General features: G+C 51.7%; 7 protein-coding genes and 1 long non-coding RNA gene across 19 annotated transcripts in view; 4 read left to right on the top strand and 4 right to left on the bottom strand.

The window, feature by feature from the left end:
- RABAC1 (Rab acceptor 1) overlaps positions 1 to 1,975 on the top strand; it is a 2,727-nt gene extending 752 nt beyond the window's left edge. Inside the window, exons 3-5 of the mRNA XM_037820702.1 lie at positions 235 to 332; positions 1,542 to 1,643; positions 1,728 to 1,975. Coding sequence (XP_037676630.1) covers positions 235 to 332; positions 1,542 to 1,643; positions 1,728 to 1,816 — 289 coding nt within the window. The 3' untranslated portion in view covers positions 1,817 to 1,975. The remainder of the gene's footprint in view (positions 1 to 234; positions 333 to 1,541; positions 1,644 to 1,727) is intronic.
- A 40,371-nt stretch (positions 1,976 to 42,346) lies between these two features.
- Positions 42,347 to 60,146, top strand: ERFL (ETS repressor factor like). The gene is made up of 6 exons (XM_037820660.1): positions 42,347 to 42,458; positions 54,949 to 55,028; positions 57,833 to 58,067; positions 58,395 to 58,587; positions 58,707 to 58,824; positions 59,238 to 60,146. Exons 2-6 carry the CDS (start codon positions 54,962 to 54,964, stop codon positions 59,687 to 59,689), a joined length of 1,065 nt encoding a protein of 354 aa, XP_037676588.1. The 5' UTR covers positions 42,347 to 42,458; positions 54,949 to 54,961; the 3' UTR covers positions 59,690 to 60,146.
- A 332-nt stretch (positions 60,147 to 60,478) lies between these two features.
- On the bottom strand, positions 60,479 to 79,204 carry ARHGEF1 (Rho guanine nucleotide exchange factor 1). Of its 10 annotated transcripts, none has more exons than XM_037820597.1 (32): positions 78,799 to 79,204; positions 78,535 to 78,766; positions 74,194 to 74,363; positions 74,027 to 74,110; positions 73,502 to 73,615; positions 71,283 to 71,381; positions 71,084 to 71,126; positions 70,600 to 70,846; positions 70,224 to 70,253; positions 69,806 to 69,905; positions 69,563 to 69,659; positions 69,448 to 69,483; positions 69,044 to 69,181; positions 68,245 to 68,350; positions 67,583 to 67,594; positions 66,718 to 66,885; positions 66,237 to 66,382; positions 64,748 to 64,894; positions 64,431 to 64,513; positions 64,164 to 64,289; positions 63,939 to 64,053; positions 63,721 to 63,821; positions 63,532 to 63,609; positions 63,226 to 63,301; positions 62,982 to 63,149; positions 62,632 to 62,719; positions 62,417 to 62,503; positions 62,099 to 62,211; positions 61,902 to 61,988; positions 61,296 to 61,459; positions 61,109 to 61,206; positions 60,479 to 60,841 (listed from the first exon to the last, which is right to left on the bottom strand). In XM_037820597.1, exons 3-31 carry the CDS (start codon positions 74,221 to 74,223, stop codon positions 61,126 to 61,128), a joined length of 2,964 nt encoding a protein of 987 aa, XP_037676525.1. In that variant the 5' UTR covers positions 74,224 to 74,363; positions 78,535 to 78,766; positions 78,799 to 79,204; the 3' UTR covers positions 60,479 to 60,841; positions 61,109 to 61,125. The 10 variants fall into 10 exon arrangements, with proteins under 10 accessions (XP_037676525.1, XP_037676530.1, XP_037676527.1 ...); XM_037820602.1 differs by having other exon boundaries at positions 74,194 to 74,236; positions 78,799 to 79,130; XM_037820599.1 differs by having other exon boundaries at positions 74,194 to 74,236; positions 78,535 to 79,173.
- Positions 79,205 to 79,825: 621 nt separating this feature from the next.
- CD79A (CD79a molecule) lies at positions 79,826 to 83,423 on the bottom strand. Its single transcript, XM_037820690.1, has 5 exons — positions 83,284 to 83,423; positions 81,454 to 81,750; positions 81,197 to 81,315; positions 80,443 to 80,511; positions 79,826 to 80,333 (listed from the first exon to the last, which is right to left on the bottom strand). The coding sequence occupies exons 1-5, from the start codon at positions 83,351 to 83,353 to the stop codon at positions 80,220 to 80,222; spliced, it is 669 nt and encodes a 222-aa protein (XP_037676618.1). The 5' UTR covers positions 83,354 to 83,423; the 3' UTR covers positions 79,826 to 80,219.
- A 3,000-nt stretch (positions 83,424 to 86,423) lies between these two features.
- LOC119521973 lies at positions 86,424 to 87,927 on the top strand. Its single transcript, XR_005214441.1, has 3 exons — positions 86,424 to 87,347; positions 87,435 to 87,537; positions 87,620 to 87,927. It is a non-coding gene; the product is annotated as an uncharacterized LOC119521973 (long non-coding RNA).
- Positions 86,712 to 94,087, bottom strand: RPS19 (ribosomal protein S19). Its single transcript, XM_037820705.1, has 6 exons — positions 93,999 to 94,087; positions 93,428 to 93,498; positions 93,116 to 93,216; positions 88,151 to 88,334; positions 87,701 to 87,755; positions 86,712 to 86,782 (listed from the first exon to the last, which is right to left on the bottom strand). Exons 2-6 carry the CDS (start codon positions 93,496 to 93,498, stop codon positions 86,756 to 86,758), a joined length of 438 nt encoding a protein of 145 aa, XP_037676633.1. The 5' UTR covers positions 93,999 to 94,087; the 3' UTR covers positions 86,712 to 86,755.
- A 39-nt stretch (positions 94,088 to 94,126) lies between these two features.
- On the top strand, positions 94,127 to 112,666 carry LYPD4 (LY6/PLAUR domain containing 4). Of its 3 annotated transcripts, XM_037820679.1 has the most exons (5): positions 94,127 to 94,508; positions 102,376 to 102,401; positions 111,205 to 111,348; positions 111,804 to 112,130; positions 112,403 to 112,666. In XM_037820679.1, exons 3-5 carry the CDS (start codon positions 111,285 to 111,287, stop codon positions 112,603 to 112,605), a joined length of 594 nt encoding a protein of 197 aa, XP_037676607.1. In that variant the 5' UTR covers positions 94,127 to 94,508; positions 102,376 to 102,401; positions 111,205 to 111,284; the 3' UTR covers positions 112,606 to 112,666. The 3 variants fall into 3 exon arrangements, with proteins under 3 accessions (XP_037676607.1, XP_037676608.1, XP_037676606.1); XM_037820680.1 differs by lacking the exon at positions 102,376 to 102,401; XM_037820678.1 differs by lacking the exons at positions 94,127 to 94,508; positions 102,376 to 102,401 and adding an exon at positions 110,197 to 111,010.
- DMRTC2 (DMRT like family C2) lies at positions 102,454 to 106,360 on the bottom strand. Its single transcript, XM_037820661.1, has 8 exons — positions 106,137 to 106,360; positions 105,900 to 106,057; positions 105,541 to 105,617; positions 105,100 to 105,280; positions 104,814 to 104,940; positions 103,990 to 104,050; positions 103,649 to 103,823; positions 102,454 to 102,857 (listed from the first exon to the last, which is right to left on the bottom strand). The coding sequence occupies exons 1-8, from the start codon at positions 106,358 to 106,360 to the stop codon at positions 102,745 to 102,747; spliced, it is 1,116 nt and encodes a 371-aa protein (XP_037676589.1). The 3' UTR covers positions 102,454 to 102,744.
- Positions 112,667 to 137,498: the final 24,832 nt, after the last annotated feature.

The following is a 137,498-nucleotide window of genomic DNA, read 5'->3' as shown; positions in this document are numbered from 1 at the left end:
CCAGCAGATAGCCCCGCCCCTCGCTGGCCAGGTCCCGCCCCCGTGGGGATAGCCCTTGTCCCCGGAAGGCCGGGTCCCCACTCCCCCACCAGCCGGGGCAGGACGCAGTGTGACCAGCATCACCTGGAGTCAGGGAAATAGTCTGCCGTCTGCGGTGTGGAAGGATGGGGGTGCCCTGGCCGTCCCAGTCCCAGCCGCCTGACCCCTGCCTCTCTGCACTCCCTCCCCCACCAGCTTGACCTCCCCCATGCTGCTGGTGGCTCTGGCCGTCTTCTTTGGCGCCTGTTACATCCTCTATCTGCGCACGTTACAGTCCAAGATTGTGCTCTTTGGTAAGATATCCCCTGGCCAGACCGAGCCCTGCCTCCTCAAATTCTGTTCTCTTCTAATGCAAACCTCAGGCCCCCAAACCCAAGTCTCTTTGAACTTAAGTCTGCCCAAACCTAGATCTACACTAGATCTTCTAAAGCTGATCTCTGAAAATCTCAAACATACCAGATGCTCCCACCCCATCTCAGCTCTCCAAATTGCTATTCCTGGAATCCAGAATAAGAAACCCTAAACCCATCCTTCACTCGGCTCCTCCCCACTCCCTCCTCCTGCGGAAAGCATCGGCAGGTACCCCCATTGGACACCAGGTGGCGCCCTTACACTGGCCTAGACCTGAGTCTCCACCCTTTCCTGCTTCCTGGGGTAGAAGCTGGAAAGTGGGAAAAAAAAGATCTTGGGACTTAGGGAAGCTGAGATCTATGGCTTTTCTAGATACCCTGTGTGGTTCCAGCCTTGTTCCAGGTGCCATTGGGAAGACAAGGGGGCTCTTGGTCCCCACCCAGGGGAAGTTCAAGGTTTGGAATGGAGACAGGGAGGAGCTGGCATCAGACAATCAGGGCACCTAAGACAAAGTGCCTCAGGGGCTCAAACTGAAATTCAGGAACTTGCAAATCACATAAATTACAAAGGTGTGTAGGGTGGGGGACATGTTGAGCCACTCCAGAACATGGAGAGACATCTGAAGCATAGCTATGACTTGTCTTCAGCCTACTGCTGCCACCAGAGAATGCAGGTGGTGTCACCCAATCTTCTAGTCTTCCACAAGAAGCCAGAAATCTGTATTTTTATGTGAAATCACTTAGTTTATTTGTCACTCACAAACCACATTTCTGGAAAACTGCAGGTTCAAAAACCACACCCACAGGTTGTGCTTGGCCCCAGGGCCACCAGTTTGAGATCCCTGGCCTACGTGAGTTCACGTTGGAGCAGGAGAGTCCCAGTTTGGGGCGGGGGGGGGGGGGCTGGGGGCTGGAAGCTTTCTAGAGGAAGTGGGGTTGAAGGGCAGGTGACAGGGGCTGAGGAAAGTGTGATATTCTAGAGGGACATGGGGGTGTTGGAGAGAGGTTGTGGCTACGTTCTTGGCGTGAGGGGTTTGTATTATATCCCAAGGCTCCAGAGCTCCTGACACCACATTGTTGGGGGGTGGCAGGGGTACTCTGGGAGAAGGCATGGAGTGTTGGAACAGAGCCCCAATGCCATCCACCCCCCAGGTCGAGAGGTGAGCCCAGCCCATCAGTACGCTCTGGCCGGAGGCGTCGCCTTCCCCTTCTTCTGGCTGGCCGGTGCGGGCTCAGCTGTCTTCTGGGTCCTGGGTAAGTAAAGGAGCTGGGCAGTGGGGGCAGGTGGGATGGGGGCAGGTGAGGGAGCCTGGTCCTGAGCTGCCCAACTTCCTGCAGGTGCCACCTTGGTGGTCATTGGCTCCCATGCCGCCTTCCACCAGGTGGAGGCTGTGGATGGGGAGGAACTGCAGATGGAGCCCGTGTGAGGTGTCTCCAAGGACCCAACAGCCTCCCCGGCCAGCTGCCTTGGCCCTCTTCACCCCCATCCTGCATGGCTCTGCTGCCGGGGCCCAAGTCCCCCTTCCCATCACAAGCCCACGGAGGGACTCCGGCTTTGGAAATAAAGCTGTTACAGTTGTCGTTCAGCTGATGCCCGTGTCTTCTGTGGGTCTGTGTGGGGTGATGCTAGAAGACTGTGGCACCCAAGACAGACGGGCCCTGGGTGTGGAAGAGGACCATGTGCAGATATATAAGGGAAGTGGTTTAGGATGTCAGGAAAGAGTGGGGAGGGATCGTCTATCAGGGTCCCCATGACCACCCCCAGATTCCATGCTTTGCTAGGACAACGCACAGGACTCGCATGGAGTCAGATCACGGCTGAGATTTGTCATGGTGAAGGGACGCCAAGCACAACCAGCAAAGGGAAAGGGCTCAGGGGTAGAGGCCAGAGGAAACGAGGCACCAGCTTCCCGGAGTCCTCTCCCGGTGGAGTCCCACTAGACACGCTTAATTCCTCCAGCAGCTAATTGTGACAGCAGGCGTGAAGCGTTGTCCACCAGGGAAGCTCATTAGATACTCAGCACCCAGGTTTTACTGGGGTCTGGTCACGTAGGCACTTTCTGCCAAGCAGGCACCAAACTTCCAAGTCCTAGAAGGAAAGCAGGAGTCCAGCATAAACCACATTGTTTGCACACGCAGTTTGAACATAGTAAAGCCGTTCTTATCAGAGAACGCCGGGAATCCTCCCAAAATCCAAGTTCCCAGATGCAACCAGGCCTTCCCAAGGAGAGCAGTGTCGGGCTCGCTCTGTTCATGCTTCTGCATGGAGGAAGTTCTAGAGGTGGGTTGCAGATGGGAGGGTGGCCAGAGAAGGCCTCTCTGGGGTGACATGGGCCTGAATGGAGTGAGGGGGCAGCTGGGGGGGTCCTTTGGAGAAGAAGCATTTGGGGCAGAGGAAGCAGCAAGGCCCAGACCGAGCAGCCGGCCAGGAGGCTTGAGGGAGAGCCAGGAGGCCTGCGTGGCTGCAGCGGATGCACGAGGGGAGAGTCGGGGCGTGAGGGAATGGGGCCTGACCACATCATCCCCATAGGCTACCGGGAGGACTTGGGCTTTTACCCCAAGTGAGAGGACAGTGATACAATTAGATTTTTATTTTAAAGTGAAGACTGCCTGGGGTGTGGTAACAGTGACAAAGAGAAATGTGTCTGTTGGGGATGTTGATGACCGAGCGATGGAGAGAGCCTGAGACGCTACCTTAGGTGGGGCTGCTCTGGGGGCTCTCCGAGGAGCTGTCATCTGCTGAGGCCCCGGGAGGAGCTGCCCCAAGGCCAGGAGCGGCAGGTGCAAAGCCACTCCAACCTCGTGTCTCATCTCCAAACACACCCAGTCCCCCTTCATTCATCAAGTAGTGACCGAGCACCACTGAGTACCTAGCGTTGTTCTGGAATTCTGCTGTCGAACACGCTGGCCGCCAGCCACGCACAGCTCCTGAGCATATCAGCCTTGGCTGGTCCAAATTCAATGTGCTGTGAGTGTAAAATACACACCAGACTTCAAAGACTTGGTATGAAAAGGGTGGAAAACAACTCATTAATAATTTTTACACTGATTATATGTTGAAAGGATAATATTTGGATATATTAGTTTAAATTACTAACATTATTATTAAAATTAATTTCATTTTCTTTTCTTTTTACTTATTAAAAATGTGGTTAGTAGAAAATTTAAAGTCGCACTCATGACTCATCCTCTGTTTCTTTTGGACACGCTAGCCTGGATGCTGGGGAGCAGCAGTGCCTCAGACAGACAAGGCTCTGCCCCTCTGGGGCTCACATACGCAAGCAGAACAGTCGCTAAGCAGACAACTAGCCCAGAGAGTGGTGGAGGGGAGGGGAGGGCTGGTCCAGAGAGAGTGGTCAGGGGAACCAGGAGCCCAAGGCTGAGGCGGGAACTGTGGGTGTAGCGGGTAGGGACAGGGAAGACAGATGGGGCTTGGTGACTGACCTGCCATGGGGCCAAGAGGGAGGGAGAAGGCAAAGATGACCCCAGACTTCCGTGTCTGGGTCTACACTGGTCCCAGACGGAGTCTCCAGGGATGAGCTTCCAGCGACTGCCACCAGAGGGCGGACGAGTGCTTCCTCCGGAGCTTCTCCAGGGAGGGAGGGGGCAGTGGGGGGAGTGGGGGAGTGGGGGGGTGGGGGGTGGGGAATGGGGTTATCCCAGGAGACCAGGTGGGGCTGGACCTGGGACCTGAGGCCCCAAGCCCTCTTTAGGGGACCAGAGGGGCTTGTTTGTTGACCCTGATGCCCTATGGATGGAGCGCTCACTGAATCCAGTTTACAGCCAGGCCTGGAGTGGATTTGGTCAAGCTGCTTGTTTGGAGGTGACCGAAGCAAGAGCCCAAGCACCCGGGGCTGAGATCACTGAGACAGGTGGGCAGCAGCCTGGGGGATGGGGTGAGGCCTGTGGGTGACCAGCTACAGGCTCCAAATTCTGGTGTCGTTATTGGGATGCTGAGACCAGACGCTTCCATTTGAAGAAAGGTGGTCAAGACAGGGGCCCATTTCCCTTGTCCCCTCCTGAATGACCCTGGGAGTGAGAGGTTTGTCTAGAGACCCCCTCAAATACACTGGGGGTCCCAGTGTCTCGTTGTGGGAGGTGGGGGGTGGACAGAGACTAAAGATCTGGTTGTCTATTTTGGTGACAGTGCCTGGAGGCTCAGTTGCCTGGCTGGGAGTAACACATTGGGAATCTAGTTGTCTAGTTTGTGATTAAAGAGCCTTTGGTCTCTAGTTTGTGATGAAAGGGACAAGGAATCCAGTTGTCCAGTATGGGGTGACAGAGCTAGGGAGTCCTTGGACTTCCTCTGGGGTGTCAGACTGGGCATCTTGTGGTCCTGTTTGGGGTGACAGTCTGGGTTTCAGTTTCTAGAATTGGGGTAATAGAAATTGGGGATCTGTTGTCAACTTTGAGGTAAGAGACTAGTTGTCAACTTTGAGGTAAGAGACTAGTGGTCTGGTAATCTAGCTTTGGGTGACAGAGACTGGATTCCTATGCCTCAGTGTCTAGGTGGAAAATTGGGGTGATGACAGTGGGAGTCCAGGGCACTAATTAGGAATGACAGGTAGGGTCACTGGCTGGGGCCATCTGCTTGGGGTCTGGTTGTGTATCTTGAGGCAGCAGAGACGGGAAATGCTGTTTAGTCTGCGGTAACAGCTGAAGGTCTGGAGATGTAGTTGGTTGTGACAGAGCCTGGGGGTTCTGTTGCCCAGTTTGGGACAACAGGGATTGGAGGGTCTCACAGCCTAGTGTGAAGTGACAGCAACTAGTTGTCTAGTTTGGGAATGTCTGTTTATTTAGTTTGGGGTTAAAACATAATAGTGGGTCTAGTTGTCAAGTTTGAAGTCACCTATTAAGTATTCTTTTGTCTGGTTAGGAATGATGGAAACTGAGGTTGTTCCAGGAGTCAAGAGACTACGGTTCTTGTGTAGATTGGGGTGACCGAGGCTGGGATCCTAAGGTCTAGTTTGGGGAGATGGACTGGGTCCTGACTGTATAGTCTGGAGAGAGAGATGGGGAGTCCTGGAGCCTCCTTATGGGTGTCAGAATTGGGGTATAGTCTTTCTGGGAGTAGCAGAATGACAGTCAAGTTCCTAGGTCAAGACACCAAAAGTTCAGGGTTTGGGGTGCCAGAGTGAAGGTTCAATTACTAATTTGGAGCAAAAATAAATTGGGGGTCTAGTGGACTCCTTTGGGGTTTCAGACTTGTGGTCTGGTTATCTTGCTTGGGGGCCAGAGACTACAAGGCCAGTTGTCCAGCTTAGGGTGATGAAAACCAGGGGACTTGCCGTCTTGTTTGGGGTAATAACCTTGGGGTTCAGGGCTTTGGTTTGAAGTGTGAGATACTGGGAGACCAGTTGGCTAGTTTGAGGCCTCAGACACTGCAGGTGAGGTTGCCTAGTTGGGATGACAGAACGGAGTTCTGGTAGACTAGACAGGGTGACAGACTGACTTGGGTCTGGCTGAATAATTTGGGATGTCAGAGACTGGGGGTCCCATTGCCTGGCTTGGGGGGCAGAGATTAGGGTATAGTCACCCAAATTGAGATTTTAAGGACTACAGTGTTTGTCTAGTGGGAAGTATCAGATTGGGGGTTCAGATGTCTAGTTTATGACATCAGAAGTGGAGGTTCACTTGTTTAGTTTAGGGGGCAAAAACAGGGGTATTTGGCTCCTAATTTTGTGTGACAGAGATTGGGGTCCCAGGACCTGGCTTGGGATGACAGTGACTAGCAAGTTGAGTTTTAGGTGATGGAAACTAGGAGATTAGTTGCCTAGTTTGTGATGACATAGATTAGAGAGAAGTTATCCAGTTTTGGATGAAATGAGGGGTTCCAGGGTCTAGATTAGGGTGACATTTAAGGGGGGGTTTCCTTGTCTGGTTTGGGATTACTGGGTATGCTGGTTTGGTTGTATTATGTCCCCCAAAACACCATCATCTTTGATGCAGTCTTGTGGGAGCAGGAAACGTATTGGCATTGAATGGGTTGGAGACTTTTGATTGGATGTTTCCTTGGAGATGTGATTATTCAACTGTGGGTGAGATCTTTCATTGGATAATTTCCATGGATCTGTTGCCCCACCCATTCAGCATGGGCCTTGATTAGTTTACTGGAGCACTATATAAGCTCAGACAGAAGGAGTGAGCTTGCTACAGCCAAGTGGGAGACTTTGAAGAGCACACAGGAGCTGAGAGAGAAGCTGCAGCTTACAGAGACATTTTGGAGATGGCCTTTGAAAGCAGACTTTTGCTTTGGAGACGCTAAGAGAGGACAAACACCCCAAGAGCAACTAAGAGTGATATTTTTGAGGAACTATAGTTTAGAGAGGAATGTCCTGGGAGAAAGCCATTTTGATACCAGAACTCCGGAGCAGACACCAGCCATGTACCTTCCCAGCTAACAGGTTTTCTGGATGCCATTGGCCATCCTCCAGTGAAGGTACCTGATTGTTGATACCTTACCTTGGACACTTCATGGCCTTAAGACTGTAACTGTGTAACCAAATAAACCCCCTTTTATAAAAGCCAATCCATTTCTGGTGTTTTGCATCCCAGCAGCATTAACAAACCAGAATAGTGGGACTGGGGGTCCAGGATGACAGACAGGGGTCTGGACAACCAGATGAAGACTAAAGGAACCGCAGGTCCAGGTCTCTAGTCTGAGATGACACTTTATGCATCTAGTTGCTCAGTGTGGAGAGATAGAACTTGGAGGTATAGTTGTCTTGTTTGGGCTGGGAGTTGGTGGTCTAGTGCTTTTGGGCAGAGAATGGGTCCAGGATGTATTTGGCGTAACAGAGAATGGGGTTTGACTGTCTTGTTTTATGTGACAGAAACTGGTATACCAGGGAACATTTGGGTTGACAGACTCTGAAGATCTGGTTGTCTAGTTTTATGGGACGGATTAAGGTCCCTGGATGTATTTCGGGTAAAAGAGACTGTGGGTCTGACTGTCCAGTCTTGTGAGACAGAGACTGGGGACCCAGGACGTATGTGAGTGACAAAGACTGGCGTCGGTTCTAGTATTGTAGACAGAGGAGTATTTGGGGTGACAGAGACTGGCGTCTGGTTGTCTAGTTTGCTAGGATAGTGACTGGGGCCTCAAGAGTGTATTTAAGGTGCAAAGATGACAGAGTAGGAAGGTCAAGGAATCAATCCCTCCACCAAAACAACTATTGAACTATCAGGAACTGTCCAAATCAACTATTTTGAAATAGTGGAACACTGTGCAGCACCTAGGGAAGAGCTGGAGGAAGAGGCTGGTAAGTTGCAGTGAATATTGAGGAATCTCACCCTTTGTGCCATAGCTACCATCTCCCATCCCCCAATTGTGACAGGCAGCAGTGGGGATGGCAGCCCAGGCTATTGGGGCAGTTTGCTGGTACCAGGGTGGCTATAAAGACCTAGACCTCCAAAATCTGGAGTGGGTGGTCTGATCACTGATCACTACTTTTGATCAGCTACTTCAGATTGCTGGTGACTGGCTCTGAGAGAGGCCATAATTCCAAACCCCTTTAGGCAAAGTGGCAAAGGAATCTTAAAGAGGTATTAACTAGTTTTCTCTCTCTCTATCTTTTCTCTTTCCATTCCCTGTGGGAGCAAAAATAGTTTGGAAAACTCACAAATCTATTCCTCAACAACAACAGCAACAACAAGTGGTCCCAGATGAGTAGGAGAACTAGATTTCCAGAGTAATAACAGCATAATACTCAGAATGAATAGTTGTCGACAGAAAATTAGAAAATACACAAAGAAACAGGAAAGTATGGACCATTCACACGAAAAAATAATTTTCTGGAAACCATCTCTGAGGAACATCATACTTTGGAATGATTCATCAAAGACTTTAAATCAACTGTCTTAAATATGTTCAATGAGCTAAAGGAATTCATAAGCAAAGAACTAAAGGAAATAAGGAAAGCATTGTCTGAACAAAATAAACAACAAATAAAAAACATTGTCTGAACAAATACCAAAATTGTAATGAAATTGAAACTCATTAGTTGGATACAACATAGATTTGAACAGGCAGAAGAAAGGATCAGTGAACTCAAAGACAAGACAATTGAAATTATACAGTGTGAGGAGCAGAAAGAAAACAGATGAAGAAAAATGAATGGAGCCTGAGGGACCTGTGGGACATCAGCAAGTACACACATACAACATACACAGTATCAGAGTCCCAGAAGGACAAGGGAGAGAGGAAGGGGCAGAAAAAGTATGAGAAGAAATAATGGCAGAAAACTTCCCAAACCTGATGAAAGACATGAATATACACATCCAGGAATCTCAATGAACTCCAAGCAGGATAAATGCTATGATATCTACACCAGCATATATTATAGCAAAATTGTCAAAATCCAAACACAAAGAGAGGATTTTGAAAGCATCAAGAGAGAAGTAACTTGTTACTTACAAGCGGTCACCAATAAAATTAACAGCGGACCTCTGATCAGGAACCTAGGGAGCCAGAAGACAGTGGGATGGTGTATTTAAAGTCCTTAAAGAAAAAAATGTCAACCAAGAACTCTATGTCTGGCAAAATTATCTCTCAAACTGAAGGAGAAATTAAGACATTTATAGATAAAACAAAAGCTAAACAAATTCATTACCAGAAGACTTGCCCTACAAGAAATGCTAAAAGAAGTCCTTTGGGCTGAAATAAAAGGACACTAGAAGTAATTCAAAGCCAAAAGAAGAAATGAACATTTGGTAAAGGTAACTACACAAGTAAATCAAAATCTTGAATTATTATACTATTGGTTTGTAACTTCTTCTCCCTGCCTATGACTTAACAGGCAAAGGTATAAGATAACATTTTAAATCTATGTTAATGGGCAGACAATGCATAAAGATGTAATCTGAGACTATAACAATATAAATGGGGAGGGACGGAAATACATAGGAGTAGTTTGTATTCTTCTGAAACGAGGTTGGTACTGGTCAAACTAAGTTGCTATTAGTTTAAGATGTTAGTGGTAATTACAAAGGTAACCACTAAGAAAATAACTAAAAAATGCACAGAAAAGGAAAGAAGGGAATCAAAATGGTACACTACAAAAAAGCAACTAAATATTGAAAAAAGGCAGTAATGGAGTAACTGAGAACAAAAAGATATACAAGACGTATAGAAACAAATAGCTGAATGTCAGAAATAAATTCTTTCTTCTCAGTGATTACCTTAAATGTCATTGGATTAGACTCTCCTATTAAAAGACAGGGGTTGGCAGATTTGATGAAAAACCATAATCCATCTTTATATTGTCTACAAAAACTCACTTTATGTACCAACACAAAAAGAGGTTGAAAGTAAAAGGGTGGAGAAAAAAATTCAAACACTAATCAAAAGAGAGCTGGAGTGGCTACATTATTGTCAGACAAAATAGAGTTTAAGTCAAAAAAGATTATAAGAGACAGAGCAGGATATTATATATTGATTAAAAGTTCATTCCAGCAAGAAGACATAATGATTTTAAACACATATACACCTCACAACAGAGTCCCAAATACATGAAGCAAAAATTGACAAAATTGAAGGGAGAAATAGATAATTCTACAATAATAGTTGAAAACATCAATGCACCACTTTCAATAATTGATAGAACATCTAAACAGAAGATCAATAAAGAAATAGAGGTCTTGAACAACACTATCAACTAATTAGATCTAATGGGCAAATATAGAACACACCACCCAACAACAGCAGAATACACATTCTTCTCAAGTGCACATGGAACATTTTCTAGAATAGACCATATGTTAGACCACAAAGCAAATCTTAATGAATTTACTTATCTTCTTTATTTCCTAATAGAATAAAGGTAAAAATCAATAGCAGAAGGAAAACTGGAAAGTTTACAAATATGTGGAAATTAAACAACACAACTATTAAGCATCCAATGGGTCAAAGAAGAAATCACAAGGGAAATTAGGAAATATCTTGAGAAAAATGATAAAAACACAACATACCAAAACTTATGGGATGCAACAAAGGCAGTGTTCAGAGGGAAATTTTTAGCTCTAAAAGCCTTCATTAGAAAAGCAGAAAGATCACAAATCAATAACCTAACTTCACACCTAAATAACTAGAACAAAAAGAACAAACTAAACCCAAAGTTAGTAGAAGGAAGGAAATAGTAAAGATTACAGCAGACATAAATGAAGTAGAGAATAGGAAAACAACAGAGAGAATCATTAAAACCCAATGTTGGTTTTATTGGTTTCAATAAAATTGACAAACTTTTAGCCAGAATGACCAAGAGAAGGAAAAAATAAATAATTAAAATCAAGAATGAACATGGGGACATTACTACAAGCATTACAGAAATAAAAAGGATTATAAGAGGGTGCTATGAACAACTATGTGCCAACAAATTAGGAAATCTGGATGAAATGCACAAATTCTTTGAAATATACAAGTTACCTAATCTGATGGAAGAAGAAATGAAAATCTCAACAGAGCTATAACAAGTAAAGAGATTGAATCAGTGATTAAAAACCCCCCAACAAAGAAAAGTCCAGGACCAGATGGTTTCACTGCTGCATTCTACTACACATTTAAAGATTTAACACCAGTCTTTCTAAAACTCTTCCAAAAGATAGAAGAGTTGGAATTACCTCCTAACTCATTCTATGAGAGCAGAGTTGCCTTGATACCAAAGCCAGGTAAAGACAGTACAAGAAAAGAAAATAACAGACCAATATCCCTTATGCATATAGATGCAAAACTCCTCCATCAAATACTGGCAAACCAAATCCACAGCTTACTAAAAGGATTATACACCATGACCAAGTGGAATTTGTTTTAGGAATGCAAGGATGGTTCAACATGAGAAGATCAATCAATGTAATACACCACATTAATAGAATGAAGGAAAAAAAACACATTATCATTTCAATTGATGCAGAAGAATCATATGACAAAATACAACATCCTTTCATGATAAAAACACTCAGAAAACTAGGACTAGAAAGAAACTATTGAGAAATTAACATGATAAAGAGAATTTATTAAAAACAAAAAACAACACAGCAAATATCATGCCAAATGGTAAAAGACTGAAAGCTTTCCCCCTAATATCAGGAACAAGACAAGGATGTCCACTGTCCTTGGATGTCAACATTGTACTGGAAGTTGTAGCCAGAGCAGTCAGGCAAGAAAAAGAAATAGAAGGTGTTCCAGTTTGCTAATGCTGCCTTTTCACAAAACACCAGAAATGGATTGGCTTTTATAAAGGGGGTTTATTTAGTTACACAGTTACAGTCTTAAGGTCATAAAGTGTCCAAGATAAGTCATCAGCAATCGGGTACCTTCACTGGAGGATGGCCAATGGTGTCCAGAAAACCTCTGTTAGCTGGGAAGGCATGTGGCTGGTGTCTGCTCCAGAGTTCTGGTTTCAAAATGGCTTTCTCCCAGGACGTTCCTCTCTAGGCTCCAGTTCCTCAAAAATGTCACTCTTAGTTGCTCTTCAGGCATTTTTCCTCTTGTAGCTTCTCCGGAGCAAAAGTCTGCTTTCAATGGCTGTCTTCAAGCTGTCTCTCATCTGCAGCTCCATTTTCACATCCTGTGCATTCTTCAGTGTTCCTTTTGTCTGTAGCAAGCTTGCTTCTTCTGTCTGAGCTTATATAGTGCTCCAATAAACTAATCAAGGCCCACACTGAATGGGCGAGGCCACGCCTCCATGGAAATTATCTAATCAGAGTTATCACCCAACAGTTGGGTGGGCTGCATCTCCATGGAAACACTCAATCAAAGAACTACAATCTACTCAACACTAACATGTCTGCCCACATGAGATTGCATCAAAGATAATGGCGTTTGGGGGTACATAATACATTCAAACTGGCATAGAAGGCATCCAGATTGGAAAGGAAGAAGTCAAATTATCCTTATCCTCAGATGACATAATCCTATATATAGAAAATCCCAAAGAATCCACAGGAACACTACCAGAACTAATAAACAAATTCAGCAAAGGTGCAGGATACAAGCTAAATGCACAGAAGTCAGTTGAGTTTTTATAAACCAGTAAAGAACAATCTGAAAATAAAATCAAGAAAACATTCCATTTACGATAGTATCTAAGAGAATAAAATACCTAGGAATAAATTTAACCGCAGAGATGAAAGACTTGTACACTGAAAACCACAAAACATTGCTGAAAGAAATTAAAGACCAAAAGAAATGGAAAGACATCCAATATTAAGTCTTCCACCCAAGTCATGGATTGGAAGACATAATATTGGATGTCAAATCTGTCTAAAGCAATCTACAAATTCAATGCAACTGATATCAAAATTCCAGCAGTCTTTTTTGCAGAAATGGAAAAGCTGATCCTCAAATTCATATGGAATTGCAAGAGGCCCTGAATAGCCAAAATAACCTTGAAGAAGAAAACCAGAGTTGGAGAACTCACATTCCTGATTTCAAAACTCACTGCAAAGTCACAGTAATTAAAACAATGTGTTTCTGGCATAAGGGTAGACAAATAGACCAATGGAATAGAGTTGAGTGTCCAGAGATAAATCCACACATCTATAGCCAGCTGATTTTCGATGCAGGTGCAAAGTCCATTCAATGGGGAAAGAATAGTCTCTTCAACAAACGGTGCAGTAACTACTGGCAATCCACATGCAAAAGAATGACTGTGGACCCCTACCTCTCACTTTATTCAAAAATTAATTTAAAATAGGTCAACACTCCCAGGGGTGTAAATCTCCCTGGCAACATGGGACATGATTCCCAGGGATGAGCCTTGACCCACCGTGGGATTGAGAAAGCCTCTTGACCAAAAGGGGGGAGAAAAATTAAACAAAATAAAGTTTCAGTGGTTGAGAAATTTCAAACGGATTCAAGAGGGGTCATTCTGGAGGGTATTTTTATGCATTATATAAGATATCCCTTTTTAGTTTTTAGTGTATTGGAATAGCTAGAAGGAAACACCTGAAACTGTCAAACTGTGACCCAGTAGCCTTGATTCTTGAAGGCGATTGTATAACTATGTAGTTTGCATGGTGTGACTGTGTGATTGTAAAAATCTTGTGGCTCATACTCCCTGTATCCAGTGTATGGATAGATGAATAGAAAAATGAGAACAAAAATTAAATGAATAATGAGGGATGAGGGATGGGATATTTTGGGTGTTCTTTACTTGTATTTTTATTCTTATTTTATTTTGAAGTAATGAAAAATGTTCAAAAATTGATTGTGGTTATGAATGCACAACTATATGATGGTTCTGTAAACAATTGATTTTACACTGTGGATGATTGTAGGGTATGTGAATATATCTCAATTAAAACCAGATTTAAAAAAATAGGTCAAAAATTAAATATAAGAGCTAATTCTATAAAACACTGTGCCAGTTTGTATATATTATGTCCCCCAGAAAAAGCCATATTCTTTAATGCATTCTTCTGGGGGCAGATGTATTGGTGTTGATCAGGTTGGAATGTTTGGATTGGGTTGTTTCCATGGAGATGCGCCCCACCCAACTGTGGGTGATAACTCTGGTTGGATGGTTTCCATGAAGTGTAGCCCCACCCATTCAGCGTGGGCCTCACTTAGTTTACTAGAGCACTATATAAGCTCAGACAGAAGGCATGAGCTTGCTACAGCCAAGAGGGACACTTTGAAGAACGCACAGGAGCTGAGAGAGGAGCTGCAACTTACAGAGACATTTTGAAGACGGCCATTGGAAGCTGATGCAGACATTTTGGAGAACACCTTTTTGAAACGCAAACTGGGAGCAAGCAGGCACCAGCCATGTCCTTGCCAGCTAACAGAGGTTTTCTGGATGCCAATGGCATTTCTCCAGTGAAGATACCCTTTGTTGATGGACACTTTATGGACTTGAGACTGTAACTATGTAACCAAAAAAACCCCCTTTTATAAAAGCCAATCCATTTCTGGTGTTTTGCATTCTGGCAGCATTAGCAAACCAGAACAAACACTTACAAGGAAACAGGAAAATGTCATCAGTACCTTGTAGCAGGCAACGAAGTTTTAGATTTTACACAAAAAGCACAAGCAACAATAGAAAAAATAGATAAAATGGACCTCATCAAAATACAAAAACTTTTGTGCATCAAAGGACATTATCAATAAAGTGAAAAGACAACCTACAGAATGGGAGAAAATATTTGGAAACCTTAAACCTGATAAAGGTTTAATATCCAGGATATATAAAGAACTTCTACAACTCAACAACAAAAAGACTAATAACCCAATCTTTAAAATGGGCCGAGGATTTGAAGACATTTCTCCAAAGAAGATATTCAAATGACCAATAAGTATATGAAAAGATGCTCAACACCATTATCCATTAGAGAAATGCAAATTAAAACTTCAATGAGATACCACTTCATACCCATTAGGATGTCTAATATTTAAAAAACTGAAAAATAACAAGTGTTAGCAAAGATTCAGGGAAATAGGAACCCTCGTACATTGTTGATGGGCGTGTAAAAAGGTGAAGCCACAGTGGAGAGCAGTTTGGCAGTTCCTCAGAAAGTTAAACATAGAATTACCATATGTCCTGGCAAGTTCACTCCTAGGTATATACCCCAAAGGAACTGAAAGCAGGGACGCAGACAGATACTGTACAGCAAGATCCATCACAGCTTTATTCACAATAGCCAAAAGCTGGAAGCAACAGATGAATGGAGAAACAAAACGTGGTGTAGCCACACAACAGAATATTATTCAGCCATAAAAAAGAAGTGAAGTGCTAGTATGTGCTACAACATGGATGAACCTTGAAAACATCATGCTGAGTGAAATAAGGCAGATATGAAAGGACAAATATTGTATGACTTCTCTTATATTAAATACCTAGAATAAGCAAATACATAGAAACAGAAAGTAGAATTGTGGTTACTAGGGGGAAGGAAAGGGGAATGGGGAGTTATTGCTAAATGAGTATGACTTGGTTTGGGATGATGAAAATAATCTGGAAATAGTAAAAGTTACACAGTACTTTCAATGTACATAATGTGTGTATTTGGGGTAACAGAGATGGGAGTCTAGTTGTTTAGTTTGTTGGACAGAGATTGGGGCCCTGGGATATTTTGGGGTGACAGACTGGTGAAAACTGGAAGTTTGGTTCTATAGGGTGGGTGGGGGACTGGTTGCTCAGCTACTGTTCTAGTTTGCTAATGCTGCCGGAATGCAAAACACCAGAAATGGATTGGCTTTTATAAAGGGGGTTTATTTGGTTACAAAGTTACAGTCTTAAGGCCATAAAGTGTCTAAGGTAAGTCATCAACAATCGGGTACCTTCATTGGAGGATGGCCATTGGCATCCAGAAAACCTCTGTTAGCTGCAAAGGCACGTGGCTGGCATCTGCTCCAAGTTCTGGTTTCAAAATGGCTTTCTCCCAGGATGTTCCTCTCTAAGCTGCAGCTCCTCTTCGAAATGTCACTCTCAGTTGCTCTTGGGGCATTTGTCCTCTTTTAGCTTCTCCGGAGCAAGAGTCTGCTTTCAATGACCATCTTCAACTGTCTCTCATCTGCAGCTCCTCTCTCAGCTCATGTGTGTTCTTCAAAGTGTCCCTCTTGGCTGTAGCAAGCTCGTGCCTTCTGTCTGAGCTTACATAGTGCTCTAGTAAACTAATCAAGGCCATGCTGAATGGGTGGGGCCACGCCTCCATGGAAACTATCCAATCGGAGTTATCACCCACAGTTGGGTGGGTCGCATTTCCATGGGAACAACCTAATCCAAACGTTCCAACTTAATCCCCACTAATATATCTGCCCCACAAGATTGCATGAAAGAATATGGCTTTTTCTGGGGGACATAATACATTCAAACCAGCACAGCTACCTAACTTGGGGTGACAGAGTTCTGTTGTCCAGTTTGATGTGGCAGACATTATTCATCCATTGTCATGTTTGGGGTGACAGAGACTGAAGGCCTAGTTGTCTAGTTGGGGTGACAGGAAAATTGGTCTTGTTTTCTAGTTTGGGGAGACAATGACTAGAATCTTTTGTCCTCTATGGGTTGACAGGGATTGGGTTCAGTCCCCCATTCCCATTTGGGGAAGACAGAGACTTGGGTTGGTTGTCTAGTTTGGGGTGAGACCAGATGTCAAGGGCCCTGATTTGGAGTGACGTGGATGGGGAACACAGAGGATGGAGACTGCCTTCCCTGGGCCCTGGGGCCAGTTTGTGTGAATAGTGGTTCAATTTGGGGTGAGACCAGCCAACTGGCTTGGGATGATGGAGTAGGGGTTCTCATCTATTTGGGTAACAGGATGGGGGATTGGAGATTGAGGATCCTGGTAAAATCATTAATTTGGGGTCTACCTGTCTCCTATGCATGATGGAGACTAGGGGTGTCTGATTTGGGGGCATAAAGACTGGGATTCTGGTAGTCTACTTTGGGGTGGCAGGCTGGGAGTCCAGTTGTCTAGTTGGGGGAGACATAAACTGGGAATCTGATGGCCCAATTTGGGTGACACACACAGCATTATGGGGCCTTGTTTATGATTTCATACTGAGAGCCTGGTTGTCTGCTTTGGGATAACTGTGACTGAGGGTGTGGGGGTCTAGTTTCATACAATAGAGACTAGGGTCCCAGAGCCTAGTTTGGGGGCTTAGACCAGGAGCCTGGCCGTGTCATGTGTGGCAGGAAAGGGGCAGCAATGGTCCACCTTGGAGGACAGAGACTGGGGATGGTTATGATTCTCCCTTTTTTTTTTTTTTTAGTCTTCATTTTATTGAGATATATTCACATACCACGCAGTCATACAAAACAAATCGTACATTCGATTGTTCACAGTACCATTACATAGTTGTACATTCATCACCTAAATCAATCCCTGACACCTTCATTAGCACACACACAAAAATAACAAGAATAATAATTAAAGTGAAAACGAGCAATTGAAGTAAACGAGAACACTGGGTACCTTTGTCTGTTTGTTTGTTTGTTTCCTTCCCCTATTTTTCTACTCATCCATCCATAAACTAGACAAAGGGGAGTTTGGTCCTTATGGCTTTCCCAATCCCATTGTCACCCCTCATAAGCTACATTTTTATACAATTGTCTTCGAGATTCATGGGTTCTGGGTTGTAGTTTGACAGTTTCAGGTATCCACCACCAGCTACCCCAATTCTTTAGAACCTAAAAAGGGTTGTCTAAAGTGTGCATAAGAGTGCCCACCAGAGTGATCTCTCGGCTCCTTTTGGGATCTCTCTGCCACTGAAGCTTATTTCATTTCCTTTCACATCCCCCTTTTGGTCAAGAAGATGTTCTCCGTCCCACGATGCCAGGTCTACATTCCTCCCTGGGAGTCATATTCCACGTTGCCAGGGAGATTCACTCCCCTGGGTGTCTGATCCCATGTAGGGGGGAGGGCAGTGATTTCACCTTTCAAGTTGGCTTAGCCAGAGAGACAGGGACACATCTGAGCAACAAAGAGGCATTTGGGAGGAGGCTCTTAGGCACAATTATAGGGAGGCCTAGCCTCTCCTTTGCAGCAACCGTCTTCCCAAGGGTAAATCCTGTGGTAGAGGGCTCAACCCATCAAACCACCAGTCCCCTATGTCTGTGGTCATGTTAGCAACCATCGAGGTGGGGTAGGCCAATACCCCTGCATTCTCCACAGGCTCCTCAAGGGGGCACTACATATTTTTTTCCTTGTTTTTCTTTTTTTTTTTAACTTTCCTTTCTTTTTTAAATCAACTGTATGAAAAAAAATTAAAAAAAAAAAAAACATACAATAAAAGAACATTTCAAAGAGACCATAACAAGGGAGTAAGAAAAAGACAACTAACCTAAGATAACTGCTTTACTTCCAACCTGTTCCTACTTTACCCCAAGAAAGTTACCTAATATAGCAACATTTCTGTGAACTTGTTCCTACTATATCCATCAGAAATTAACAGACCATACTCATTCCTGGGCATCCCCACAACGTTAAATAGCTTATCTGTTCTTCTTGGATTATTGTTCCCCCTTCCTTAATTGCTCTCTCTTGCTAGTTCCCCTACATTCTACACTATAAACCATTTGTTTTACATTTTTCAAAGTTCACATTAGTGGTAGCATATAATATTTCTCTTTTTGTGCCTGGCTTATTTCGCTCAGCATTATGTCTTCAAGGTTCATCCATGTTGTCATATGTTTCACGAGATCGTTCCTTCTTACTGCCGTGTAGTATTCCATCGTGTGTATATACCACATTTTATTTATCCACTCATCTGTTGAAGGACATTTGGGTTGTTTCCGTCTCTTGGCAATTGTGAATAATGCTGCTATGAACATTGGCGTGCAGATATCTGTTCGTGTCACTGCTTTCCGATCTTCTGGGTACATACCGAGAAGTGCAATTGCTGGATCGAACGGTAACTCTATATCTAGTTTTCTAAGGAACTGCCAGACTGACTTCCAGAGTGGCTGAACCATTATACAGTCCCACCAACAATGAATAAGAGTTCCAATTTCTCCACATCCCCTCCAGCATTTGTAGTTTCCTGTTTGTTTAATGGCAGCCATTCTAATCGGTGTTAGATGGTATCTCATTGTGGTCTTAATTTGCATCTCTCTAATAGCTAGTGAAGCTGAACATTTTTTCATGTGTTTCTTGGCCATTTGTATTTCCTCTTCAGAGAATTGTCTTTTGATATCTTTTGCCCTTTTTGTAATTGGGCTGTCTGTACTATTGTCATTGAGTTGTAGGATTTCCTTATATATGCAAGATATCAGTCTTTTGTCAGATACATGGTTTCCAAAATTTTTTTCCCATTGAGTTGGCTGCCTCTTTACCTTTTTGAGAAATTCCTTTGAGGTGCAGAAACTTCTAAGCTTGAGGAGTTCCCATTTATCTATTTTTTCTTTTGTTGTTTGTGCTTTGGGTGTAAAGTCTAGGAAGTGGCTGCCTAATACAAGGTCTTGAAGATGTTTTCCTACATTATCTTCTAGGAGTTTAATGGTACCTTCTTTTATATTGAGATCTTTCGTCCATTTTGAGTTAATTTTTGTGTAGGGTGTGAGGTAGGGGTCCTCTTTCATTCTTTTGGATATGGATATCCAACTCTCCCAGCCCCATTTGTTGAAAAGACCATTATGACTCAGTTCAGTGACTTTGGGGGCCTTATCAAAGATCAGTCAGCCATAGATCTGAGGGTCTATCTCTGAATTCTCAATTCGATTCCATTGATCTATATGTCTATCTTTGTGCCAGCACCATGCTGTTTTGACAACTGTGGCTTTATAATAAGCTTCAAAGTCAGGAAGTGTAAGTCCTCCCACCTCATTTTTCTTTTTTAGAGTGTCTTTAGCAATTCGAGGCATCTTCCCTTTCCAAATAAATTTGATAACTAGCTTTTCCAAGTCTGCAAAGTAGGTTGTTGGAATTTTGATTGGGATTGCATTGAATCTGTAGATGAGTTTGGGTAGAATTGACATCTTAATGACATTTAGCCTTCCTATCCATGAACATGGAATATTTTTCCATCTTTTAAGGTCCCCTTCTATTTCTTTTAGTAGAGTTATGTAGTTTTCTTTGTATAGGTCTTTTACATCTTTGGTTAAGTTTATTCCTAGGTACTTGATTTTTTTAGTTGCTATTGAAAATGGTATCTTTTTCTTGAGTGTCTCTTCAGTTTGTTCATTTCTAGCATATAGAAACATTACTGACTTATGTGCATTAATCTTGTATCCCGCTACTTTGCTAAATTTGTTTATTAGCTCTAGTAGCTGTATCGTCGATTTCTCAGGGTTTTCTAGATATAAGATCATATCATCTGCAAACAATGACAGTTTTACTTGTTCTTTTCCAGTTTGGATGCCTTTTATTTCTTTGTCTTGCCGGATTGCCCTGGCTAGCACTTCCAGCACAATGTTGAATAACAGTGGTGACAGCGGGCATCCTTGTCTTGTTCCTGATCTTAGGGGGAAGGCTTTCAGTCTCTCACCATTGACTACTCATCTGCAAACAATGACAGTTTTACTTCTTCTTTTCCAATATGGATGCCTTTTATTTCTTTGTCTTGCCGGATTGCCCTGGCTAGCACTTCCAGCACAATGTTGAATAACAGTGGTGACAGCGGGCATCCTTGTCTTCTTCCTGATCTTAGGGGGAAGGCTTTCAGTCTCTCACCATTGAGTACTATGCTGGCTGTGTATGTGGCTGGCTGTGTACTATGTGTACTATGTGGCTCTTTATCATATTGAGGAAGTTTCCTTCAATTCCTACCTTTTCAACTGTTTTTATCAAAAACGGATGTTGGATTTTGTCAAATGCTTTTTCAGCATCTATTGAGATGATCATTTGATTTTTCCCTTTCAAATTTTTAATGTGTTGTAATACATTGATTGATTTTCTTATGTTGAACCATCCTTGCATGCCTGGAATGAACCCCACTTGGTCATGGTGTATGATTTTTTTAATGTGTCTTTGGATTCGATTTGCAAGTATTTTGTTGAGGATTTTTGCATCTATATTCATTAGGGAGATTGGCCGGTAGTTTTCCTTTTTTGTAGCATCTTTGCCTGGTTTTGGTATTAGATTGATGTTAGCTTCATAAAATGAGTTAGGTAGTGTTCCATTTTCTTCAATGTTTTGAAAGAGTTTGAGTAAGATTGGTGTCAGTTCTTTCTGGAAAGTTTGGTAGAATTCCCCTGTGAAGCCATCTGGCCCTGGGCATTTATTTGTGGGAAGATTTTTGATGACTGATTGGATCTCTTTGCTTGTGATGGGTTGGTTGAGGTCTTCTATTTCTTCTCTGGTCAGTCTAGGTTGTTCATATGTTTCCAGGAAATTCTCCATTTCCTCTACATTATCCAGTTTGTTGCCATACAGTTGTTCATAATATCCTCTTATAATTTTTTTAATTTCTTCAGGATCTGCAGTTATGTCACCTTTTTCATTCATTATTTTGTTTATATGGGTCTTCTCTTTTTGATTTTGTCGGTGTAGCTAGGGGCTTGTCAATCTTGTTGATCTTCTCAAAGAACCAACTTTTGGTGATATTTATCCTCTCTATTGTTTTTTTGTTCTCTATGTCATTTATTTCTGCTTTAATCCTTGTTATTTCTTTTCTTCTACTTGGTTTAGGATTGGTTTGCTGTTCATTTTCTAGCTTCTTCAGCTGATCCATTAGTTCTTTGATTTTGGCTCTTTCTTCCTTTTTAATATATGCATTTAGTGCTATAAATTTCCCCCTTAGCACTGCTTTTGCTGCATCCCATAGGTTTTGGTATGTTGTGTTCTCATTTTCATTCGTCTCTATATATTTAGCAATTTCTCTTGCTATTTCTCCTTTAACCCACTGATTGTTTAGGAGTGCGTTGTTTAACCTCCAGGTATTTGTGAATTTTCTAAGTCTCTGATGGTTATTGACTTGTAATTGTATTCCATTGTGGTCAGAGAATGTGCTTTGAATAATTTCAATCTTTTTAAATTTATTGAGGCTTGTTTTATGTCCCAGTATATGATCTATTCTGGAGAAAGTTCCGTGAGCACTAGAAAAGTATGTGTATCCTGGTGATTTGGGATGTAATGTCCTGTATATGTCTGTTAAATCTAATTCATTTATCAGATTGTTTAGGTTTTCAATTTCCTTATTGGTCTTCTGTCTGGTTGATCTATCTATAGGAGAGAGTGATGTGTTGAAGTCTCCCACAATTATTGTGGAAACATCCATTGCTTCCTTTAGTTTTGCCAGTGTTTCTCTCATGTATTTTGTGGCACCTTGATTGGGTGCATAGACATTTACGATTGTTATTTCTTCTTGTTGAATTGCCCCTTTTATTAGTATGTAGTGGCCTTCTTTGTCTCTCAAAACATCCCTGCATTTGAAGTCTATTTTATCTGAGATTAATATTGCTACACCTGCTTTCTTTTGGCTGTAGCTTGCATGAAATATTTTTTTCCATCCTTTCACTTTCAATTTCTTTGTGTCCCTGTGTCTAAGATGAGTCTCTTGTATGCAACATATTGATGGTTCATTTTTTTTGATCCATTCTGCGAATCTGTATCTTTTAATTGGGGAGTTTAATCCATTTACATTCAACATTATAACCGAGAAGGCATTTCTTGAATCAGCCATCTTATCCTTTGGTTTATGTTTGTCATATTTTTCCCCTCTCTCTATTAATATCCTTTATTGTACCCATACCGAATCTCTTTAGTACTGAACCTTTCTCCAAGTCTCTCTGTCCTTTCTTTGTTTCTCTGTCTGTAGGGCTCCCTTTAGTATCTCCAGTAGGGCAGGTCTCTAGTTAGCAAATTCTCTCAGCATTTGTTTGTCTGTGAAAAATTTAAGCTCTCCCTCAAATTTGAAGGAGAGCTTTGCTGGATAAAGTATTCTTGGTTGGAAATTTTTCTCACTCAGAATTTTAAATATATCGTGCCACTGCCTTCTCGCCTCCATTGTGGCTGCTGAGTAGTCACTACTTAGTCTTATGCTGTTTCCTTTGTATGTGGTGAATTGCTTTTCTCTTGCTGCTTTCAGAACTTGCTCCTTCTTTTCCGTGTTTGTCAGTGTGATCAGAATATGTCTCGGAGTGGGTTTATTTGGATTTATTCTATTTGGAATTCGCTGAGCATTTATGGTTTGTGTATTTATGTTGTTTAGAAGATTTAGGAAGTTTTCCCCAACAATTTCTTTGAATACTCTTCCTAGACCTTTACCCTTTTCTTCTCCTTCTGGAACACCAATGAGTCTTATATTCGGACGTTTTATATTATCTATCATATCCCTGAGGTCCGTTTCAATTTTTTCAATTTTTTTCCCCATTCTTTCTTTTATGCTTTCATTCTCCATTCTGTCATCTTCCAGGTCACTGATTTGTTGTTCAACTTCCTCTAGTCTTGTACTATGAGTGTCCAGAATCTTTTTAATTTGGTCAACAGTTTCTTTAATTTCCATAAGGTCATCTATTTTTTTATTTAGTCTTGCAATGTCTTCTTTATGCTCTTCTAGGGTCTTCTTGATATCCTTTGTATCCCATACTGTGGTCTCATTGTTCATCTTTAGTTCTTTGAGTAGCTGCTCTAGGTGCTGTGTCTCTTCTGATCTTTTGATTTGGGTTCTTGGGCTTGGGTTATCCATATCGTCTGGTTTTTTCATATGCTTTATAATTTTCTGTTGTTTTTGGCCTCTTGGCATTTGCTGAACTGGATAGGGTTCTTTTAGGATTTGTAGACCAATTGAAGTCCTTATCTCTAATTTATCAGATCTACAGCTTCGTGGAGTACACTTTCTCTAACTAACCAGCAGGTGGCGTCCACGAGCCACCTGTTCTCCACAAGCCAGTTCTCCCCTGCTTAGCCTTTGTGGTGAGTGGGGGAGTGAGTCTTGTGGGGTCCAATTGGTGTACCAAGCTTGCGTGTGTAGTTGGTGTTGCCCGCCCTGTATATGGGGCGTGTTTCTGGGCAGTCAGGGAGGGGGGTGGCTCTAACAATCAAATCTCCCTGGTGATTGTGGAGTTTTAAGGCTGCTGCAATAGTCTAATCCTTCAGTTCAGTCCTGCCACAGTTTGTCTCTGCCACTGACCCACAAGTCCTTGGTATTGGCGTATGGCTCCTGAGACTTGCGAGTGGGTCCCTCTTCCAGGCCATGCACCCCCTGGTCCTCTGTTGAGGGATGACTGTGCTATGTCACAGGTGAGTGCCATCCCCCCAGGGGAGTTCTGGGCTGCCGGGCTGTGTAGGGAGGCTCCCAGTCTGCTGAAATGATGGCTGAATGGGGCTTTGTTAATTCACACTGCTCCACTTTCCCAACTCTGGGACAATCAGCTGAGGTTGCAGGGAAGGCTAATGTCCACACCCAGTTTTGTGGTGTGTGCCTGTTATTTGAAGCACTTCCGTCACACTGGGTTGTCTGGGGCAGTTCTGGGCTATGGGGCTGGCGATGGGCAGGAGTGTTTCCTGTCCACCAGGATGATGGCTGTGAGCGGACACCCCCCTTTTCTTGGGAAGTTGTGGTGTTTAGTGAATTTTCTCAGCCACTGGATTATTGCCTTTTGTCTCAGAGCTCTCTTAGTTCTGCTCTTGTCTTGACCTGCCCAAATTGCAAGTCTTTGAAGCTTTCTGTATTGGGCTTCTTAGAGTAATTGTTTTAGAAAAAGAAAAAAGGATTAAAAAAAAGGGGCGGGGGCGCTCCTCAGAGATCTAATGGGTTATTGAAATGCTAAGAGACAAAGCAATTAGGGCCATTAAGGAAAGGTCCACAGGGCAGAGAGATCAGCTTTTCTTTGGGATTTGCATATGAGCCTCAGGGCCTGAGCTCTGCCCTTCCCCTTTCTATGTTCACCAGAACTCCAAAAATCCTCCACTTTTATTTTGGAGTTTTTTGTGTTGTTTTTTTCTATGCCTGTTTCCTCTCCGCTGGGCTGGCTGCTCTCATATTCTCTGGTGTCTGGTCTCAGTCTATCTATGGTTGGAGTTTGGATCAGTAGAATGAGTTTCCGATAAGGGCTGCCACTGCAGTTCTCCCTTCTCCTTCCCGGAGCTGACAGCCCCTCCTCCCACGGGACTGAGCCTGGCAGGGAGGGGCGCGGGTCCCCTGGCCACAAAAACTTACAGATTTCGCTAATCTCAGCAGTTTGACGTTTTCGTGAGTGTTGTATGAAGTATGCCCAAAGTCAGATTGCTCTGTGGTGTCCAGTCCACACAGTTCCTGGCTTTCTACCTGTAAGAAAGGAATAAGTTTCGTTTTCATACAGAGACAGCATGGGATAAGGGAAATGGAGGCAAAACCAGTTTAAACAAACCCCAGACAAAGAGAAGAGAGAATCTGCCTGCTCCTTATATGGAAAAGTAACCATAGTTACTGGAATGTAAAGCGATATGAGGTAATATCAGAGGTGGGAACTCACAGCAAAAAAAATAAAAATTTGGGGGGGATAGGCTGATCAGTTCAAAATCTCAATAATGAGCTAGCTGGCTCTCTAGGATTGGCTGTACAAATTAAAATCTCAAAAGATGAATTAGTTAGTGTTCTCGGATAGGCTGTAACCTCTGTAGTACCCAGTCAATGGGGAAACAGGGGAGGGACTTGCGAATTAGGAGTAGGAGATTAAAAGATCGCCATTTTCTTCCTCTGGCGTGCCAGCCTTCCTTCCATGTGTTTGGCTGGACGCCCTATCTTGCAAGATCGTAAATAAATTCTTTTCTCCTCCAGAACCGAGAGAGCGTTTATTCCCTTACAGGTACCGCTTTATTTCCGACACTACCTACTTTCCTGGAGGAGTAACTAAAACATACAGCTCACCAGTCCGCCATCTTGCCCTGCCTCTGATTCTCCCTTTTAAATTTGAGATGGCAGGAACTGTCATTCCAATCTCTTAGCTTGGGGTGCAAAGCCTGGAATCCCAGTGCCTTCTGAACATGGCTGAATCTGAGGGTGCTGAGGCCTAAATGTTCCTGGGGTGCCTGAGTCAGGAGTTTCCTGCACTCAGGTATGGGGAACCTGAATAAATATGGACTTCTCAGTAAGAGTGGCCAGTGAGGTGGAAGCCTTACTTTGGGGATTACCGAAGGGGATCTGGGCATTTGGAACCAGCCAAGTCAGGAGGTCAAGACCCCAGGGCCCAAGACCCACTTGAGGGGTGCTTGACTGGGTTTGGGGATGTCTGTGAAAAGGAAGGGGCATGCTTCCAAGGCTGGGGGCAGCTCAACATCTGCGTGTGGGGCGATAGAGGTTGGGAGTAGAGATTCCCACCTTGGGAGAGATTGAGGATGGAGCCCTAATGCCTAGCTTGGGGGCCTCTGGGCTGGGGCACAATTAACTGTGGGGGTTTTCTGGCCCTGGAGCTGCCTTTATTGGACAAACAATGTCCTGTGGATCCAAGCCTAGCTTGGGGATTGTATTAGCCCCCAGCTTCTGGGGGGGCCTTGGCTTGTTACTGCATCACTCCAATCCCTGCCTCTGCCTTCGCGTCTTCTTGTCCTCTCTGTGTCTGTCTTCCTGTCTGTCTCTTATAAGGACACTTGTCATTGGATTTAGGGCCCACTCAGATAATCCAGGATGTTATGAGTTGAACCCAAAAAAAACACGTGACAGTCCTAACCCTCAGTACCTCATTGGGAAATAGGTACTCTTATTGGGAAATAGGGTCATTGCAGATGGAATTAGTTCAGATGGGGTTGTACTGGAGTAGGGGGGCCCCTAATCCAATGTGACTGGGGTCCTTAGAAGAAGAGGAGAGATACCGAGGAGACGGCTTGTGAAGACGGAGACACATTAGAGTGATGCAGCCCCAAGCCAAGGACACCAGGAGACAGCAGAAGCTGGAAGAGGCAAGGCTGGATTCTTCTCCAGAACCTGCAGAGAGCTCACGGCCCTGCCCACACCTTGATTTGGGGCTGCTAGCCTCCACAGCTGTGAGAGAATACATTTCTGTTGCTTTGTACCACCCAGTTTGTGGTACTAGGTGTTTGTGAGCCCCTGTTCCCAATTTGGGGTAAGTAAAGCTGTGGGTGTCAACAACAGTGAGGACTGGCTGTAGGAGGTGGGAGGTACGTGTGGTTTCTGATGCCCTCGTTAATAGTGACCGAGTTTGGGCATGTGGGGACCTTCTGCAGAGTTTGACCTGCCAAGTAGGGTGAGTGAGTCTGGAGACTTAGATGTCAAGTTTAGAGCAACTGGTTTGGCAGTTCCTGATGCTTAGTTTAGGGGTGACTGAGTTTGGCAGCCCACATGCTTAATTTTGGGGTCCTGTTGATTACTTTAGAGCTGACTGAGGTTTGGGCCCCTGTGCCTAGTTTGGGGATCACTGAGTTGAGTGTCCCAGACCTGATCTGGGGGGGTTTGTGAGGCTGTGAGTCCTGATACAAAGTTTGTGGGTAACTAGCTGTGGGGCTCAGGTGCATATTTTGGGAGTGATGTGCAATGGTTTTACTGACTGTGGAGCCCTGAAGTTTAATTTTGGAGTGAGTGGGACTGTGGGCCTGTCTTGTAATCTGGCAGCTGACAGAGGCTGTGGCCCTAAACACCAAGCAGAGGTGACTTACTATGGTGTCTAGATGAGTTTCTGAGGCTGGGAACCCAGAGCCCTAGTTTGGGGTGACTGTATTTGGGGCTCAGACTCCAAGAAGCTCTAGTTTGTGGGTGGTGAAAGCAAATCACTCAGATATCTAGTTTGATACAGACTACACAGATGTTGAGGTTGGGTCTCCAAAAGCCAGGCTTTGGGGTGATAGCCGGAGCCCATATGGCAAGTTTGGCAGTTGACTGTGTCTTTAGATGCCTTCCCTGGGGATGTCATTCTTGTATATCAGAAGCCTAAGTTTTGGGGGGGCATTTGAGAAGGGGTGTCTAGATGCTTAGTTTCGGAGTTACTGATTACGAGGTCCTGATACTCATCTATATCATTTGGGGCCCACTGAGCCTCAAGGTTTACTTGCCAAAGTTTGAGGTGACTTATCACCAGGGTTCCTTGTAACCTAGTTTAGGGGTGATAGATGGGAGTGGCTGGGGCTAATCACCTATATACCTATCTTGGGGTGACTGACACGGTGCCTCAGATCTTGGGGATCCTGGAAGACTGGATTAAGGGTGGCTTAATTTGGGGGTCTTATACCTCATCCAGATTAAATTAAATTGCTGAGTTAACAGTTTATTAGAGGGTCCTAATGCTGATTTCATTTAGCTGTGCTGAGACTGGAGGCCCCGAGGCCTCCTTTTGAGGTGTCAATTTTCAGGTGTTGGGTGCCTAGTTTGGAGACTTGTTTGAGGCTGTGGAGATGACGAGATTGGAGGTTACTGCGCGGGGGTGGTGGGATGGGGAGCGGTGGGGGTGCTGCTGGCTGTGAATCCACACACATGCTTTGGGGCTGAATGAGCCTTGGGACCTAGTTAACAAGTTTGGGGGTAACTTGGGTCCCCGATGAAGGATCACTCAGCTAAAACCCAGAAGCCTAGTCCAGGGAAATTAGAGCTAGTTTGGGGCAACTAACTGTGGGAGTTCACATTCCTAGTTTTGCGGCTCACTGAGTCTAGGGGCACAGATGTTCGGCTGGGGGTTGTGCTCAAGGCAGGTACCCTAGATTCTGAGTTGGGTCTCTTTGACTATGGGGTTCCTCGCGTTTCGTTTAAGATGCTTGACCTTGAAGATCCAGATACCTGATTTGGGGGTTCAAATGCCTTCTTTTGGGGGTGACAGCCTATAGGGATCCTAAGGCTTAGTGTAGGGATACTGAGGTTTGGGGCCCAGAGCGTAGTTTGTGGATTGGTGGGTGTGCCAGTTTGAATGTATTGCGTCCCCCAAACGCCGTTATCTTTGATGTGGTCTTGTGGGGCGGATGTTTTGGTGCTGATTAGATTTGCTTGGAATGTGCCCCACCCAGCTGTGGGTGATGACTCTGATGAGATATTCCCATGGAGGCATGGCCCCACCCATTCAGGGTGGGCCTTGATCAGTGGAGCCATATAAATGAGCTGACTCAAAGAGAAGAGACTCAGTGCAGCTGTGAGTGACGTTTTGAAGAGGAGCAAGCTTGCTAGAGAGGAACGTCCTGGGAGAAAGCCATTTTGAAACCAGAACTTTGGAGCAGATGCTAGCCACGTGCCTTCCCAGCTAACAGAGGTTTTCCGGATGCCATTGGCCATCCTCCAGTGAAGGTACCCGATTAGTGATGTGTTACCTTGGACACTTTATGGCCTTAAGACTGTAACTGTGTAGCCAAATAACCCCCCTTTATAAAAGCCAATCCATCTCTGGTGCTTTGCATTCAGCAGCATTAGCAAACTAGAACAGTGGGCCTCAGTGTCACAGAGCCTAACTTTGGGGGTATCTGAAGTTGGGAGGCTAAATACTTAAAACTAGATACTAGTTTGTGGGGTAACTTACTGAGGGGTTTCTAATGCTTTGATAGGGGGTGACTGAGGGTGGAAGCTCAGATGTGTATTTTTTTTTAATTCAGTTTTGTTGATACATTCAAATACCAAACAATCATCCATGGTGTACAATCAACTGTTCACAGTACCATCATATAGTTGTGCATTCATCACCCCAATCTATTTTTGAACATTTTCTTTATACCAGAAAGGATCAGAATAAGAATAAAAAATAAAAATAAAAAAGAACACCCAAATCATCCCCCCCATCCCACCCTATTTTTCATTTAGTTTTTGTCCCATTTTTCTACTCATCCATCCATACACTGGATAAAGGGAGTGTGATCCACAAGGTTTTCACAATCACACTGTCAACCCTTGTAAGCTACATTGTTATACAATCGTCTTCACGAGTCAAGGCTACTGGGTCGGAGTCTGGTAGTTTTAGGTATTTACTTCTAGCTACTCCAATGCATTAAAACCTAAAAAGTGTTATCTATATAGTGTGTAAGAACGTCCACCAAAGTGACCTCTCAACTCTATTTGAAATCTCTCAGCCACTGAAACTTGATTTCTTTCATTTCGCTTCCCCCTTTTGGTCAAGAAGATGTTCTCAATCCCACAACGCTGGGTCCAGATTCATCCCCAGGAGTCATATCCTGCGTTGCCAGGGAGATTTACACCCCTGGGAATCAGGTCCCAAGTAGTGGGGAGTCAGATGTATATTTTAAGGGGAGCTGATGGTGGTGTAAAGTTGAGGGGCTGCTATTAAATGCCATTGTCCCATGGCCTAGGTTGGAGTTCAGATGCAAGGTTTGGGGATGATGGTAGAGATCCAGTTTCAGGGTGATTTTCTGGAGGCTTCTGATCTTGGTTTAGTGGAAACTGAGTTTGGGGGCCCAGATGTATAGTTTGGGGGAGTCTTAAGCTGGGTGGGGCTCATATCCCAGTTTGGGGCTGAGTCTGGTGATCCAGTTGTCAAGTATGGGGTAACAGGGTCCTAAATGCTCAGTTTAGGGGTGACTGAGTTTCAGCCCTATTTCCAGTTTGAGTGTGACTGAGAGTGGGGGGTCAATATGTGAGTGGGGTGACAGTAGCTGGGGCCCATTTGTCTAGATTGGAGGTGACTTACCTTAGGATCTGATTTTTTTTGGGGGGGGGGCTTGAAGAGGAAAGCCAAGTGTACCAACTTTGGAGGGCTTGATGCCTAATTTTGGGGTAAATGAGTTGAGGGGAATAAATGCTTAGTTTGGGGTGACTTGTGGGGGTGTCTAATGCTTATTTTGGGATGAATGAGCCAAGGCTCATTTCCTTTGGTCTATGAGTGTCTTGGGTTGGGGGTCTTGTTTTGAGGGTGAAGAGGGCTGGGGCCCAGAATCCTCATTTTGGGTTGTTTGGAGCTGGGCTGGGGTCCAACCCTTGGCATTTCCGAGTCTGGGTAGTCAGTAAGGTGGCTTGGGATGGACGGGCCTCAGTGTCACAGAGCCTAACTTTGGGGGTATCTGAAGTTGGGAGACTAGATACTTAAACTAGCCTTAAGTTCTGGGTCTGATTCTGGGGTCTCCCCTATGTTTGGAGGTTTCTGAGGAAGGCTGGGGTTCACATGCCTGGTTTGAGGGTATCTAGACGCCTCCTTTGGAGGAATCTGACAGAATCCTGGAGCCCTGGTCCCCGGGTCTGGGCTGCCCTGAGGGTCTTCAGGAGGCTGGCCTGTTTTTTGGGGGGCGACTGACACGGGGGCGTCACCCGCTGGAATAGTGGTCCCAGGTAGGACCTGAGGGGGTGGGAGGGGGCGCTGCAGCGCGGAGCCCGGCTGCGGCCCCCGGGGCTGGCTGCGGCGGGAGGTTCCCGCGGGAAGCGGAGCGCGGCGGGGCGGCCGGCGGCGGGAGGGCGAGCGCCGAAGTGACAGGAGAGGAAGAAAAATGGGCCAAGAAATCAGAGTGGACGCGCGGGGGGCGCGAGTCCGGGAGCCGGTGGCTGCGGCGACGGGCTGGGGCCGCGCTCGGGCCTCAGGGGACACCGCCCGCGCGCCTTCGCGGGCCCCCGCCCTGGAAGCCCGGGGCCGAGAGCCGACCCTCTCCCCTAATTCCAATTCCCAGCCTTCCCCTTTTTTCTAGCCCCCCACCCTCTCGCGTCCCAGGCCCCCCCTCCCGCGTTCTATGTGTCCCCCCACCGCAGCCCGCCGCCTTCGGTTCCCCTCCAGGGCGTTCCACTCACTTTCTCCACGTTCTAAGCCCTCCCCGCGGCGTTCTTCTCCCCCTCCGCCTGCGTTCTACCTGGGTCGCCCACGTTCTAAACTCCGTCTCCGCCACCTGACCCCTTCACCTCCACGTGCTAGAGCCCCCCCCCCCGTCTCGTCTAACCCTCCCCGCATTCCCCCTCCCTTCCTGCAGCGCCACCCCCGTCCCTTCCAAAGGCCTGGGGCGGAAACGCGGCGGCGGCGGCGGCGGGGACCCGGCGGGCGGGGCGGGGGCGGCGGCCAGTGGAGCGGGAAGCAGGACAAATGAGGCCCGGCCCGCGCGGCCGACAGGCCCCTCCATCTTCCCATTAGCGCCTAATGGCCCCCCCGCCGCCGCCTGATGAAGATTTATCGGCCCCGGAACCCCCGCCCCCGCCGCCCCCGGGCTCCCCCCGCCCGGCCACCTGATGAAGCCGTCACCCCGGCGGGCCCCGCGGCAGAGACCGGCGAGACGGCGGCCAGAGACGCTGAGAGACGAGAGACGCCGGGAGGTTCCCGCGAGGGAGTGGAGGGAGGGTCTGACCAGGAGCCTGGGGACCCCCGCCCCCCACGGTGAATCCGTCCTTAGTTCTGCGCCCCCAGATCCCGAGATGGGGGTGGAAGGGGAGGGGCTGCAGCCGGGTCGGACAAGGTTAAGGTCCTCGGGGGCCTGAGGGGGGAGACGGAGCTGGGGCCCCGAGACCCGGGTCTGAGGCGGACTCAGGAGCTGAACTTCTGGGTCTCGGGGGAGGGGACGTCGGGGGGCAGGTCTCCCGAGCCCGGGGGCGGGGTTGGGAGGCCCCTGATTGATTTCTGTTTACCGGCTGTCCCCGCGGGCGGAAGAGCGAATCGCGCCCCATCCATCAACAGGCTCGCAGCCTCCCTAATAAAAACATTTTACTCCTAAATGATCTCGAACTAATTAACTCAAAGTGTTAATTAAAGTTTGCGCAGACAGCATTGTCATCAGGGAGGGCGGTGGATCCATCTTCCTGAGAGAGAGACAGCGCTGGGGGGGCTCTGGAGAAGAGGGGAGCCCTCCCCTCCCCCACCCGTCCCCCGCGGCCCCTCCCCCACCGCCCCGCTGCTCTGCCCCGGCTCTCCTGGCCGCCCCCCCCCCCCCCCGCGTCTCCCTCGGCCCGTCTCTGCTCTGATCTTTGCTCTCTTTTACCTGGTCTTTCCGGTCTCTGTCACTGACAGTCTCTGTCTCTGAGTTCCTGTGTCTCTCTGTCTCTGAGTTCCTGTGTCTCTCTGTCTCTGAGTTCTGTGTCTCTCTGCCTCTGTCTCCTGTTACCTCTTGGCAGAGCGCTGTCTCCTGTCTCCAGTTAATGAGGAGCCTTTGTTCATGTGCCTAGGTTGCATCAGGGTTATGTGTGTGACACGTGCCTGTGTCAGGGTTTGCATGCCAGGGTACACTATGTGTTCGAGGGTATCGTGTGGGTGTGTCTCAGGGATGTCAGGGATTCACACGTGGATACATGTGTGTTAGAGGGTGTTGTGTGGACACGTGTATCAGGGTTTGTGTGTGGATGGGTGTGTCAGAGCTTGCAGGGGCACACATTTTTATGAGTCCACGAGGTGTGTGTGAGCACATGTCTGTGTCAGGGGATATGTGTGTGGACCATGTGTGCCAGGGTTTGTGTGTGGGCACGTGCAGTGTCAGGGTTTGTGTGAGCCCCGGGGGTATGTGTGTGCACACGTGTGTGTGTGTGTGTGTGTGTGTGTGTGTGTCAGTGTATGGGACCGGGGCCGCCAGGCAGGCTGTGGGGCCTGACCTGGGTGTCTGTGTCCCTGAGGCTGTTTGAGGGGCCAGGACCTGGGCTCCTGCCTCCTTCCCACATCAGCCGCCCTGGGCAGGCGGGAGCGGGCTGTGGGCGCACTAGCCTGGCGAGTGACCAGCCGTGAACTCAACTGTAAACTCAGGTGAACCCGTGCACACAGGCATGGGAGCCCCCTGCTCTGCCCCGGCCGGGGTCTCCTTCTGCACCCAGCCCGGCTCGGCCCCTCTTCCCTGCCCCCTCCATGGCAGCCGGGGCGGCAGGGCAAGGGAGCCGGGGCCGGGACAGGCCACCAGGCCACGGGCATCAGTGGGGTGGCTGGCTGGGCGGCCCCAGCGTGAGCTCATACATCAGGGCTGACAGGCTCCAAAAGCCCCGGAATTAAAACCTAAATCGAATATTGATCACCCGCTCTGGCCGTGGCGCCCACTACGGCCCCCCCAGCTCCCGCGCGCTGGCTGCCCGCTCGCTTGCTCTCAGGCGTCACCGCTGTCCTTCTCTGTCTCCGTCTTGCTCTCTCCCCAGCTTCTTCTGGTGACTGGTGCCTCAGCCAGGGGCAGAGAGAGCAAGACCCGGAGACAGAGGGACACACACACAGACACAGAGACAGGCAGACACCAAGCGGACCCAGGCCCGGAATTAGTGAAACACAGACTCACAGAGACAGAGCACGCGACGTGAAAACACAAACCCAGGCACACAGACACCAGATGCCCACACAGGAAGTCACACACAGTCACACACTGAAAGTCACAAAGACACAGGCACCTGCACACAAATACTACACAGAGGATGCACATAGAGAAAGTCACCCTCAGAAACAGACAGACAGTCACAGGCCCACGCGGTTACGGTCACACACAGAGAGCCACACAGGTGCGAAAGACAGACATGGTCACAAGGCAAGTCATTTCAGTGTGGGCAGAGTGAGACAGACAGACAGGAAGTTACAGTTATCCATGCAGGCAGACAGACTGACATACAGCACTTCATACACTGAACTCCAGAGTGGCAGAGAACACACACACACACACACACACACACACACACAGTCCCCGTCACTCTATTTCTACTATCCTGACATAACAGCCACATCGGTCTCACTACCCCCCAACCTCCCTACACCCCCTAACTTTACCACCATTCCTGGATCCAGACCCCAGCGAGGCCTCCTGCACTCCCATCTCCCACCTCCAGCACTGAGCAGCGCCCTCCATGCCCCGAAGGGCCTGGGCTGGACCAAGAACAGAGCTTGGGAAGTGGATCCTAGAAGGGGCAAAAAGGGCTCCACCCCCAGAGAGGGGCAGGGACAGGGTCAAGGTCACACCTTCCAGGCTGGCCCAGGGATCTGGGGCGGTAGTCTCTGAGAACACCTGTGGAATGGAGGCTAGACAGCAGGAAGGACTTCCCTGGGCCCTGAGGGCTGAGCCTGGTGGAAGGGGCACAGGTGCTGCCCCAGCCCCCACCCCCACCCCGCAGCTTCCTGGGCTGGGGCGGGCGGCGGAGGCGGGTGGTGGTGGCTGCCGGGGAGAAGATGAATCTTTCATGAGTGATTTGCGGCCGCCTCTTCTCGTCCCGTGTTGTTTAATGTTTCAATTTGGGCGAAAGCAAAACATTCAATCAGGCGGATTAAGTGCGTAATGCGTCTCATCGCTCAATCTGTCGCCTCCGCCGGGCAGCCCGCCGGGTGGGGGGGTGGGGGGGTGGGCTCAGAGTGGGTGGCGGGCAGAGACCCCGGCCGGATAAGTCCTGGCCTTAGCTTGGCTCCTGAGCTGCACCTGGGGATGCCCCCCAGTCTGGGACCGGCTGCCAGACCCCCAACTCCCCCAGTCCCAGGCCCACCTTGCCCCCACATATGGCTCTCTGTTCCACCCCTCAGTGTCCCTCTGGCTTTTTCAGCCCTGGATTTCTGTGTCCCTCTGTCCACCTGCCTGTGTCCGCCTGTCTTTTTCTCTGTGTCCACCTCTTCCCTGTCTTTTCTGTGTGGCCACCAGTTCCTCTGTGACTTTCTGTCTCTCCATGAGGGTCTGCCCAGCACTTTCTCTGTGCACCTGTATCCCTCTGTCCACCTGTCTTTGTGCACCTGTCTTCTCTGTCAGTCTGTCTGTTCCCTGGGTTTTCTAGCTCTCCTTTTTTCTGTAGGTCTCTCCCCCATCCCCCTGTCACACTAACTGTCCCTCTGGCATTCCTGCTGCCGTCACTCATATGCTCGGTGCCATGTTTTGCCTACCCATGTCCATCTGTCCGGCAGCCACCTCTCTGTCCATCACCCTTTCTCTGCCCACTCTCGGTGTGCAGGTTCCTCTTGGCCCTCATCTTTCCTCACTCTCTCCTGTTCTATCGCTGTTCTGAAACCCCTGTCTCATTCTCACTGTGCTTGCAGCCCCTGTAGGCCTGCTCCCTGCCCCTCTGCCTGCTCACTTCTCTGTTCCCTGTTCATCTCTGGTCCTCTCTGTGTCTGCCTGTCTCTCTGCCCACCTCCCTCCATACCTCTCTCTCTCTCTCTCTCTCTCTCTCTCTGTTTCCCTGTCTCTGCTTCTATTTGGGTCTGTCCCCCTGGCTTTCCTCCCCAGGTTCCTTGACTGGTCAGCCCCGTCCCTGTGCTGCCCAGTGCCTCCATGTCCACTAGGGGGCAGCAGGTCCAGGCTTTTCTGACAGGGAGGCGGACGGAGAGGATGGCCAGGGGCTTCCAGCCAGCCCCATGGCCCGTCTGCAGACCACCTCGTTCGTGGAGTGTCCATGCCACCCAGCCCCCTCCTCCCCCCTCAGACCCAGGTGTCCAGGATCCTGGCCCTCTCCTCCCTCAGACCCAGGGATCTGGGACCCAGCCCCTTCCTCCCTCAGACCCAGTAGTTCTGCCCCCTAACTCCTTTCTCTCTCAGAACCCAGGGGTCCTATCCTCCAGCCCCTTCCTCCCTCTGTCCCTCCCAGGCAGCCTGTGACCGCCCTGGGGATGAATGGAGATTTGAGCTGCGGGCTGATGGGCACCAACCAGAACTGTCGTCCCCACAGCCTGCTGCTGAGACCTGTGGGGCTGCAAGGCCAGGGAACTACAGGCAGAGACACCCTCGGACCACTCCAGAAACACACCCGTGGGGCACACACATGGATACCAGTAAACAATGCATGTGTGCACACACTGGGATGTGCACGTGCACACACATGGACCCAGGAAACACTGCAGAATCTTCAGCTCAGCCTCACACAGACACCTGCCCTAAACCACAACTCCAATCACCCTCCAGACACTTCACCCCACGCAGAAGCTCACAGGTACGCAACACACACACTCATGCTCTGTCTCCAGCCTCAACCCTGCAGTCTGGACCCCGTCACACACACACACACATATACATACACACATACACACACCCTGAGCTTCTACCCATTCAGACGGCTTTGAGGGCAGCATGGGAAGGGCGGGAGTCTCCCCAGATCCCCAGCTCTGCCTCTGCCCTCCCCCACCCCCTGCACTCTCGTCTCCTCAGTCCCCGGTCCCCTCTGCCTCCGACCTTCCGGTTGCCCTTGCCCGCCCTGGCTCCCCCATTCCTTCTCTCCTTCACTTCCTCACCCCTCTCCTGCTCACATTCCCCCAGCGTCCCAGATCTCCCCAACTCCCTAAATTTCTCTTTCTCAGTCTCTCACTCTCATGTCTCCTGTCTCTTTCTCCATCATTCTGTTTCTCTGAATTTGTCTATGTCCATTGCTTTGCGCCTCGGTGGAGAGTCTAACATCTGGGTTTTTCTCTCTGAGGCCCTCACCATTTATCTCTATGTCGTCCTTTCTTGGTCTCTGGATGTCTCTCAGTCTCTGTAACTCAAGGCTTCTCAGTCTCTCTGAGGTTCCCTTATCTCTCTGTCTCTCTCTCTCTGCATTTCTGGGCCATTCACTCTCTCACTGTCCGTCTCTCTGTCTCTCTGTCCATCCAGCTCTCTCTCCCTCCCGGACCCTCCCTCCCTCCCCCTCTCTCCCTCTCTGTCTCACTCTTCGCCTCTCTCTTTTCTCTCTCAAGTGTTTTCAATTTTATTCTGAGTGGAATTAACTACCCCTGATGTCAAATTGCCGCCGAAATCGATAATAATATCTTTACAAAAGAGGATATTCTTCTCTCGGAGAACGGCCTCTGAAAAATGGAAAATTTAGTCGAAATTGATTCATTACTTGACACTTTATAGAACGGCTGCGTATTGATCGCACCTGTCATGTCCCATCTCCCCTAATCGAAGCTGAAGGCCGGCTCCGATGCCTGCTATTTTTCATAATTCCACCGCAGCCGACAGCTCCACAAACACCACCCGCTCGCTCGGCCTCCGCCTCCCCATGCCGGCCGCCGCCGCGCGCCCTCAGCCTGGCCCCGGCCTCGCAGGCCGCGCCTGCACGTCCGTCCGTCCGTCCATCTGCCCACCAATTCCCGGGATGCCCTCTGTCTGTCCTCCCCTCTTACGTAGCCGCTCCCTCCTGCTGTCCTCCCTGCCCCAGCCCCAAGCCCTAAGTCTGTCTGTCTGTCCCGTTTCTGGCCCCATCAGTTTTCCACCTTTGGCCCATCCTTTCCCTGGAAACTGCTGTCCCCCCCACCCTTGTCCGTCTGTCTGACTTCCCACCCCATGCCCACGCATGGGCCTGCCCGGCTGGCTGCCTTTCCCTGCTCCCCTGGGCCGCCCACCTGCCCCCCGTGTCTGTCTGTCTGTCCTCCCTGTACTTCATCCCCTGCCTGCATCTTTCTACCACGGGGGTGGGGGAGGGGGGCTCTCTCGGTCTGTCCGTCCTCTCTCGGGAGGGGTGGGGGTGCTGTTAGTCTGTGACCTCTGCCCCAGCAGACTGGGATCCCCTAGATTCCCTCTGCTCTCCCCCATTTCCAGCCCCAATTCCAGCCCAGCTCCCCTGCCATCCCGCGGCCACCTCCCAACGAACCCCAGGCTCCCCGCCCTTTTCTCTGAACCCTTCTCCCCTCCTCCCTCCGGCTCTCTTCAACACCCTCTCCCTCGCTCCCTCCTCTCTCTCCCTCCCTCCCTCCATTCTTCTTTCCCTCTCCCCCTCCCATCTTTCTCCCCCACCCCCACCACAGGCCCCCTGTTCCAGGCCTCTGTGCGCCTCGGTGGGGACCCAGAGATGAATCAGACACAGGCCCTGCCCTCAGGGAGGCTTTAGTCATCCTGGGGTGGCCTGATCGTGCCAGAGGATGTGCAGGGGCTGCGGGCGGGGGTGATTCGGAGCTGGGGACGCGGAGCTGCGTCGGGCCCCGTCTTGAGCACCACAAGCTGTTGGTCTAGTGCGGGGTGGGGGGAGCGCACAGTGGCGGGGTGCTCCAGTGGGGCGGTGGAGAAGGCTGGTGGTTAGGACACAGAGCCCATGCCCAGCTGCCTGGGCGTGCCCCACTGCCCACCAACCAGCTGCAGAATTTGATCCTGGGCCAACGACTCCACCTCTCCGTGCCTCAGTTTCCTCATCGGTGAAATGGGGCTGAAGCTAATGCTAGCGCCGACCTCATAGGGTGTGTGGTGGTTGTGAGAAGGGGATGAGTTTATCTATGGAGAGAGCTCAGACCCGTGCCTGGCCCGGGCACATGCCCTTTCGATGTGGAGGGTCCTGGCTATGGTCATTGAGCGTGGACCCCGCTGGGCACAGCAGTCAGCCCCCTGGGCCTTGCCTGGGGCGGGGAGGGGGAGGTGAGGCGGCTGGGACTTGGGAGCCCCGGGGTGTAGGGGGAAGATGGGTTCTTGGGGTCAGGGGGGTGGACTGACATCCGTGTCCTTTGACCCTCTCTGTCCCTTTAGTGGTGTCAGCCTCCCCGGGGGGCGGGCTCCTTGCCAGGGTCTTAGGAGCAATCTGAAGTTTATTACGGACCCCCGAGGGCGTCAGCCCTCACAGAGGGGGCCCTCTCACTCCTTGGGGGTTTGAAAGAGTGTAATGGACGTTACAGACCCCAGAGGTGTTTTCTCTCTCCTTCATGGGTAATAAATTCAGCCTTTTGGTGCTTCAGGCTGGCGAGGGTGTTCTCTCTCCCTCTCTTCCTGGGGACAGTAAATGCCCCGAGGGTATTTGCTCTCGGTGGTTGTTAACTACAGTCTCGGGTTGTGGCAGCCGCCCTGGGGAAGTTAACTACAGCTTAATGAGCCCCTCCCGAGAGGCTTTCTTCAGTCAAGTCCGTGGTGGCAACCCGCTAAGGAGGGAGGGTGTCACAGGAACTCGTCCCCTTTCCGGGCGTCTGCCCTGTGCTTCAGGCGGTGCTGCACACTCAGATGTCTGCCTTCTTGTGAATCCCGACCACCCGGGGCTCAGAGAGGGCATGTGGTTGCCCCGAAGCGCACAGCCCAAGAGGTGTTCTGGACACCGGGAAGGCGGCAGTCTTTGGGGAATTCACAACAGGCAGATGGGTGGGGTGCGCAGCCTAAGGGGTTCCGCCCCCCCCCGCCCCGAGGGCATCAAGGCCCTCCTGGGTGGTCCTCCATCCCTCTGATGGTCATTGCAAGCCCCCAAAAGCGTCTGCGACCCCTGGGGAGGCTTTCATCCCTCCTAGCGGCCGCAGCTGAAATAAGAAGCGTTAAAGTTGTCTTGGCTGGCGCCCAGGTGGCCCTATGGATGTGACTAAGCTCAGGAGGTTCTGTTTGCCTGATGGGTGTGGTATGCAGCAGGTGTTCTGCTCTGCGGAAGGGCATGTATACAGTCGGTGGCTCTTTCTGCCCGGAGGCTCTCTTCCCCCCTTTGCAGGAGTCCTCTCACGTGTCAATAGCCACAAAACGCATTCTAGTCGATTCTGCATCTAGAGGGTGCAGCCTCTCTCCCAAAGGGTGGCATGTGCAGGCGAAAGAGTCCTACCCCTGCAGAGGCTGTTCCAGAACCTTCTGGGCAGGCAGAGCCAGCCCCAGGGAAGGCATGGGGGAGGGGGTTTCTCTACAGGCTGGGGGGTGTTACGGATACCCAAGGCGATGAGTCTCAAAGACTTGTCAGCTGGGACTAGAAATCTGGCGAGGAGGCCGCGGACTCTCCAGGCTCCAGGGGTTGGCATAGACGCCAGAGGCCCCCGGCCGTCCCGCGGGGTCTTAAATCCGGTCTAGTGCGGCCGTGTGGATGCCTGAGGCAGGGGCTCCCCGCTGGCTCCCTGGAAGAGGACTCCACGGGGTCTAAGCAGGGACGGTAGAGACAAGTGAAGGAATCTGAGCTTTCTAGAGGAGCATTTGGCATTTTAATATGATTAGCGTTAAGTGATGATGCGCATCACAAACGTGCCTGGCAGAGTGCCAGACGAGCTGCCTGCCTCCTGCCCTTTAACCCTCCCGACGGCCCCAGGAGGTGGTTGTCATTCTGCCCTGCTTGGCAGAAGAGGAAACTGAGGTTTCAGGGATGGTCCGTGACTTGCCCAAGGGAGAGGTGCGTGGTGGAGCCGGAGCCAGTCTGCTCTGGGCCTGAGGTCCTCTTCCAGCCCCCCCAGCACCTCGGCCCCCGCGCCCGGGGTTCAGTGGGTTTGGTGCGGGTCCACATTGCTGCCCTGGGCCCAGAATGTCCACTTGGGGACTGCTGTCTTGGCCTGAAGCAGACTCCACCCCCACCCCTGCACCCCCCCAGGCAGGGATCCCAGGGGCTGTCTTTGGAAGAGCAGCCAACCCCCTAGAAGGTGGCTTTGGGGCCTGGGGGGCGGAGCCTGACCTGGGGCTGGGAGAGAAAAGTGGGGGAGGGGAGCAGAAAAGGGGAGGAGAAGGAGCGAGGGGCACGGGAGGGAACCGGAGGGCAGGGAGGTGAGGGTCAGGCTGGGCCAGGGGACCCTAGAGGGGCATGGACGGGGGTTGGGGGCTGCTGCTCCTGGCGCCGCAAGCAAGGCCAAAGCCGCTCGATGTTTGCTTGTTATTCCACTGGGAGCAGGGCTGACCGGGCCGGGCCCATCCCTGTTGTTGCGGGCATGCGTGTGTGCATATGTGAGCCTGTGGGTGTGTAAACGGGGATGTCAGTGTGTCCACCCCACGTTCTGTATGTTTGTCCGTCTGTCTATGTGCCCTGGGCTGGTGAGGTCATGCATGTATTTGTGTGTCAGTGAGGGTTTTTGTGTACAGGCTGGGGGCAGAGGAGTGTAGCTGTATGCCAGCGTCAATCAGTGTGTCTGTGTGTGTCCGTGTGTCCAGTCTGTGGGTCAGCGGGTCAGAGAGCGACTGTGGGTCTGGCTAGGTCGGTGTGTGTTCAGGCTGTGTGTCCAGCTGTTTGTGCATGTGCCTCTCTCTGTGTGTCTCCGTGTATAAGTTGTGTGTTCAAAGTCTGTGTCCCAGAAGTGTGTTTTCACTTGTATCAGTGTGTCTGTGTCTGAGGTGTGTTCAGCCATGGGTCTATACGCCCACTGGTCTGTGTGTCCTGTATCTGTGTTACTCTCTGTGTTACTGTATGTGTCCCTATGTCCCTGTGTCTGGGCTGTGTGTCCCTGTGTCCGTGTGTCTGCGGGTCCCTGTTCCAGTCCGGGACCGGTTTTGCGTGTCCAAGCAGAGGTCCTGGCCACATAGCTGCTCCCCCCACTTGGAGCCTGTCCGTTTGTCCGCGCGTCCTCCTCCGGAGGGGCGGGGCGGGGAGGGAAGGGAAAGGCAGAGGAGGGGTCTCTCCACCTCCCCAGCCACCCCCGCCCCCACCCCCACTCCCTCAGTCCCGGGATCGAACCTTATTTAGAGTCGCGATTCGACATCTGTTTTCAAATTTGATCAGCTCTGAACTTTATTTTCCGAGTTTGAGGAAAATTATATTCCATCGATCGCGCCGCCCGCCCCCTCCCCCGCGCCGCCCGCCGCCGCCTCCATATATCTGCGCGCCGAGCCGGCCCGGCGGCCGCGAGGGCGGGAGGCGCGCGGCGCGCGGCGGAGGACGAGGAGGAGGAAGAGGAGGAAGAGGAGGAAGAGGAGGAAGGAGGCGGAGGAGGCGGCGGAGGAAGGGCCGCCCGGCGCCCCCCGCGCCCCCGCCCCGGCCCCGCGCGCTGCGCGCCCCGCCACCCGCCCGCAGCCGCGTCCCCCGCTTGCGCGTCCCTGTGTCTCTTTGCGCGTCTCTGTCTCGGGGTCTCTCGGCCCCTCTCCCTGTCTCCGGCCGTCTCTCTCTCTCTCTCTCTCTCTCTCTCTCTCTCTCTCTCTCTCTCGTCTCCCTCTCGGTCGCTGTCGCTCCCGGCTCGCGCCCTCTCTGTCTCCGGCTCCCGGGGCTCCGGCCAAGTCCTCCCCGCCCCGGTGCCCCCTCCCCAGGACGCCGCGGGGGCCATGGCCGCGGGCTCGGAACTTTGAACACTTCTCCCCTGACCGGAGCAGATGCGCAAAGCCCAGAAAGTGAGTGAGCGCCGCGTGCCGCGCGCGGACGGGGGCTGGGGCGCGCGGGGTCCCGGGAGACCTCCGGGGCCGGGCTCCGGGGGGCGGGCGGCGGGGGCGCGAGGGCTGCGGGCGCGGCTGCAGGGCCCGGGTCCCAGCGCTGGGGGCGGCGAGAGTCTGGGCTCTGCGAGCTCAGGAACGGGGGGCTGGCTCTTTGGGACCGAGGAGTCGGGATATTTGGGGCTGGGGTCCGGGTACGGTTTGGAGGTCAGCGCCGAGGGCTAGAATATTTGGAATCTGGGGGCCCAGAGCTGAGACACTGGATGTTTGGGGCTGAAGAGCTGGACCGAGATCATTAAGGTTGGGAGCTGACCCTTTGGGGCTGGGGGTCAGAACTGAGGGAGTGGATATCTGGAGCTGGGGGTCCCCGCGGAGGGTTTGGATTTGGGGGGCTAGAAGGTCTGGACATGGAGCCGAAGTTCAAGGCTGAGGGTCTGCACGTTTGAACTGGGACATTTGGGGTCTGGGGTTTGGTGTGAGGGGTCGCGGGGCCTGTGGGAAGGGCCCCTGGGCCCAGACTGGGGTCTGCTCACTTCCCTTCAGCGGGGTACGTCCCTCTGGGGACAGGTGGCCCGATTGGGCACACCCACTTTCCGTCCCAGTCATTCCACAAATCGTCACAGGCCCCCACTGGACCGTCCCTGCCAGCTCTCCTCTGATCGGTCTCTCAATTCCATCTCTCCAGCGTTTGGTGCTCTCTCTGCCTCTCTCCGCCTCATTATCTCTGTTTCTCTCAGCATCTGTCTCCACTTCTTTGAGTCCAACTCTTAGACTCTCTCTCCCAGAATCTGTATCTCTCACTCTCAGCATCTCTCCACCTTTCTATCTCTCATCTCTGCCTCTCTCCGTCTCTGTCTCTCTCCCAAGTGTCTCTATCTCTCTCCCAAGTGTCTCTGTCTCTGTCTCCCCCTCGCTGGTTTCCGCTCAGATTAAGCCGGGGACCTAATTCCAGGCCCAGGATCGAATTTTCTGGCAACAAAGGGAAATAGCGAATCGATCGGTCGCTCCGGAGATTAAGAGACAAGCGGCGCGCGGATCTATCACGGCTAAACGCCCCCCCCCACCTGCTCCCCCTGCCCGGCCGGCCCGCCGAGGCCCGCACGCGCTCCGCATCGCCAAGCAGCCTCAGGAGCCCCTGGCTGTCCACAGGCCCGGCGTCGCCAAGCCCAGAGCAAACTGTGCGCCTCCCGCCTCCCCGAGGGCCAGGGCCCTGGGAGGGATCTGAGAGGCGGAACCGGCCCCCAGGGAGGGAAGGAGAGGGGAGCGAGAGAAACTGAGACAGCAAACCACCCTGCTGAGCCAGGCTGCACACACCTGTGGCCTCAGGTAACACTTTTCACCCACACCTGGCTTATCAACACACCTGTCCCATCAATTACCTTCATGTTCCCTCTTCAGTTCCTCACATCTGGACCTCCAGTTAATAGTTGTCCCCTTATACCTGTCTCCTGCAGGTAGCACCTGTTCTCCACACCTGTTCTCTTTATCTGCCCCTGCAAGTGAGACATGTTCTCTCACCTGCCCCTCAGGTAACTCATTCCTCTGAAACCTGCCCCAAAGATGTCCCTGATCTCTCAGGTAACATATGTCCCCCTTTATTTGCTTCTCCAGGTAACACCTGATTCTCCAGATCTGCCCCTTCCACCTGAATACCTGTCCCTGTCCCATTTCTTACTACCTTGTCCCTCTCCTACCTGCACCTGCACCTTCCCACCTGTCCCTAAATCTCTGTTCACACTTGTTCCTCACACATTTATATTTCTTCACCTTTGCCTCCCCAAGAGCAGTGCACGCGCGCGCACACACACACACACACACACACACACACACACACAATGTTCACACACTCACAACCCTCGTCCTAACCTGTCCCCTCCCATTCTCCCGGCTCTCACCCATTCTTCTCTCTTCTAAGGCTACCCCTCCTTCCCACCCCCACTTCTTTCCTGTCCAGAAGTGCTTCCTTCACGAGTCCCCTAGAACACACCTGCCTCTCCCACCTCTCTCTCCGCCAGTGCCTAACTCCCTCACACTCCAGTCTCCCATCATTTTACATAAATTCACCTACTTCCAACTTATTCCCTCACACCTGTCTTTCCCACTTGTCACTTCGGTAACAGGCACATCAGCCCCATCTGTCTCCTGGCCCCAAACGCTGCCTGATCTCACACATGGACTTCGGACCCCAGACATCACACGTCCCCCCTTCCTCATATCCTTCCCCTGCCACGATGCCTTCCCGTGCCCTTATCCTTGGCAAGTTACACTTGTCCCCCCTGCACCCTTGCTCCCTGTCTCTGACCCACTCTACTTCCGCCTCTCTCTGTCTGTCTCACAGCACATGCATGCGGGGGGAGGGATCTGCCTTTGGCCAAAGGTATGTGCCTCATCTATATACCTGTCTCCCCACACCTGTCCCTCAGGTAATATCTATTGCTCCTCTCCCCGTCCCCACCTAATTTCCCATGTTTCACACTTCCTCCTCCCTTGCCGCACAAGATTACCCCAATCCCTCCACGCACCTGCCTAAACCTCAGGTACCACCTGCTCTGGCACCACCTTCACTCCTTTCTTCAGCAGAGGTTCTGCGATCTCCACACACCCCGTCACAGCCCCGTGATCTCTCCCTGCTCTTCCACCAGGCCTCTGCTGTACCCCGACCTCCCCAACCTGTCCCCAGAGGGACACCTACTCCTGGACACGCTCCTGTCCCACAGATATGCACCTGACTCCCCACACTGGTTCTCCCTCTCTCCCCACAAACATCCGTGTAATCCCCGACCATTCAAACGTGCCCCCACTCCACACCTCCCAGCCACCTCTTTTTCATCATGTTCATCGTCACTGCCTGCCCACGCAGCCTGTCACCCCCACACCTTTACAGCTAAACCTTCAGATCCCTCACACCTGTCTCCAGGCCTTGCCCCTCCAGAAACACCTGTCCCTTTGCACAGCCCGTGTCTCTAGCCATCCGGCTCCTCGGGGTCCACCTTAACAATGAGCATAAGGGACACCTGTAGCATTTGTTAAACATGTGTAACACCTGTTCCCAGCCATCCACGCACCTGCTTCCTGACTTGCACATAATCCCTTGAGTTCTCAGACTTCAGCGAGAGTAAGACACACCTGGGGGGGCTTGTGAAAACATGGATTCCTGGGCCCCACCCCAGAGATTCTGGTTCAGCAGGGCTGGGTTGGAGCCTGAGATTCTGCATTTTGAAAAAGCTCCAGGTGATGGTGATGCTGCTTGTCCCCCACACTTTTGAGTTGGCCCTACTCACATCCTGCGTCCATTTCACCACATGACACCTGCTTCCCCCACATACACTGATGAGGATGACAGTGATGACGACAGCTGCCAGCTCTTCATCCTGCCTCCGTGGCAGGCACTGTTCTGTGTTCTGCACATCCATTGTCTCATTTAATCCTCGTGAGAGCCTTATGAGGCAGGGTCTTACTCTTGTCCCCATTTTACAGAGAAGGAAACTGAGCCCAAAGAGGTAATGTAATTTCCTTGAGGCCCCAGAAACTGGTAGATGTTGGAGCTGGGAGTCAAACAGAGGCTGTCTGTCTTCAGAGCCTACCCTCCCAGCCATCGAAGTCCCCTTGCCTCCTACACCTGCCCCTCAGGTGAGCTCCTTTCCCTGCAGATGCATCTGTCCACCTGTTCACTTTGGCAACACTTGCTTCTCACTCCCTGCTCCCCCACCCAGAGTCTCCCCTATACTCCAACCTCACCTGTTCACCCTCTGCTCTCGCCTTCTTGGGCAACACCTAGCTCTGATGTGAAACCTGTTTGGTGGTCTCTTGCATCGAGGGGCTGGAGACTCTCTGGGGATGCTTGTTAAATTCAGATTCCTGGGCCCCAACCCAGCCCTTCTGATTTTGTCCTTCTGGAGCCGAACCTGGGAATCCACACTTTTACAGCCAGCACACACCCTTAGCAACACTGAAAGAAGGGGCTTCACACCGCGCTTTGAAACCCTTTCTCCTCCGAGGGGACGCTTGTTGCTTCCCGGCCTTCCGCTCTCCACGCCCATCCTCTGGGATGAGACCCGCCCTCACCTGTCAGGCCCGGCCTCCCGGCTCACACCTGTGTCCCGCTGACAGTGACCCCACAGCCAAGCTTGTCACCCCGCATCCAGGCTCCCACCTGCTCCCCAAGCCACATGCAGCCAGTGCGGTCCCCTCCCAACACACACCTGTTCCCCCAGACACACTCCCGGCCCCCTCCCACCTCTCCGTGCTCCCCTTTCTTTGCTCACCTACCTTCATTGCCTTTCTCCGGCTCTCTTTTTTGCCCCCATCTGCCCATCTCTGAATCTGAGTCTGTCTGTCTGTCTCTCTCTCTTTCTCCACTTGACCTCTCTTTCTCAGTATCTCTGTGTCTTTTTGTAGCTCTGTCTCTGAGTCTTTCTGTTTCTGGGTCCTGCCCTCTGCCTATCTCCCACTCCCCCCTTTTCTCTCTCTGTCCCTCACTCTCTCCTCTGACAGTGCCGACACTGAGAGGCCTAACCTCATACCGACCCGCATCCGAATCCAGCCTTCACCCCTCGGCCCTGGGTGGCCTTGGCTGTTGCTTTCCCTGCCTGAGCCTCAGTTTCCACATCTGTGAAATGGGTACCACTACAGTTTCCACCTCCCAGGTTGTGCTCAGGGAAGGGGGAGGGCCTGGGACAGACAGGGGCAGAACTTCCCTCTGGGGGGGTCGCCCTGTGTTCCTGGCTCTCCCCAGGGCTGCCGCCCCCCTCCCAGCCCCGGCCATCAGCGTGAGTAGGTGGGGGGGGGGTGGAGGGACGAGTGGACAGAGGCGTCCCGGCCGAGGCCTGGGCATGGGACCCTGCGTGGGGCTGGGGACAGGGATCGATCTGCCTCGGCGGCAGCGCGCGGCCCAGGATTGCATCTTGTCACAATAATTTATTGCTCTCATCCCGTCTGATCGATGGCGCTGAATTAGCACCGCGCCTCATGCCCCTGGAGCCCCGAGCTTCCCCCAACATGGCTGGACCCTGGGCCTTCCCGGGCAGCCCAGGCACCCGGCCCCAGCCCTCAGCCCTGCTCCCCTGCCCCCGTGGCCCCCTTTCTCTCCCTCTGCATCTCTCTCCCCTGTTCCCCTGACTCTCTGTCCCTCTTTCCCCCTCATTTGTGCTCTCCTGGGTCTTTGACCCCATTTCCCAGCACCTCTGAATCCCATTTCTACCTTCCTCTTTCCAGCCCTTGGTCCCTCCCTTTCTCCCCAGTTGTTGTCCCCATTTTCTTGTCCCTTTAGTCCCGTCTCCTTCCCTCTGGTGCCCGTGTCTCGGTTTCGTTCACCTGCCCCCTGTGCCTTCACCCCAGGCCTGGCCGCCCTCCTCACCTCCTCCTGGGTCTCTGGCTTCCTCCCCCTTCCCGTCCCTGCTCATCTCAGCTCCCCATGAGCAGCACTTCCCGAGCGCATCCTCGGAGCCGGGTGCCGGGTGCAGGGCGTGCGGGGCCCTGCTGACTGCGTCGCAATGCCCCCCGTCCTGGGTGCTGGGGCCACCCTTCCCTCATCCTGGCTCCCAGCCCCTTGGCACCACGAATTAACAGTCATTTTAGTTCACTTCTGTCACCCTGTCTCTCTGATACAAGAGATGGGATCAAAAAGTCCTGCAGTAGGGCAGGGCCGTGGTCTGGGGGTGCAGTGAGAGTGGGGTGGGGGGGCGTTGGAGCTGGGATTAGGGGTGGGAGTGGATTTGGGGGTGAGGGGATAGGGCTAGGAATGGAGCTGGGAGAGGGGATGGGGTGAGGTTGAGGGTGGGATGGAGCTGGAATTAAAGGTTCTGGGGTTGGAGAGAGGTTGGGGTTCAGGATGAGTGGGACTGGAAAGATATGGATGGGGATGGATTTGGGGGAGAGGATGAGGTTGAGTGTGGAGCTGGGATTGGGGTGCAGTTGGGTCACGGGGAAGAGGAGGAGGATGGGGGTGGGTGCTAGGGTCAGGGGGGCAGCTGGGAGGCAGGCCCGGCCCCGGGGGACCCTGAGCCCCAGGCCTGCAGAAGGGCCGCTTCGGGCTGGGGCGGGGTGACGAGCCCCCGTGCTGGGTGGGCCCCCACGCGCCCCTTTCCCGGCACTCCTGCCCCGCCCACCGGCAGCGCCCCAGCTCTCCCTCACCCACTCTTTTGCTTCTGCCCTAATCCCTCAATTTTCCGCCTCCCTGCCCCTTCCTCCTTCCTTTCTGACCCCAGCCGTGGCGCTGCCCGCCCCGCTCCCCTCCATCTCTGATTGTCTCCTCTGCAGGCCCTTCCACTCCCCACCTGCTCGTGCTCCCTAACCCGAGCACCCCGCATCTGTCTGTCTGTCCCTTTGTCTCTGACCATCTCTTCCTTCTCTGTGTGCTCTCTCTCCTGGGGTCACGCACCTCCTCCTCTCTGGTCTCCATCTCTCTCTGATCTCCCTCTTTCTCCGTCTCCACATCTCTCTTCTCTCTGTCCCTCTCTGCGTCTCTCCTCCTCTGTGGGTTGGTTTCTCTCCCTCTTCCGATGCATTGCTGCCCCTTTCTCTCTCTGTCTCCCCATGTCTCTGTCTCTCTCCTCTCTGCATGCACCTTATCTCTCTCTCTCTCTCTCTCCTCCTTCCTGTCTCTGTGTCTCTCGTTCTCTCTGTCTCTGTGTATCTCTCTGAGTCTCCGGGTCTCTGTCCCTGCATGTCTGTGTCCATCCCTCAGTGTCTCTGGGGGAGCAACCAAGCACTGGTCGCCGTGGTGCCCTCCGCGCCCTCCCCCAGGCTGCTTGGTAGGCGGGGTGCGTGGCGCTGCGGCCCCCACTCCCCGGGGACGCTCCCCGCCGCCCCCGCTCCCAGCGCCGCCTGCAGCCCCAGGGACGTCCCTGCAGAGACCCGGAGCCGCCCGGCGGAAAAAGGCACAGGAAGGGGGCCCGGGGGGGGGGCTCCGGCCTGGCCTGCTGCCTCCCAACCGCCCCACCTTGTCTGGGCAGGAGGCCCGGGCCTGTCTGTCTGCCAGTCTGTCCGTCTGTCTCCCTTGCACAGTGCAGCCTCAGCAGAGGTTCCTCTGTGTGTATCTTTGTGTGTCTCTGTGTGTGTGTGAGAGAGAGCTGTGGGGACTGTGTGTGTGTTAGTGTGTGTGTCTGTGGCCCCATGAGTGTGTCAGTGGCTCAGCTATCTTTTCATGTGACATGTGGCTTGCATGTGGCACTTAGCTGTGTGCGTCTGGGTGTGACTTCCACAACTCCGGAGCTGTGCCGTGTCTGTGCCTGTAGTTTCTGTGTGGTGTGGCCATGCAGGGCGTGACAAAATGTCTCCCAGCTCTGAGGGGCCGGGAGACACAATGGCTTAGCCCAAGGAGGACAGGGTGGAAGGAAGGCCCTGGGGACGGGCTGGGGTGTGTGGGTGTGAGAGGCGCAGGATGCGGTCACGAAACTCCCCAGGTTGCGTGTCAGAGGCTGGCATTGCAAGTGTGTGTGGCTGTGTGTTTGTGTTAAGGGTGGCTGTTCTGTCTCTAAGCCTGGGAGCTTGGATCTGAGTCTGAGTTTGGATGTGGACAGGGTTGTGTGTGTGTGTGTGTGTGTGTGTTTTGGGGTGAAGCATGTGCTAGTGCATTAGCTCCATGGCCCAGCCCTGTTACCAGGACCCTGGATCTGTGGTGTGTGTGTGTGAGTGTGAGTGTGTGTGAGTATAGCCATTTGGGGGCTGGATAAGGAGCGTTGGTTAACAAGTGAGCGAATCTGTGTGTGACTGACCCTAACGTGCTTTAATGTGTATGTGCGTGACCACATGTGTTTGTGGTTGTGTACTTCTGTGTGTCTGCTGGATGGTGTGCGTGTGCAACTTGCATGAGCTCATGCCTCCCTGTGCGTGTGAGACTGTGTTTGTGGGGCTGTGGTGGCTTTGCCGTGTGTTTGGTGTCACTGCGCATGCTTTTGTGTGTTCTTGGGACTGTGTGTGTGTCTCTGGATGTGTTGTGGTGACTGTGGATTTCAGTCCCTGTGTTTTGGGTGCCTGGGAGTGGATAAGTCAGCTCTCGGGTGACCCAGCCCACTGTGGGGAGACAGCATGTGGGTGTGTGTGCATGTTTGTGTGTACGTGTGTTGTGTAACATGCACATCCCAGGCACCAGAGACGCCCCTGCCCGGCTCAGGCCTGAGCCTTTGGTTGATGTGGGCAGGGGTGGGGGGAGCTGTGGGGTGGGGGGGTACTCCTGGGAGAGCCCCATCACCTTTCTGCCTCTTCCTCTCCAGGATGGCCACGGGGGTCTCCATGGGGGTTTCCACAGGGGTCTCTCCCGTGCTCGTGGTGGGACAGCGCCTGAGCCTGTGCTGTGCACACATGGAAGTAATCTGTGTGGACAGGTGTGTGCACACGCACATAGAGTGTGCCACCTAGATGGGACAGGGTGGAGACAGGTGGGTGGGGGGCTGGGCGGCACCTTCAGGGGGTGGGTACGCAGGGGCGTGTGCACACGGGGTCTGCTGCGTGTGCCTCCACCATGCGTGTGCATTGACGTGTCTGGTACGGCCTAGGAAAGGCCAGGCCCCCAGATTGGGTCTGAATGTGGGGCACGGGCGGGTGCAGATGGTGTGTCAGTGTGTGTGTGTGTGTGTCCTGAGTGAGATGTGTGTGCATGTTGGTGTGTGTGTGCGTGCATGCGGGGGTGGTGGCAGGAGAAGGGTCTTGGGCCGCATCTCTCTCCTCTTTAGACAGAGCCCTGGAGAAGATATGAAATTTAAAAAAAAAATCAATTTTCATTCCACTTGTGCAGATTGTGTTAAGGGGAGGTGGGGGGGTCTGGGTGAGGGGGTTGGAGGGGCGGTGAGGCCCGAGGCGGCTCCTGAGGCTGCCGCGCAGCTTAGAGAAATCAAAACAACTGGTTAAACCCCAGCCCGGGGGGCCAGGCTGGTGGGGGGTGAGGAGACTGAGGCAAAGAGAGACACGGACAGACAGATGCCCAGAGACAGCGAAAGAGAGAGACAGAGAGACAGAGGTGCCCAGATGATGCAGAGAGAGACACTCAGGGATTGCAGAGAAAGAGAGAGGGAGTGACAAAGACAAGTATGCATTTCACACACACATGCACACAGATGCACACACTTGCAAAATGCACAGACAGACGGACAGATGGCGGCAGGAGCAAAGGGGAACCTGGGGTGGAGTTCAGGCTGCCCCGTGGGTCTGGGTGTGCCTCTGGGGGACGTGCTGAGCTGTCTGTGATCCTCACATGTGTGCGTGTGTCTGTGAGTGTGCATGTGGGGCCGTGTGCATTGCCGTCTGTGTGTGGTTGTCGGTGTGGTTGCCACTGTGTGCGTCCCTATGCCTTCATGTGTGACGGGGTCTGTGTACCCTCGGGGGCCCAGGTGCTTAGCTGTATGGCTCTGTGTGCTTCCGGGTCACTTGCGTGTGCCTGGCCGTTGGTGTGTGTGACTGAGTGTGTCTGTGTCTCTGTGGCACTGTGTCAGTGTGTGTGTGTATCTGTTGCTGTTTGTGAACCTTAGTGTGTGCTACAGTGTCTGCATGGGTGTGTGTCTGTGATTTGTGATTGTGTGGGGGTGAATTGGTGTGTGTCTGTGCAGTTGTGTCTTGTTTCTGGGTGAATGTCTGTGACTGTGCTGATGTGTGTGATTGGGTGTGACAGTGCTGGTCTGTGACTTTGCTGATGTGTGTGACCATGTGATGTGCATTGGGTGTGACAGTGGCTTTGGCGTGTGGGTCAGTGCTGGGTGTGAGGCTGCGTGTGACTTGGTGGACGTGTGGGTCAGTGTGATGTATGCTGGGTGTGACAGTGGAGCTGTGTGTGCCTGGCTTGGTGTTGGTGTGTGGGTCTGTCTGGCTCTGCTTGGCCAGGAAGTGGGGAGCCTCTCCTGCCCAGCCCCTTCCCCGCTGCTGCACACACACACACACACAGACACACACGCACACTCTGATCGGTGCCATGGCTGCGGGCAGTGGAGGGGGGGCAGGGGGGTGGAGGAAGCAAAATAAAATTAAAAATTAAAGCTTGCCCGGAGTCCCCATCCTCACTGCGCCGGCTGGTGGGGAGGGGCGGGGGTTAAGCAGCTCCCCCTCTGTAGCTGCCGGGGCAGAAGCCGTCTGTCCAGCTGTCCAGCTGTCCTACCAGGCCCCTGCCCGGCCCCGCAGCCCCGCAGCCCTGTCCCCACAGGCGCCTGATCCCCTCCATCGGTCGATCGGTGATCAATGGGGCCAGGGGGGAGCCAGGGGCAGTATGAGATCAAAGGGGCCCCAAGAGAGGGACCCTGGGACAGCAACAGAGACGAGACAGCGAATGAGGGACGCGGGGACGGGGTCGTGGGGACGAGGTTGTGGGGACGAGGAGGTGCGGGAATGTGGAGAGAGACCCCAAAACGGAGAGATGTGGAGGTGCTGAGACGGGGGACAGCAGCACGTGCAGACAGACGGAGAGGCCCCGTGGCCCTGGACGGTCCCAGCAGAAGCGGCCGGGGTGGGGCTGGGAGGGGCAGGTGCAGGGCCAGGTGGGCAGCGACGCCAGGGCAGAGACGGAGAGGGCGGGCAGAGATGGCACGATGAGACGCAGAGACGCGGGCGAGAGACGCGGGGGGAGCGTGGGAGCAGGGCCCGGAGCGCCGATCCCACGGCTCCTCGTTATAACGTGTCCGGAGGAGGCGGCGGGGAGTTGAAAGCGTTGGGAAGAGAAATCAAAACCAACACGGAAATGAGAGGGGCCAAGAGGGGGTGGGGGGCGGGAGGGGGAGTCCTGAGAGGCCCAGCAAGTGGTGAGGTGGGGGAGAGGCAGACGGGAGAGGTGCGGGGGAGAGGGGGAGAAGGGGAGAGGGGCAGAGATGGAGAGACCGGGGCAGAAGCGGCTGAGGGGTGGGAAATGGGAGAGCCTGAGAGATGGAGACGCTCTAAGATGGGGCGGGGGGGGGGTAGTAGAGATTGGGGGGAGGAGGAAGGAAAAGAGACGGAGATGGTGGAGAGAGGCAGAGATGAGGGACAGAGACTGAGAGATGGCCGCCCTGGGGAGGTGGGAGAGGCAGAGAGACATGGAGGTGGGGGCGGAGAAGGGAAAGAGAAATGGAGTGATGGAGAGACAGAGATAAAGAGGGAGAGAGGAAGATGGGGAGATGGGGTGAGAGAGTCAGGGAGACAGCGAGGAGCAGGAATAGAGAAGTGGAGCCCTGTGCCTGGGGCAGGGGAAACCCAGAAGTGGGGGTTCTGCCCCCCCCAGGCTGGAGGGTTGATGGGGATGGTGGGGGAGAGACCCTCAATAGACACTGGGCGGGGTAGGAGTTCAGGGTGAGACCTGAGGGCAGGGGACAGCCTGTGGAAGGGGGCTGGGGTGCTGGGGGGTGCTGGGGGCTGTGGGCAACCGGGGTGCCTGCGGGTGGGGGGACTGGACGAGTCTGAAAAGTCTTGAATGTCCAGGGGTGAGGTGGGGTTTGTGGGGGAATGGGGGTTTCTGAGGGGAGTGGGTCCTTGGTGAGTGGGGTGTCTGGGAGTGCCTAACAGGGGTGTCCGCGGACAGTGCTGTGCTGAGAGGTGGGTCTGAGGGTGGCGTGCTGAGGGGTGCGTGTCCGAGAGGAGGGGTCTCCGAGCCAGGAGGATGTGTCTGAGCGGGTTCATGTCTAAGGAGGGTTCTGAGGGGTGGAGTGTGGGGGTGGGTGTCTGAGAGTAGCCATCTAAGGGTGTGGGTGTCAGTGGTGCGGGTGTGTGTGTGGGGGGTGTCGGGGTTGGGGGGCAGTCTGAGGGAGAGGAGCTGCCTGGGGGGGGGTAGATTTCTGAGAGACAGGGCTAAGGAGTGGATCCGGCATCTTGGTGGGGGGGGATGAGGTGTCTGAGGCGGGAGGGGATGCCCGAGAGGGGAGTCATATCTAAGGGGGAAGGGGTGTCCGAGGGGGAGGCTCCTCCAGCAGCCGAGGGCGGAGGGGAGGGCTCTGAGGCGGGGCCGGAAGGTTTCAGGAGAGGAGGCGCCTGAGGACTCACTCGGGCAGGGCGCGGGGGCTGCCGGGGTGGGGGGCGGCCTGGCTCCGGGGAGGGGGTCCGGGAGGGCGCCCGGCTCCGGCCTGGCAGCGAGCAGGCCCCGCCACGGGCAGAGGCGCGGAGCAGCGCGGGGATGCGCCAGGCTGGGCCGGCCCGGGGGTCAGCGGGCAGGAGGGCGGTGGGCGCTGGGGGGGAGGGTTGGTTGCGAGATAGATCTGGGGCAACCAGACAGACAGACAGACAGGCAGACATATAGACCCCCCAGAGGTCAGACGGGAGACAGCGACTGCGGTTCGGGGCGGGCGCGGGAGGGGGCGAGGGGCGAGGACGGAGCCGGCGCGGCCGCGGGGGCGCAGGGGCCGGGGGGGACGGGGCTGCCCGCGGGCAGGGGCGGGCGCGGGGGGCTCCGGGGCGGGGGAGGGCGGCGGGCAGAGCGGGGCGTCCCGGGCCGCGCCCCCCGCTGACCCCTGTCTGTCTCTCCCGCCCGTCCCGTCGCTGTGTGTCTGTCCCGGCCCCTCTGCAGGGCCGGCTCCGCCATGGACTGTAGCTGCGTCTCCGACCTTCTCTTCGCCCCGCCCGCCCTGCCGGCTCTCTGGACCCCCGGTAACTGGCCCGGCCCTCCCCGCGCCCTCGGGCCCCCTCCCCGCCTCCCTGCCGCGTCTCTCTGGGTCTCTGTCTCACTCTGGCCGGTGTCTCCCCAGGGCTCTACCAGAGTGCCCGGAGTAAAACCCCGTAATGAAAAACTTGGCAAAAAAACTTCACGGCCCGATTTCCCTGCCACCTGCCTTCTGGGAGATGGGGGTCTTTTGGAGGGCGGGTGAGAGGGGGTTCAGAGAGGGATGGGCTGCCTGACGCGCGTTGAAGGCTGGGGGCTGACGTCCAGGGGGCTCCCCGTGCATCTCAGCTCCGCTCCCACCCAGGACCTGTGGGTGTAGAGAAGCAGAGGCCGGAGACAAGCCCTCAGGGACACAGGACCGGGGACTCCAGGGGGGCACTGGGCCAGGGATTGGGGGACAGACAGACCGCAGGACTTCCCAGCAGGGGTGTGCACAGCCGGAGCCGGGGGAAAGAGGACGGCTCGCTCGGAAGTGGTCGCTCAGAGCTGGGGGTGTGGACAGTAAGGCCGGCTTGGGCGAGCACCTGAGCCCACACCCCACAGAGGGGCAGCGTGTGTGTGCATGTGTGTGTGAGACAGAGATTGTGACTGGTATTTGGGGTCTCAGAGTGTGTCTGTCACACTTGAGTGTCCTGGGAGTAGGGGCCACACCGGGAGAACATGACTGTGCAGCATTTGCCTGCTTTTGTGTGAGTGTGCACGCCTGCTTGTACACACACATCCAAGGCTCCCTGAGGGTCTTGAGGCTGGGCCTGCCATGTTCCTGGGGGACGTCAGCGGTGTCTAGACATTAGGATTGGTCAGGGGAGGGTCTGCCCTGCCTGCCTTGGGGGGGGGGGGCACAGCCTGTCTCTTATGAGTGTTGTGTGTGTGTGCATCCCCAATGGGTGTCCTGGTGCATTTGGCTGTGTGACTGAGTGTCCCCCGGGCCTCTGTGTTGGGGGCTGGGTCTGGTTTTCAGCCCATGGTCCTTGTGTGTGTGTGTGTGGGGGGGGTGCTTCCTGCATCTGTGTGTCTCTGAATTTAATGGGTGTCAGCTTGTCCATCACCGTGTGTGGAGTCTGTGTGCCCTCTGCAGCTGGGTGTCTGACTCAGTAGGCCCGACACACCTGAGGCTGTGGCATTGGAGGCGCGGGGGTGTTTCTGGGTTGGCTTGTGCCTGTAGACCACTCCTTGTGGACGAGTGTGCATGCTGTCTTCGGGTTGTGTGGGTTTGTCTGTGACACAGTCGCTTCCCACTTGGATGTCTGCTGGGTGTGGAATGGGCTGGAACTCACACATTGTTCCAGCCCTGTCATCTGAGGTGAGAAAGACCCAAGTGGAGTTGGGAGAAAAATTCTCCCGTCAAGGAGACCACCCCCGGGGGGGGCACGAGCACCTGCTTCACACACTGGAAGGTTCCCTGCTCCTCCATGCCTTCCAAGAAGCCGGGGAGGACAAGGAACGGCCCCGTGGCTCCAGAGCAAGTGGATGCAGGGACCCCAGGACCCCGGGACCCAGCCCGGTGTCATGCCCACTGCAGCCCACGCACCCACTGATCCCCTCCCCAGCCTCCCCCCGTCTCTGGCAGCGTTCTCAGCTGCCTTTTGGTTTCCTGCCTGGGCTTGGGGTCTCTGAGGAGGGGGAAGGGGTTGGGCATGTGGCACAGGAGTGGGCATGGAGGCTGGACCCAGGGCCTGGGGCCTTCTGGGTGGGATTTAGGGGTGCATTTGGGCGATGGGGCACAGGACACTCATCTGGGTGTGAAATGTGAAGTGCCAAGTGAGTGGTGGGTGTTAGAGGGCTGGCCCCGAGCGTCTGTGTGCGGGTCTGGGAGTTGTTCTGGCCTCATGGTGTTGCCCGCGTGTGCCCGTCTGTCAGGCTGTGTATCTGGGACCTGAAGGTTGAGCTCATGTGTCTTGCTGCGTTCGTCTCCATCACACTTGGTCATTTGGGCATTTGGCGTCCTGCATGGGTCCATGGGTCACGCGGCTGTGCTGCTGCTGGGTCTCGGTTCCGAGGGGCTTGGGGAGACGTGTGCTGTGTTGTGGTGGGTGTGCGATGCTGTGTTGCTGAGATGACGTGACCTCATGTGTTGGCCTTGGTGTGTGCCCAGCAGGAGTGTGCGCTCTGTGTATCTGTGTCCCACGGGGTGGCTGGGTATCCATGCAAGGGGGATGTGTGTGTGACACACTGTCCACCGTGGGGGACAGTCTGCCGTGGGCGTGTCTGGATGGCTCTCAGACCTAGGCATGGAGGCATGCAGGAGACAAGGGGCGTGCAAAGCACAGATGGGTACAGAGATGTAGATGTGCTACAGGCTCACTAGGATGTGCCGGGGTGGGGTCAGCAGGGGGAATGGGAGAGATGGAGCAGGGGGCAAGGGATGGGGAGGAGGGGAGACAGGCACCAGTGGGCATTTCTGGGCAGCGGAGAGAAAGGCGAATGCTGTGTTTTGGGGGTGCCCTTTCTGCAAGCTGCTGATGCAAGTTCAGGATGCAGGGAACTGGTCCTGCCGGCCCTGCACCCTGGGAGGCTGAGCTCTAGGGAACCAGGCCAGAACTACCAGCCCAGGGTCCCCGGACAACCGGCTTCTCTCCCCCTATTCATTCGGGCAATCTGGAAACTAGATGCCAAGGGGGTTTGGAGAGTGGGAACCAGGTCCCTAAAGATGTTGGAGGCTGGGGGCCCACCCATCCAAGACCTGGCATCAGGGGAGGGCCGGATGCCTCCTGGAGTCCTGAGTCCTCGCAGGACCAAAAGCCCCGGATGTGGCGCCCTGACCCGGGCCGCTCTCTCCTCCCGTCCCCAGGCTTCGCCTTCCCCGACTGGGCCTACAAGCCGGAGTCGTCCCCGGGCTCGCGGCAGATCCAGCTGTGGCACTTTATCCTGGAGCTGCTGCAGAAGGAGGAGTACCAGGGCGTCATCGCCTGGCAGGGGGACTACGGGGAATTCGTCATCAAGGACCCGGACGAGGTGGCTCGGCTCTGGGGCATCCGCAAGTGCAAGCCCCACATGAACTATGACAAGCTGAGCCGGGCCCTGCGGTGAGGAGGGGCCGGGGGCCTCCTCCCTTCCCCCCTCCCTGTCTCTTGCTTTCCCCCAGCCCCCCCCAGGGCAGAATCCCTGTTGTACCCCATGATCCAGGGCTCTGCACGTGCGGTTACTTACGATTACTTTTGAGTGGAAGGGAGCAGGAAGCCTGGGCTTTGGAGCCCCCCCAGGTCAGGACCCCAGCCCCGGCTCCACTCCTTCCTTGCCTGTTTCTCCAGATAGTGGTGCACTGTGCCTAGCACAGAGCATGTGTTAAGAAAAACCCAGGACCCGCCCCAAGGGCCCTCCTTCAGCCCCCTAAGTGCCCCCTCTCCCCACAGTTATTACTACAACAAGCGGATTCTCCACAAGACCAAAGGAAAGAGGTTCACCTACAAGTTCAACTTCAGCAAAGTCGTGCTGGTCAATTACCCTCTGCTGGACGTGGCGGCGGCTGCCACCGGCTCCCCACTCTTGCTGACCCCTGGTCCCTTTGGGGCCCCTGGGCCAGATGCTCCTCCCCTTACCCCTGAGGTGAGTTAGGATGCTGGGGGTCCTTCAGATGGGGTGTTTGGTGCACCCCCAGCCACGAACCCCCCAGGGAGGGGGGCGGCCAGTCTGGGCAGCACTGTCTCCCTCACTGCCCCCTCCAGACCCTGCAGACACTGTTCTCTGGCCCACGCCTCGGAGAGCCGGGGGCTCGGACACCCCTGTTCACTCCTGAGATGGACAAACTGCGCCTGGACAGCCCTTTCCCATTCCTGGGCTCTGGTAAGAGCCTGGGGGTGCCGGGGGTGGGGGTGGAGGTGGTGGGTGTTCAGGGTGAGGGGAGATGTGTGCATCTCAGGAAGATGGAGAAGGGACATGGCGGAAGGCAGCCTGGGGCGAGGCCGCCTGTGTGTGTTTAAAAGCCAGTACGGAGGCTGGCGGGGGGTGTGTGTGGGTGGGAGGGAAACTGGGAAGAGGGACTGGGAAGGACTTTCGGGGACACTCAGGGAGACAAGTGGGGGTGGGAGAGACTGAGGAGGTAAAGGGGAGACTCTGGGGGGGGCATGAGCAGGTGGAGGTGCCTTGTGGGAAGGACAGTGGGGACGATGGGTGGGACATGGCGGGAAGTGGCCCCACGTGGGCAGACACCCCATAGTGGAGGGGTGGCCCGGCCTGACGGCCCCGTCCTTCTCCAGGTGCCACCGGCTATTCCAAGCCTCCTGGCCTGCTGGGTCCCTACGGCCGCACCTTCCCAGAGTACCCCTGGAACTTTAACCCATACCTCACTGGCCCCTTCCCCAAGCTGCCCCCCTCTCTCTACCCCCCACACTTCTACCCCAACCCTCTGGCCAGTTCCCTGGGCCACCTGCCCTCGACAGGGGCAGGGGGAGGCCCCCCAGCTGCACCCCTGTTGGCTGCAACGATGGCTGAAGGCCTGGGCTCTGAGCGCTCCTCGGGGCTGGCGGCAGCCCCCCGCCTGGCGCTGCCGGGAGCTGGGGGTCCGGAGGCTGCGCTGGGTGGGAAGGAGGATAGTGACTCGGAGCTGGAGATCACTGACGTCAGCGGCTGCAGCTCTGACAGTGAGGGTGACGAGGGCCTCCTGGTACCCCCCAAGGCCAAGGTGGGCAAAGGGGGTCCCGGCAGCTGAGCAGTCGAAGAGTGACGGGTTCTGCCGGGGCGGGGACCTGACAGCCACAGGTGCAGCCTCTTCCCGCCGCCGGATCTGCAGTCACTGGCCCCGGGCCGGATCCAACCCTCAGCACCCTCCCAAGGACAGGGACATCACTGTCCCACCTCCTCCTTCCCCAGACCCCAACAGGGGTCTCACCTCCCCCTCCGTGGTGGTGGGGGAGGGAACATGACAGCCCCCGGCCTCCTTCCCAGGCTCCAGTTTGAGGGGGGGTCCCCGCCTGGCCCCGCTCCCAAAGTGCAATACGGCGCCCGCCCCCCCCGCCCACCCCCGTGCTGTGACCCCCGTGCTCATGTGGCGCTTCTCCAACCCCCCCCCCCGTGCCGGCCCGGCCCCCTCCCCCTCCCCACGCGGCCCCCCTGGGGACAGGGAGCTCAGAGCAATAACCCCGCCCCCAGCCCCGCCCAGGATGGGCCCTCCCCCCACCAGCCCCCCACGACCCCCAACAGACACCTCCAGAGAGTTTACTACAAAAATAAAAGGAAGGAAACACGAGTGGGACATGAGGCTCCCAGTGTCGTACGCGACCGTGGGGCCTGGGGATGGGAGCCACGAGGGCGGGGCAGACGCCTCCCACGCAGGGTGTGCGCGGTGGGGGGGTCCTGGAGGGTCCGGTGAACGAATGAATGAAAGGACAGGGACTGGAGAGAGACAGCAGGTATCCAGGGCTCACAGCGGGAGAGACGCGGGGAGCAAGGCCAGAGGGTCACGGAGGGCCCCGACCAGCCCCCCACAGATACACGCCTCTTCTTAGATAATATATATTAAAAATAAACCTCCAATTCAAGGTATAAAAACAGAACAAAGGCACTTGGGGGTGGAGGGGGGTCCCTCCGCCAGGCAATACTGAGATGGCCCTGGAAGTGGGGGATCACGGTAGTGTCCCCTGGAATGAAGTCCTGAGTCCCCCAAGCAGAAGGCAAGAGGGAGAGATGGCTGAAGGTGGTGGGAGGGTGGGGGGTGCATGGCCCCGGCCAGGCCCCCCAGGCCTGGTCCCGACGGCCGGCTCCCTCTCCTCAGGCCCCTGGGGTGTGGGCGGGCAGCCGGGTGGGTGGGGGACGAGGCGGCCCCACGTCTGCTCCCCCATTCCTCATCCTTCTGGCAGGAGGCCTAGGGGTGCAGGAGAAGGAGACAGTGAAAGAAGGAGCGAGAGACAGCGGGAGAGAAGGGAGAGAAAGGGATCAAGAGGAGGCATGAAGAGCCCAGCGAGGTGACAGGCAGGGCGGCTAAGGTGGAGGGACAGGAGAGGGAAGTGGGGAGATTCCCAAAGACAGAGGCAGAAAAGCAGATGAGGTTGTAGAAAGGGGAGCACCTGAGGCAGCCGCCCCGGCCCCCCTCTCTGGGCAGCGCCCCCTGCCGCCCCCCATCCCCGCTCACCTGCCCGGGACAGAGCCTCAGGTGCCGCCGGGCTGGGGGATGCTGCTCTCCAGTTGAGACAGGAGGAGTCGCAGGCGACAAAATTCCTCCTCCATCTCCTAGGGGGTGGGGTGCGTCGGTGAGAGGGGTCACCCCCCGGCTGTGCCAGCCCCCGCCCCAGCGCACTCAAGGGGACCCCCACCCCCACCTCCAGCTCCTTCATGGTCTCCTCCAGGCTGAGCAGCTTCTCCTGAATTTCCTGGGTGTGTGTGGGGCTCCGAGGGCTGCCCCCTGGCACCCCGTCCCCTTCGCGGGGAGCTCCCGCCCTGCTGTCTTCCTCCGCAGGGGACAGGAGCTGCTTGAGGGACAGCACTGGCCGGGGGCAAGAGGGACAGGGTCAGGAGAGACAGGAGCTGGGGACAAGCTGGGAAAGGGGCTGGAACTGGGGGTGGGCCCAAGGCAAGGCCGAGCCTGGTGGAGGGCCGGGGCGGTGGATGGGTGGGAGGGGGAGATCTGGAGAAGGCCGCAGAGGCGAGGCGAGGGTTTGGAGTGGGGCAAGGGCCGCAGGGCACAAGGAGGGCCGGGGCTAGCACTGAGGTGGAGCTAGCACAGGGAAAGGCCATGTTTCGGGTCAAAGCAAAGGGATTCGGGGTCACCGAGTCTGGGGTGGGGGGTCTTCAGGCTGGGAGCCCCTTATATCATAGTCTTTGTGGATTTGTACGTTTAAGGCAGTCTTCTGGCAGCTGGTCATAAAGTGAGTGGAAAGGAGGTGCCATTTTTAGTCTACCCCAAGGTGCTGAGCGGGCACCGTTACCTTTCTGGAGACCTGTGGCCGCAAGCTGGCCCTCAGGGCCGGGTCTGCAGAAGGGCAGGAGGTCGTTGAGGATTCTCTCGGTGCGGCCTGGGTGGGGGAGTGCGGGGTGGCCAGGGAGGAGGCTCAGGCCCTGTGGGCTTGCAGTGGACACTCCCTGCCCCCCAGGACCACACCCCACCCCCGTGCCCCCATCGCACCGTCAGCAGGAGGCATCTCTCGGGCGCTGCCATTCTCAGAGCTGCTGAGCAGGGGCTCGCGGGTGCTGGGGACAGGAAGAGCTGGGTGACTCCAGGGCCCTGGCCCCAGGGGGCTGCAGGGAGACAGAGGGCCAGAGGTGGGGCGGAGGGGAGGTGTGGGGACACAGAGGCCAGACGATGGAAGATGGGGGCCAAGAGACTCCAGGTGGCCATGGGGTGTGGGGAGGTACACGCACAGACACCGGGCCGCGCTGGGGTGCTGGGTGCTGGGGACGGGACCCCCGGCTCCTGGGCTCCGGCTCCCTCCTGCCCCCTCACCTGCTCGGGCTGGGCCGGGGCCTGGGGCGGGAGGCAGGGGCAGGGACCTTCAGGGAGCCGGCGGTCTCGGTGATGAGGGTGCACCAGCTGCAGAGACAGGCCGCCACCCCTGCAGTCAGGGCCCCCGTCCCTGCACCGCTCCCCTCCCCCGAGACTGGCCCCGAGGGACTGGGGCCTCCTCCCCTACCCCACACTCGGAACCCGGACCCCCTCACTTCTTCCGTTCTGCCACCGTCTGTGCCACCAGCTCGTATATCTGGACCTCCTGGTCCCAGGAGAAAATGACATAGAAGGCTTTGTGATCTGCAGGAGGAGGGAGACGGGCTCAGAGGCAGGTCACCCCCCATGCCCTCCCCTCACTCCCCTCCATCTAATCCAGTCCCCAGAGGCTCTATCTGCTCTGCACGCTGCTTGTGCCCCTGCTCCCCTGCAATCCACCCCCACCGGGCGGTGGCCGGAAGCGTCTTTTCCGGACACCTGTCGGAGCAGGCCTCTCCTCTGGGCAAGACCCTCAGGCAGGTGCCACGGGGCCCTGCGTGACCAGCCCTGCCCGGCCCCCGCTCACCGGTGGCCACCTCGCGGGTCATGGCGGAGGTGAGCCGCAGCACGGGCCGCAGCATGGTCTTGCCGTCGGGCGTGGGCGTCAGCGTGCGGCTGTGCGACTTGAGCAGCAGCCGATCGTCCTGGCGCTGCAGCAGCAGCAGCAGGTCGTCCAGCAGCAGCACGTAGACCTCTGCGGGGCAGGGTGGGGGGTGGTCCTCAGCACCCGCCGCGGCCCCCCCCCGCCCCCCACCCCGCCCGGCACTCACCCACGGCCTTGTCCTTCGTCACCCGCCACGTCAGTGGGCCCTCGTGGACCAGCTTCTTCTTGGTGATGTCCAGGTTCTGGGAGCAGGAGGGGGTGGGTGTCAGGGGCGTGGGGGGGGCTGTGGTCAGGGGCAGGCACCCCAGCTGGGGCGGAAGGGGCGTTGGAGCCAAGGGGCTGTCCTGGCTCCCCAAATACATCAGCAGCCCGGCAGGGCCCAGATCAGGGCATCCCAGGACGGCTGGGTCCTGGAGGGCAGAGGGCAGGGGGCAGGGGGCCAGGGAGCGCTGGGGAGGGCGGAGGGGCCCACCTTGAACTCGCTCAACATGGGGTCGTTGCTTTGCTTCAGGTGGGACAGGTCCAGGCGCCGCTGATAATCCTTGAGCCGCTGGGGCACGGACGGGAGCGTTAGGGGGGTCGAGCCGAGGACCAGTCCAACCCCCAGTGACCCCGCCAACCCTTGGCCACACAGTGCCCGCTGCCCGAGGCCCCGGCTCACCAGCAAGTCCTCCATGTCCTGCAAGGCCTGGTTCACATGGTGCAGAATTTCCCGGCAGCACTCGGCTGCCCGCTCCACCTTCTCCCGTTCTGCGGTCTCTTCTAGGGGGCAAGGGGGAGAAGGGCCTCAGTGAGCCCAGCCCTGGAAGCCCCCGGCTGTGTGGCCCAGGCTAGAGGGAGGGCCCAGGGCCAGCAGGGCAGGCCGGGGCCCGCGGGTACCTGTGTTCTGCCCGATGCTCTGCAGGAGCAGGGGGTACTTGGTCAGACGCTGCATCTCCGTGGGGATCATGTCCTTCAGCTGCAGGCGGCGGCACCGCGGGCGGCTCTCAGCCTCCTGAGGGGACACTGGGGCTGAGGTGGCCATAGCCTGGGGCCCCCTCCCAGGAATCAGGCCTCCAGGCTCCGCCCCTAGCTGGGGTCCCTGAGCCCAGGCCCCCGGCCCACCTGCACAAAGGCACAGAAGCGGGGATCCTTGCGCTGCTTGGCTTTGAGCTGCTCTAAGGCAAACGGCTGGCGGCTGCAGAAGCGGGAGGAGATTTTCTGGAACCAGGAGCCCTCGGTACCATCAAACTGGAGTGAGATTCAGGCCAGGGAGGGCGTCTCAGGGGGGACTGGAAAGAGCAGGTCCCTGGGTCTTGCCGGGAGGGGGAGAGGGCTAGAGACCCTGCCTCCCGGGGCCTGGGGGCGGATGGGGGTGGGCCGGGCCCTCACCCGGGCCAGCAGCACGTCGCCGATCTCCTCGATGAGGTAGCCACTGTCCTGCCGGCGCTTCATCATGCTGTCCAGGAACAGGGCTGTGGGGAGCAGGGAGAGGGCGTCCCGTCAGGGCACCTGCTGGGGGCGGGAGGGGGCCGGGCGACGGGCGTGTCTGTGTCTGTCCCTCCCAGCGACGGTGAGCTCCGGGGGCCTCGGGCGGGTCTGTCCCCTGGAGTGTGGTGGGTGATTAGGGTGGACGTGCTATGAACAACAACGAGGACGTGGAGGAGGGGGTGGCAGTGGGGCATGGGGGGCCGTGGCCCCGCACTCACAATGCACCTCGATGAGCTCGTCCAGGCTGGGGAAGATGTTTTGCACCTCGTCCAGGGGGAAGAAGCCCCCCTCGGCCATGGGCTGGTAGAAGAGGTCGTGAAGGACTCGCAGCATGCGCACGTGGGCCGCCTCCGTCACCAGCAGCTCTGGGGGGCACCAAGCAGGGAGCACTGCTGGGGGACCCGTCTCAGGCAGATGGGGCAGGGGCAGGAGGGGGCGAGGCCAGAGCCAGTGACCAGCCCTTAGGATCTTGGGGGGAAGCTCCCTCTGGCAGTCATTTGCCTCTTAAAATAAAAGGCTGAAGATTCCTCGATTTTCCCTCTCCCTTTTCGCCCCGGCAGCCAGCTAGGGTGATCAGTGCTCCCAGTTTGCACTGAGGGGTTTGCCCAGGAGGTGGGACTTACAAGTGCAGAAACTGGGAAAGTTCCAGGCAAACCGGGACAAGTTCACCGCCCCACAGCAGCAAGCTTGCAGCTGTGTTACTGTCTCACTGCACGCATGGGTTCCAGGGTCCCTCAAAGTCCCTGAGACTAAATGCACTATTTTGTGCATTGTATGTATTTTCCTGGGGAGAGACATTCTGCTGTCCAGTTGCTGAAGCCATGAGCCCCACGTAGCTCTTTAAATTTAATTTACTAAAATTACATGAAGTAAGAAATCTAGTTCTCAGTTGTATTTGCTGCATTTCGAGCACTCAGCAGCCGTATGTGGCCAGTGGCTCCCCCGTCAAGCAGCCCAGACACGGCCTCCCACTACTGCAGGAAGCTGTCTTGGACAGAGCTGCCTCTGTGTCTGTCATCTCTGAAAGATCTCTGACCCACAGAATACTCACCTACTGCCCTGAAAATTCTGAATGAATAACTCTTACTATTAACCGCAACTAGAATATGTAAAAAAAAGCTTCCAGACAAGCTTCCGGAAAAGTTGTCTATTTCTGCTGCCACACTTACCCCCACCACACACTCAGAAAGCACAAAACAGCATCTAGACAAAAACCCTGCACCCCTCACTCCACCGACCAGAAGCCAGCACAGCTGACACTTCAACACATCGCCCCAGATCTTTCCCTGTGGGTCCCGTGAAAATGCTTCAACTCCATGCCCAGCTCTAGACTAAAACCACTTCCCACGAATCATTTCGCCTTGAAGACAACCTTTTGAGGTAGGAACTCTTTTCTCCCACATTTGCCAAATAAAGAAACAAAAGGCCTATGCTCTAAACACAATTTCATACCCCATTTTTGACCCTTAGCATCTGGTTATTGTCCCGTACCACTAAAAATTCTTTGGACGTGTCACTTGGACAGCTACACAATGTTCCACCCGGTGGCCGTTCCATAATTTAGGTAACGAGCTGCCCTGGGGTGGGAGCGGGCTGCCCTCAGGGTCTCCTTGTGGGGAACGCTGAGATGACGCTCCCCTGGGCTCAGCCTTTCCCGGAGCTGGCGTGAGTCCTGGGCCATGTGGGATTTGGGTGGGGGGCACTCACCACTTATCACCTCCTGCCGCTTCACCTGGCTCTTGGGCAGGCTGTGCAGCATGCCCGGGGGCACCAGCTCCCGCCAGCCGGGGGGCTCCTCCGGTTCCAGGTCCAGGCCGGCCCTCCCTGGCTCCCCGTCGTCTCCGGGCTCGGGGCTGTGGGACAGAGGCCTCATTAGGGCCCAGCTCGGGGACTCCCAAAGAGGAGCCTTTGACTCCTTGGTGTCTAACCTCTCTCTGTGGCTCAGTGGCCTCGGCATTCGATGCTCAGTTTGAGGAGGCCCATCCTGCAGACCAGCCCCCAGATCTCGATGCCGGAAGCCTCCCACCTGCCCCTCGCCTCCTCCAAAGCCCGGGAGCCCGGCCGGCCCTCAGGGCCCTCTGCACCTGACGCCCAGGCCTCTGGGACTCTGCCCACACCCCTCCCCGCACCCCCGTCCTCCCTGCCTCTCCAGCTGCCTCAGTGGATGGGGCGGTGGGGGGTGACGTACGTGGCTCGTCGGGCAGGGCCAAGCACGGCCACGGTGGAGCTGGGGTCCATGTCCACGTCACTCCGGGAGCGGCCCCCACCCCGGCCCTTAGCCCCGAGGCTGCCCCGGGAAGGCCGGCGGCGGTCACTCACCCGCAGGCTCTCTGAGCGCCCCAGACGCCCCGACAGCCTGGACCCCAAGGCCAAGGGCAGAGACAGGCAGAGGCCAGGGCAGAGACAAGGAGAGACAGGGACGGGGACAGAGACGAGGAGAGACGGGGATGGGGACAGAGACGAGGAGGGTCCAGGACAGGACGGGGATGGGGACAGAGACAAGGAGAGATGGGGACAGGGACAGAGACGAGGAGAGACGGGGATGGGGACAGAGATGAGGAGGGTCCAGGACAGGACGGGGATGGGGACAGAGACGAGGAGGGTCCAGGACAGGGACAAGGAGAGATGGGGACAGAGACAGACCAGGACAGGGACAGAGATGAAGAGGGTCCAGGACAGGGACAGAGACAGAAAGGGGTCGGGACAGAGATCAAACATGCAACAGAAAAGAAAGGAGAGAGTCAGAGGAGTGGTGAGATTTAGGGGTGCTGGGGTGGTGGTGGGGGTGGCGGCCAGGGGGTACTGAGATTTGGGGGGAAAGGGGGGAGAACCGCGTGTGGCGCTCAGGACTGACCCCCTCCCTTCCCTGAGGTGGGCAGGGTGAGTGGGGGGCTGCAGGGTGAGGAGTGATACTTAGCTCTTTGCCTGGGAGGTGGTGTTCCCACCCACCCTTCGCAGGGGGTGAAGGAGAGGGGTGGCCCGGGGGAGGGGGAGGGGCTGGGAGAAGTGGGGGAGGGGCTAGCCCTCCCCCCACCCAGGGCCCAGGCACCCACCTCTTCCACTTTCTGGGGAGAGAGGGGCACAGGGTCAAAGGTGGACCAGATGGACCCAATCTACCTCCCCACACCCCCCACAGGGTCCCCAAAGCAGCAGCACAAGGACAGGCAGGGGGCAGAGCCTGACCCCCCAACTGGGAGGGGGACAGGGCCCCCGGGGCACGGAGCACAAAAGGGGGGCTGGGGGGCTGAGGGAGGGGCACCAGGAGGCGGGAGCGAGGCGGGACGGATGGGGGAAAGAGACGGAAGGAAGAAGGGATGAAAAGGGGAAAGAGGAAGAGAAAGAAGGGGGCGGGAGAAGGGGAAGAAAATCAGACAGAAAAGAAAAAAAAGGGGGAAAGAAATGAAAGAGAAGAAAAGAAGAATTAGTGAAAATCAAAGAAGGAGCAGAAAGAGGGGAGAAAAGGGGAAAGGGAAGGAGGTGGGGAAAAGGGAGTAAGATGAGAAAAAGACAAAAGGGAGAAGGAAAAAAGAAGGGAGGGGATCAGGGAGACTCAAAGAAAAGCGGAAGCCAGTGGGAGAAAAGAGGAGGCGGCCGAGGCCGAGCGGGAGTGGCGACGGCAGGGGCAGGCAGGTGCAGATGGCAGCGACGACCCCCCGACACACGCTCCCCACCCCAGTCCTAGGCTGCCCAGCCCCCCACGCCCCGCCCTGGGCACCTGTCCGTGTCAGGGCCCTCTTCAGTGTTCTCTGGGGGTACCGGGGGCTCCAGGCTTGCAGGGCCCTGCGGAGGCGGGTCCCCCAGCTCTGGTGGGGGTTCAGCACCTGTAGGGGAAGGGGACAGAGCAAGGCTGGTGGAAGGCCCAGGCAGGGCGAGACCCCCACGCTGTGGAAGGAGTGTGCTAGCCCCAGCCGGTGCCCAGCAGGCACCAGGCGGCTCGTCTGCAGGTCCACGGGGAGAAGGACAGATGGAAAGATCTCCGAGAACAAGGCCGGGAGCAGCCAGGGCTCCCTAGAGAAGGCGACTGCCCTGAACGCTCTGTACTTGTGCCTGCCCATCTGCCTAACTGTGACCCTGTGGGGAAGAGGGTACCCCGTTTAGAGGTGAGGAGGCTGAGGCTCAGGGAGGGGAGGAGCAGGGCTCGGACTGGACCCAGAGCTGACAAGGAGCCTTTGGAGCCCCAAGGGACTGAAAGGCACAAAGTCCTAAGGATTGTGGGAAACAAGTCAGTGGCGCCGATGGGCTCCCCATCCAGGCAGGCCCAGGAGGGCAGTTCGAGGGCGACGGGCAACACGCTCAGAGCATTCTGGGAAATGAAGCCCTGGGGACTGATGGACACGAGCCGCCAGGATGGAGGACAGAGTGAAGCGCACTCAGGAGCCCGGAAGGAAAGCTGCGGGAGGGGCAGAGGAGCAGCTGCCGAGATCCAAGGAGAGATCCTGCCGGGGCGAGGCTGGCTTGGGTCTGAGGGGTGCTCACTGGGGGCCTCCCCATGCTCCCGGCCAGGAAACCCGCACCTGGCTCCCGGTCAGGGCCGTCCCCAGAAAGAGGGTGCAGAGAGACTCCGGGGGTGTCCTGGCCAGGGGCCCCGACGTTCCGGTCCCGAGCGGGCGCTGCCAGGCCTCCCTTGCGTTCTGCAGGGCCTGGCTTCTCAGCTGCAGAGATGGCAAGGGGGGCGTGGGGCAGTGAGAGTCCAGGGGCACCAACGCCCACCACGCTGGGGATCTGAGAGGTGTGCCCAGCCCCTCGTCCCATCACCCCAGCACCCCTGCACCTCCTACCTCGGGACCCAGGATGCCCCCTCTCCCTGTCCCCCTTTCCCTCAGACCCTCGTCCCGTCCTCCCTCGGGAGCCAGGAGGTCCCAGCCCCAGCCCCCTCCCCCAGGGCTCAGGGATGGGTGCTCTGGCTTTGGGACATTACCATCAGCCTCCACCTTGAAGTGTCGGCAATCCGGAGCTGCAATGGGAGAAGGTGGGAGGTGAGGCGGGGGCTGGTGTGGGGCGGATGGGGTGGGGCACAGCCCAGGACCCCTTACCCTGGGGCTCTGCTCGGTTCCAGCGGGCGGCGTCCAGGATGCTGCTCAGGCCCTTCTTGGTCTTGGGGGGCTCGTCTGCACGCCGGTTCCCCATCACCTGTCGGGGGGCAGGGGGGCGGGGAGTGGAGCATTCCTGAGACCCCCACAAAGCAGAACTGGACCTCGGGGATCTGCTGCCACGTGCGTCCCCACCAGGAGGTCACTGGGGAGGAAAGGGCCAGGGGCGGGCGCACAGGGGGGCACCTTTTTCCGGAAGAAGTTCCTCCCGGACTTCTTGTCCCCACTCTTGGTGCGCACCCCGAGGTGGCGCATGTACAGGCTGATGGCGTTGACCACGGCGGCGCTGTGGAGAGGGGACAGTGAGGGCCGACACAGACACACACTCAGACAGACACGCACAGACCCAGGCTCAGACACACGTGACACACACACTGATGTGCTCAGACACCCCCCCCCACACACACACACCCTCTCACGGACACTACTGCCCTCCGCGTTCGCTGCCCACCCCAACCGCTTCCCGTCGAGGCTCTGAGGGGAGAGGAGAGGATTCAGAGGCCAGGCCCAGGGACACTGCTCCGGCCTCGGGACCCGCGACCCCTCCTCCCTCAGGCTCAGGAGATGAAACCCCTCTCGCCACCATTCTCTCTGCTTCCATCACCTTTTCTCTTCATCAGTGGAGATGGTGTGTCTGTCGGGAGAAGAAAAAAGGTTGTGACAAAGGAACTAAGCCAGGAGCCCTGTCCACCCACTCCGATCTCCAGGTAGCGGTCCCCTTGCAGGCAGGGCTGGCAGGCTGTGGGGGCAGCTGGGACAGGGTGCGGGAGGAGGGGTGGAGGACGGACACTCCAGAAGCAATCGGGAAGGCCGCTCAGAAGGCAGGAGGAGGGTCTCGCATCCAGCGGAGACGGGAGCTCCGAGGATGGGACCCAGAAACGGGCAGGGAACCCCCAAAAAATGCCAGGGCCGGCGAACCCAGAAGCAAAAGAGGGAGCCCGGAAACTGGTGCTGGCACAGGCTGGAGGCAGCCCACTCACTGCATCTCCTCCAGGTGGGTCAGCAGCCGCTCGGCCACGTGCCGCTCGCGGGCCTCGTAGCAGGCGCGGTCCCGCCCAACCCAGGCCTCCAGCTGGGCCAGGTCCGGCTCCCAGGGCGTCATGCCCATGAGCCGCTTGGAGCGGAAGTCCTCCAGCTGCCGGCCCACGGCCGCCTGCTGGCTCTGCGCCACCTCCTGCACGAAGCGCCGCTGGACGTCCTCGGAGATGAGGTCGGGCCGCGTGCGGTCTGCAGGGACGCGGGCACTGGGGCCGGGTCCCTGGGCCCTGGCTCCCTCGCGGCTTGGACCTCGGTCCCGGCCCACCCTTGGGTCCTTGGGCTGGTGCTGCCCAGCAGGAGTGAAGGGCTCCCCGCTGTCCACGGGGCCATGGGGGGCTGTGGGCTCCCTGCTTGGGCCTTCCTGGGAGATGGGGCCCCGAGGAGAAACCCCTCCCTCATCCCATGTTGCCCCCCGCCCCCTCTTACCAAGTTCAAAAGCGACGCTGAGAGGGACGGGCACCCGCAGCACCTGCCCAGCAGAGAGAAGGGAGTGAGGGGGAGGAGGGGGCAGTGTGCTGGGGAGGACCGGGAGGGGGTGGGGGCCGCCCAGGGATGGTGTGGTGGGGAAGGGGCTGGGGGTGCCAGCCTGAGAACCCAAGGCCAGGAGCCCTCCGGGGTATCTCACCGCAGTCTTGTCCAGGAAGCTGTGGAAGAAGTCGACAAAGGCCTTCTTGGCCTCCTTGGGGCCCAGGCTGCCCAGCATGTCCGCGTGCAGGCAGCAGAGCTGGGGAGACACGCAGCGTGACCTCTCCCCCCATCCCACCCCACCAGAACTACAACCCCTTTGGGACGCCTCGGGCTGCTCAGCCTCCCAGCTGCCCCATGGCCACGGGTTCAAATGCCACCTCCTCTGGGAAGTGCTCCCTGATCTCCCCTCTAACTGCTGCCCACCAAAGAGAACCCCGGCCTTCCCCAGAGCCTCCCCAAGGCCGCAGGAGCCCTTTCTAATTTTCTGTCCTGTGAGGTGGTTCTTTCTTCTTCCTCCTCTCTGCTGAGAGGGCTGAGCACACACCAGACACCTTCCTAAATGCTTTAAAGGCATTAACTTGCTCAATCACAAGTGCTACTGTTAACCCCATTTTACGGATAAGAAAACTAAGGCACCAAGTGGTTGAGAAGCTTGCTTCAAGTTTCACAGTTAGTAAGTGGCAAAGCTGGGAGTTGAATCCAGGCAGCCTGTCCCCGTTGCACTCCACTGCCTGGCAAGACTGTCGCCAACCTGAGGGTGTGGTGGGGGCAGCCAGGGAGGAGCTGAGTCATCTGTGTCCCAGACAGGGCCCACTGTGCGGGAGGGGCTTGGTAAATAAAGAGCTGGGCCAGCAGGGCTCACACATTCATCCACTGAGCACTTCCTGAGGCCGCCTGTGTGCCGGCCCCACGCTCCTGGCTCCTGGGGCTCCCACCTGGTAAGGATGTGGCCTGGGCGTGATAAGCACTTGCCCAGATGGGGTGCAACTCAATTTCTCCACTTTAAACAGTTTCAGCAATTCTGTGTCCAATCCCCCATCCCCACCCCAAACACAAACACTAAAGCAAAGCTGCAAGACAGGCTACATCAGCAGCCCAAGAGACCATAGCCACCCCTGGGCTGCTCCCCTAGCCAAATGGGGACCAATCTCCAAATGCCAGAGGTCAATCTCATCACCTCAGGGCAGCCCTGGCCCTCTCTAGGCCTCAGTTTCCCCATCTGTAAAAGAACATGGTGATCAGCACATCCCCAGGCTGAGTTCCAGGATGTGGAGTTCTTGAGTTCTAGAAAATCCAAGGCTCAAGTGGGGGACCCCTTGCCCGGACAGCCAGAGCACCCACGCAGAAGGGGAGGGGCAGACACTCCTGGAGAGGATGTGGACGGGGGAGAGGCTGGCAATTTCCCCATTTCCTGCCAGTTTCTGAAGCAGGATGACCAGTCTCCTGCCCGCCTGCCCACAGGCCCTGCTTTCTGCATTTCCATCCATCTCCTCACTTTCTGGAGGTATCTGCTAAGCATTTCCAGTACAGCACTGTGCTCTGGATGCTTGCCAGCTGGTGGCCTCTGCTGGGTTGTGCTGGGTCTTCTGGGGGTGGGACCCTCGTCTAAAGACGCCCCTTCCCTGCCAGCCAGGTGCCAAGCCCTTTGGGTTTCCAGAACTCAAGAACTCCAGATCCTGGAACTCAGCCTGGAGATGTGCTAGAATTACTCATTTTCTTCCTTCCTAAATACCAGAGTTTTCTAGACCCCGCAGGTGCTTCTGGATGGCACAGCTCTGCAGCCGCATCTCCCAGGCACCATTCTGCCCACTGCCGGAGGCTTCTGATGGCTAATTACATTCTCTGTGCCTTGTGGGCTGCTTGCGATGGTTCCTGCTTTGGGACGGGGTCTGCCAACCACCGAGATCTAGGATGGCTGAGAGGTTCTCCCAAGTACAGCCCCAGGTGACGGGCTGGTGGCCCCTGCCAGGAAGGCAACGTAGACAAGGGCTGGGGTCCCCTCCAGAGTCCATTATCGCCGGGTGGTGCAGCTGTGGCCGTGGAGGGGATGAGGGGGTATGCGGTTTCTGCCCGGCATAGCTGCCACCTGGTTGGCTTCCCGTTGCTCCCCGCATGCCCTGTCGTGGGTACTTTGCTGGCCTGCACCTACTATTTCCCGAACGTATGTGGGGCGCCACCACCTCTTCTGGGTCCCACAGTGTGCTTTCCAGCCCCCGCCCATGGCGGGCTCTCTTTCTAGACCTCACCCTCTGCTTTCCGGAGCAGGGGCCTTGTTTTCCAGATCCTCCTGGCTCATCTCCCAGGTCTAGCTCGCTGAACGCGGTGGGCCTGGCCCGGCCCCCAGCCCTCCCCGTGCCCACTGGGCCCTGCCCTCACCAGGGGTCCCGGCTCGAACTGCAGGGCCACGTGTTGCAGGAGGGCCAGGAGGTGCGCTGGGCGCCGCTTCATCTGCTCCAGGCTCTGGAACTGGCTGTTTTGCTCCTCCGCGTTCTGGGGGGAGGGTGGGGGTGAGGAGAATGGGGAGAAGAGGAGGGGTCTCGGGCTTGACCTCCCCACCCCCTGGCACTCCCCAAGGGATCTAAGCTGGGGGAGACGCTGGGGAGGAGGAGTGTCTATGCAGTAAGGATGGGAGAACGATGAGGGGTGGAGGGCAGAATTAGGGGAGAGGGGATGGGATCCACGCTGTGGTGGGGAGGGGTGGTGAAAAAAACTGGGCTGGGAGTAAACAGGGTGGGAGCCTGTGCTGAACTGGAGATATAGAGGACAGGGGGAAATGAGGAAGGAGGAAGGAGGTGGAGAGACAGAGCAGAGGACCTGAGGATGGAGAGCTGGACCTGAAGCTGGGGTTCGATTTGAAGGCTGGGGCGCCCCTGGAGCTGGCCCGGCCTTTCTCCCACTCACCGTCTCCAGCTCATTCTCAAAATCCTCATCCTCTGCCCCGATGATGCTGACGGGCACCGGGCCAGGCCGGGGGGGACCTGGAGCCTGTGGACAGGAGGGGTGGCCTCAGCCCTGGGGCTCCCCACCGTCCAGCCCCAGCCCCTGCACCCCCTGCTCGCTTCACTCACCGCCCCTCGGGCGACGTCTTCCGCCTCCATGGGCTCCGCGGGGCTGGGGGCGAGGGGGGCCGCGGTGAGGGGGTGGGAGGTGGCCCCGCGGCTACTCACGGATTCCTGGCCCAGGTGTGAAGGTGAGTAAACAGCCTCCCCCACGGAGCCGCTGCAGCTCAATGGGGCCTCTGTGTGGCGACAAAGAGCCCTTGAGAGACCAGCCAGAGGCGGGAGCCCAAGGACGGGGTGCGGTGGGGGTGAGGGGGTGGAGTGGAGGGAGGAGCTGGACGGCCAGGAGCCTGGGTCCCCAGAGGGCTGGGTCTGCGAACCTGCAAATCTCGGGTCCCTAATGGAGGAGGGGGGCTGGGACCAGGGCTCCTGGGTCCCAGGGGAAGAGGGGCTGGGGCTGGTTCCTAAGGGAGCAGGGCCTGGAGAGAAGCTGAATTAGGAAGGTTAAAGAGAAGGTAAGAAGGAGAAATCCGGGGTGCTGGGGGCTCCCCTCTGATTGGAGACAGGCTTGGGGCAGGATGTTGCCTCTGAACCCACCGGCCCCACTTCCTGTGGCAGGAAATCACACCGGCAAATCCTCCAACCCCCAACTCCCTCCCCACAAGAAAACAAAACTGCAAACCCTTCTCCCTCAGGGACGAGGAGCCCCAGGACACTGAAGCTCTTCTTTGCATCAGGGACCCCCCACCTTCCCGCCTCCAGTCCCAGAAGATGAGGGAGGGTCCTCAGCTCAGCCCAGGGTGGGTCTCCTTCCCCACACCTTGTCTTGCCATCTGTCCTCTCCCGGGAATCTGTTACACGTTTCTCTCTTCTTCCCATTTCCTCATATTTTTCTCTTTCCCTTCCTCCAGAACGGTCTCTTTTCCCACGGGCTCTGCCTCCCCTCCCTCCATCTCCCTCCCCACCACAGCCTCCCCCAACCTCAGTCTGCTATGCCCCACCCCTGCCCCTGTGGCCCCCAACTCTCCCCATTTGTCTCCCTGGGTCTGGCTTCCCACCCCTGCTTTCTGCAGCCCTCATCCCACACCTCTCCCTCCCCTTCTCTCCCATCTTGTGCTGTCTTCCCCGTTTCTGTCTCCCCTTGAATCTCCACTCTCCCCAAATCTTTCCCCAGCATCCCCTGGGTCCTTAATCCATCTGTCAGTCAGGACAGAGCTCTGGAAAGAGGAGTGGAGTGGCCAATGAGGGGGAGCAGCCCCCAAAGCCCCAAACTATTTATAACCCTAGTCACCAGAGACCCACTCTTCTCCCTGTTTCCTGGGCCCCCTCACTAGTGCTCAATAAATGGTAGCTAAGATTTAGTCTCTGATTATTAAACAGTGATGCTTTCTGGGGTGTGCAAAGTGAGCCTATGGTTTCACCAGAGCAGGCATCATTTGATTCTTTTCAATAAAGTATATTGGCTCAGCATTCAGGCTCGGGGCACGTAAGGCTTGAACACTGTTAAACTGGCACATAAATAAATGTGTAAACCAAGGCAGAACCATCATCCTCATCATCGTGTGATTTATTATGAGCTGGACATACCCAGCACCTCCCACCTGCTGCATGTTGCTTGAAGTGCTTCTCCCATATTAACCATTTCACCCTCATGACCACAAGCACCCCATGCAGTTATGATCCTGTCAGACATGGGAAAACCTTCACTGGGCTGCCGGCCACAGCTCCTGGGCTGGACAACACTGCCATGGGGCATGGAGGGTCCTTGCTCAGCCCATTTAGGGGTGGGAAAGTGCAACAGCAGCAGGGTGACCCAGGGGGTAAAGGAGAGGACGCACATTACAAAGTCACTGCTTGGTACCAGGCTCCAAATCAGATACCTGACACCTATTATCTCTTTATTCCAGAAAGGACAGGGAATTATAGGTTGAAGTGGGCAGAGGGCAGATGGATCTATAGACACTTGACAGGGTCTGGGGCACAGTCAAGGGGGTGCTGTATGTTTGGGGGCTCTGGAGGGTCAGGGCCAGTTTACATTCATAGGCGTGAGGTGGGGGGGGGTGTCCAAGAGCAAAGTGGGGACTCATGGGGGACCACATGGAACCTGGGTTCTCTGCAGGGCCCAGGCTCTATAGGTAATTGAGTAGATGACTCAGGGTCTCCCCTAAATTTCTAAAATACAGGGGGGTGAAAGTGAGACTGTATGGATCCCAGGAATCTATAAGGGCCCCAGATTCGATCTGACAGCTACAGCAGTGGTTCTTAACTGGGGACGATTTTGCCTGCCAGAGGACATCGGGCAGTGTCTGGAGACATTTTTGGTTGTCATAACTCGGGCGGGGGGGGGGGGGAGGCACATGTGTGCTACTGGCATCTAGGAGTGGAGGCTAAGGATGCTGCTAAACCTCGTAAAACAGTCCTCCACAACCAAGAACGATCCGGCCTCAAATGTCAGCAGGGCCAAGGCTGAGAAACCCTGGTCTATTGACAACTGACAGGGTCTGGGACACAGTAGAGGGGGCGCCTGTGAGCACGGAACTTGGGGTGGGGGGGGTGGGGTCAGGGCTGGCTTAAAAGGTCCACAGGGATGGAGGTCCTAGAGCAAAGCAGCCTCACATCAGGGTTCACATGGAGGCCTGGGTTCTATGCAGGGCTCGGGGTCTGTAAGATATGGAGCAGGTGACCCAGTGTCTCCAAGGACCTCTGGGAGCTTTAAAGAACCTAAAATACAGAAGAGTTAAGGTGAGTCTGTAAAGAGTAAGAGGCTCTTGAAATGTATACAGCTCAGATTCTATTTGACATAGGGTGGGTCTATAGGGATCCGGGGATCATGATTCTATAGCTGAAGTAGCCAGTCTTTGGGACCCCTGGAGACTTAAAGGGCGCTGAATTCTAGAAATGCATGGGATGCATCCAGAGATACAGGGTCAATAGGGCCCCGGTTTCTAGGGGATGCTATTGCTCTGTGAGGGACCCCGGGTCTATAAAAAGCCGCATCTCCATGGGGGGCTAGCAGGTTCCTGGAGGGTCTGTAAGACCTTGTAATCTATATGGAACGTGGGAGGTCTACGCCAGCCCCAAATCTTACAGGGGACGTGGCGGGTCTACAGGAGACCCAAATCCTCTAAGGGACCTGGAGATATATGCGGCCGGGCATGTCCGAGCAGATGCACGGAGCCAAGCTGTGATACCCGCCCGGGGCCGCTTTCCTCACCTGCTCGGATTCCGAGAAGCCACCACCGCCGACAGAACCGAGGCCTCCGCGCGCCCGCTCCGGGCTCCCCCCACCCCTGCTGCCGAGCCGCTCTAGCCGTCCCAGAGGCCACCTTTGGACCAACTCCACTCCTCCCGCCAGCGGCTCTAGCCCAAGTCCTGCAGGGCTCCTGCCCCCGCGACTCCACTCCTCCCGCCGGCCGCTCTAGCTCTCCACTGCGCCACGCTGGCCAGATAGGGCCGCTCTGGCCCGTCTTGGAGGGCTGGCGTTTCCGTATCTCGACTGCTCGCGTCATTCTCCCGGGCCCAGCCCATTGCCCAAAGGTGGGGATGGATTCAGCCCACCCGGCTAGAGCTCAGTCAGAAATCTTGGGCTTCCTCGGCCCCCTGATTCCCTCGGACAGGGGCTCCCGGTCTTGTCCGGACTCCCTGTCCTATCCAGATTCCCTGCACTCGGGGGTCAGCTGAATTTCCGACGCTTATGCATCAACCCCCCTCCCCGCGCCCCACCCCACCTCCGCTTTCTGCTGGGGCTAGCAAGCAAAACTCCTAGGTTCTAGCCCACCTTTGCCTCTGACATACCTTTATAACCTGGAAAAAAAGTAATTACTTTTTTCTAAGCCTCAGTGTTCCCATCTGTGTATTGGGAAGGTGCCTGGCTGTCTTTTCTACACCCATCTCTCAGGGTATGATTCAGAAAAGAGCTTTCCGAAAACGCTTTCAAAAGCGCTCTGCTGGCAATTTTCCGCTTCAACGGCGGCCCCTGGGCATTATCGTTGTTTGTCTTTTATTAGGTGGCCCTAAAGCATGCGGGGTTGGAGGAGGGCGCTAAGCGGAAAGCACCTGCGTGTTCAAACCCCAACTCGGCACGATCTCACGATGGGTGCGCCCTGGGGCGAGTCGGTTCTGCTCCCTGGGCCTCAATTTCCCCACCGGTGCAATGGGGGCGATCGTCCGTCCTCCGCTGGACAGGTGGGAGGCCTGGACCCCGCCCCTGCATCCCTCACCCCACCCGGTGGGCGCTTAACAAATATGCGTTCTCCTCTCTTTGCCCCGTTTGACAGATGGGGAAACTGAGGCCCGGGGAGGGGCGGCCGCTGGCTCCGTGCGGCCCTGAGGAGCAGCGCCCCAGCGCCCCTCCCCACTTCCCCTAGCAGCGGAGGGGAGGGAGGCCGGGCGGGGCCAGGGACCGTGTACCTGGGATCCGGCGCGGGGAGGTGACCGGCGGGGCGCCCGGGGTCGGGCTCGGCGATCCCGGGGCCTGTGTCCCGGCTCCCGCTTCCTGGCTCCGGCGGGGCAGGAAGTCGGGGCGTTTTTCCGGAGCCCCCGCCCCGCCGCCCCTCCCCGCTTCCTGCCCGCGCCCCGCGCCCGCCCGGCACCTCCGCTTCCTTCCCCTTCTCGCCGCCCGCCGGGCCCCTCCTCGCCCCGCCCCGCCCCGGGCCCCGGGGGCCCCCGTCCCGCGCCGCCCGGCCACTCCCCGGCTGGCTTTGTCCGTCTGTGCGTCCGGCGGGCACGGGCTCCTCGTTGTGTCTCTCCGCCGGGGAGGCCGCCGGCACCGCCCTGGAGGGTGGGGGCTGAGGGGATGTGCGCCCCGGTGGCCGGCGGCCTCGGCCTGAGCGTGGCCTCCCGGGCTGCCGTCTGTGTGCTTCCCGTTTCCACGCCCCGTGGGCCTGGGGCTGCCTCTTTCTCGGCTTCCCTGTAGCTTTGTGCCTGTGGCTCTCTGTGGGTCTCTGCCCCACCCCGCCCGCCTCTGGGTCTCTTGGTCGCTGTCTCCCTTTCTTGGTCGGGGTCCTTCCCCCCAGTCTCCCTGTCACCCAGGCTGCCCTCCTCCGTCGCTTTTTCCCTCAGGGTCTTGCTCCTTCCATCTCTGGATCTTTCTGCATCTCCATCTTAGTCTTTCATTTCCTCCTCAGAGTCACAGGGGTCAGTCTCTCCGTGTCCGTTTATCTCTGGACCGTCCTTTCCTTGCCTGTCTCTGTGTCACTGTATCTCTGTCTTCCTGGTCTTCTCCTTCACTTGCTCTGTCCCTTCCAGCCTCAGTACCTCAGTATCCCGCTCAGTCACAGCCTCTGAGTCTCCCTGGCAGCCCACGACCCTCCGGATCCCTCTTCTGCAAGTCCCCCAGGAGAAAAGGTGTGGCTGCAGTTGAAGAATCTGGTACTAGGCCCACAAGACAGCTCCCCCTGTTTGCTTAGACACCCACAAAAACAGAAGCCTCACACTGCCCTCTACAGTCTCTTCTGCTCAGGGACATGGCCTGGGGTGGGGCCCCGGAGGGGGCCAAGGCACCCCTTCCCAAGACACTTCCTGTTTCTCTTAGTGGGTAGCCAAGCCTGACTACCTGCTCCCAGGTGTTACGGTTGGGTAGGTGAGGGCTGGGGCCTGGACGCCCAGGTCTGAGGGAGGAGGGAGCTGAGGGCCGGGATTCCCGGGTCTGAGGGAGGGGGGTGGCCCAGTGCCCATGAGATCCATGACTCCTGCCAAGGTCTGCAGTTGGGAAGGATTTATTATCACTAAGTAGCCATGACAGAGCAGGGGGTGTGGGTGACACTAACGAGGCTGCTACAATCAGCTCCCCCTGAGGCAGTGATTAAGGGCTCATTACCCACCGGGGAGCCTGGGAAAGGAGGCAGGGGGAGGGGGACCGAGTCAAGGGTGTGTGGAGGGAATGAGGAGGGTCTGGAGGGAAGAAGAGCCGACCCCCCTCAGGGGAGAGTCTGGACACTGAGGACTCCCAGGAGGCCTGGGGGGAGAACACCCCAAGGAGGAAAAGGACTCAGGAATGCCTCGGAAAGACAGTGGAAAGAGGAGAATGTTCCAGGTGGTGCGAGGAAAGACACTGGTGTGGGGAGCCCTGAAGGCAGGGGTGTCCCCAGCTGGGGTCACGGCTTCTCCAGCTGAACATCTCCGACGTGGAGGCTGCCCACGTCCTGGTAGGTTCCCTGGAGGCCCCGGGAGATGTCCTCATACATGGAGCAGTCATCGAGGTTCAGGCCCTGGGGTGGAAACGTGGCGGTGGGCATCAGTGCCCAATGGCCTCAGGGAGGAGCCCCAGGCAGAACCTCCAACGCAGCTGTCCGTAACCTGTCCCCACCCTCCACTCACCTCATAGAGATTTTCATCTTCATAGTCATCCTGGATGTCCACCCCAAACTTCTCGCTCTGCCAGCGTTTCTGTCGGGATGGGGGCCTCGGTGAGCATGGGGGGAGGTGGATACATCCTTAGAGCCTCCTGGAGGCGGGGATGCTCTACCCAAGGTGACTCCTCTGAGTGCTTCCTCCAGTGCCCTGGGAGGAGCTCTGACTACCTCCTTTTACAGGAGGGGAAACTGAGGCCCAGAGGGTGAGGGCCATGCTCAAAGCCACACATCAGGGGAGGATGTGGACCGGGTCTCTGGGTCCAAAGCGAGTGTCTTTTTGGCTCTCTCCATTGCCATGTTATTCTCGTGAGCAATGACACAACAATAAAAACAGGGCCTTGTGGCCTGTGGGGAGCCTGGGAGGGTCAGAGACCCCAGCCCCCATCTTCTCTAGCCTTGGCATGGGTGTGGAGGGGGCTACAACATTCCAGGGTGGGGACACCCTGGGTGGGGTGGGGGAAGAGTGGCACCCACCCTAGGTATTTGGGGGGTGGGGAGTGAGGATGACCCTGGAGAAGGGGAAGGAGAACACTTGGTGTGTGTGGGGGGCAGTGAGGCCTCCTGGGGTGTAGGGGGGGGTGGTGAGTGAGGACACCCCCTCTGTGCCTAACTCACTCAGCTCACTAACTCACTTAACCCCCAATACCCCAGTGAAGTGTGTGCTGGCGTTCTCCCGTTTCAGATGGGGAGCCTCAGTCTGGGGGGCCCCGGGGGCTCACCCGGAACAGCAGCAGCGTCCCGGGCACCACGGCGCAGAACAGCAGGATGATGCCCTCGGCCGTGATGATGCGGTTCTTGGTGCCCTCCCTCATGGCCAGGAAGGGTCTGGGGAGGGGCTCTGCGAGGAAGGGGTGCAGCTCAGAGCCCTGGCACCTGCTGCCCTCCCCACCCCCCCTGCCCACCCCTCCTAGCACCGAAGCCCTGGGGCGGGTGAGAACCAGCTGCCGCATCGAGCCCGGGGTCCGGGACCACTCACTGCGCACGCGGAGGTAGGTGCCGCAGGAGCGCGTGTGTGATGTGTTTTCTTCCTTGACCCAGCACTGGTACAGGCCGCCGTGGCTCTTGTTCACCTGCGAGATGGTCAGCTCGCCCCTGTCGCCCTGGCCCTCGCCCTTGAACACGGGCGGCCACGTGTAGTTGCTTTGGAGGATGAACCACCAGGTGACATTGGCGCGGGTGCCGTTGTGCAGGCACGGGAGGCGGGCCTCGTCCCCCACATTCACCGTCACCGACGGGGGGCCCGAGTCCACCCACAGGGCCTGGCACCAGGGGCCTGCGGAGGGGCCAGTGGGTCAGGACCGTGGATGGGGACTCGAGCCCCAGCCTTGGCCCCTGGGGCTACAGTATTATTCCTGGGTGTGGACACTCCTGGGGGAGGAGAGTCAGGGTGCCTCTTGGGGGTGGGGGAGAGTGATGATGCCTCTGGGGAGGACAGTAAGGACACACTTGGTGGGGGATGAGGCCATCCCTGAGGGAGGGGGGGAGGACCTGAGGGAAGAGTGAGGATGACTAAGTGTGTGTGGGGAGTTGAGACACCCCCGGAGTCCCTAATTGCCGCCCCACTGCCATCTCTTGCACCTGCCCCAGACCCTACTTTATACGTTGGCCCCACTGGACTCACTGGCTTTGGCTATCTGACTCCTTAGTGTGGGAAGCCCCCTGCCTGGATAGCTGTTTCCAAAATTGCTTCGGCATCACTTCCTCCTGGAGGCCTTCCCGGTCCAGTTTCCCACCCCTGGCCACAGCCCAGCCCTGCACCGGGCACTTTATCTTCTGTAATCTTTACCAAACATTTAGAAGTAGGTTCTTTTGTTCTCCCCATTTTATAGGTGGGACTGCGGAGGCCTGAGAAGGGCAGTTGGGGGTAGGTAGCAGTGGGCTTCAAATGCCGGCCGCCGTGGGCCTCTCCCTGCCTGGGACTGAGGAGCTGCTCTTTGGGCCCTGCCTTGCCGGGTGACCCTGGGCCCGCCCCTCTTTGTGTCAGCCTGGGGGTCAGGGGTGGGTTCAGTCCTTTGCTGGGATGGGGGTTAGTGGCATGGGGGAGATGGGGTGTCCCTGCAGGCTCCTCTGGGGACCCCCGGCTCCCAGCCTCCCCAGGCCAGTTCCCACTGCCGCCCCCTGTCCCCTTCTGGAGGTGGCAGGAGGCCTCAGGAGATGAGGAAGAGGAAAGGAGGAAGAGGCGGTTAAAGGGGCCGAGCAATGTCACGGTCACAGGCTTGAGAAGACTCAGACCCCTACGCAACCTTGGGCGAGTGCCCTCCCCTCTTCCGAACTCCTCCGGGGGTCAAAGGAGGCAGTCACAGTCCCTGCCAGGTGGCCTTGGGGCTGGGTGGGGGAGGGGAAGGGCGGTGCTGATGACCCGCCCCCCTTCTCCCCTCCCTTCCCCACCCCTGGCACTTAGAAGGGGCTCCCCACACAGAGGGTGCCTGGGGCTCAAGGTAAAACAGGAGAGAGCTTTCCAGGCCCCTCTGGAGCTCAGCGCTGACCCGTCTCCTTCCTGTCCCCAGCCCTCCGGCTCGGGCAAGAGCGACCTTAGTTCCTTATTTTGGCCTTTGGGTACAAGAGGGTGGGAAAGGCGTCTCTTGCCCATGCTTCCCTCCACAGGGCTGCAGACGTCCCTCAACTTTGCTGAGGTCCCTCCAGCCTCAGCTCAGCTCCCCCACCCCCCACCCCAGTGTTGGACCAACAGATACAATTCCCCCAGGGCCTTCCCCAGCTCCCCGCTCCCGCTGCTCCGCGTGTGCCCCTCCCTCCAGCCTCCCCCAGGGGTCGCCTCCTGCCCAGCACCTGCCCCTGGGCCACATACCCGGGCCAGCGGTGAACAAGAGGAGGATGGTGGCAGGCAGAGCTCCAAGGAGTCCTGGGCCCCCGGGCATCTTCCCGCAGTGGGTCGGTCGGTCTGGGTGGCAGCAGTCCTGGGGTACCAGATCCCACCCCGGCCCCAAGCCCCGCCCCACTTCCTGCCTAGCCCAGTCGGATTTGGGCTCCACTGGTCCCCACTGCTGGGCCCTTTGGCTGTGGGGCCTGGGGCAGCCCCGGCCTCCTGCCTGCCCAGGGCCTCATGCATCAGGGCTACCAGTGGAGAGGAACTGCTCCCTGCACCTGCGGTGGCCGCAATTCCCCTGAGGGACGGCTGCCTGGTGGGGGGAAGAGGCCGGGTCAAGGTCTCACTGTTCACTGCTGCTGGTGAGCCTGGGGAAGGGGGCAGGGGGAGCTGGCGTTCCGGGGCCTGCTGCGGGCGGATGGTCAGGCCTGGTGGTTCCCAGCTTGGTCTCTGCCACCCAATGACCTGGCATGAACTTTGTCCTCTCTCTAGCCTCAGTGTCCTGGATTCTTAGGGTTGGGGATGAGGGCTTGCAGGGGCTGTGCTCGTGCAGCCCTGAGCTGGGGCCTGGCAATCGTAGTTGGTATCGATGAGCCTGAGGCCTGCTCGCTGGGTGACTCCTTGGGGAGACATTTCCCCACCCTGAGCCCTGGTGTTTTTAATCTGTGAACTGGAGATAAGATAGCTCCCTGGTGTTGTGACATGAGATGGTCTTTCTGGCACTTTCGTTTTAGCCTCCCCACTGTGGGGTGGGGTGGGCCCGTCTCCCATTGCTCGGAGGAGGGAACTGAGGCCCAGAGAAGGCAGGAGCAGAGATCCAAAGCCCCTTTTGTGTGACTCCCACATTCTTTCCAGTGCCAGTGTGTGGTTTCAGGGCAGGCAGAGAGGAAATGAGGCCTGAGGGGTTGGGTTGGGGAATAACACGAGGTAATTGGACTGTTTGTGGGCAGTTCAGGGATCCTCACAGGGAGGAGGAGGATGCGTAGAAGAAAATTCAATGCAGGGAGATGTTTGGGAGCACAAACTGGGAAACAAGCTAAAAGCCTGTTTACGGGAGGATGGGTGCTTGGGCTGTGGGGCAGCCAGCCGCAGAGCTCTAGACGGCAGGGAAAAGCCTGGGCTTCCTGCATCAACACAGCAGCATCTCAGAAGCAGCAAAGAGGAGGAAAAAACATGTGGCACTACACAGTTGACTTGCTTTAAAAAGGCAAAATGACGCACACACCTGTAGTGAGAGGGTAACATCAGGCAGGGGGATGTCAAACACCCAGTTCCTGACAGTGGCTCCTTCTCAGGGGGAGGGAGGAGGGCTGTGACTGGGGAGGGGGGTGCAGGGGCATCGCCAACCTTGGTTTGGTATCTTGTTTTATTTCTGAAGCTGGGTGGTGGGTTTGTGGATCTTTGTTAACTTATCACACACACTGTTTTGTGTGCCTGAAGTATTTCATACTTTTAAGAAAATGCAATAGTGTCCTCTGCAGAAGAGCTTGGGTGTCATGAGTTGGAGACCCCGGGTTTGAATTCCAGCTCTGCCGACTCACCGGTTGTCCAAGTTTTTCCTCCTGTAATAGGGCTGCAATTCCTCCACTTTGTGAGGCTGTAAGAATATTACACAATGTACTTAGCCTGGTTGCTAGGACACAGTTGGTTCCCCTTCTCTGACCCCAGGGCCTTCCCTTCTTCCCTCCAGGGACCCAGTTGTTCTCTTGGGCGCCTTGCTGTGTGTCTTTCGGCATGTCATTAGCCTCTCTGCCTCAGTTCCTCCTCACTTACAGGCTTCCAGGGAGAAGCCTGGGTCCACAGCCCGCAGCCCTGGAATTTATTATGTTCCTCCTTCGGGAGCTGAGCTGGTTTCCAGGCCCTCGACTGCCCCCTAGTGATGGGAGAGGCGCAGCTGCTGGCTCTCGGGCCCCCTCCAGCCCTAGTCGGCCTGCAACTCCCACTCACCCAGCACCCCTAGTGCCCGGCGCAGGGGCAAACCAGACCTGCTGGGCATTGGGATCTCACGACGGCCCTGGGAAATGTTTTCATTCTCAATATATGAAAGAGGAACCTAAGGACCCAGAATGGGGAGTGACTGGCCCAAGGCCACTTGGAGAAGGAAACCTTTAGGCCCCAATTTCCCTCATTTCCCAAGGGACAGCTCACTGTAGCAGCTGAGTCTGAAGGCTGAAACCCGGTGGCCTGGGTTCAAATGCTGGCTCTGGCAACTCCAACTGTGGGACATCAGGCAAGTTACCTACACCTTGACTTACTGTCCTCATCTCACAAAGGGGACTACACTGGCACCTGCTTTACAGGGTTGCTGCGTGTATTAAATATTTGCAAAGCCCTGGCACATGGTAGGCCCTGTTTATTGAACACAAATTTTCCAACACCGGAAGCCTCAGAGCTGGAACGGGTGACAGCTTCATTCCTCACCGGATGTAGGAATCTTTGGCTTGATTTCCATTTTAAGCATCTCAGGATTAAATTTGGGCAATGCCAACGGATTCCCTATCAGGTGTGCTGCCCTGCCCCAGGGCTTTATGTGTTACCTCGAGGGATCCTCTTGAATCTAAGGAGTAAGCAGCTTTACAGGAGAGGGAAGTTGGGATTTGAACCCAAGTTGTTTGAACTTCAAAGCCCCACTTGCCCATGGAGGGAAGCGGGACAACGGGTCAGATGCGAGGAAGTAGCTTGGGCTGCAGAAACATCGGGAGGCTGACAAAACCGACTGAGGTTCAGCATCTCAGCCTTCCCCCTTCTGCGAGATGGATATGACCGCTTCGGACCACCGGGGCCCTTTCCGGGCTCGTCCTTCCTGCGATGAGCACGTGCTCACCGAATGCGATTCGGACTTCGTGCCCTGAGTGGGGCCACCCACCGCCCAAGCCCCGCCCCATCTGCCGAGAGCCAGTCGCCGTGCAGGACAGTGGAGATGGCCTGCCCAGGTGCTAGTGCACTACGTCAACACTCATCTCCATAACACTGGGGTGGGTTGGTCCCATTTCACAACCAGCTAGATATGAGCTCAGGCAAACTGCGCCCTGGACAGGGCCGTGAAATGAGATGCCACTGTGTGCATATGACAGTGCGGAGGACACGGGGGGGGGGGTGGAGGGGTGGGGGCAGAAAGCACGTAGGGGATGTCCCTGGGGGCAGGGCCTGCCTCTTCTGCCCTCCTTTCAGGCAGGAGACCTCAGAGCACCTTTGCAGCCCCGCCAGCTCCTAGGCACCAACCAGCCAGGACTTCTTGCCCACTTGGGAACTATTTCAACTGGCAATCTGGGCCCCAGGCTTTGCCCACTTCAACACCATTCAACCTCAGCTTGCTGGACCCCTTGCTTCTCTCACACAGTAAGGTGCTCCCTCTTCACCACCCCCACCCCCCAAAACAGAAGAGAAGCAGCCAATCAAGATGGCCAGACCAGGATTACAAATGAGGCAATTTATTAACCCAGCATCATTTGTTCTAATGTTTCTTGTTGGCAGCTGCCACCTGTGGGAAAAGATGGACAAGATCAGTGTTGGGGCCTGTGTAGGGGTACTTGGTAATAGCTACCGACCAGAGGCAGTGACCAATCTGTGTGCCAGGCATCCTGACTTGCAGTTTTTCAAATGCATTCATCACAACCCAGGTATTCTCCCATTTTATAGAAGCATTAACCTGAACTCGAGGAAGTGGGGGGCAGGGTTGGATTCTGTCTTCTGCCCAATGCCCTGTGTGAGGGGAAAGCAAACTATCTGTGTCAGGCTCTGGGCCACAAACCAGGCAGGCAGGAGCTTGTCTTCTCATTCCCAGCCACCCCCAACTCCCACAGGACATTCCTTCCACTCTTTCGTGACACCTGACTAAGTGACAAAACACTCCAAGGCTCCTAAGCGGCTATAGTAGTTACAAAAATAAGAAAACCAACACTGAGCAGACGTCAAGCCCAGTGGGAATCCTGAAGCAGTGACCCACTGGGTCCTCACGGCCACCCTATCCTTCTGAGATGTCCACTCTATGGACTGGGAGACTGTGGCTGCACAGGGAAATAACGCTCCCGTAGGGCACCAAGCAGGTCAGTGAGAGTCCAGATGGAGACCAGGGTTCTGGGGCCTGACTCATGACAATTACATCCCCCTCCAGTCTCCACTCCATCCTACAGGTGTCCCCCATCTGAAAGCTCAGCAAGTGTAAATGATGAAAACACTGCAACCAGAATCAGAAAGGATGCCGACAACAAGGGAAGCTGTGTCTCTGCTCTGCAGGTACCTTCTTTCTCTTCACCCAGGCGTTCAAACCAGCCAGGCAGCCTTCCTCTGACCCCCACTGCCCGGCTGTGCCCTCCAGGACAGGAAGCAGGTCCAGGGGCTCAGGATATGCCCATGGAACCATCGAGGGACCCAGCTCCAGCCCACACCTAGGCCTTACCTGTCCGGCGATTCTGTCCAGATCTCTCTGTCCCTGAGGTGTCAGTTTGCGGCCCCTGTGGGGAGGAGGGTCACACAAGCTGGTGAGGGCAGGCCCGCAGCCCCCTCCCCAAGAAGGCACCTGGTGTGGGGCCACCACATGATTCCAGCTAAGGTAAGTCATGCCAAGGACCCCAGTTGGCCACATTTTAACAAGCTAGGGCAGGAGTGGGAGCCCCCTGGGAGCTAACGGGGTGGTATTTGTGCAAGCATTAGATCAAAAGCCCCGAAAAATCAATTGGGAGAAGTTAACGAGCAGGCTAATGAAAGTGGACAGTCGCTAAATTGCCTTCCTGGAGCTCTGGGTAGTCAGCCAGAGAGACCGGGACAGGACCCTGCAGGGGGCTGACAACCTCCTGTCTCTGCCTACCCCACCCCCCCGCTCCTTGACCAGACCCCCTTCCCCGCATACCCATCCTGGTCCTTTTCCACCATTTTCAGCCCCTCCAGGGCTTGGAGGACCCGACGGGCCACGCTCTTGGAGCCTCGGCTGAAGTGGCTGGGCATGACTCCGTTCCTCTGACGCCCCCCGTAGATCTTGGTCATGGAGCCGACCCCAGCGCCTCCACGCAGGTACAGGTGCCGTGCTGTTGAAGCTAGGTGGGGAAGGAGGGAGGCTTGAGGACCTTCTCAGGCAGAGCAGGCTGAGGGAGAAGGGCCTCAGCCACTGGTGGCTGCTTTCTCACAGTTCTGTGTGTGGAGGGAGGGGGGCAGCTCTTTCTTACCATTTCATAGCTGGGGAAACTGAGAACACAAATCAAGATGCTCGGCAAGGGCTGCCTTCTTGAGCTGCCCTGGCCCCGTGGGCAGGTGAGGACCACCTCCACATGCCTAGCACCGGGAAGGAGACCAGAGGAGACCACTAAGTGTTCCACAGGCCAGGGCAGATGCCCCTCGCAGGAAATGGCCCCACTGTGGCATGTGCATCACCTCCTCCCAGGCATGGTGGCCCTTGACCCCACTGTGGCTGCATGACTCTGGCAAGTCTCCGTTTATCCCTTAAGATGCTGTTCAGACCTCAGCCTCCAGGGAATCAATCCCACACTCCTGTTCCACGGATGTCAAGGCTGACACAGAACTCTAGCCTGGCAGGCCCTGCGCCCAATGTATAAGCCCCTTCCTACCTATATGGTAACAAGATGATCTTGGGTGAGCCCCCTGGCCTCACCTGGTACCAGTCCCTCTGCCTGGTCTCGGGACGATTCAGTGGGAATGCGCCAAGGAATCCTTTACAGAAAGGGAAACAAGCTCCAGAGGGGCCGCCATTAGCCCACATCACACAGCTCCCAAGGGACTGTCCCTGTTGTGGTCTCCTACCTCAAGCGCTATGAATTTGCAGTTGGGGCCCACACACTGCTGTTGCATGACCGTGCTGGGCCAGGGAGCTTAAAGGCAGGGGGCCCAGCCACCCCAGTCTACTGAGAAGCCTGCAAGGTCTCCCCAGGTCCAGCCATGCCTGGGATGTGCTCTCCCACTTGAGCTAAACTCAGGGTTGGGGACAGGCCACTGGCAGAGGCACAGAAATCAGGACTGTCTCAGGAAGGGGAAAGAAAAGATGCCCACTCCTGAGCACATCACACTCCTAGAAGAGGCTGTGTGCGAGAAGGGATGTTCAATTGCAGTCTGGCGGGCTGGGGCCTGTCTCTACCTGGGACAAGTATGGAAAGAGGTGGCCAAAGCCCTGAGCTGTCAGGTAGATTCCCAACATGCTCCTCTGGCTTGGTTGAGGAGTCCATCTACCTCCAGGTGCTTCATGTGGTGGCACTGAACGAGGCAGCTCACACCTGGAACACACTGACCGCGAGAGTAAACCCCAATAAAGCCTGACTATTAGTTTCTTCTCATGGGGTGGTGATGGGGCACTTTCCCATCTCTCTTGACACTGTACAAAATCTGTTATAGATAAGAACCTTTGTCCTATATTACAAGGACCCCCTCCTCCCCACCCCCTTGCAGGTTCATGCTAATAATTTTTCTGACCCACTAGAAGGGAGAGGAAGGGTGTAACTTCACAATCTAGAAGCTGTGAGAGTTGAAATATTGAGTCCTATAAAATATCAACCCCTCTTCCCCATTCCCTTTAGATCAGTGGTGTTGACATCAGTGGCTTTTCCTTCAGTCTCTCCAAACCCACTTTCCCCCCCAGAAAGCCCTGTGGAGTCCCTCCCACCTTGCACTGCAAAGCAGGGGCCAGGGAGCTGTGAGTCCAGTCAAGGGAGAGCAGCTGCGAGTCCCATGCCCGTCTCTCCTGCTAGGCCACGAGGCTCAGCTCCCTACCCAGCGCGGGACCTGCCTACTCTGCATCTGAGCGCAGGCAGTCCAGCCCTCACAAGAGTTGCCCCGGCCCAGCATCTCAGCAGCCTGTTCCAGGTCCCGACTGGTGGCCCCAAACTGACCTACTGAATGAATCAAAAGAAGGGAACGGAACCCCCACCTCCCTGAATTTCCTTTACCCTCTTTTGCCAGACTGCTACCACACTGCCCTGATGTCACGCCTGAATCACCTCCCAGATCTCAGTCCTTCTAATACAGTACAAGTGAGTGGGTGTCCAGCCTGTGCCAGAGTCAAAGACAGACTAGCCTGCATCCTACAAGAAATGCGTCCAGACACCATGAGCAGGAAAAGCAGACTGTTCTGTCTGAGAATCAAGGCCAGGGGCCACTCCACCTCTTCACCAAGACCCACGGTGGTCAGTCCTCCCCTTGCGTGACACTGCTTCTCCCCTTAGAGCCGTTCTCTGCCCTCACCCTTCCCCCATCTCCCAGAGGGCCAAGTTCTGCCCCAGCCTTCTTCAACCCCAACACCCCAAAAACAAGGCCTGTACATTCCATGATCCCCCCTACATACCTCCAGAATCTGCCCTGTCCCCACAGCTTAGCCTCAAGACCCCGGGAGAGGCAAACGGAGAAGCCTCCATAGCCTCCATGATCCAAAGCCAAAGAGAACAGGAAGCACCAAGCCAGCTTTGGACAGACCCAGTATGCCATGCCTGCCCACTGTTGACTTTAAAGCACTTCACCTGTAACCAAGAAATTAAAACCTAACAGATAATTACAATGATCGAATCATGATATGGATGTCTTCTTGCTTTCTAGTATATTGTAGAATAACCAAAAGGAAATATCTGAAATTACTGAAATCCATTGAATTGCAAATTGTAAAAACCTAACTGGCCCCACTTGTACCCTTATCCTGTTTTACAACTTTAGAATCTTATAATCACAAAAACAACCTCCTAATGTTAATGAAGGAACTTACCACTGACTTGTTATTGTAATGGTTAACTTAGTTCTAGCTGAGCTCCACTTTTTTTTACATTTGTAAATTGTAGTTGCTTGTATTTCCTCTTTTAAAAGTAAAAATTCTATCTCCCCTTGTCTGAATCCATAAAAACCCTAAACTCCTTAGACTGGGGAGACAGACTTTTAGACCCTTAGGTGTAGTTGTTACTGCTTCAAGGTGGCAATAAACTCTCCTTTTGATACTCTGGTGTCCGTAATTTGTTATGCACGTTGGGCAGAGACCCCTGTTTCTTCTTCGGTAAAATGACTCAACTTCCTGATACAATGAGCTGACTGCCTAACTGGGCGGAAGCCATCTAGATTCAAGAACAGCGGTTTGTAAACTTTTTCTTTCAAGGGCCAGACAGTAAACATTTTAGGCTTTGTGGGCCAGACAGCCTGTGATGATAATTCTGCCGCTGCAACAGAAAAGTACACAAATGGGAGGGGCCAGGTGCCAGTAAAAAGTCGCTGACAACCACGGCAGTCTCTGGTCTCAAACACAACCAGCTAGGGAGCTGGCTGGGCAGGCAGAGCCGCCAGGGAAAGGCGTCTGGTGAGCAGAACGGGACACAGCAACTGTGTAAAAATTGCTGGCAGGTTTGTCTAGGTTTATTAACCAGGGTCTTGATCCCATTTCAAGTTAAAAAACAAAATGCTCTCTAGGGAAGAGCTGAGGTCCTTTCAAATGGTTTAGAGGTCCACTGTGGCCTCAACTGTCGGGAGAACTCAGCCGTGTCTCTTAACTTCCCTGGCATCAGGTTCTCCCAACTGTAAAGCAGATATGACCACCCCTGTTTAGCTTTTTGTAGGTGCAAAATATCACCAGGTGTTGTGGAAATCACATACACTCGCCCCTCCAAATGAGAATAAGCATCAAGATTCCTTTTCCCTATCCCAGAAACAAAGCTGACTCTTAGGGCATTGCCAAAAAATTCTCCAAACCAGACAGCCGCCCTCCTCCAGGCCTGCTTTCTTAGATAAAATAAAGGAAAAAGAGTGCTGGGGTGGGGGGCCGCAGAGGCCACAGCCAACCCATCTTGGTCCCATGTGTCAGTACCAAGACCTGAAACGGATTGGGCCCCAATGACATTTGATGCGCAAGTAGACTCAGAAACGTACAACTGCTTCATGTTCTGAAGTGCTTGGCAACTTGCACCAAGGTCTTTCTGGAATTTTCCAATTCCCAAACTCAGCTTCCTATCCACTTCCCATCTGGAGACGAGCTTTGGCAAGGATGGAACACCCACTTCACAGAGGGAGAAAGCTGAAGACCAGAGAGGCCAGGGCTCCCTAGCAAAGGTCTGTGTAGGCTTCGGCATAACCTGAAGCATGGACCCCCCAACCCCACTGGGTTAGGCCTTCGTGGAGGGATGGCTTATGGAACCTGAGATGTCAAGGTCAAGTGAGAACTAGCACTGCAGTCGGGATAACTCAGGTTATTACTAGTCTGTTAAAAACAAAGATAAGAGAAAGGGTTGCCAAGAGGTTACAGACTGTTAAGGTCTGGACACTTCTTTGGGCACTTGGGGATCCTGTCAGGGTTTAAGAGCAAGAAGTTATCTGACCAGACCTCCAGCTACTCACTTAGAAAGAACTTGTTAGAGAGAAGACAAGCCAGTGTGATGATCTGAGCAATAACAAAACAGTAAAAACAGCTGACATCCCTTGAATGATTGCTCTGCAACGAATACATTTCTAAGCACTCTGTTTATCCTCACAACGACCCTATGTTGGCATAATCACTGGTCCCATTTTAGTTTATCTAACAGGCACCGGGAAGTAATCCACCCAAGGTCACACAGCTAGTTAAGGGGCAGAGATGGATTTGAACCGAGGGAGCATGCATGACTCCATGCAACTAGAACGGACACCACCTCTTCCTAAACCAAACTGTCTTTAAGTAAAACATGAGACCACTCATGGATCCCTGGGTTTCGTTTGCAGCTCAGCCAAAGCCATAGGTTCTCACACAAGCCTCTCACAAAGTATGTGGTAACCTTTGACTCCCCCCTCTTCCTGTAACTCTGGGGAGCAAGTAAGAGTTCAGAAGACAGGGATCACAGCCCCCCAGCCCAGGGCCCCAGCTCCTCACCAGCTCGTGTGTAGAACCAGTTCTCATCGTAGGGAGCAAGCTCTTTATGCTTGGCCAGTTTGACAGTGTCTACCCATTCTGGAACTTTCAGCTTCCCGGACCTGAGATCAAGACAGTAAGGTTCAATTCAGGAGTCTCTACAGACTTCTTCACACTCCCAACCCTTGCCCTCAACACAACCGTGGATTAACAGGAACCTTAAAATACTTCCAAGATACAAAGAAAGGGGCTGAAACTGGAATGCAACCCAGGTCTCTTTCGGGAAGAGTGGTCGCCAAACTAGGGTCCCTAAGGGTCAGGTTCCATACTCACTTTTTGAGGAAGGCTGCCAGAGCTCGGACGAACTCTTGCTGGTTCACGTCTTTTACAGTAACTCCAGGCATCTGCGAGAGAAGGATCAAGCATGTGAACACAGGCCCGGTGCAGACGACTGACAGGGACCCGGGCCAGTCCCTGAACCGCTCCTCGAGCTACACCGCAACCTTAACCACCCCTGTTACTCCCGAGGGTCCTAGCTAACTCCAGGCCCTAGAGGGCCCGGGTTCCTGGGGGGGGTCCTACAGAATTCATCGACGATGCCGCTCTCTAAGGGTCCCACGAACCCAGACTGGGCCCCGTTTGTGAAGATCCGATGCAAACTCCCGGGATTCTGGGGGTCCCACGCAGCGCCCCGCCGCCCACCAGGCCCAGTCCCAGTCCCAGTCCCGGTTCTCCGCGTGCGCCGACCAGGCATGCCCGGGCCTGCCGCTCGCACGTGGCCGCGGCTACAGGGGCGGGGCGTTCCCGGGCCGGGCGCCCTGGGGCCCTCAGACGCGTGCTCCCGGTACTGGGGAACCCGGCCCCGGCTTCCCGCGCCCAGGCCGACCAGGAGCGCGGCTCTCACCGTGCGGCCTCCGCGCTGCCGGCCAGGGGAAAGGGAGCGACGGGGTTTCCCGGACGCACAAGTCGGGGGACGGATCTCGCGAGAGTCCCAGAACTCGCGAGGTCAGGGTTAGAAAAGCTGGTCCCGCCTCTCTCAGGGCGAATATGGCTTCTTTCCCCTGGAGAGGGGTGGGTCTGAGGTGAGGAGCAGGAAAGCAAGGCGGAAGCTAGGGGAGCGAGGTGGAGTCTTGTTTTCTCTCCGCTCTTCTTTCTCCTGGAGCGCAACAGACGAGGAGCAAGCTCCCGTCTTGAGCTGGGTGGAATGGGCTGCCTTTGCGCCGTTCGTGGTTGGAAGGAGCAGCGGTGGAAGAGGCTATGATGGCGGAATTGCGGGGGGGAAATTGGGTGGGCATCAACGGTAGAAGAGAAAGGCCGCACCCTGAGCCGGACGACCCCCTCTGCGGGTGGAAATGGTTTTTCCCCGGACGGAAGTAGGAGTAGTAAGGGCGGAACTATGACAGAGAACCCAGAGGTAAGGGGGGAACAAATGTAGTTACTAGCTTCCCTAAACTCTCGCGAGATGGGGAGAAGGAAGTCCCACCCTTCTTGGGGCGGAAATTGCTTCACTACTGCGGAGGCTGCACATGTGGGAATGAGGCTCTGGATATCAGGAGGAGGAGATAAGGGCAGGGATAAAGAGGCAGAGGCGGGACGTTCGGAAGTTGATTCAGCTCTGCCTCCTGGCGCCTGAATCTACCCGCTCAGCCGTTAGATTTACCGTACCCACTTAGATTTATCTCTCCCGCTGACCTGTGTAACTTCAGGCAGTCCACTTGCTCTCTCAAGGCTTGAATATCTCCAGTAAAAAAAAAAAAAAAAAATATATATATATATATATATATATATATTTAACGATGACCCGAGATCCCTATTATTTGCCTCTTTTAAGTGCTGCTCCTGTGCATGGGCATAGCAATAATTCTATCAACCGATATTTTTTTCAGTGCCTATTCTGTGCCACGCACAAGTCGACATTAATTGTTTATTATATGGTTGGTCCTGTAGTATTACGAGCATGATCTTATTTAATCCTTATAAGTTCTGACAACCAAAGACCAAGGAGGGACTGTGCTCCAATAAAGTTAGGCTGGTTAACTTGCTGCAAAAAGGAAACACTTGAAAGTGTGTAGCTAATTTTTCTTTCTTTTTTAATTACATTTTTTATTGTGAAATATAACATACATACAGAAAAGTGATAACTTTCAAAGTATGATTTAAGGAGTAGAGACAAATTTCAAAGAATGTTGTGGGTTACAGTTCCACAATTTCAGTTATTTCCTTATTGTGAAATATAACATATACAGAAATGTGAACAAGTAGCTATAGAGCAAATTTTGAAGCATGTTATATGTTACAGTTCCATCATGTCAGCTATTTCCTTCTAGCTATTCTAGTACCCTAGAAACTAAATATATATATATATATATATATATATATATATATATATAAGATTCAGTATTCGTAATCCCTTGTTAAATCCTGTCTTTTCAGTTGCTACCCCTCTTTCTCATTTGATCACTGTCACAATCTTCAGGAATATCTAGGCAGTGACCACCCTAATTTGTTCATACTGAAAAGGGTTGTCGACATTAAGGGGAAGAGGGATGCACCTGGTTGATTTTCTTGGAGAGGCTGTTGCCTCTGGGTTTTGGGACTTATCAGGCATAGGAACATTCTGGGGGATTTAAATTTCTGAAAAGTAAACTTAGTGAGTGAAACTTTTATAGAGTCTCAGAGAGTATAGCTATTTGCTTATGTTGAAAAGACTTGCAAGTTTAAACACCAGAGCAAACGGCATTAAAAATTTTTCCATAGTGAGACACTGTGTATGCAAAATGGCTTTATTAATAAGTCAATATGTTATGATACTGTCCCAGCCCATGAGGGCCATGCCAGTCCAGAGGCCAAAGAAGACAATGAGCATTTTCTGATACACGAACTTTTATTCAGGGTTTACTTACAGGGTGAGAAGTCGTGGAGAGATCATGACAGCTCTCTCAGACTGGACGGGCATCACATTCGCAGGAAAGTGACCACGCGATGCAAAGAGGACAGAAAGCCTTTAATAAGGGTTTAAGACAAAGGCCCTCCTAAGGGTGGGGGGAGCATAGATGCAGGAACAGCTCACTCTGACCTGAGGGGTGGTGCAGGAAGGACTAGAATAACACTTGAACAATTACATTTTGCTCTTTTTTGTGAGACTAAGAGCCTCTCAATTCCTGCCTGCTTCCCATAAAGTTTAAGGTCAATTTACCATTTTTCTCTTTACTGGCTTAGAAAGACAATAGGTTAAACATTTAGCTGCCTAGGTCATGCAGACTGTTCTGCACCAAAGATCTGCAGGCCTGTTTTGCTCAGGCCACAGGTTGCCACAGATACCAATGTCTGTTAAAAAATTAAACCATGCTTCTGGCATGACAAAATCATGTATTTACATTCATGTAATATGTGGTCAAAACCTATTTCATGCTTGTTTAGTGTGAAAAAAATGTTTGGCCTTTGTCCTTGGCTTCCAATAGGTAATCTCTGAGCCTTTGGAGATGTCATGCCTGATAGACATGCAGGTGTCTTTATTCGCCTGCAGGCCTTGGGGGTATTCAAGATGGGGGCTTCAAGCCAAACCAACAAGGGGCTGGAGACTGAGGGCAGCCATGTGGTCAGGCAACCAGGTTTACACAACCAAGCCCCAGAAAAGACTCTACACACCAAGGCTCAGGTGTCACACATCAGTATTGGGAGAGTAACACTGTCCTGAGTCCATAGGCAAAGGACAACTGGAAGCTTCATGTTTGACGTCTTGCTGGACTCTAGCCTCTGCTCTCCTGCCTTCCGCTGATTTTCATCTGTACCCTTTAGCTATAATAAACCATAACTATGAGTAAAAGCCCTTCCAGTGAGTTCTGAGAGTCTTTCTAGTGAATTATTGAACCCGAGAGTGGTTTTAGGAGCCCTTGAACTTGCAATTGGTGTGGCAAGTGAGGGTGATCTTGTGTGGACTCTTCCTCTAACTTCATAGTCAGCTAACTTCATAGTTGGTGTCAGAAGTAAGGGCAGTTATGGGGACTGTGCTTCCTCTAAAATTCACAAAACTGTTTTATTGAGAATATTTGTAGCATCTCATTTTTTTGGCCAGAATCAATATATCATATAAGTGTGTGAATATGTATTTGTATGCATGCTTAATTGTACTTGGGTAATATTCACTTTTTATACATTTCTAACATACATTTATAATATTTTCAGTTCTGCATACTGTAAGCTTAATTCACTTGTAAACTCACTTTTTTTTTGTTTTAAAGGAGAGCTTTGGAGTGCTTCACCAAATAAAGGAAGAGATAGGGTTAATATAGGAGTTTGGGAAGGGTGGAGCTTAGGTAAAATTTTAATCAGAGTTTTGATACACTCAGGGCAAAGCAGGCCTCGTGTAAGGGAGTCAATATCGTGCTGAGAAGCAGACTCAGGGACTTGTTTCCTTGGAAACTATAGAGTTAAGATAAATGTGTAATGTTGTCTTTGGAAACCTGTCTTCTGAAGCTCTACACCTGGGCTGGAAATCACAACTGCTTCTCTGTTTCAAAGTGACTTACATGGCTCAGATTCCCCTGGCAAGAGTGGGATGCCCCAGTCTCACTACTGATATTATTTCAAAATGAAAACTTTCTGTCAGTCTGATTTCAGATAACACAATTTCTCAGCATTGTGGCCTAGGTGTTAATGTTTATAGGTTAGTTTTTACAGGTTCATAATCATAGCAACTCTGTGAAGTGGTTATAGACCAGGTAACTAAGCCTTAGTGAGTCAAGTCACTTATCCAAGGTCATGTAAGGTTAAAGCCTAAGCTGAGAACAACTGATGATTTCTCAAGCTCTTTCCAATAAACTCTGTAGACAGACTTGAAAAATAGTGGTGTTGGGGCCTCTGATCCTGATAAATTGTAAAATGTCTCTCTTCACCTGCATCTCTCTTATTCCTTGGGCCCCTCATCTCACACTTCTGTCAGGTTCTCTCTTGACCTGGAATTCAGGTGTAAGGCTACAGATACAATGATATCAAACAAAAAAAGCCTATGTGTGATGCTTTTTGACGTATTGAGTGAGGGACTTATGATAGGTCTTCTCAAACCTCCCATGGAGAACTTTTTTTTTTTTTTTTTTAATTCAGAAATTTAGCTGTATCACTTGTGAAATACAATTCACTGTTAAATTTGTCCCAAGACTGGGGAAATGTTACTATTTTTTTTTCAAGAGTAAAAATCCAAACAAACTTAACCTTGTTTCTGTCTTAAGGAGATCATCTACTATACTCATGTAAGATGTGCCACCCCCTCTTTCCCCCATAGTTACATTTTCCGGGGGGGTGAGGTAGGGGTGGGAATCAAGTTACCTGGTGACATCCAGACTCTGCTTCCCAAAAAATAGGTCAGTCCAGAGGGGTATGTTAATTGGTTTGAGGGCACCAAGTTGTTCATGTCACAATGGGGAGGTGGGCACAGCCCTGGAGGGCTTTAACTTGGTAGGAGCAAAACAATTCCTAAGGAATTAAACAGATTGTGTTTACGCAATCAATTATTCTGAACTCCCAGAGAGGAGGTGAACATGGGTGCTGCCCCTGGGTGTACTTTTCTTGAGTGAGAGATGTACACAGACACAGGTAGACACAGCCTATATAGGCCTATGAAATACTGGGAAAAAAATAGCATAAATGCAAAAGTATTCTTCACATACTTTCATTTATTGAAGTTTCTCAAAATGCAACTACTATATACGTCAAGACTACTTTTTAAATTTGGAATGTTACCAAGGTCATTCTCCATTTTGGAAATCTGGTCACCACAGGTGATGTGTGGGTCAAGTGCCCTGAAGGAATGTAGTGGTCTCTGTCCAAGGGGCTTAACAGATATTAGAGTCAGATGCTTGCTTCTGGAAAGAGGGTCTATGCGGGGTATGGTTTATAGGGCTGGGTCTAGGCAAACATGGGTCAGGGGCTGCTGAGCCAGCTACACAATGGGACACAGGGTGTAGAGGAGTCCCACCTGGATTAGGCATTGAGGGTTCGAGAGTAGACTGGACAGAGATGGGTGGGGCTGGGTCTCTGAAGGGGCAAGCGGCTTGGTGTCGGTTCTCCATTGGACAAGAAGTGTGGTCAAGTGTGGATCAGGTCCAAGCAGGGCGGAAGGGAGCATGGATTCCCACAGAACAGAATATGAAATGAGCTCCTAAAATAAAATGTGGGTGGCTGTGGGGGAGGAGAGAGAAGAGCAGGATGGTGATTTTTTACTTTTAAAACTTTATTTATCAAAAACAAAAACATTTCAAACAAAACAAAACCAAAGGAATAAGAAACACAAATATCCTAAAATAACTACATTGCTTCCAATATGCTCCTACCATATCTCAAGAAAATTAACAGGAAATGGCAAGGGGTGGAGCAGACTACTCACTGTCCATTGGTCATTATCTCCGAGGGCTGGTCAGTGGCCAGGAGCCCATTGGCTGCCCACACGAGTGAAGAGGGCTGCGCTCAAGTAGGCCTCTACAGAGGAGGCTGTACAATTCTTACAGTTGCCCTTTATCCCCAAGGGTGACCACTGCAGAGGCCCCATCTTTCTTTCCTCAGGCACCAATGGGGAGGTCCCAATGATTTGACAGACAGAGTAGGCATAGCCAGTGGCCTGTGTGAAAGGCCCTGATAAGTTTGGCAGAGAAGGGGAGGTGGGTGGGCTGCAGAGAAATGAGAAGGGCCAGTAAAGGGGCATGCTCCTGGCTGCTTTTCCCAATCTCTCTCACCTTCTCTTTTCCTCCCCTTTCTCGTGCCACCCTTCAACCCCAAATTACACTTTCTTTTTTACCCAGACAGCTGTGTGACTTTGGTGTACTGGGAACCCTTGGTCAGCTTTAAGTAGCAGGTCTTAGCCATGTTGCATGCTTCTCTCCTCCGTGACTATATGGGCTTGGTCATCTGTCACTGGGAGAGCACAGCAGTGCAAGGCTTAGGAAGAGCTATTAAGGAGCCATCATATATCTAAGTTATAACTAGGGGAGGGAAGGAAGGTATGAACTGCACTTGTCTTTTAGTATTTTTCTCTGCATCCTGAGAAGTGTTGCAAGTTTGTTACTCTTCATCTGTTAGGGAGAAGCAGCTCACCTTGTCAAGGCCCAAACAAGCAAGAACAAGCTATAATCAATCATTTTGAGTAAAAAGAGATGTGCATACCATCAAGACAAAGAATCTGCCACCAGGCACATTCTTTGAGCTTCCTGTCTGCCCCTTCTAAGGGTGAGAATGGGGATGGGGATCTCCAGGTCTTCCTATCTTTGGAATAGTTCAACAGGTCTTCGTATGTTTGGATTGGTTCAAGCAGAAGGACCCAAAAGCAGAGGAAAAATAAAAGTAGACAAGATTTTATTATTCCTTAATGATATCTTGAGTAGAAAAAGAAAACATTCTTTTGAAAAACTCTTCTGACTCATAACCGTCTTTTGGAGTCCTCAATTTGTCACCAACTGCTTTATAAAAATAGCCTATTCATGTTTCCCACAGATCAGCACCACAAATATACACAGGTGCTTGCAAGATATATTCTAAGGTATGACATTGGCACAGAGAGTTGACAACAGAAGGGTACACAGGAAAAATCTACACATTGTGTACTAGGGACTATAACTGATAGGAATACCAAAAAGTTTCACTAAGTTTATTTGTCAGGAACTTAAATCCTTTGGAGTGCCCCTATGCCAGCTAAGTTCCGAAACCCAGAGGCAATAGCCTCTTCGAGAACATCAACTAGATGTTTCACCTTTGCTTATAAAGTTGACACCCCTTTTTTAAACATGAACAGGTTAGGGTGGTCACTGCCTAGACATCCCTGATGATTGAGAAAGTTACTAAACTAGAGGAAGGGGTAGCAACAGACAAGACGGAATTTAATAAAGGATTATGAATACTGAATCTTTATATAATTTTCTTTTCCTTAGTTGCTAGTGTATTAGAATAGTTAGAAGGAAAAAAGTGAAACGGTGGAACTGTAACCCATAATGTCCTTTGAAATTTGTTATATAGCTACTTGTTAAATTGTAATTTGAAAGCTATACCTTTTTGTATATATGTTAGATTTCACAATAAGGAAATGACTGAAACTATGGTACTATAACTCATGATAACTTTGGAAATTTCCTATACATCTCTTAGTTAAATCATGCTTTGGAAGATAGTACCTTTTTGTATATATGTTATGTTTCATAATAAGGAAATAACTGAAACTATGGAATTGTAACCTGTAATATTCTATGAAATTGCTCTCTAACCACTTGTTAAATTGCACTTGGAAAGTTATCTCTTTTATGCATATGTTATATTCTACAACAAAAAATATGATTAAAAATTGCCTATTAATTTGGGGCCTTACAAGAAGATGGGATCCTTCCCTGATCTTTGCTTAAAAATTTCCCCTAAAATGCTTGGGCAACTCACTTTACCTCTTTAGGTTTTGTTCCCCCATATGTTAATGAGAATAATCATGCATAGCTTACAGTATACAGCAGGCACTCAATGAATGGTAATGATTGCCTCCTATCTTTCGGGGTCTTTAAACTAGACACATGAGCCTCCCTGGTTCAGGATAAAACCTTGATAAAGACTACTTAATTCTTCCTGTTCTGTTTGGTCTCAGTTTCCCGATCTGAAAAATGTCATTTTAGATTAGCATCAAACTAATCCATTGGCCAAAGCTAGCCTGAAACTAGATTTTTTTGGCCCAGAGAGGATTTAAAGAAGAAAACTGAGTCAGCAGTTGGAAATTAAGATACTTTACATAGGAATCTAGTTTTCTAGGTTCTCTTGAAAAATCAGAATATGTGGCAACACTGAGCCCACATTCATGCCTGGCAACGACCGATGAGGGCCAAGAGAAGGTTGCCCCTTAGAGCACGCACTCTGCTTGCCAGTACCTGCCCCACCTGGCCTTTACTCATTTACCTGCTCTGCCTGGCCCTGCAAGGGTTTCAGTTTTAGGCCCTCTGCACAGCTGGAAACTGCCTATGCCAGGCTCATAGCAGGCACTTAATTATTGAATCAGTAAATCTTCCACTATCTTCCTCTACCCCTCTTTCTTATCTGGCCATAATAAGAAATCCAAGTTTGTGTCCATTTGCAGTAGTTATTGAATAACTGATTTTCACTTTGAGAAGTGAATTGAACACATCCTTTCTATCAGTCAGGATAGACTGTTGGGCTGTGGCAACAAACAATCCCCAAATCTCAGTGGCTTAAAACACAAATTTATTTCTTGCTTACTCACATAAACATAGACACAAAGTGAAAATATGCTTCTCTTTTCACAGGCATTGAGACAGCTAGGAGTGCACAGGTATGGACAGAATCACGTATCAAATACAAACCCTGGAACTTGAACTCATGCAAAAACCTAGATACTGGTCAGCTTAAATTTTACAACTCTCTCTTTATTGGGGATTTCAAAAGATCCCAGGACCCAAGGAGGGGGAGGGGAATGAGACTAACCACCCTCAGTCAAGGAAATGCCCCATACTATAAATGGAACTGAAAGCTAACAAAGCACCTGAAAGCTTAAAAGAGGCTTGAAGCTTGTACTACATTGAACTTCATGCACAAATCCATAAGTAAAATACCAAATTTGCAGGGTCTGTAGACCATGGACCCTCTGCACCAGAGAGGCCTCCACTTCTGGGCTTCTAGCTCAGAAGGGAGATGGATCCCAGACGCCCAATATGCAGAGCCACGGAGGGGGCTGGGCTGGGTCGGAGAGAGGGGCCAGTGGGCTGGAATCCTCTTCCACCAGTAGGAACTACAGGCAGGAACGAAGAAGGCAGGACTGAGTCACATCAGTTTCCCCTTCCAGCAAACCCCTCTTCCTTATCCCACCCCACTGAGGCCTCATGCTTTGTTTACCTGGATTATCACACATGCCTCTTCCTCACCTGATTTTCTCCACCTGTGTCTTGCTACCCCTCCATCCCTCCTCACAGCATCTCTCTTTCTAATGTTTAGAATTTCTGAATAGTTCCCTTCCTAGCTCAGAAACATTCCTGGGTTCTCCTTCATTCACAGTTGCTGGTCTAGACGCCTCTCTCTGTCCCCAGGTGTTTCTCACTCCTCAAGGGTCCTCCAGTTCTCTCCAGACTAGTCACTGCACCTTGGGAAGGCATCTAGGCTCCCCAACTAGAGGAAGCTCCTTGCAGGCAGCTCAGACCTCGTTCCAGGCCAGACCCTTACCACCTCTCCAGTCCCATTCCAGACTTCAGCAGGCAGCCTGATCCTTAGAGCCTTGGGCTGGAGTCAGGAAACCAGGCTCTGCCACTGTCTCACCTTTGGGCAAGTCCTTGCCTCTCTTGGGGCCTCACTTTCCTTGACATCAGGGCTTGGACATTTGCTGTTGAGCATAAACCTTGATAAACTGTTGACCCATTAAACAATCCTCAACTGCAATCCCAGGGGCCAGACTGAGGGCCCTGGGGGCCTGGGCCTGAGGAGATTCATTCTGCTGACCCCCATCTCCTTGGTTAATCCCTGCTGACTCCAGTGACTTCCATTTCCCACCATCCCTATCCCACCCTCTCCTTTCAAGGAACAGGCTACCTGGTGGGCCACAGGGGTGGAACAGGGAGATCCAGGCAGAGCTGGTGGGGACAGAAGGAGTCAGGCGAGGAGCCTGGGATGAATCTTTCAGCCCCATGAGGGCCTCAGCTGCTTCCCTCTGCAGCTGCCGCTCTGAGGGGGCTGACATCCAGGCCAGGCGAGAGGTTCCAGGGGCCTGCAAAGGGAAGGGAGAGAAGTAGACTAGGAACCCCAGCTTCTGACCACCCTCCAAGTTTTCCCTCAGCCCCTGGTTCTTTCCCAGGCCCCTGTTCTTCCCTTCCCCCAGGCTCAGCCCCCCCCCCCCCCCCCCCGGGTCCTGAATCCCACTTCTTTCCCAGGACCTGTGGCTGCAGCAGAAGAGGGTCTGGGGTGCCACAGGGCTGGAGGATCAGAGTTGAGCATCTAGAAGCAGGAGAGAAAATGCCATGGGGATTAGACACATGGACACACATAGACACAGAAAGAGGAACAGGATTTTTCTATATCCTGATCTGGGAACCCAAGTGCCTGCTAGGCCACTCGGCTTTGTGGCCTTTGGCAAGGCCCTTCCCTTGTCTTGGCCTGCTTTGTTTTCTAGAAAATGAAAATCCCCGCCAGCTTTTTCTTCCTAGGGCTATGGTGAAAATTACAGGAACTTTTAAAACTGGACTGGGATTACTGACCCTTCCCAGAGTCTGGTTTTCCTTCCCACAATTCCCCAGTCCCCATGGACCCTGAAGGACCCACTTAGCCCACCTTTAGGAAGCTTTCTCTAATGGCCTCTGGCTTCTCCTTTGGGCATCTATGGCCCTTACCAACAGGGCCGCCCATCTCAGCAGGCCTGAATCTTACCTCAGGCTCCATCTGATTATCTGTTTCAAGTGGATTTAATAGCTATTGTTTGTTCAAGGCCAGGGACTGTGTTAGGGGTATTCCATCCATTATTGTTACTTCTCATGACCATAACTCTGAGAGGTAAGTAGTAGTGTCTCCAATTTATGGAAAGAAAAACAGGCTCAGAGAGATAAAGTCACTTGTCTAAAGTCTCACAGATAGGAAACAGCAGAGCTAGGAGAGCTCTGCCTTGCCTGTCAGCCCTAAGACCTTTTCACTCTCTTTGGCATTCACTGTAGTCGTCCAGCACAGGGTTAGGCACATGATAAACACACAGTTCCTCTCTACTCACGTGCGGGGCAGGCCAGGGGGCCCTTGGTGCTCTTCAGAGAGAGGAGCTGTCAGTATCGGGCGAGGTCCTGGGCAGGTTGGGAGAGGCCCATGAATGGGCAGCCGGAGGGAAGTACTAGGGTCAAAACCTAGTGACCGTAAGAGAATACAGAGTATACAGGGGTCAGAGATCAAGGCTGCTGTCCTCCCTTCCCCCACCCTGTGTCCTCCTCTTCCTCTCCCCTCTCTGATACAGTTGTACACTGGCACTCAAATACTGTCAAACAAATGTTGGATGACCATCTTACCAGAGAAGGGATGCAAAGGGACAGCAGATTCTTGGTACAGCAAGCGGCATACCACTGGAGGGGGTATGGAGAGGCCTGGAGGCAGCCAGTGCCCAGGGGCCCAAGGGCCTGGAGGCAGCGGAGTCCAGGGCAAGGGTAAAGCTCCTGGAGGACGGCTGAGCAGCAGAGGCCCACAGGAGTTCTCCTGCAGGTTGGGGTCAGATACAAAGCTGGGTATGGGGAAGAGGAGTGGCCATGTTCTGGGATGGGGTAGGTAGGACCCCAAAACATCAGAGCTGAGAAGGCCTTAAAGTCCCAGTCCTGTACTTTGCCGATGGAAAAGAAGTGACTTATGCAAGTCAGGGCTGGGACTAGCTAGAATCAGGTGTCTGAGGACCAGAGGAAGGGGCCTGGGCAGTGGCTAGGGTGGACCCCCTCCCTCAAGGCCCAGATGCTCCTTACCTTCCCAGGGGGTGTCAGCGCCAGTGGGACTTCCCCATGGGGGGTCTGAGGCTGGGGCGCTAGGTTCTCCTTCCCAGCTGTGAAGGGACCAGGGGGAGCTCTGGTGAGCCCTTTTCCCTCACCCCCATCCCACCCCACCTCTAAACTGACCCCTCACCTCCCCATGGCCCTTTTCTACCCCCAAGCTTCATCCATCCTCCCAAAACTTGATCTCATTTTATAGGGGAGGCTGAAGCCCAGAAAGTAGAAATACCTTGCCCAAGGTCACTCACCAAGTAGATGGCAGGATTGGGCCTCTTTTCTCTACTTATGTTTTCTACACTCAAACCCCTACCCTGTCCCTGGAGAGAAATACTCACAGGAGATGCCTGGTTGAATAGCTCCCTTCTTGACCCGGCTGGGAGCTTTGGGAGGAGCGGCCCCTTTCCTCATCAGTCCCTGAGCCAGGTGCCTCTTTAGCTGCGCCTCCTGCTGCCTACGCAAGGCCACCTGGGCAGCCATGACCCTTCGGCGCTCCCTAAAAGAGGAGGTTGTGAGTCTAAAGTCAGCCACGCTTAGGGAAGGCCCGTCCTGCCCTCCCCGCACCGCACACTCACAGGATGAGGACACACTTGTGACACTCGCAAGCCTGGAAGAGGCAGAGGCGCTTATGGCCCTTGAGGTGGGCAGTGATGCCGTGGTTGCGGCAGCGGGCGCAGGTCGGAGAGCGACTGACAGCTCTCCTGGGGACAAGCTCAGTGCCCTGGGGGGCTGTGGCCTCAGCCCCTGGGGCGGGGTCTGAGGGGCAGAGGTGGACAGCAGGCATTTCACTGGGTTCCATGGATCTAGGAGCAGGAGTGGAGGGTCAGGAAGGCCACATGGGCTTTCTCAGGACCAACCCTGCCAGCCTCTGGGAGGCCATGCAAGGGGCTGCTCCGTCCTGCCCATTTCTGGATTCGGCTTTCACCCTCCCTCCTCCCCTGGAGTTCTCCCCTCTTCACCCCACTACCTGTCTCAGGTACCCTCCTTCCCAGGCACCGTTTTCCCAAGAAACACCTTTCCCCTTTCCTTTCTTGGGTACCCTTTCAGTCCAAAAATTATTCTCTTTGGCTCACCTTCCCGCTTTTCCATGCATAAATCCTAGTCTCAGGCATCCTCATGCTCTCTCATGCCCCCTTCAAGGATCCTTGCCACCCCTTTCTACCAGCACCCTATTCCATCCCCTTCAACACTCATCACCTCACTCTCTTGCACGTATTTAATTCCTACAAATATTTTTATGCCCCCACACTCAATTCTAGTATTAGTCTTCTGTAAGGTAGGCAATTCAATTTCCCCACCTCCCCCCCCACTCCTTCAATCCGATTCTGTTCTTGCGCCCTTTTCCTCAGAATGCTCTCCTGCACCCCCAGCAATTACATTATTTTCGCGGATCCCCTGCCCCACCTTCAATAATCGTTTTCATTAACTCTTGCCTGCCTACCTTATCCAACAAATGTTTCTTGAGCCCCTCCCCTGTGCCAGGCCCCGCTCTAACCCCAGAGCCCTCTTCCAGCGCTAACTCCTCTCTTGCACCCGCAGGACGCCCAGTCTCTCCTGCAAACCCCGGCAGTCGCCGCCCCCAGCGCTTCATGCTCCTTTGTCTCGCCCCTCAGGGCACCACCTGCTCCCTGAGCCGTTACTCTGCGCACCCCCTTCCAGCAGCCGGCCCTCCAAGCGCTGGGCACCCCCCGTCTCGGGCCCGAGACAAGGGGCGGGACCCGGGGCGCGCGCGGGGTGGCGGAGGGGCGGTGCGGGGCGCGAGGAGCTCGGGTGGGACCCCACCGAGGGGCGAAGAGGGGATGCCTGGGGCGGAGGTCCAGCGCAAGAGGGAGGGAAGAGAGGAGACGTGGTAGGGGAGGGGTCCGCGTTCGCCAGCCCCGCGGATTACCACCAGCCACTAGCCGGGTTGGATTCAGTCAAGAGAAGGGTCCGTCCGAACCGAGCGAAGAACTGGCGTGAGGAACCGCCGGCTCTCGTGCTCCTTTGTCGCCCCCCTTTTCACAAGGGCCAATAAGCTTCAAGCGCCGCCTCCTGCCGTCGAGGAGAACGACCAATGACCTTGGGGATCCAGTGCGTAACGGCCCGCCCCTTACCTCCAGGCCTGCTTTTCCTGGCGAGGACTACCAGGCCAGCCAATAGCGCGTCGAGTTGAACCTCGCGCCCTCCCCTCTTTCTCAACCCATGACTTGCCTTCCCAGAATGTTCGTCCCCTGTTGGCGGAGGTGGCCAATGGGGCGTCGAGTACCGCTTCCAGGGGCCGAGGCTGTCCCTGCCCCAGGAACGGCCCGCCAGGCCCCGCCTCCGCCCCGGGCGTTTACGCGGGCGACTGCGCACGCGCACAGCTTCGCCTTCTTACCCTCCGCTGCGCGTCCTCGTCTTCTGCCCTGTCCGCTTGAACTGTGCTTTGGCTACTTCTGTTTTAATTCATTTCTCTCCCGGTGCTCCAACTCCACATCTACCTTTCTCCACCTTTTACGCGTCCCCCACCCTGTGATTTCCCCGTGCCCCCTAACCCCCACCCCTGGGTCCCATCCTCTCAGGCTGCGCCCTTGTCTCTGGGTCAGTTCTGCCCTCCCTCGCCTGGATTTCCCCTCTCAGTCTCTCGGCCTCTTTGTCCTGCTGATCTTCGGACTCTCTTTCTTCCCGGACCCTGTTCCCTCTGTGCGTCCCCCTCTGGATTTCACCCCGTTCTCGGGGCTCCGTTCTGCACTGGTCGCCCTCTGTGTGTCAGACCTGTCGCCACGTTTTCCCGCCCTGTCGTCTGAGTGGTCCCCCTTTGTGCATTCCCGCCCGGCCGTCTTTTCTCTTTTTCACTCTCTGATATTGGCCACCACCACCCCCGAGTTCCCCATCGTTGTGTCCCCTCCTCATTTTCCTTCCCCTTCCCCTCTGATTGTGTGGCCTCTGCAGATCCTCCCCTCTCCCACCCCCTTCCACCCGCAAGGTCCATCCTTTCAGTTTGCTTGTTCTCTGGATAGTTTGTCTTCTCCAGGGGCCGCATCCCCCCTGACAACTCCCCCACTAAGGATTTCAGTCTTTTCCGGTTGTGTGCCCCTTTGTGCTGAGATTATTGGGTCCTGTACTTTTGCATCCTGGGCTGTTGTGTGTCCTCTTCTCTGTCTGGCCCAAGGCGTCTGTCTGTGTGGCTCTTCCCCAACCTTCATTTCCCTTTCCTGTGTCCCATCTCTTCCGCGGGCCTTAGCCCCATTGTTTGCCACCGATTTCTGGGTGACAGAGCCTGTCTTTGGCATTCGGAACAGAAAAGACTTCGCTCTCTGTGCCGGGAAGCAGTACTAGATAAAGTTTGAAAGGTGGTTTGAGGCTAATGGGGATGAGGGCTTGAACGCCAGCTAAAGAGGTTGAACTTGATCCTTTAGATGGTGGGGAGAGAGACATGGGAACCAATCATTATGGAGAGTTTAGCATACCCCAGCACTTTATATTGATAATCTCATTATTCTTCACAATGACCTGTGAGATGTATTATTAATTCATTTTATAAATGAGGAGGCAGGCTCAGAGATCATCCCATTGCACAAGATCACACAGCCAGTAGTAAGTGGAGTAAGGATTCCAACCGTGGTATCCCTTTGAATCTAAAGCCCACTGGACTTTGTACCACCCACATTGTGTTATTTGGTTATTTCTTCTGATTTCCTGTTCCTCACTTCCGTTCCCTCCCCCTCCCATAAGCAGTCACTCTGAGGTGGTTAATGTGTATCTTTTGGTTTCTTTGTGTTCTGGTGAGATGTGTGGTGTTTAGGTGCATGCATTTCTAATTTATGCAAGTGAGATTGTGTTTATTGTTTAAAATAACCAGCAGTGTGCCTTTGAGAGCCATCCACTTGTTATGTGTACATCTAATCAGTTGCTTTTAACTGCTGTGGAGTGTGGATCCCCTGTGTGTCAAAGGGAGAGACGCTTAACGTTGCCTGCAGTTCACCAATAATGTTGCATATCCCTTTGTAGACCAGGGTGGAAATTTCTGTTACATACACCTAGGAACAGAATTGGGTATTTGGAAATTAAACTGGACTGTGGATTGCCAGGCTCCTCCCTGCAATGTCCCGTGGGGCCTGAGACACTGATCAGAACTCTCAGCACTTCTGTTCTGGGTCTGCAGTGGTGTGGGGTCACCCCACGAGCAGCGGTACACCAGAGTCCTTACAGGTCCACGTTCTTGACAACACTTACCCTTTCCCAGCTTTCCAGATTGCATTTTTGCTGCTTACTCTTGAGTTACAGCATCTTTTCACGTGCTTGTTAGCCAGTTGGCTTTTCTGTGAATTGCCTCTTCATATGCTTTACCAAAAATTTTCCACCAGCATCGCTTTCTTTTTCTTGTCAATTTGCAAGTGATTCTTGCCTGTTTTTGTCATTTTAAGGCATTGCATATGCTGTTCTTATGCCTATTTTGGCCTTTCATCTTATTTTAGAAATTTATTCATTTCATCTGGATTTTCAAATTTATAAATATAAAGCTGTTAACAATACTTTTAGTATTTTTTAAACATTTGCTGTCTTTTACTTCTCATTTTTTCATTCTGTATTTTTTTTTTTGCATCTTCTCTTCTTTTTCTTTGGATCAGCTTTGCCAGAGAATTATCTTATTAATCCTTACACAGAATGAGTGTTAGCTTTTTAAAAATCATCTTTTGTTGTAGTTTTTCATCACATTGATTTTTGCCATCCTTTTTGGTTTAATTGGACAGAGAGTGCTTTGTTGCTCTTCATACAACTCCTCAAGTTAATTCTTGAGAATTAACATGTTTGTTTTGTAATGCTTATTTTCTGATAAATGTGTTTAAAAGTATACATGTACTGCTAAATACTGCTTTAGGTGTGTCTGAAATTTTGATGTGTAGTTTTGAAGAAAACTTTATTTTGACTTAATGATTGACTCAGGAAGTTGCAAAAATAGTGACATTGAGGCCCTCGAACCCTTCCTCCATTTTCTCCTTGGGAACATGTTATATAACTGTAGTATATAAGCAGGAAATTGACATTAGTACACAGAAAGCTTTTAAAACTTCCATTTGTGAGTTGGATCTCGTTGCCTTTGGGGAGAGAAGAGCCTGTATGACAGGGATCCTTTGGATAAGCCAGCTTTCTCCCAGCAGCACTGTGTTCCAGTGCAGAGACCTCCACGGAGAGGGAGACGTTTGAGAAGCTAATGTGGCGGGTGGAGTTAGAAATTGCAGGGGAAACTATAGAGTTGGGAGGACCCACGTCCCTGAAGGGGGTACATACAAAAAACTGACACAACCAACTTTCTGCTCCAGAAACAGTAACCCAGAGGCAGGTGGAGAGAGAATTCAGGCACTGACGAGAACCCAGCTTTGCTTGGTTCTCCAGCATCCAGGACCTCCAGCATCCAGGACCATGGGGCCCCAGCATTTGAGCCCTGTACAGCTGCTGTACCTCCTAGGGGCCATCTCCATTCTGCCTTGTATGTCCTGTGTGGGAGGGGAGGGTGGCTGGCCCCAGGCCGCTGAGGGAAGGAGGGCTGGATATCTGGATGCTTCAGGGGGCCAGAATCTGTGGCAGCTGAGCTCTGGGTTACCAGTTCTGGGTGGATGAAAAATGTAGGGCCTGAGAAGACAGTGTGAGGAGCAGATGACTAGAAGAGCATTTTCCCTTTAGGGGCCGGGGCGCTTTTGTGCTATGAAGCAACGGCCTCGTACTTCAGAGCTGTTACCCTCCATAACTGGAAGTGGATTCTGATGAGGAGCATGGTGTGTAAGCTGAGAGAAGGCTGCGAAGAGACCCTGCTATTCTTCGAGGCAGGTGACGTGGGGGTGGGCTGGCTGCATTTCTTTTTTTGCTCACTATTCTCACCCCCGGCTCCACTCCCAGCGACTCTGGACTCGTGTTGGGGAGTATTGGCAGGACACTGGCCGGAGAGGGGCGGGCTCTGGCTGCTTGTGGTGTGGACTGGAGAAGAGGGCAGAATGGAGGTGGACAGACCCTGGGAGGACAGGGGCGATCTGGGGGAGAAGAAAAGGGTAGGACCCAAGGGAGAGAGGACAGAGGGGCTCCGAGGAGATGCCAGCGGGGCCCCCGCATTTGAGCCCTGCACAGCTGCAGTGAGTGGACACAGGGATGGGGGCCAGGAGTGGGAGGAGGCAAACTTGCTTCTGGGGCAGGGGAGGTACAGGAAGGAGCAGGGTGGAGTGTAAGGGTGTGGGTTCTGGGTGTGGCCAAGGCCACTGATCATAGCTCTCCAATTTTCTGCTCCTCAGGGTCCAGAAGGGGAGTTGTGGGCTTTAAAGGTTGCACCCCAGTTTTATCTCACCCAGAGAAAACCATGTACCTTGTTTCACCACCTGGACTCTCGGTTGCCGCCTACACCCGCGTCTGCCGGTCCTATCTCTGCAATAACCTCACCAACTTGGAACCTTTTGTGAGACTCATAGCCAAGACTCCCAAGTCGATAGGACTTTCTTCCCATACTTGTCCAAGCTGTTTGGGCGAGATCTCTAAGGATTGCCTCCCGAATTTTGTCACCACCGACACTTGCCCCCAGAGTGCCCCTAAGTGTTACAGCTCCACTGTACAATTTCTGGCAGGTAAGAGAGAGGAACTTTACCAAATGCCTACTCTTTACTGGGTGCTGTCGAGTGCTTTAATATCTCTGTGAGAGGCTGGTGGGATCTGGAGATGGGATTGGGGTTGCAGGGGACCGGGCACATGAAGTCCTCAAGGGGGAAGGGGTAACGCAACTTGGGCCCAAGTCTTTGGTGGGAAAGCAGGTTTCCTGATTCTGTGAGGGGCATCTGGAAAGAGGGCTGGGACCGAGAGCCTCGAAAGTGTCCCTGACTGCTCCGTCTCTCCCTCGCAGGATTTCTCAACACCACCATCCTCATTATGGGCTGTACTCCCGAACATCAGAAGCATTTATCAGAGATTCGGGTTTTCGGGAGCATCAGAATGATCGAAGCTGTCAACATCTTAGAGAAGTCCGAGTTTGCGCGTGCAGGGCCCTCCAATCGGGGTTCTGCCTTGGCCCTTTTTGTAGGCCTCCTGGTGGCTTTCAGGCACTGACCATCCACCTGGACCGGACAAACACCCAGACTCCTTTGCAGTTAGCAAATAAAGTCACAGAGCCTCCTTGATGCTTTGTGCTGTGGTCCATGAGAGTTGAGGAGGTGTGGGAGGTGTTGAGTGAGACCAAGAGTGTCCAGGGAGGTGGGGGGGTGAAGGCACCGGACAATGCATGTAGCAAAGGGAGGAGAGCCGGGGGGAGGAAAAAACCGGCACAGCCTTCTCTCCCCCCTCTTCTGGGGGACCTGAGCTCTAGCCTGGGTTCATCCAAACTGACTCAGGAGATTCAGGCTAAATCTCTCCCCTCTTCTGGGCCTTCGTTTCCTTCCTATCTAAAATGAAGGGCCTTGTGAGTTAGAGTTCAGTTTCATCAGGGCGATTTGCAATTTGAAGCCTGGGATTATTTTTCAAACGGCCCCTTATTGTCTGCTATGTACTGTGTTAGTGTTTTATATGTAGGATCTCATCTAATCCCCACAACCTATCTCTGTGAGATAGGTTTTCTCCTTACTGGGCAAAGAAGAAACTGGCTCTAGAAGCTTATGTTACCTGCCCAGATAGAATCTCCTCTGCAGCACTCTGTCCCTTCTGAGGGAACTTCCTGAGAAACCTGGAGACTTGAGCTGCTTTCTTCTGCTTGGTACTTGCTTCTTTGTTTAAGTTGGCAAATAAGGACAAGAGAGAATGGAGGAGTGCTAGGGATAGCTAGTTTTCACCCAGGGTTCATTCTTCTGGCTCCTAGGTGTGGAGGACAGCGTGATACTTCTCTCTGCCCATAGAGGGCGGCAGATACACCCTGCAACTTCACTTCTTCAAGATTGTGTGTGTGTGTGTGTGTGTGTGTGTGTGTTTCTGTGTGTACACGGGTGGGGAATAGGGAAGAGAGAGTGTGCAGGCCATTTACATGTGTAATCTCAGTTTAACTCAACTACCTTATGAGGTGAGAGGCAGTAACTTTCACTGTGGGCTGACCATTTACTGTGCATTACCTCATTCATCCTTACTACAATCTTATTAAATAGATATAGTCATTCCTCTATTTCCATTTTTCAGGTGAGGAGACAGGCTTAACTTGCCTGAGGCCACTGAGCCCACCTTTGTGAATAGCTTGGGCAAGTAGGAGCCATAGCATTGGCCTCTTAAGTGGGACTGACATGAAGACCTGGGTTCCCCGGGACAGGTTTTGGAAGGTGTGATTGGGAAGCCGAAGAAAAGTCGTGGTCAGCAGAGGAGGGCTGAGTGAGTCCAAAGAGGTTGTGTCAGGAGACTATTAGGTCACCAAGGAAGGTTTCTGCGGGGCAGTTTTTTCACTGGGCTTCATCCCCGCTTTCCTTACTTCGGACTAATCAGGTGAGTAGATAATCTTAGAAGGCTGAGCCGAAGCCTGGGTAGTTCAAGGCAAACTTCATGGATTCTGTTAACCCCATTAGCCCAAGGGGGTGAGGACATCAAAGATCTACAGAAGAAGTTGAGAAGTCAAAGGAATGGTTGTCATAGGTGTCCCAGTGGATGCCCTTGTCCTGATACCAGGGATGGGACATATTATTACATACGAAAGATTATATGTAACCAAAATGTTGGTTGTGGAGTATAATTTAATGAACCCTGTGTTAGGGTTCTCCAGAGAAACAGAACTGCCAGGATATATATATATATATATATATATATAAAATATAACTTATAATTTTATAAAGGGATTGTGCTAGTTTGCTAATGCTGCCAGAATGCAAAACAGCAGGGATGGATTGGCTTTTATAAAAGGGGGTTTATTTGGTTACAAAGTCACAGTCTTAAGACCATAAAGTGTCCATCAACGAAGGGTACCTTCACTGGAGGATGGCCAATGTTGTCCGGAAAACCTCTGTTAGCTGGAAAGGCATGTGGCTGGCATTGCTCCAAAGTTCTGGGTTCAAAATGGCTTTCTCCCAGGACGTTCCTCTCTAGGCTGCAGTTCCTCAAAAATGTCACTCTTAATTGCTCTTGGGGCATTTGTCCTCTCAGCTTCTCTGGAGCAAGAGTGCTTTCAACGGCCGTCTTCAAACTGTCTCTCATCTGCAGCTACTCTCTCAGTTTCTGTGCATTCTTCAAAGTATCCCTCTTGGCTGGAGCTCCTCTTCACAATGTCACTCTCAGCTGCACTGAGTTCCTTCTGTTTGTCAGCTCATTCATATGGCTCCAGTGATTTAATTTGGCCCCACCCTGAATGGGTGGGGCCACACCTCCATGGAAATTATCCAATCAGATTCATCACCCACAGTTGGGTGGGGCACATCTCCATGGAAATACTCAAAGAATTACAGTCTAATCAACACTGATACCTCTGCCCACACAAGATTACATCAAAGATAATGGAGTTTTGGGGGACATAATACATTCAAACCAGCACAGGGATTTTTTATTATAGCAACTGACTCATACGGCTATGGGGATTGGGAAGTCTGAGTTCCTGAATTCCGTAGGGCACGCCACAAGTTGGAAACTGATGAAAGTGAAGTTAAATTTCCCAGGAGAAGCTGGCTGTCTGAAGTAGAAGCAGAAATTATTCTTTCTGATTGCTGAAATCTTCAGTTCTTGCTTTAAAACATCCAACTGACTGGATGAAGAGGCTCCCCTCATCGCAGAGGGCAATCTCCTGTATTGATTGTAGATGTAACCAGCAGTAGAGGCAATCAACAGTCTATAGCTGCAACTCCCTCTTGTGAAATACTCTCACAGTAACAATCAGGCCAGAGCTTGCTTGACCAAACTGGCCACCCTAAACTAGCTAAGTTGACACATGAAAGTAACTGTTCTGGTTTGCTAATGCTGCCATTTTGCAAAATACCAGAAATGGATTGGCTTTTACAAAAGGGGTTTATTTGGTTACAAAGTTACAGTCTTAAGGCCATAACGCGTCCAAGGTAAGGCATCAACAATAGGAGAAAGGCCATTGTCATCTGGAAAACCTCTGTTAGCTGGGAAGGCACGTGGCTGGCATCTGCTGATCCCAGGTTGGGCTCCAGCTCCACTCCCAGCTCCTGTGCATTCTTCAAAGTGTCTCTCTTGGTTGCAGCACCTCCTTCTGTCCGTGAACACTTTTATAGGACTACAGCGATTCAGTTAAGACCCACCCTGAATGGGTGGGATAATACCTCCATGGAAATTATCCATCTCCATGGAAACAATCAAAGGATTCCAACCTAATCAACACTAATACGTCTGCCTGCACATGACTGCATCAAAGAACATGGCGTTTTGGGGGATGTGATACATCCAAACCAGCACAGTAACCATCACAAACCCCATGAACCTATCACCCAATCCAAAAAGTAGGACATCATAAGTAACTTGCATCTTACCCATCTTCCTTCCCATGCCATCCCCTTGCCTTCTCTCAAGAAGTAACCTGCTACTCTACATTTTATTTGATTTTACTTTGCTTGGGGATTTTTGTATTGTTTGGTCACTTAAGTACCAGAAGCTTAAACAATAAATATTGGTTAGATTTGCTTGCTTTTGGGTTCTGTAAATATGGCATATTATATGGAGTGTTCTGGAACTTGCTTTTAAAAAAATTTATCATTATGTTTCTAATATTCATCTGTGTTCCTTTGTGTGGCTTTGTTCCTCCATTTTCACCGACATGTAGTATCCTATTTTATTATTATATCACAATTTCCATTAATCTCTTGTTGATTATGCTTGCAGTTTCCCCAGCTAGGGCGTTGCTGCTACGACTGTTCTTGTACATGTCACTTGGTCACTTGGTGTTCACATGTAAGAGTTTCTTCTGGGGGTTCAACCAGGACTGAAATTGCCAGACAGTTGGGTTTGTACAGAGACAATGTTAAATTTTTTTCCAAAGTGGTTGTACCAATTATACATTACTAGTGACAGAGCAAAGAATTTCTGTTAATAAATATTTCCTCTAACTTTTCAGACTTTAAAATTTTTTCCAGTCTATTGGGGTTGGCCTGCATTTGTCCTAAGAACGTGGAGCTCCTCTTCATATGTACACTGGCTGTGTTTCTTCTTTTGTAAAATGTCGGTGTTCATTTTGTGTGTATGTCTATTTTTCTATAGAGTTCTATCTTTTTCTCATTGATAAGCAAGATTCCCTGAGTATTCTTATATACTAATCCTTTGTCAGATGATTTGTCTTCATTTCTTATGGTGCCTTTGGATGAACAGAATTTTAATGTAGGTGGATTTATCAATCTTCCAGTTTTATGGTTTATTGTTTTTTTGTGTCCTACTTAAGAGATCCTTTCCTACCCCCAAGTTCAAAAGATACTCTCCTTTATTTCCTCCCAAATACTAGGTTTGGCTTTTCACATTTGTTCTTTATCTAGAATTGATTTTAGCTAAGAATTAGGTAGGAATCTCATTTCTTCATATGGATAAATAGTTGCCTAGCCCCCTGTATTAAATAATTTCTTCTTTCTCCATTCATCTGCAATGACATCTCTGTCATATATCAAAGTTTAATATTCATATGGGCCCATTTCTGGGCTCTCTATTTTTGCATCGATCAAATATCTACCTCTTTTCCAATACTATATTTTCTTAATTTTTATAGCTTTTTACTGTCTTGATATCTGATAAGAAAATTCCCCCAACTTGTTCTTCATCTTCAGGAGAATCCTGGCTATTTGGGGGCTCTTGCACTTCCATATAAATTTAGGTTCTTGTCAAGTTCCTTGAAGTGCCCTGTTGGGATTTTGATTGGAATTTCATTGACTCATAGCTGAGTTAGGAGAGAGTTTAAATATTTATAAAATCGAGCCTTTCTATCCACGAACATGTGCTGTCTCTCCATTTACTTAGGTCTCCTTTAATATCTTCCAGTAATTTTTAAATTTTCTGCATTAGAATTTTGTACACCTTTTGTTATATTTATTCCAAAATAATCTATAGTGTTTGCTGTTATAATTACATTTTATATTTGTTTCTAATTTATAGAAATGCAATTGATTTTTGTAGTCTATGATCTGAAAACCAGACATTGCTAAGTTCTTTCATTATTTCTAATAATATATTTATAGGTTTTTTGGTTTTCTGTGTAGACAATAATCATCTGTGAATAATGACAGTGTTATTTTTCTCCCAGTCACCAATCCCTGCTGGCCAGGAGGACATCCAGCACAATATTGACAATGGTGGGCATCCTTTAGCACCTAAAGAAATTCCTTTCTATTCCTAGTGTAATAATTTAAAAAAATAAGTGATGTTGAATATTATTAAATGGTTTTTCTGTATTTAATGAAGTGATCATGTGTTTTCCCTTTAATCTGTTAATGTGGCAAATGATGTACACTTTGAAACACTTTTTATTGATGTAAAGCTTGCATACAATAAAAAGTACAGGAGTCATAAATGTATTGCTTGATGGAATTTCAAACTTGAACTCATCCATGTGCTCCAGCGGCTAGATACAAGCCCTCCTCATGCCGTTCGTCCATTTACAGATTTCTAATGTTAAATTGCCTTCGCTTTCTGGGTTAAATAAAACTTAGTCATGGTATCTCATCTTTTTTATAGCTTGCTGGATTGGATTTGCTAATACTTTGTTTAGGACTTTTGCCTCTCTGTTCACGAGAGTGATTGGCCTGATGTTTTCCGTTTTTGTACTTGTTTTTGGTCTGGCTTCAATGTCAAGGTTATACTAGTCTCATAGAATGAATTGGTGAATATTCCCATCTTTTCTTTTCTGTGGAAGAATTTGAGTAAGATTGAGATGACCTGTCTTGAAAGTTCTGTAGAACTCATGATACAATTCTTGGCTGGGTGTTTTCTTGCTTTCTTTCTTTCTTTTTTTTTTTTTTTAAAAAGCATTTTATTTTGGAATAATTAAACAAAAACTTTTAATATGGACAATTTCAAATATATACAAATAGAGTTTGTATACAAGTGTCTACAAATGAAACTCAGCTCAGTATACTAGAGAGAAGGGTATAGTAAACTTCCATATGTACCCATCAACAGCTTCAAAAATAGAAACTCATGACAAATCTTGTATCTCTACCCTATTCGCTCCACCCACTGGATTAAATATCAGAAACCATGTAATTTTGTTGTAAATATTTATATATGTACCTCTAAAATATCAACCCTCTTCCCTACCCCCCAATATTAAAAAAAAATCAAACAGAAAAGTTGTAAGAATGTTACAGGGAGCTCCCATTTATTTTTTAGCTTGATTTACCAAGGCCACATTAATTCTGCGTGTGTGTGTGTGTGTGTGTGTGTGTGTGTGTGTGTGTGTATGTATAGATGCAGGTGTATACACATATATTTTTTTATCATTATATGTATCTATGATTTTGTTTCTTTTTTCTGAATCATTTGAGTCGCTCTCAGTTGTTGTACCATTTTACTCCAACTACTTCACCATGTATCTCCTCAGAACCAGGACTTTATTGTACATATCCATAGGACTACTATAATGCCCAAGAAACTTAACATTAATACAATAATATAATCTAATATACAGTCTGTATTAGTTTCCTATTGCTGCTATAACAAATCACCAGAAACTTAGAGGCTTAAAACAACACAAATTTATTGTCTTATATTTCTGGAGGGTGGAAGTCTACAATGCTAAAATTTTATTCCTTGGGCTAAAACCAAGGAATCTGCAGAATCAAAGGCTGTGCTCCTTTCTGGAGGTTCTGGGGGAGGATCCATTTTCTTCGTTTTACGTTCCCTAGAGGCCAACCCATGTGCCTTGAGTGTGGCCCCTTCCACCGTCAGAGCCAGCGGCAGCAGGTTGAATCTTGCTCACATTGCATCACTCTGACATAGACCGTCTGCCTCCCCCTTTCTCAGTTAGGGACCCTTGTGATTACATTGTGTCCACCCAGGTAATCCAGGACACTCTTTCTTTTAGGGCCAACTGATCAGCAATCTTAATTCCAGCTTGTAACTTCTTCCCCTTTGCTGTGTGATGCAGCCCTCTCACAGGTTCTGGAATTAGGTCGTGGACCTCTTTCAGAGTACATAACTCTGTCTACCACAGGTCTTTATTCAAATTTCCCCAGTTTTTTCAGTAATTTCCTTTATAGTTGTGAGTATGAGTGTGTATGTGATCAAGGATATAATCAAGGATCATTTGTTGCCTTTATTTGTCATATACTTTTGGTCTAGTTTAATCTAGAAAAGTACCCCCCCCCAATATTTTTTTTGGTCTTCATGACATTGATGTTTTTGAAGAATCTAGATCAGTGTCATGCAGAATATTTCATAAAATGGTTTTGTCTGGATATTTAATTATGACAAAATTTATGTTCATCACCTTTTGGACAGGAACACTATCTTGGATGGTGATGGGTAGTACCCAGTGCATCGTATCTGGGGACACATAATGTCAGTGTGTCCTGTTACTGGTGATGCTACAAATGATACTAGGTTTAATCCCTTAGCTAAGGTGGTGACTGGTGGGATTCTTCCAAATGTAAAGAAATATTTCTCCCCAGAGTAATTAATAAGAGATCTTTGAGATGATGCTTTGAGACCATGTGAATATTTTGCTCCCCAATAAACTTTCACCCAGTGCTTTTAGCATCCATTAATGATCTTTGCCTGAATCAACTGCTCTGGCCATTGCAAAATGGCAATTTTTTGTTGTTGTTGCTTCACAGTGGTTTAATATGAACTGAAACTGAACATGACGCTGTCTGACAGAAAAATGAACAGTTTTTAATAAAATAAAAATAAAAGCCCTGAGTCAAGATACGTACACAACAGAAATGGGGCCTCAGACTCTTAGCACTTGTGCATAATGAAAAAAAGGAATCTTGAAACAAAAAAGTCTTTAACAGAGGATACAAATAAAAAAGGCAGCAACGACACCAATATTGGCACGGTGGGAAAAGAAGCAGAGACCCTCTCTGGGGGCTGCTCACCCCTGGCACAGGCTCGGCAGCGGGAGAGCTGATCTGTCTCAGGGAACGTCAGCATTTAGAGGGGCTCCAAATCCCATGTCAGAAATTCAATCCCACCCCCTTGGATCAGGGTCATGTCAGAATCAGCAATCTTTTCCCCAAGGCCCTGTATGGAGAACTCTAGTCTTTCCCTGATAGGAGTCTAAGCAAAGAGTTCATGCTTTGACTTACACCAGAGTTAACTTGCTCCCATACTACCTCTCGGGATAGATATCAGCTCCTAGCAAACAAATGTCTCACACAGAAGCCCAGGAACATTGCCAGCCTCAAGAAGCTGCTTTGGACTCTAAGATTTAGGAAACCCATGCCCAGTTGCTGTCCCTTGCTCAACTTCTGGGGAGAATGCAGGAAACAAACTTTTAAATTCTGTCATTTGTTCTATCTATATTATCTGGCTTTTTTTTTTTTTTTTAATGAAGAGAAGCTACTGCTTGTGGTAGGTCAAATAATGACCACCCCGGAGATGTCTACACCCTGGTCCCCAGAACTTGTGAATATGTTCTGTTACATGGCAAAAGGGACTTTGCAGATGTAATTAAATTTGAGAACTTTAAAATAGGGAGATCAGCCTGGATTAACTGAGTGGGCCCAATTCAATCACATGAGCCCTTAAAAGTAGAGAACTTTCTCCAGCTGGAAGCAGAGGAGGGATGGGGCAGAAGGGGTAAAAGAGGTATTCCAGGTGTGAGGAGGATCGGACAGTTGCTGGCTCTGAGACTCAGGGGCTCATGTTCAAGGACCGCAGAAGCCCCTAGGAGCTGAGGGCAGCCCCAGTTGACAGCAGCAAAGAATTGGGGACCACAGTCCTCCAGCCACAAGGAACCTCCTATCAGAACCCAGCTGGCTGACACCTTGATTTCAGCCTTGTGAGACCTGGAGCAGAGAAATTAGCTGAGCCAACCCAGACTTCTGACTCACAGATCTGTGAGATAGTACATTTGTGTGTGTGTGTATGTGTTTTGTGTGTGCATGTTGTTTTAAGCCACCAAATTTGCGGTAATTTACTATGGAAGCAACAGAAAACTAATTTCCCTCCCCCCCTTTTGGAATATCACTGTTGACTGACAGATCCCTTTTTAATTCAATGGGTCATAATTACCGTATATTTTAGATACTCATCTGTCCCAAGTTTGGCATGGTATCTCTTCTGAAGCACCCTTTAAAAAAGTATAACAATAATATTGCCTCACCTAGAAATTTAACGATAATTTTTTAATGTCAAATATCCAGTTAGTGTTCACATTTTCTATTGTCTCTCTGTCATTTCTTAAACAGTTTGAGTTGGGAACTGTGGCGGCTTGGAGTTATGTAACTCAGAAAAAACGTGTTCTAATCTTAAATCCATTCCTGGGGGTGTGAATCCACTTGTAAAAAGAACTTCTTGAAGATGTTATTTTTAGTTAGGGTGTGGCCAACTGAATCAGGACGGGTCTGAATCCTGTTACTGGAGGCCCTACAGAGAAGGCCAGAGAGGGAAAGCCACGAGAAGCAGAGAGCTGAAAGTGAAGGGACACAGAAGAGGACGGAGAAGACAGCACCGTGTGACACCACGTGACAGAAAAGCCAGAGCCCCGAGGATCAAGGATCACAGCCAGCCAGGCTTCTCTTCGCCTCAGAGCTGTGAGCCGATAAATTCCTGTTGTTTTCAGCCAACCCACTGTATTGTATTTGTTTTACTAGCCGGGAAACTAAAGCAGGAGCCATTAAAAGGTCATGCATTTCACTTGATTTATATGTCTTATAAATCTCTTTTCATTCCTCACCCCACCCATCTTTTTTTTTTTTTCTATTTGCTTGTTGAAGAAACTGGATCAAGTGTCCTATAGTTTCCTATAGTTTAGATTTTGACAATTGCAACCTGGCGGTGTCCTTTAGCATGCTTTCTCCCTCTTGTATTTCATGTAAATTGGTAGTTAGATCTAGAGCTTGGATTCTTAATGTTGGTTATATATTAGAATCATTGATCCTAAAATCAAGACCAGATATTGGTATTTTTGTGTTATACCCCAGGTGATTTCCAGGTGAAGCCAAATTTGATAGCCATAGATCTAGAAGCTTAATCAGATTCAGATTCAATTTTTTGGCAAGGATTTTTCATAGGTAGTGGTAAGTTTTCAGAATCACACGGTGTTTGCTTGTCTCTCAGGTATTTTCTTTGTGGGAAGTTTTTTTTTTTAATTTTTAATTCAGTTTTATTGAGATATATTCACATGCCCTATAATCATCCATAGTGTACAGTTATTCACAGTACCATCATATAGTTGTGCATTCATCACCCCAATCAATTTTTGAACATTTTCATTACTCCAAAAAAAAAAAAGAATAAAAATACAAGTAAAAAAGAACACTCAAAATATCCCATTCCCTCCATACCCTCCTAATTTTCATTTAATTTTTGTCCCCATTTTTCTACTCATCTGCCCATACACTGGATAAAGGGAGTGTGAGCCCCAAGATTTTCACAATCACACAGTCCACTGTTTAAGCTACACAGTTATACAATCATCTTCAAGAATTGAGGCTACTGGGTTGCAGTTCATCAGTTTCAGGTATTTGCTTCTCGCTATTCCAATACACTAAAAACCAAAATGAGTTATCTATATAATACATAAGAATGCCCTCCAGAGTAACTTCTCGACTCCATTTGAGATCTCTCAGTCACTGAAACTTTATTTTGTTTCATTTCTCTTTCCCCATTTGGTCAGGAAGGCTTTCTCAGTCCCATGATGCTGGGTCCAGGCTCATCCCCAGGAGTCATGCCCCATGTTGCCAGGGAGATTTACACCCCTGGGAGTCATGTCTTCTTTGTGGGAAGTTTTAAAATATTGTTTTCCTTTCTTTACTAATTAGAGAAATACTCAGGTATTGTATTTATTTTTAGGTTAGTTTTATTAAGTTTTATTTATCTAGGAATTTGTCCATTTTGTCTAAATTTCCAAATAAAGCAGAGAGTTGGTCATATCCTCTTAAATTTTTAGTCTGTGCTATATCTTTAGCTAAGTCTTCCTTTTCATTCATAACATTATCTGTATCTTCTGTCTTGTAGCTTCTCTCTCTCAGCTCCTGTGCATCCTTGCTTGTTCTCCCAGAGTGTTTCTCTGTAACTGTCTGGGGGTCTCCTCTTAGCGTCTCCCGGGCAAACTCTGGGCTTCATCTCTTAGCTTAGCATCTCCAAATGTCTTTCGTTTTACATCTCCACGCAGCTGAGTCTGTGTCAGTCTCTGAGCTCTCTCAAGGAGTCCAAAAAACTAATCAAGACCCACCTTGAATTGGCGGGGTTACACCTTCATGGATACAATCTAATCAAAAGGTCTCACCCACAGTTGGGTGGGCCACATCTCCATGGAAACAACCTAATCAAAAGATCCCACCCATAATAAGTCTGCCCCTATAAGGTTGCATTAAAGAACATAGTCTTTTCTGGGGTGCATAACAGTTTCAAACCAGTACACACTCTAACCACATTCCAGCATGTAGTTTCCTCTACTCTGCTCCCTGCTCCCCCACCAGGTGTCTGTTTTCTTAAAGTTTATTGTGCTGTCTCTTCATTGATTTCACTTTTCTGTTCTCTCTTTTTTTTTTATTTCTTTGTTATCATTTCAGTGGGCTCATGAGATGAAAAGTATATACAGTTGTATCTTTAATTCACTATCTGTAACCAGAAGGTCTACCTTATTCTTTTCAATGGCTACATTTTATTCTTTTGCATGGCCATATTGTTTATTTAACCATTCTCCCCTTGATGACCATGGCGGAGACTCTTGGTTGCCCCTTGATGTTTGTTCTCCCTTATTCCTTAGTAAATGAATGCCTGATTTATAGCTGGTTGTTTGTTCAGAATAGGAGCTACATGTCCTATCTTTCTTTAAACAAGGTGTGGGTTTATAACTAGTTCTGGCCAACAGGATGTAAGTGGAAATGCCATATATGACTTCTGGGTTATATCCTTAAAAGGAAGGATGCGCTTTTTGTTATTCTCCTCTTCTTCCTTCCTATTGACTGGAATGTGGATATGATGACTGGAGCTCAGGCAGCCATCTTGGTTTGTGAGACAGAAGCCAAGCATTGAAGATGGCAGAGCAACCACATAGAAGAGTCTGGATTCCTGACACCATGAGCCACATAAACCCTTAGATATCTATGTATATGTGAAAAAGGAGTAAATTTCTAACTTTTTAAAGCCACAGTTGTTGTTGTTATTATTTGTTATATGTATTGGTTAATACTAATTAATAAATGATCATTTAGGTTGTTCTGGTTTTTTTCCCATAACAAACAATGCTTAGTGAACATACTTATACATTTATCTTTATGCACTTGTTCAAGTACCTCTTTTAGATATATTGCTTGATCCAAAAGGTTTGAACATTTTAATTTTGATAGATATTACCAAATTCATTTCCTAAAACGTTGAACCGGTGTGTATTCTTACTGATAATATTGAGGGGAGAAAAACATTCTTCCCTTCCCTCCTCACTCTGACCAACATTAGATGTTACCCCACCCTGCAACCTCTTGGAAAAGCCTGAATCTGGAGTTTTAAAGAAGTTTAGAGAAAATAATGAAGAGATGAACTATTTTTTGCATTAGCATTCTGGTAGATTTACTGTTTTAAAAAATTTATGCTATTAGCTTTTTTAAGGAATGAGCTGATAAACTACCATTATGGAGACCTCGAAAGGTAGTTCAGGAGTGTGGCAGGCAGAATGATGGTCTTCCAAAGATATCCATGTCTTGATCCCTAGAACCAGTGACTGTGTTACCTCACCTGGCAAATGGAACTTTGCAGATGTGATTAGGGCCAGGGACCTTGAGATGGGGAGATTATTCCGGATTACCCAGATGGGCCCAATTTAGTCATGAGTCCTTAAAAGTGGAGAACTTTTTCTCATCTGTGGTCAGAGAGAGAAATGTGATGATGGGAGAAGGGTCAGAGACATGTTCTGTTGCTGGCTTTGAAGATGGAGGAAGGGGGACTTACCCCAAGGAATGTGGGAGGCCTCTAGGAGCTGGGCAAGGCCAGGAAATGGGTCCTTCCCTAGAGCCTCCAGAAAAGAATGCAGCCCTGCAGACACCTTTCAGCTTAGTGAAAGTAAATAGATGAAAAAGATAGGCCATGCAACTGAGAAGCACAAGAAGGCTGGAGTGGATGTATTCACATTAGATTAAATCAATTTCAAGACAAAGTGCTACCAGAAATAAAGAAGGACATTGTATAACAGCAAATTGGTCAATTCATCAGAGAGGTATAATTATCATAAATGTGCATACACCTAATAATAGCTCCAAAAATAAGTAAAGCAAACACTGACAGAATTAAAGGGAGAGAGAAACAGTTTCACAATCATAATGGGAAATTTTATCACCCTTCTCTCAGTAGTCGATAAAATAGCTAGACAAAAAAAATTAGCAAAGATGTAGAAGATATGAACAGCACTATCAACCACCTCGACCTAAATGATATTTACAAACATTATACCCACCCAACAACTGTAAAATATACAGGCACATAAAACAAGTCTCAATAATTTTTTTTAGTTGTTAAAGTGTTTTAATTTATCAGTGTTTGCATTCATCCTTGCCATGAACATATATATTATATTACTAAGACAATAGTAAAGAATAATAACATTCTGTTCTAGATTTTTGAGTTATCATTCCAAGTTACTTTCTGATTGATTCAAATCTTTGTGACTGGCACTGCATAAAAAGAAAACTCAAATATGGCAAACAGATTTTCAGCAGCAATATTTGTTGCTTATGTATACACAAGAACTGATCAGTGAATTAACCTCACTTCACAATACTTTTTACAAATTCAAAACTCAGTATACCGATTTCACTTCACACTCTGTACTGTTATCCTACATAATATCAACAGTAAGTCTTGTTCAAAACCTTGAGTCTCTGCTGAATTTTGTGCTAATGGGCAACATAAAGTATTTCAGTTTCCACTATGAATTTTCTGATGTGAAATCAAGTTGCAGATGTTTCTAAATGGATTTCAGGATTTTTCTTTCCTCTGCATATGAAAATTAGTGCTAAAGGAATGAGTGATCACTGATTTCATGTCTTCATTCATGACACTGATAAGAGATTTATAAAGTGTGGCTTCTCAATTGCCCTACAAATGTGGGTGTACAGATAAAGAATTTTGTGATTTTTCATGAAAAACATATCCAGCATGAAGTACCTGGAAATTCCTCAAGAAGCTCCTTCATCTGGTAAAGATCTATCAATAGGAGAAGAGGATAAAGACTCTCTAACTTTCATTAAATGTATAACTTGAGTTCTCTCACATTGTATATTATCAGACCTTCTTACTAAATTTTTTGCCACAAAGGTGACATGATATTGATTCTCTCCAGTATGAACTGGCTTATATTGATGTAGAAAGAATGATTTTAAAGCTCTACCAGTTTGATTATAAATGGTGTTTCCTCAGTGTATGAGTTGCCTGGTATGTTTAAAGGATAATTCAAGGGCTGAAATCCCTTCAATATTCAAATCATTTATGGTGTGAGTTCTCTCACATAATCTACTAAGTGAACATTGGCTGAAGACTTTCACATATAACACTCATAAAGTTCCACTCAATTTGAGTTCTCTCATGTTGTCTTTAAGTTTACAAAAATAAACTAAGTTTCCCATGTAGATAATATTCTTATGGTATCTTTCCCCTGGATATTTTGTCATGTTTTCTAAAACCAGAAGAGTGGGTGGGGGCTTTCTGAGATTTATGAGATTCATAAGGTTTCTCTCTAGTGTCAGTTCTCTCATGTTGTGTTAGATGAACATATTGACAGGTTTCCCACACAGAAGACATTCATAGTGTTTCTCTCACATGTGAATGTTGTCATGTACTCTAAGACTAGAGAAACAGGTGAAGACCTTCTCACACAGATGATATTCTATGTGAAACATGATGATCATATTTCTCTCCAGTAAATTCTCTCATGAGCTCTAAGGGAAGAACACTGAGGGAAGGCTTTCCCACAAAGACGGCATTTATATGGTTTCTTTCCAGTGTGAGTTCTCTCATGTTCTCTAAGATAAAAACAACGGGTGAAGACTTTCCCACATAGATGACATTCATACGGTTTCTCTCCAGTGTGAGTTCTCTCACGTTGACTCAGGTTACCATATTGAGTGAAGGCTTTCCCACATTGAAGACATTCATATGGTTTCTCACCAGTGTGAGTTTTCTCATGTTGTCTAAGAATAGAACAACTGGTGAAGACTTTCCCACATAGATGGCATTCATATGGTTTCTCTCCAGTATGAGTTCTCTCATGTCGTTTCAGAGAAGAGAGATAAGAAAAGGCTTTCCCACACCAATGACAATCATGTTTCTCTCCAGTGTGAGTTCTCTCATGAGCTTTAAGGGAAGAACTCTGAGAGAAGGCTTTCCCACAAAGATGGCATTTATATGGTTTCTTTCCAGTGTGTGTTCTCTCATGTCATCTCAAGCTAGAGAAATGACTGAGGGCTTTCCCACATAGAAGACATTCATAAGGTTTCTCTCCAGTGTGAGTTCTCTCATGTTGTCTCCGGTGACCATATTGAGTGAAGGCTTTCCCACATTGAAGACATCCATATGGTTTCTCACCAGAGTGAGTCTTCTCATGTTCTCTAAGAATGGAACAATGGGTGAAGACTTTCCCACATAGATGGCATTCATAAGATTTCTCTCCAGTATGAGTTCTCTCATGCTGTTTCAGGAAGAGAGATAAGTAAAGGCTTTCCCACACATATGACAATCATGTTTCTCTCCAATGTGAGTTATCTCACGAACTCTAAGGGAAGAACACTGAGGGAAGGCTTTCCCACCTAGATGGCATTTATATGTTTTCTTTCCAGTGTGATTTCTCTTATGCTGTCTCAAGTTAGACAAATGACTAAAGGTTTTCCCACATAGATGGCATTCATAAGGTTTCTCTCTAGTGTGAGTTCTCTCATGATCTCTAAGGATGGAACATCGAGTGAAGACTTTCCCACAGAGATGACATTCATATGATTTCTTTCCAATGTGAGTTCTCTCATGCTGTCTCAAGGTAGAGAAATGAGTTAAGGCTTTCTCATGTAGGTGATATTCATAAGGTTTCTCTCCAGTATGAGGTCTCTCATGTACTCTGATGCCAGAATTATGAGTGGAGGCTTTCTCAACAGATGATATTCATAGGGTTTCTCTCCAATGTAAGTTCCTTTGTAATGTGTAAGGACAGAGCTTTCAACAAAGGATTTACCAATTAGTGGACATTCATATGATTTACTTCTAGTGTAAAATTGCTTCATAGCAGCATTATTCACAATTGCCAAGAGATGGAAGCAACCCAAATGTCCTTCAACAGATGAGTGGATAAATAAAATGTGGTATATACACACGATGGAATACTACATGGCAGTAAGAAGGAACGACCTCGTGAAACATATGACAACATGGATGAACCTTGAAGACATAATGCTGAGCGAAATAAGCCAGGCACAAAAAGAGAAATATGATATTCTACCACTAATGTGAACTTTGAAAAATGTAAAACAAATGGTTCATAATGTAGAATGTAGGGGAACTAGTGATAGAGAGCAATTAAGGAAGGGGGAACAATAATCCAAGAAGAACAGATAAGCTATCATGGGTGAATTTAATGTTCTGGGAATGCCCAGGAATGACTATGGTCTGTTAATTTCTAATGGGTATAGTAGGACCAAGTTCACAGAAATGTTGCTATATTAGGTTACTTTCTTGGGGTAGAGTAAGAAAACGTTGGAAGTAAAGTAGTTATCTTAGTTTAGTTGTCTTTTTCTTACTCCCTTGTTATGGTCTCTTTGAAATGTTCTTTTATTTGTATTTTTAAAATTTTTTTTAATTTTTCATACAGTTGATTAAGAAAAAAAAGTTTAAAAAAAAAAAACAAGGAAAAAAATATGCAGAGCCCCCTTGAGGAGCTGGTGGAGAATGCAGGGGTATTGGCCTGCCCTACCTCGATGGTTGCTAACATGACCACAGACATAGGGGACTGGTGGTTTGATGGGTTGAGCCCTCTACCACGGAATTTGCCCTTGGGAAGACTGTTGCTGCAAAGGAGAGGCTAGGTCTCCCTATAATTGTGCCTAAGAGTCTCCTCCCGAATGCCTCTTTGTTGCTCAGATGTGGCCCTCTCTCTCTAGCTAAGCCAACTTGAAAGGTGAAATCACTGCCCTCCCACCTACGTGGGATCAGACACCCAGGGGAGTGAATCTCCCTGGCAACGTGGAATATGACTCCCGGGGAGGAATGTAGACCCGGCATCGTGGGAGGGAGAACATCTTCTTGACCAAAAGGGGGATGTGAAAGGAAATGAAATAAGCTTCAGTGGCAGAGAGATTCCAAAAGGAGCTGAGAGGTCACTCTGGTGGGCACTCTTACGCACAATATAGACGACCCTTTTTAGGTTCTAATGAATTGGGGTAGCTGGTGGTGGATACCTGAAACTATCAAACTACAACCCAGAACCCATGAATCTCGAAGACAGTTGTATAAAAATGTGGCTTATGAGGGGGGACAGTGGGATTGGGGGGGGGCATAGGGATCACACTCCCGTTTGTCTAGTTTGTGGATGGATGAGTGGAAAGGTTGGGGAAGGAAACAAACAAACAGACAAGGGCGCCCAGTGTTCTTTTTTACTTTAGTTGCTCCTTTTCACTTTAATTATTATTCTGGTTATTTTTGTGTGTGTGGTAATGAGGGTGTCGGGGATTGATTTTGGTAATGAATGTACAACTACGTAATGGTACTGTGAACAATCAAATGTACGATTTATTTTGTATGACTGCGTGGTATGTGAATATATCTCAATAAAATGAATAATAATAAAAAAATGCTTCTGTTGATTAAAAGATGACTGGTCATTGAGAGGTTTTCCAAATAGATTGCTGAAGTAGGTTTTCTTTCCCTTGTGATTTAACACAGGTTGAGTAAAGTCTTCTGGCATTTCACTACACATAATTCCATTCTCTTGATTATTAGAATTTGGCTTCTGGGAAGTAGATGAGAGACTATAAAAGGTTTGTTCATAAAAATCAATTCATATACATATGAATTTTAGAACAATCATCCAGTGCCAGGCTCCTATCCTATCCTAATATATCTTTCCTATATTAGTTACATAACATGTTATTCTCCTGCATGCAGAGATCTTCTCTTTTCTGGCATCTAAACTGCACTCTTCATCAGTTTTGAAGATATTATAATGTTTCAAAGATTTGGTATATGAGCCATGCTTACACAATTATATTTTCATTAAAACCCAGGTTATACTTTTTCAATGAAATCAATTTTCCATAAATTCAAACTATCACAGACTTTTTCTGGATTAGCACTTAAACCAACCTACAGTTAAGTGATTACATTGAATTACTAATTTATTTCACTTCCAGGTATATGTTTGGAACACCAGGGCTCACCACCATGATGCTTACCAATGATATGATTGTAAATGTCTTTCCTGTTGCATGGAGAGCATTTCTTGCTTTTTAAAGCCACCTTCACTGCCTGAATTCTGGCTTTGGAAAAATCCAATTCCTTCTTTCATCAGTTTCTCTACTTGATTGAACTTGGAGGCTTCATCAGATTTGCAGATCTGATTTCCCACTGAAAGCAGATGACTGATATTCTCCACCCTCACATCTCAGAACAGCATTTTCTGGAATACATCCAGCAGAGCCCACTCTTCCTGGGTGAAATCTTTAACTACATCTTTCAAGTTCACTAGCTCTTGGTGTGGATTTGAATCATGTTGCAGGGGATCCCACCAGTGCAATTCATGTGCAGATGGCCCGAGTACACCCAGAGCCCTGGGAGCCTCCTCCGTGGGTTCCGTGTGAGTGAAGTGCTTGTCTCAATAAATTTTAAAAGATTAAAATCATATGGAATATATTCTCTGACTATGATGGATTTAAATTATAACTCAAGGACAATAGGATAAGTAGGAAAATCCCCCAAATTTGGACATTCAACAACACTCCTAAATAATCCATGCATCAAAGAAGAAATCACAATGGATATTAGAAAACATTTCAAGCTGAATAATAATAAAATTACAACATACAAAAATTGTCAGATTCCCTAAAGCTAAAGGGAAGTTTATAGCTTTTAATTATTATATGGGGTGGCAAGTAGCCATTGAACATTTCAAGCTGGCCGGGGAAAATTAGGAAAGCAGTATTTTAGAAATATTTCCCTGGAAGTATTATGCAGAGGGGATTAAAGAAGATGCAAAACAACTGGGACCCAAGAACTAATTGTAGTGATTTTTAAAAAATTAACGCCACCATAATCATGATACTTAACTGTAACATCACTACAAAGATTTTCTTGTGCCCCCTCCTTTATATACAGCCGCAACTAGCTCCCACGCCCATTCTGATCCCTTCGAACCACGAATCTATTCTCCATTTCTGTAATTATGCTATTTTGAGAATGTTGGATAAGTGGAACTCTGAGTATATATCCTTTTGAGATTATCATTGCCCGTACCAAAGATTCATTCCTTTTTATTGCCGAGGAGTATTCCGTGATATGGAGGTACACAGTTTGTTTAACCATTTACCCATTGAAGGACCACCGAGTCGTTTCTAGCTTTGGATTATTACAAATAAAGCTGCTATGAATATTTGTGTACCAGTTTCAATATGAAAATAATTTTTCCATTCTCAGGATAAACTTCTTTGCATTTCCCTAGGGTTATAATTCCTAAGGATTAAAATTTACGTCCTTAGCTTTTCAAAGTTGATATTGTTACCACTTCTCGGAAAATGTAGAAAACTTGCAACTTTATAGATCCATTTCCTGCCTCTTCCACATCCTTTATAGGTTTTATATTTATTACATCTATATACGTCATATACTCCACTGACAGTGTCATATTTTTTGCTTTTTACTGCAATACAAGTTATAAGCTGATTAAGAGGAAAACCAAACACAAAATCTTTTGTATTTACTCAGATCTTTACCACTTCTGATGCTCTCGAGTCTTCTCTGGAGATTCAAGTTTCCATCTCCTGAAGATCTTCCCTTTAGCACTCTAATAGTGCCCGTCTGCTGCCAATGAATGCTTTAATTTTCTTTCATTTTTAAATGTCTTTAACTGACTTTTAGTCTTGAAAGACACTTTTTTCTGGATATAGAATTCTGGGTTGACAGAATTAAAAATGTTGTTCCACTGTCTTCTGTCCATGGAGGTCATTGTAATTGTTTTCACTTTCAAGATCTGCTTTTTATCTTTGACTTTCAACAGCTACACTAGGATGTGCCTTGGCATGGTTTTCTTCATATTTCTCCTCCCGGGTGTTTGTTGTAAATTTATGTCTTTAATTAAATTTGGCATCTTTTTGGCCATTATTCCTTCAAAGAATTTTTCTACTGCATTCTCTTTCTCCTCTCCTTCTGAGATTCTAATTACATATATGTTAGACTGTTTGGTAGCATCTAACTGGTTCCTGAGCTCTGTTCATTTTTTTAAAAAAAATTCTTCTCCATTTCTCTCTTTCTAGATCTTCATTTGATCTATCTTTAAATTTATTCACTTTGTCAACTCCATTTAGCTGTTGTCAATCTAGTAATTTATTTTTTACTTTTGATATTGCACTTTTTAGTGTTAGAATTTCCATTTGGCCCTATTTCTCTCCTAAATTTCCTATCTTCTCATTTGTTGTGAACATATTTTGCTTTCCATCCTTAAGGATAATTACAATAGCCTCTTTAAAATCCTTGTCTGCTAATTCTGTCATTTGGGTCCCCTCACGGTTGGTCTCAGTAGATTGAGAATGTATTCCATTTCCTGTTTCTTTATATATAAGGTGCTTTCTTTTCATATCCTAAATATTATGAAGGTTAAGTTGTGGCAACTCTGGATTCTTCTATTTTTCTCCCATGGGTGTGATTTCTTTTGCATTAGAGGCCATTTTAGTAGGACTTGAACTGAAAGTCTATTTTTTGGGTCACAGTTCAGATCTTTTGTCCTTTGCTGAGTTGCTTTTGGTTTGCATGGTTCAGTGCTAACAGAGATGTGAATAGACAGAATTTGGGGTTCCCCTCTTTCACTCTTCCCTTTTCGGGATTTCCCACTCTCTGAATTTAGTTTTCTTGATTTCTCAGAAAGACTGTTTCACCCACCAGCACACCCACGACCCCATGCACCTTGGGGACCATATCCAGCTCCAGGCTGTCAGCTGTGAAAATGGACACTCTTCCCCACCAGGATCTATGTTTCAGAGAGCTGTTTCTTGTGTCAGGTCCAGATGGTATGGTTGTTTTCTGCAAAGGAGTTGGTTTGGTAGGATTTTTGCCATTATTGGAAGCCTTTGCCATTTTTTGTGTGTGTGTGAAACACTTTTTTTAATTTTTAATTTTAAATAATTCAGTTTTATTGAGATATATTCACATACCATGCAGTCATACAAAGCGTACAATCAGTTGTTCACAGTACCACCATATAGTTGTGCATCCATTACCAAAATAAATTTTTGAACATTTTCATTACCACACACACAAAAGTAATAAGAATAAAAATTAAAGTGAAAAAGAACAATTAAAGTAAAAACGAACACTGGGTGCTTTTTTGTGTTTTTTTTTTGCCCCCGTTTTTCTACTCATCCATCCATACACTGGACAAAGGGGAGTGTGGTCCTTATGGCTTTCCCAATCACGTTGTCACCCCTCATAAGCTACATTTTCATACAATCGTCTTCAAGATTCAAGGGTTCTGGGTTGTAGTTTGATAGTTTCAGATATTTACTGCTAGCTATTTCAATTTATTAGAACCTAAAAACGATTGTCTATTGTGCATAAGAGTGCCCACCAGAGTGACCTCTCGGCTCCTTTTGGAATCTCTCAGCCATTGAAACTTATTTCATTTCCTTTCACATCCCCCTTTTGGTCAAAATGATGTTCTCCATCCCAGGACGCCTGGTCCAGTTTCCTCCCCGGGAGTCACAGTCCACGTTGCCAGGGAGATTCACTCCCCTGGGTGTCAGATCCCACGTAGGGGGCAGGGCAGTGATCTCATCTGCCAAGTTGCCATGTATTTTTATAGCCTGTTAGTGGCCCGCTCTAATGAGGACTATGCTGCCTCCATTGTGGTTGCGGGGTGGGAGTCGGGGCAGAGGCCTCAGCTCACTGCTCTGGGCAGTGAGAGTCGCCACTGAAGCGCAGTTAGCAGCTGCGGCCGGAAGTGCAGTGACAGTGGGACACGAGGGCAACTGCAGCTCGGCTGATGCCTGATAGGGCCGGGAAGGTGGAAGAAGGCGAGTCCGGGCTACACACCTTGGTGCAAAAAAGTGTGGGAAAGCCTCCCTGAAGCGAAAGCACGGGCCCTAGTGCAGCCTCGGGAGTGGGATGTAAAGCCCTGGAACCCTTCCGAAGTGAGAGCGAGTCCAAGGAGCTGGTGAAGGTAATCAGAAGGAGGGGAAGCGTCTCTGCAGCGTAACAGAATAAGGTAAAACAGACTAGAGCAGCGGGGGCTCCAGGACCCCCTCCACCTGCGAATCAAACACATTCCCCTGGGAACCTGCCCCGCGGGAGCCGACCGTATCCTAAGGAGGCCCTGGCGGCCAGGCTAGCAGGGCTGTGGGGTGCTGGGGCTGGCGGCTGGTCTCCTCAGGGCGCCGGGCTGAAAAGGTGAGCGATGTCCCCGCCCAGCCCTCCTGCGGACAGCGCGGGCCGGGGGCGACGGCGGCCGCCCCCCGGGAAGCGCTGAAGGAGCGCAGGGCCGCCCAGGGGCTGGCGGGGCGCACGCCCTTAGGCCCCGCGCTTCCGGGGCCCTGACGCGCCACGAGGAAGGCGTTGCTAGAGGTGGCGCCTCCCACTTGGAGGGGCGCCCTGCCCCCCTACTCTGAGCTCTCGCGGCGGTGTCCTTGTGTGTGATCCGGGACAAGCCCTTGCTGAGAAGGGAGAGAGACAGGTGGATTCAGGCACACGAGTCCGGAGTGCCAAAAGGGGGCGTAAAATACGGGGAAAACCGCCTCCCCACCAAATCCAGCGCACAGGAGTTTCCAGTAGCCTGGCAGGGAGAAAATCCACCATCAGGCCCCTGCTGTTCTGCTGAAATACTGGGAAGGAGCTGGAGCCAGGACAAAAATACACTAGAGGGCTCCACAGACCGGGTGGTGCACAGCCAGCTGCCTCCCTGGAGAGAGGAAACAGAGAGATGGCCACCGGCCTCCTCTCTCCTGGGGGTAGGGCCGAGGCTCCCCTAGACATAGGGCCGGCTTGGGGGACCGGAGGCCCCATGTGGAGGTGACGCTTCATCGACCCACGTGAAATAAACAAACGGTGTTGGCCCTATGAACGCGGGAGCTGAATGCAGCCGGGGGCCCTGCAGGTTTTCTGGACACCTGACGTTCATTGATGGGTATGGGGGCACATGCATCCCCGTGGAAAAGGTGGGCTCTTCCTTCCAAAAGGGCAAGTCCTTCCACCCAGGTGCATGTGCACATGCCTTATATCTGAAAATATAAGCTCACTTAGGGGCTACCCCAGAGGCTGCCACAGGAGAATTTCACCTAAGGACAAGTCGTGGCAGCGATGCTATGGGTGCATGCCAGGAGGGACCCTGTCCTCCTGCCGTGGCCAAGGAGGACAGAAGCTGTCAAACAGTATTGCTGCCTGGGGGCATGAAGAAATAACTGCCACTGTCCTGCAATTGGAAAAGGTGCAAATTATCCCACTGGCACCGAGTCCTTTCGTTAGCCCTGTTTGGCCTGTGCAGATGCCAGGTGGAACTTGGGAAGTGACAGTAGATTATTGGAAACTAAACAAAGTGACATCCATGCTGCTGTACCCAAATATTAGAGAGATTCACCATTTGTCTAGGGGCCCATTGTGCTGTTATGGATTTGGTCATTGCTTTCTTTAGTGTGCCAGGAGATAAACAATCCCAGTACAGGTTTGCCTTCCCAGAGGAGGACAGAAATGGACCTTGCAAGTCCTTCTCTAAGGATGTATGCATAGCTCTCTCTACCATCTGGATTCGTGGCTGGGGACCTGGCTGCCTCGGTCTGCTTCCAGGGGTACATGTAGAAAACTCTGCAGATGATATTTTGTTGTCCTCTGTACACTCAAGTCTTTTACAGAAAGCCACAGAGAGGGTCTGGCAGCACATCCAGAAAAGAAGATGGGCAGTCAACCCCAAGAAAATACAGGGATCAGGAAACACCACCAAGCTCCTGGGAGTGGTATGGTCGGGTGAGACTTGCGTTTTACCATCTACTATGATAAATCAGATCCCAGCTTTCCTCTGCCTGTAAATGGTTAAAAAGGCATAGGGTCTTGTGGGGTCTGGGGGCTGTTGAAGGATGTTCATTCCACTTTGGGCACAATGCCTGAGTCCCCTGAATAGGCTAATAAAAAAGGGAGCACTATGGGATTGGGGCACCAGGAAGGGGAGGCTTTTGCAAAAGTGAAAGTTTGAATCACTCAAGCATAGGCCCTGCAAACTGGGACTCCAAAGCAACCATTTAAGCTGGACGTCTCCATCACAGAGGGTAAAATAGGGGCAGGAAGATAGGGATCCCCAGAGGGTTTTTTCTCAACTCTTCAAAGGGGCTGAGCAAGGTTTCATCACCTGAGAAGAGCAATTCCTGGTTTTACTACAAACAGAGGCCATCACAGGAAATATGGGAGTAGAAGTAAAGACTGCACATCTCATGAAGGGGCGGGTAGAGGGGCTGTTTTTGAGGCCTGCTTCTGCGGCCTTAGTGCTGGGACACGCATAGCTGTAGCGGAGGGGACATTTGCCAGCTAGTCCCATCTCACTGGAGCTACAAGCCCTTCTGTAACTCCAGTAACATACACCACAGAATCAGAGGAGGCCCTGGAGTTGCCCCTAGAAAAGCCCTGATGGATATGGAAGGAGCAGGGGCACCCTCATGGAATGTTTGATTTGCAGATGGCTCCCGCTCAGGCCAACTTCCATCTTGGGCAGCGGTGGCCAT

The sequence above is a fragment of the Choloepus didactylus genome, chromosome 27 (genome assembly GCF_015220235.1).
Source record: "Choloepus didactylus isolate mChoDid1 chromosome 27, mChoDid1.pri, whole genome shotgun sequence".
Lineage (NCBI taxonomy): Eukaryota > Metazoa > Chordata > Mammalia > Pilosa > Megalonychidae > Choloepus > Choloepus didactylus.
This window is presented reverse-complemented; position numbering and strand designations above follow the sequence as displayed.

Coding starts and splice junctions, on each gene's coding strand:
- ERFL (XM_037820660.1), top strand. CDS start 54,962: ATGGACTGTAGCTGCGTCTCCGACCTTCTCTTCGCCCCGCCCGCCCTG. Junction 58,068..58,394: donor AAGCTGAGCCGGGCCCTGCG/GTGAGGAGGGGC, acceptor CTCTCCCCACAG/TTATTACTACAACAAGCGGA. Junction 58,588..58,706: donor CTCCTCCCCTTACCCCTGAG/GTGAGTTAGGAT, acceptor TGCCCCCTCCAG/ACCCTGCAGACACTGTTCTC.
- ARHGEF1 (XM_037820593.1), bottom strand. CDS start 77,633: ATGACGCGAGCAGTCGAGATACGGAAACGCCAGCCCTCCAAGACGGGC. Junction 74,364..77,338: donor GCTTCTCGGAATCCGAGCAG/GTGAGGAAAGCG, acceptor GTCGCCACACAG/AGGCCCCATTGAGCTGCAGC. Junction 62,212..62,416: donor CCCCGGCCCAGCCCGAGCAG/GTGAGGGGGCAG, acceptor GTCTCCCTGCAG/CCCCCTGGGGCCAGGGCCCT.
- CD79A (XM_037820690.1), bottom strand. CDS start 83,353: ATGCCCGGGGGCCCAGGACTCCTTGGAGCTCTGCCTGCCACCATCCTC. Junction 81,751..83,283: donor CTTGTTCACCGCTGGCCCGG/GTATGTGGCCCA, acceptor GCCCCTCCGCAG/GCCCCTGGTGCCAGGCCCTG. Junction 80,334..80,442: donor AAGATGAAAATCTCTATGAG/GTGAGTGGAGGG, acceptor TTTCCACCCCAG/GGCCTGAACCTCGATGACTG.
- RPS19 (XM_037820705.1), bottom strand. CDS start 93,498: ATGCCTGGAGTTACTGTAAAAGACGTGAACCAGCAAGAGTTCGTCCGA. Junction 87,756..88,150: donor GTGGAAAAGGACCAGGATGG/GTATGCGGGGAA, acceptor TCCTCCCCACAG/GGGCCGCAAACTGACACCTC. Junction 86,783..87,700: donor TGGACAGAATCGCCGGACAG/GTAAGGCCTAGG, acceptor CTTTTCCCACAG/GTGGCAGCTGCCAACAAGAA.
- DMRTC2 (XM_037820661.1), bottom strand. CDS start 106,360: ATGGAACCCAGTGAAATGCCTGCTGTCCACCTCTGCCCCTCAGACCCC. Junction 106,058..106,136: donor CACAAGTGTGTCCTCATCCT/GTGAGTGTGCGG, acceptor CTCCTCTTTTAG/GGAGCGCCGAAGGGTCATGG. Junction 105,618..105,899: donor TATTCAACCAGGCATCTCCT/GTGAGTATTTCT, acceptor GTCCCTTCACAG/CTGGGAAGGAGAACCTAGCG.
- LYPD4 (XM_037820678.1), top strand. CDS start 110,944: ATGGGGCCCCAGCATTTGAGCCCTGTACAGCTGCTGTACCTCCTAGGG. Junction 111,349..111,803: donor CCTGCTATTCTTCGAGGCAG/GTGACGTGGGGG, acceptor TCTGCTCCTCAG/GGTCCAGAAGGGGAGTTGTG. Junction 112,131..112,402: donor CACTGTACAATTTCTGGCAG/GTAAGAGAGAGG, acceptor TCTCCCTCGCAG/GATTTCTCAACACCACCATC.